The sequence below is a fragment of the Somniosus microcephalus genome, chromosome 4 (genome assembly GCF_052327205.1).
Source record: "Somniosus microcephalus isolate GS21.2 chromosome 4, FLI_Smic_1.0, whole genome shotgun sequence".
Lineage (NCBI taxonomy): Eukaryota > Metazoa > Chordata > Chondrichthyes > Squaliformes > Somniosidae > Somniosus > Somniosus microcephalus.
This window is the reverse complement of record NC_140990.1, coordinates 339167966-339312144: the sequence shown is the minus strand read 5'-3', so window position 1 is coordinate 339312144 and position 144179 is coordinate 339167966. Positions and strand designations below refer to the sequence as shown.

At 49.0% G+C, this 144179-nt stretch overlaps 2 protein-coding genes across 2 annotated transcripts; both read right to left on the bottom strand.

Annotated features, from left to right (window-relative positions):
• Window positions 1–68674: 68674 nt before the first annotated feature.
• Window positions 68675–109125, bottom strand: LOC147120721 (C-X-C chemokine receptor type 2-like). Its single transcript, XM_085986950.1, has 2 exons — window positions 108249–109125; window positions 68675–70714 (listed from the first exon to the last, which is right to left on the bottom strand). Exon 2 carries the CDS (start codon window positions 70710–70712, stop codon window positions 69636–69638), a length of 1077 nt encoding a protein of 358 aa, XP_085843076.1. The 5' UTR covers window positions 70713–70714; window positions 108249–109125; the 3' UTR covers window positions 68675–69635.
• A 14450-nt stretch (window positions 109126–123575) lies between these two features.
• On the bottom strand, window positions 123576–127981 carry LOC147120720 (C-X-C chemokine receptor type 1-like). Its single transcript, XM_085986949.1, has one exon. It carries the CDS (start codon window positions 126520–126522, stop codon window positions 125428–125430), a length of 1095 nt encoding a protein of 364 aa, XP_085843075.1. The 5' UTR covers window positions 126523–127981; the 3' UTR covers window positions 123576–125427.
• Window positions 127982–144179: the final 16198 nt, after the last annotated feature.

Here is a 144179-nt window from a genome sequence, read left to right as displayed (position 1 = left end):
ATCAAAAAAGATACAGAAAATGTGCAGCCCTCAGAAATGGACAATGCTGAACATAAAGTCAATGCAGTAAAAGTGGACAAATGGATGATCCCACTGCAGATAAATGGAGCATTAGTTACATTGAAACTGGACACTGGGGCAAAAGCAAACTTAATCAGTATGAGTGACATAAAAAATATGAAAGAAAAGCCCAAAATACAGAAAAAGTCAGTACTACTGAAGAGCTATAATGGACAGAAAATAGATAGCTTAGGTGTATGCAGACTTAAAGTGACAGTCAAAGACAAAGTGCATCATCTCATGTTTTCTGTTGTGGCTGAAAGACTTGATTCGATACGAGGTGACAAAGCTTGTGAAGACTTAGAACTGGTCAAGAGAGTCTACCGTATAAACTGTGCCATAAGCAGACCAGATGACTCAGGTGATGAAGTAGAGAGCCCATCAAGGATGAAAAGGCCAAAGGGTATCCATGCCTTCAAAAAGCCTAGTTTCTCCAAGAAGAAAGAAAAAAACTTTAAGGTCAAAGAGAAGCCAAAGGAAGAAAAGCACAAAGAGGAAAAACACAAGGAGAAAAAGTCCAAAGATATAACCGCAGCAGATGTTGTTAAGCAGTGGAAAGAGAAAAAGAAAAAGAAGAAGCCTGCACCAGAGCAGGAAGCAGTTCCAGTGGATACTCCTTCTTCCCTCAGGCCAATCTTTGGTGTTCCATTAGCCGAGGCTGCTGAGAGGACTATGCTGTATGATGGGATCCAGCTGCCAGCAGTTTTTCGAGAGTGCATTGACTACATTGAGAGTTATGGCATGAAGAGTGAAAGAAACACTGAAACCCTCTCCAAGCAAAGGTCGCAAGGAGACCTCGATCTATACAAGAGCAGATTGATGACAATGCCGCAACTGCATCTTGTCATTCACCGCCAGAACAATCTCATGAAGACACATCAGACTTACCCGTGTTGAGAAGATCCACACGTGAAGTAAAAGAGCCTGATAGACTTAATCTTTGAGTACAATGTAAAGCTCTGAAAAAGTGTTGACTGTTTTGAAAATGTTTATGTTTATAGAGCACTAACAAAAGTGTTACTGATATTATCTTTATTGTTTTCTTGAAAGTTGATTGATATTGATTTTGTTAAACCTCAAATAAAGGGGGATGTAATGATCAATAACATGTCATTCTATAGTGGACACTAGGTGGAGCCGTAGAGCTGTATATAGCTGTATGTATAAGGCTACACTACCCAGCTGTATGATATTAAGACTACATTATCCATGAGGCACTAGGCTACCCACAAGGCAGCAGTCAAGATGGAAGCCTCTACAGATACTGTACCTAGTCCACATGTGCTCAATAAAAGTGTCTAGCAAAAGCTAGCTGTGTTCATAATAAGAATGTCTATTTATTAATGAACATAAGAGTGTGCACCCCTGATTTGACGCCAGCACTGCCATTTTGGAGCTCAGTGCTCCAGCTAACGCCCTCTTTTAAGTTCGCACAGCTGAACACGCGTTCAGCAGCAGGAAGGACCCCCCACCAGCGCTATTTAAAGGGATCATCAGCTATCATAGAATCATAGAAAGTTACAGCGCGGAAGGAGGCCATTTCGGCCCATTGTGTCCGCGCCGGCCAACAAAGAGCTATCCAGCCTAATCCCACTTCCCAGCTCTTGGTCCGTAGCCCTGCAGGTTAGAGCATCCCAAGTGCACATCCAAGTACTTTTTAAATGTGGTTAGGGTTCCTGCCTCTACCACTCTTTCAGGCAGTGAGTTCCAGACCCCCACAACACTCTGGGTGAAGAAATTTCCCCTCAAATCCCCTCTGAACCTTCCCCCAATTACTTTAAATCTGTGACCCCTGGTTTTTGACCCCTCTGCTAAGGGAAATAGGTCATAGAAACATAGAAACATAGAAGATAGGTGCAGGAGTAGGCCATTCAGCCCCTCGAGCCTGCTCCGGCATTCAATGCGATCATGGCTGATCATCCAAATTCAGTACCCCGTCCCTACTTTCTCCCCATACCCCTTGATCACTTTAGCCTTAAGAAATATATCCAACTCCTTCTTGAATATATTTAATGAATTGGCCTCTACTGCCTTCTGTGGTAGAGAATTCCACAGGTTCACCACTCTCTGGGTGAAGGAATTCCTCCTCATCTCTGTCCTAAATGGCTTACCCCTTATCCTTAGACTGTGACCCCTGGTTCTGGACTCCCCGACCATCGGGAACATCCTTCCAGCATCTAGTCTGTCCAGCCCTGTCAGAATTTTGTAAGTTTCAATGAGATCCCCTCTCATTCTTCTAAACTCCAGCGAATACAAGCCCAATCAACCCAATCTCTCCTCATACGTCATTCCTGCCATCCCAGGTATCAGCCTGGTGAATCTTCGCTGAACTCCTTCCATGGCAAGAACATCCTTCCTCAGATAAGGCGACCAAAACTGCACACAATACTCAAGACGTGGTCTCACCAAGGCCCTGTATAACTGCAGCAAGACATCCTTGTTCCTGTACTCAAACCCTCTCGCTACGAAGGCCAACATACCATTTGCCTTCTTAACCATCTGCTGCACCTGCATGCTTACCTTCAGCGACTGGTGCACAAGAACACCCAGGTCTCGTTGCACTTCCCCTTTTCCTAATCTATTGCCATTCAGATAATAATCTGCCTTCCTGTTTTTGCTACCAAAGTGGATAACCTCACATTTATCCACGCTATATTGCATCTGCCATGCTTTTGCCCAATCACCCAACCTGTCCAAATCATCCTGGAGTTTCTCGGCATCCTCCTCACAGCACACACGCCCACCCAGCTTTGTGTCGTCTGCAAATTTGGAGATAATACATTTAGTTCCCTTGTCTAGATCATTAATATATATTGTGAATAGCTGGGGTCGAAGGACCGATCCCTGCGCTACCCCACTAGTCACTGCCTGTCACTCGGAAAAAGACTCGTTTATTCCAACTCTTTGCTTTCTGTCTGCCAACCAGTTCTCTATCCAAGTCAATAACTTGCCCCCAATCCCATGTGCCTTAACTTTACATGCTAATCTCTTATGTAGGACCTTATCGAAAGCCTTCTGAAAGTCCAAATACACCACATCCACTGGTTCTCCCTTATCTATTTTACCAGTTACATCCTCAAAAAATTCCAGTAGATTAGTCAAGCATGAGTTACCTTTTGTAAATCCATGTTGACTTTGTCCGATCCTGTCACTGTTTCCCAAGTGCTCTGCTATTACATCTTTTATAATGGACTCTAGCATTTTCCCCACTACCAATGTCAGGCTTATCGGTCTGTAATTCCCCGTTTTCTCTACCACCTTTTTTGAATAGTGGGGTAACATTAGCTACCCTCCAATCCATGGGTACTGTTCCAGATTCCATCGAATGCTGGAAGCTGATCAGCAAAGCATCAACTATTTCTAGGGCCACTTCCTTAAGTACCCTTGGATGTAGATTATCAGTTTGAAGGACTGTTTAGTGCAAGGCGAGTAGGGGTGGTGCTGGTGGTCGGAGCAGGCCGGAGGATTTAATTTGTATGTTTTCCTGTGTGAGTCACCACTAGCTGAACCTTCGTGCAATTCGGGCATCCCCGGCATCCGGGGCAGCAATGTAAGCAACTACCCCATCTGCATCCTCCTCCTCCTCCAAAGGTGAGTGATGAGCCCCTTCGTCCTCCTCCACCTGTATTCCTCTCCACTCTGCAATGTTGTGCAGGAGGCAGCACACCACTATTATTCTGGACACCCTCGCTGGCGAGTACTGAAGGGCGGCTCCTAAAGCACACCTTCAGCATTCCGATGGCTTGCTCTGTGACACACCTGGCGGCTCGCGTTGTAGCGCTCCTGCACCTCATTGGTGGGGTTCTTCACAGGTGTCAAGTTTGAAGGGGTTATCCCTTGTCTCCTAAGAACCAGCCCTTAAGTCTGCTTCCTGGAACGAAAAGGTCTGGGATGGTGGACTGCTGCAGCAGTAATGCACCATGACAGTTCCCAGGGAATCTGGCGCACACCTGCATGAACTTCTTCTTGTGGTTGCACACTGGCTGCGCATTGATGGGAGAATATCCCCTGCGGTTTATAAAAACTCCTGGTTGCTGTGGTGGTGCTCGGATTGCCACGTGTGTGCAGCCGATGGCACCCTGTACCTGTGCAAATCCAGCCAGAGAGGTGAATTCGAGTATCGCTCATTCTGGCTATTGTCATCACAGGGGGAGGTTACATAACTCCCAGCCCTGGCAAACAATCCAGCTGTCACCTGCATTATGCATTTATGTGCAGCAGACTGGGAGATCCTGGACATTGAGGGCCATGGTGCCTTTCACAGCCACTGGTACTGTGTGTCCAGCAGGTAGTAGGTCTTCTACGAGGCTGCAGATGTGTGCCAACACCTGATGTGGCAATCTCAGCCTGCGAAAGCACTGCTCTTCCGTGAGGTCGAGGAAGCTGAACATCTGTCTGTAAACACTGTTATGTGGGTAGTGTCTCTTGCGACCTCAGGCCCTGTCCTGTGCACCTCCCTCCTGTGCAGCTCACTCTCCTGTGCCCCCCTCTCCTGCCCAACTCCCTCCTGTGCACCTCCCCCTGCTCACCTCCCTCCTGTGCCCCTCTTTCCTGTGCCCCTCCCTCCTGTGCACATCTCCCCTGGTCCCCTCTCCCCTGTGCCCCTCTCCTGGGTACCTCCCTCCTGTGCCCCTCCCTCCTGTGCCCCTCCCTCCTGTGCCCCTCCCCCCTGTGTCCTTCTCCCCTGGGCACCTCTCCCCTGTGCCTCTCCCTCCTGCCCACCGCCCTCCTGTGCCCCTCTCTCTGTGCCCCGCCCTCCTGTGCCCCGCCCTCCTGTGTCCTTCTCCCCTGTGCACCTCCCTCCTGTGCCCCTCCCTCCTGTGCCCCTTCCTCCTGTGCCCCTCTCCCCTGTGCCCCTCTCTCCTGTGCCCCTCTCCCCTGTGCCTCTCTCCCCTGTGCCTCTCTCCCCTGTGCCCCTCTCCACTGTGCCTCTCTCCCCTGTGCCCCTCTCTCCTGTGCCCCTCTCTCCTGTGCCTCTCTCCCCTGTGCCCCTCTCTCCTGTGCCCCTCTCTCCTGTGCCTCTCTCCCCTGTGCCCCTCTCTCCTGTGCCCCTCTCTCCTGTGCCTCTCTCTCCTGTGCCTCTCTCCCCTGTGCCCCTCTCTCTTGTGCCCCTCTCTCCTCTGCCTCTCTCCTGTGCCCCTCTCTCCCCTCTGCCTCTCTCCTCTGTGCCTCTCTCCCCTGTGCCTCTCTCCCCTGTTCCCCTCTCTCCTGTGCCTCTCTCCCCTGTGCCCCTCTCTCCTGTGCCCCTCTCTCCTGTGCCTCTCTCCCCTCTGCCTCTCTCCCCTGTGCCTCTCTCCCCTGTGCCTCTCTCCCCTGTTCCCCTCTCTCCTGTGCCTCTCTCCCCTGTGCCCCTCTCTCCTGTGCCCCTCTCCCCGTGCCTCTCTCCCCTGTGCCCCTCTCTCCTGTGCCTCTCTCCCCTGTGCCCCTCCCTCCTGTGCCCCTCTCTCCTGTGCCCCTCTCCCCTGTGCCCCTCCCTCCTGTGCCCCTCTATCCTGTGCCCCTCTCCCCTGTGCCCCCTCCCCTGTGCCCCTCCCCCTGTGCCCCTCCCCCCTGTGCCCCTCTCCCCTGTGCCCCTCTCCCCTGTGCCCCTCCCCCCTGTGCCCCTCTTCCCTGTGCCCCTCTCCCCTGTGCCCCTCTCTCCTGTGCCTCTCTCCCCTGTGCCCCTCTCCCCTGTGCCCCTCTCCCCTGGTCCCCTCTCTCCTGTGCCTCTCTCCCCTGTGCCCCTCTCCCCTGTGCACCTCCCTCCTGTGCCCCTCTCCCCTGTGCCCCTCTCCCCTGTGCCCCTCTCCCCTGTGCCCCTCTCCCCTGGTCCCCTCTCCCCTGTGCCCCTCTCCCCTGGTTCCCTCTCTCCTGTGCCCCTCTCACCTGTGCCCCTCTCCCCTGTGCCCCTCTCCCCTGTGCCCCTCCCTCCTGTGCCCCTCTCTCCTGTGCCCTTCCCGCCTGTGTCCCTCTCCCCTGGTCCCCTCTCCCCTGGTCCCCTCTCCCCTGTGCCCCTCTCCCCGTGCACCTCCCTCCTGGTCCCCTCTCCTCTGGTCCCCTCTCCCCTGGTCCCCTCTCCCCTGTACCCATCTCTCCTGTGCCCCTCCCCCCTGTGCCCCTCTCCCCTGTGCCCCTCTCCCCTGTACCCATCTCTCCTGTGCCCCTCCCCCCTGTGCCCCTCTCCCCGTGCACCTCCCTCCTGGTCCCCTCTCCTCTGGTCCCCTCTCCCCTGTGCCCCTCTCCCCTGTGCCCCTCTCCCCGTGCACCTCCCTCCTGGTCCCCTCTCCTCTGGTCCCCTCTCCCCTGTGCCCCTCTCCCCGTGCACCTCCCTCCTGGTCCCCTCTCCTCTGGTCCCCTCTCCCCTGTGCCCCTCTCCCCTGTACCCATCTCCCCTGTGCCCCTCTCCCCTGTGCCCCTCTCCCCTGTGCCCCTCTCCCCTGTGCCCCTCTCCTCTGGTCCCCTCTCCCCTGTGCCCCTCTCCCCGTGCACCTCCCTCCTGGTCCCCTCTCCTCTGGTCCCCTCTCCCCTGTGCCCCTCTCCCCTGTGCCCCTCTCCCCGTGCACCTCCCTCCTGGTCCCCTCTCCTCTGGTCCCCTCTCCCCTGTGCCCCTCTCCCCTGTGCCCCTCTCCCCTGTACCCATCTCTCCTGTGCCCCTCCCCCCTGTGCCCCTCTCCCCGTGCACCTCCCTCCTGGTCCCCTCTCCTCTGGTCCCCTCTCCCCTGTGCCCCCTCTCCCCTGTGCCCCTCTCCCCTGTGCCCCTCTCCCCGTGCACCTCCCTCCTGGTCCCCTCTCCTCTGGTCCCCTCTCCCCTGTGCCCCCTCTCCCCTGTGCCCCCTCTCCCCTGTGCCCCCTCTCCCCTGTGCCCGTCTCCTGTGCTCCTCCCTCCCAGGGAAGTGCTGATCCCACCACAGCACATCGTTATGGTCTTCCTCTTCTGACCTGCTGTCAAACACATCCAGCGCACCTCCCATCCTGATCTTGTCAGTTTGAAAGCCTCCAAAGTTGAAAAAAATCTGTATTAACACAAAAACACGCTGCAAAATGTTTGCCAGAGGAAACTGAGAACTGAATAATAAGTGAGCTGTTATTCAGATTGGGCAATCACAAGTTTAAATATCCGCCTGAACTGTGGCTCAATCTCGCCTCCGTTTCACTTGTCAGTTTCCCGAGCCCCAGGAAACCCGAGCTGGAGACATTGAATATAAAGATTTGTCAAATTAATTCAAAAGTATCTCATTAACATCTCCTAAGGATGTTAATTGCTTTGATAAGTAGCCGCCCTCTGCATTAATTAGTGTCCTGCCTTGGCGAGCAGGTTACCCACATGCATCAAAACGCAGTTAAAGCCAGAAGTGGGCAAGTTGGAGCCAGGTTATGGTCACAATCTAAAATTAACGGCCTAGAAATTTGGGGGTTTCACAGAAACAGAGAAACATAGAAGATAGGAGCAGGAGTAGGCCATTCGGCCCCTCGAGCCTGCTCCGCCATTCAATGCGATCATGGCTGATCATCCAAATTCAGTACCCGGTCCCTGCCTTCTCCCCATATCCCTTGATCCCTTTAGCCTTAAGAAATATATCCAACTCTTTCTTGAATATATTTAATGTATTGGCCTCAACTGCCTTCTGTGGTAGAGAATTCCACAGGTTCACCACTCTCTGGGTGAAGAAATTCCTCCTCATCTCTGTCCTAAAAGGCTTACCCCTTATCCTTAGACTGTGACCCCTGGTTCTGGACTCCCCCGCCATCGGGAACATCCTTCCTAAATCTAGTCTGTCCAGTCCTATCAGAATTTTATAAGTTTCAATGAGATCGCCTCTCATTCTTCTAAACTCCAGTGAGTACAAGCCCAATTGACCCAATCTCTCCTCATATGTCATTCCTGCCATCCCAGGTATTAGTCTGGTGAATCTTCACTGAACTCCTTCTGTAGGGGTCGCAAAATCCCCTCAGCCCCCGAAGATTGGGAAATATTAATCCACATCGTGGACGAAGACTTGTGTGATTTAAATTGTCTCTGGGTTGGACAATGTTTTAAAACATATCCAGAACCGCAAAAGGCTGCGTTAAAAAGCTTGTAAGCTGGGCAGCACTTGGACACTGGAATCAAAGAACTTTGTGAAAATAGCACACTTTAAGATTGTACATTTTATTAAAAGATGTACTCTTGAGTTTTAGACTGTTAAAAATGGCTGAACAGACCTCATGGAAACAGAATTTAAAAGGACAGACAGGCTGTTAGCCTATTCAATTCAATTCAATTCAATTTTATTGGTCATATATGCAGCAGACGTGTGTACTGCACAATGAAATGTTGATTTTTACGAGTCCTCCCAACATTGGAATAAATATGAAACAGACAGGCTGTTAGCATATGAAAAAGCTCAGCGCTGCCCTGTACTGGGTTTGAATGGAGCCCGAGCTGTCAGTCACCCTGTGGTATTGGGCGGGTCCGGTAACCTACAAGCTGTTTGTTTACACTGGGGAGTAGCCCGTTTGAATCAGCCAATCATCGGACAGCAAGCACACTGGGTTGTTTACACACATCCATTCACTGAAATTGACTCTAAGATCAAGTGCTTGAAACTGCCAGCATGAACAAAGGGACTTTGTTTGCTAAGCACTCAAGACTGTCAATCAATTGCGGTTCCAGATGACCACAGGACAATGCTTTGTTTACAAAGCAATTTAATGCTATTAGCATTTGTTTGTATATCAAGTGGACAGTTTGGATCTCTTTTGTTTTAGCCCAGAAACATCAGATCTGGGCGGGCCCCAAAAAAGGGGTATAAAAGATAGCTTCCCAGAAGCATCTCTCTCTTCTCTTTTGCTCTTTGGACTGCAGGTGAGCAAGGCTTCTGACCCACTAGCAAGACAATCTAGTGAGAAGTAAAGGGGTGGTAATTTAAGGGAAATGTTGCTAAGATTGTAAAATTAACATTGTAGCCATTTATCCCTCATTTTTGCCATCTGCCTTCCCCGTTAAGCAATTTTACCGTGATTACTTTGATCGTGTGGTGTAGTTTCTTTAGTTTTAATAAAATTTGACTTTCTTACATCGAGACCATTTGTCCGTTTTTAATATATCATTAATTATAAGTTCCTCCAGTCAGAACTGGAAGGAGGGTTTAGTGATTCGAAACCATTGATTGGAATTGGTCACAGTGCAGTGGCAAAAGGCTGCCTGACCAGGTAAATTACGGTAAACCAGGTAAAGGATGCCCCCCTACAAATTGGCGACCGCAGCAGGACTGGAGGCAGTTTTTGATATGATAAGTGGTCTGGATCTGGAGAAAGCATCAGCTCTTGCTTTTCTTGCTTTCAGTCTGTGGGTAGCCCTGCAGAAGTTAGCGGCAGCGTGTAAGCAGATCTATTATAGTATAGGTGGCTGGGTTAAGGAGGGTGAGATGAGGGTGCGGGAGGAGGTTACAGAGGCCAAGAATCGGGAGTCAGAGTTTGAAAAATGCCAGGCGGAGGTAGAACACCTCATAAGAGAGGTGAATGAGGCCAGAGATAGTGGGATGAGGGTGCGGGAAGAAAATGCACGCCTCAGACTAGAGGTCACGAAATGCCAGGCAGAGATAGAGCGCCTTGTGCAGGAAGTCACAGAGGCTAGGGACAGTGAGATGAGGCTACAGGAGGAAAACGCACACCTCACCCGAGAAGCTAGCGAGGGCAAAAGCCATGCGAGGCACAAGATAGAATTCCTAAAGTGCCAAATTACAGAAGCAAAGATTAACGAGATGAAGCTGCGGGAAGAGAATGCCCGCCTCACCTCAGAAGTAACAGAGCAGGAGGAAATGGTTAGGGAGGTAAAGGCAGCTTATAAGCAGGCCTGCGACCAAAGGTTTAGTGGAGCAGATCATACCCCATGTAACAGAAAGATAGAGAGTTTGGATGTGGAGTTATTAAGGACTAAAGGGATGGTATGTCTCATAAGCCCGAAGGGAAGTCCGTCGGACACTACCAGCAGCCCAAATCAAACCGCCCCACAGGCAGCACCCAGAACAGAGCTGGCTAGGGAATTAGAGATCCCAAGACAGCAGCCCAGAGCTCCGAGTTTTGAGGAGCTCTGACAGCAAGAAGGGGTGGACAATGGGGTGGTAGGAGAACGCCAGCAGGTCCCGCTAGGCAGACGGGGACCAGGACCAGTGTACCCCCTCCGACAACGGAGGTACGGTCTGCCCGTGAACGATAATGACCCAGGGGCTGTTCAGCATACCTGTCTGGTACCCTATGATACCCAACAGCTCAGCGGCCTGGTGAAACATATTCCCCTGCTCTCCGAAAAGGGAGACCCCTCAACGCACTTCCAAGGGATAGAACAGGCAGCCTGTGTTAACGGCTGTGATGACAAAGAGAAAGCCAAAATGTTGCTTTTCTCTGTTGATAGTAAGCTCTATCAGACCCTTTCAGATGAGGCTGAGAGGGCAGAAGGGCTTTGAGGACCTAAAGGAGGAAATACTGGAAGCCATGGGTGCGAACGACGGCAGTCCGTTCGATCGCATAGGGAAAACACTGCAGAAGGAAGGGGAGACCCCACAGGCATTTGCAGACAGGCTGTGGCCAGTCTACAACAGCGCGTGTACAGGGGGACAAGATAGGGCACACCTGAACCAACGGCAGCGGGCCCAATGGCTTCGTTGCCTGGTGTCCAATTGCCTGCCCCAGATAAAAGGAAAGGCTGATACTTGGTTTGACCACCGAGACCCCCTAGCAACCGAAGGGACTGTAATCCAGCAGCTCACAGTAGCATATAGGAACGGTAGGAATAGTGGGACCCCCCAGCAAAAGGGTTAAACCTGGGGCTCAATACAAGAAAGAGTGGCGCCAGGAGGGGAGTCGTCCCTCCCAGAACAAGGTCACTTGTTACAGGTGCGGGGAGGATGGCCACTGGCACAGGGATTGTAAAAAGCCTGGGAGAGACGATAAAGCCATGACCCCCGCAGCCCCAACTCAGAAGGCAGAGACAGTAACTCCTCCCGATACAGTCGACTCTGTCATGGAGTCGATAAAATCTTTCCTCCGGGCCAATCAGGGAAAGGTAGAGCCAACAGTGGTGCTGCAGCCCCCTTGCCCACCTCTGCCTCCCCACAATGACTGGAGCCCGCGCAGCCTGTCCGTCTGTGTAATCTCCTGTACGATGAATGGAAGAGACCGCTCGTACAGATGGAGGTAGAGAAGGTTACAGGGACTTATCTATTGGATACGGGGGCATCATGCACCGTGATCCATACGGATAATCCCACCACCTCACCTCTGTCTAACGGGGTTCCATACATACTATCGGGATTCCCCAGTCAGGAGCAGGCAGGGGTAATTTATGGGCAGGCAGCAGACAGCATGGGGAAGCAGCATCAGAATAACCGGCTGCTGCTCGAGCCTAGCAAGAGCCACCAGTGGGAGATAGGAGACCTAGTGATGGTAAGAAACTATGCCCGGGTGGGAAGTTTAGAGCCACTCTGCAGGGGACCCTATAGTATAGTTGACAGGGCCAGGCCCATGGTCTATGCAGTAAAACTACCCCGGTGCACAAAATGGTTCCATGCCAACCAATGTAAATTGTATAAATCTGACCATACAAGTTCAAGTTCACAGGCTGTAAAGACAGGCACTGTGGCTTGTTTCAAGGGAAAAATTGTCCGGCCCACCAATTGGGACACTTCCCCACTCCAGTGGGACCTAAGTTTTGGCCAAAGTTTAAATTTGAACCGGTTATTTAGTTCAGAAACAGAGAAACTGCAGCCTGAGAGTAGAAATCTGCAGGCTGCTGTGAGTTCATTCACAGAAAATCGCTTGGGGGGCCCCAGGGAGGAGCCGCCCTGTGAAGAGACTGCCCGCGCATGCGTAGTCACTGGTCTGGAGACAGGAATTCCCCAGTCTTTTGAACGGTCTGTTCGCGCAGGCGCAGTTTCCCAGCCCGTGACCACAGCGGCTCCTCTTCAGTTTTCCCACGCAGGCGCAGTCGCCTGTTTGAATACAGAGGTTTCATAGCCTCTGCCGTGGGACTCTGGGGAGGAGGTTCACGCAGGCGCAGTCACCTATTTAAAGGGACAAGCTTCCCAGCCCGCTTCAAGAGTGGTTCCCCCTATGGTGTGGGACTCTGGGGAGGAAGGGATAGCAATTCCTCTTGCAAGGGACATATGGAAGGAGCCGGTACCAGGTTTTGGACCTGGAGAGGAAGATTTTCAGCCACCAGCAGCGGGTGGTGAGGGGATACCTGCCCCCAGTACAGGAGTGGGTAGGGAAAAGGAGACAAACCCGGATTACTGGCAGGCTGCCAGGTATATTAAACAGTGCGGGCTGTTTGCATCAGGGGGAGAAGATTCCCAGCCAGCTAGGGCTGTGACCCAGGCTCAGGGTCCATCAGCCAAAGTTTCCCCCACAGAGACGCCACTCAGAAGGTCTCAGCGGGTCCGCAAGCCCAAGATAAGATGGTCACCAGAGTACCCGCCACAAAGAGCAACCTCCTGAGCCCGGGTAGAAACAGATCACAGAGGTCCCCAACTAGCAGCCATAAGCTGCCAGGGACCGGAAGCAGGAGGCAGTCTAGCCTCGCTACAGGCAGCAGTAATCTGCGACAGTGACATCAGAGATTAGCCTGGCCGTCCGGAGATGGGCGGCATTTGTATTATAGCTTTGTGTTAAGTTACCAATGTTTATAGCGTGCTTTTAAGGTGTTTAAATTTTAAGTTTAGAATGTAACTAGTAGTTTTGAGTTTAAGTTTAAAGTTTAAGTTTATAAGTGTGCCAAATGCTTGTATTTTGGTCCGAGGGACCTGACCATGTCTCCACCTAAGGCAGCAGATCAGTGAGAGACCTGGCTGCATGTCCTTGTGATGAAATAACTCTGTGTTCTGGCATTTGTACTGTCTGTTGTTGTTGTACTTGTTAATGTCTGGAATGTTTTACAGGTGTAACCACTAATGCTCCTCCCTAGCCCCGCCCCTCTGGATCCTCCGGATTGGTGTGAGTCTTACTTATAAGAGCTGGGACTTACTCATAAGGGCTGGGTCGGTGATGAATGAAGGTTGCCCTGTGTTAACTTGATGCCATGTTCTTACTTAATAAAAGCCTTTAGTTTTAAGCTTTAACCTCACAGATTCAGGCCGTTATTTGGCACATCAATTTTATTAAGTAACAACTTTTGGAAGATGGATCGATTTTTGAAACCAAAGCGTCTGGATATCGATCCCCATTCGGCAGACGCGTCGAAGAAATTTACGCATTGGCTTCGATGTTTTGAACACTTCATCGCATCGTTCGATCCGACGGTTAACAAGTTGGGTCTTCTAACCAACTTGGTAAGTCATCAAACTTACTCTATAATTGAAGATATTACTACATATGAAGAGGCCCTCGCAGCCCTTAAGGCCCAGTACCTTAAGTCGGTTAACGAAGTATACGCCAGGTATCTTTTGTCTACTCGCAGGCAATTACCCAAGGAATCTCTGGACGATTTCCTGCAGGACCTTAAGGCTTTGGCTAAGGATTGCAACTACAAGGCTGTCTCTGCCATATTGTATCAGGAAGAAGCCATCCGCGATTCTTTCATATCTGGCCTCCAATCTAATTATATTAGACAGAGACTCCTCGAGAATGACTCGTTAGTTTTAAAAACGGCCGTCGCTACTGTTCGATCGTTAGATGTAGCCCAGAAGAATTTAGAAGTGTGTGCATCAGCCCATGCGTCTTTCTCAGTCTCGTGTGTTCCGAGTATGGAGGCATCCATAACACCAATGGAGCCTCCACTTAATCCTATTGTTGCGGCTGTACCCCATGGGTCTAAGTGTTATTTTTGTGGCCAATCTAAACACCCCAGGCAAAGATGCCCAGCCAGAGAGGCTACCTGTTTTAAATGTAAGAAACGGGGACATTTTAGTAAAGCGTGTAAGGGTAATCCTGTACCCAATGTCTTCTCTGCTGCCGCCTATCGTTTTACTCTAGCCTCGGTTACGGTTGACCAGACCATACCGTGTTCCTTGTCGAAATCTATGATGGACATCAAGATTAATGGTCATCCTTTTGGGTGTTTGATAGACTGTGGCAGTACTGAAAGTTTTATACACCCCAACCTTGTTAACTCCTGTTCATTGAAGGTGTATCCTACTCGAAGTGAAATTGTGATGGCGTCCAAGTCCCTTACTTTGGAGGTAACTGGATATTGTAAAGTCACATTGACCGTTAAGGATACGGAGTATAAGGACTTTAAACTCCTCATATTACCTCAGTTGTGTGTGAACTTAATATTAGGCTTGGACTTCCAGTGTCAGCATGAGAGCGTTACCCTTAAGTATGGTGGATCCCAGCCTCCGCTCACAGTCTGCGGCCTTTCTACTTTAAAAGTAAGTCCGCCTTCTTTGTTCGTGAACCTTGCTCCTAATTGTAGACCTATAGCATCTAAGAGTCGACGGTATAGTTCAGAAGATAAAAAATTTTATAAAAGAGGTAGTGGAAAGGCTTCAACGGGAGGGAATCATCGAACACAGTAATAGCCCGTGGCGTGCCCAGGTGGTGGTGGTTAAAACGAATGAAAAGAAAAGGCTTGTGGTCGATTATAGCCAGACTATAAACTTGCATACCCAATTAGACGCCTATCCTTTGCCTCGCATTTCTGAGATGGTGAACCAGATAGCTCAGTACCGCGTGTTCTCCACCATTGATTTAAAGTCTGCCTACCATCAACTCCCCATTAAAATAGAAGACTGACCTTATACGGCCTTCGAAGCTAATGGGCGCCTGTACCAATTCCTTAGGGTGCCCTTTGGAGTGACGAATGGGGTATCCGTCTTCCAACGGGAGATGGATCGTATGGTGGATGAATACGCGTTGGAAGCAACATTCCCGTACCTGGACAATGTTACTATCTGTGGGCGCGACCAACGGGAGCATGATCAAAATCTCGCGAAGTTCCTAGAGACTGCAAAGAGGTTAAACCTGACCTACAACGAAAACAAGTGTACCTTCAATACTACACGTTTATGTATTCTTGGTTGCATTGTAGAGAATGGAGTAACCGGGCCAGATCCTGAAAGATTACGCCCACTTAAGGAATTACCTTTACCTCACACTGTAAAAGCTTTAAGAAGGTGTCAGGGCGAGGCTGGTTCTGGACCCAAGTGCAGACAGACGAGGCGAGAAGCAGGTATGCAGTCTTAAATAAAAGTACTTTACTAGAATCACACAGGTAAACAGTTACAAACATGGGAGCTCAAGACAAGCTACCACTAGGCCAATGGCTTGTCAAGACTGAGCACAGAGGGAAGAAACCACAGAACTTAAATACAAGCAACACCAGGTGAAAACAATGAACCTGATAAAAGGCAGTTAAGTAAACAAGTAACAATTTAGCAAAAGGAAACAAACAGGTGAAGGTGCCATCTAGGGGTTACTGAGGGAACTAACCGGCACCCTTACAGGACCCCCTCCACTAGGAACAGCTCCTGACGTTCCTCCTGGACGATCAGGGTGGCGACGGCGAAAATCCCTGATGAGTTCAGGATCCAAAATGTCCCGGGCCGGAACCCAGGAACGCTCTTCAGGACCATAACCCTCCCAGTCGACCAGGCATTGAATGCTCCTCCTAACCCGGTGACTATCAAGGAGGTGATGGACAGTGTAGGCTTGCTAACCATTGATCATGTGGGGCGGGGGGGAGGTCTGGAAGCAGGGACCAAGGGACTGGTAAGTACCGGCTTGAGGTGAGAGACATGGAACGTGGGATGTATCTTCATCGACCGAGGAAGGAGGAGCCGGTAGGCCACAGGGTTTACTTTTTCCAAGATCCTAAACGGTCTGATGAACCGGGGAGCCAACTTGCGGGACTCCACATGGAGTGGAAGATTCCGGGTAGACAGCCAGACTTTCTGTCTGGTCCGGAACCGAGGAGCTGGGCGGCGGTGTCGGTCAGCCTGCACTTTCTGCTGAGAAGAAGCGAGTTGCAAGGCGGATTGGACCCTTTTCCAGGTACGGCGGCAGCGTTGGACGAACCCCTGGGCAGCCGGGACTCCTACCTCCCTCTCCTGTTCAGGGAAGAGTGGCGGTTGGAAGCCATATTGACATTCGAAAGGTGAGAGGCCCGTGGAGGAGCTCTGAAGGGTATTGTGCGTGTACTCCGCCCAGACCAGATACTTGCTCCAGGTGGAAGGATTGGAGGACACAAAGCTTCTTAGCACTCTCTCCAGATCTTGGTTGGTTCTCTCAGTCTGGCCGTTAGACTGTGGGTGGAACCCAGAGGAGAGACTGACGGAAGCGCCCAGGAGGGAACAAAAAGCCTTCCAGAACCTGGATGAGAACTGGGGACCACGGTCAGAGACGACATCCAGGGGCAAGCCATGGAGGCGGAAGACATGCTGGACAACCAGCTGGGCAGTCTCTCTGGCAGAGGGAAGCTTGACAAGAGGGACAAAGTGAGCAGCCTTTGAAAAGCGATCGACCACAACTAGGATGGTAGTGAATCCCTCAGATGGAGGTAGCCCGGTGATGAAATCCAGGGTGATATGAGACCAGGGACGGCTGGGGATTGGCAAGGGATGCAGGAGACCAAGCGGGGGTTGTTGGAATGTCTTGTTCTGGGCACAGACGGGACAAGCGGAGACAAAGGCCCGGGTGTCGGCTTCAATAGAGGGCCACCAGAACCTCCTCTTCAGGAACTCGAGAGTCCGACGGATCCCAGGATGACCAGTCAATCGAGAAGAGTGCCCCCATTGAAGGACCTGGGCGCGCACCTGACTGGGGACATAAAGGGTATTAGGAGGGCCTCCTCCAGGGTCAGCCTCCTGATGTTGGGCCTCTTGCACCACCGCCTCAATCTCCCATGCGACGGGAGCAACGACGCAGGAACTGGGGATGATAGGTTCCGGGGTCCGGTCATTTTCCGAGGGGTCAAACTGGCGAGAAATGGCATCTGGTTTGAGGTTCTTAGACCCTGGGTGGTACGACAGGAGAAAGTTGAACCGGTTAAAGAAGAGAGCCCACCTGGCCTGCCGAGGGTTGAGGCGCTTGGCGTCCTGGATATATGTCAGATTTTTATGGTCGGTCCAGACGACAAAAGGATGCTCTGCTCCCTCCAACCAGTGTCTCCACTCCTCCAAGGCCAACTTAACTGCCAAGAGCTCCCTGTTGCCGACATCGTAGTTACTCTCTGCTGGCTTCAGGCGACGGGAAAAGAAGGCACAGGGATGTAGCTTTTGGTCCTTAGGGGAGCGCTGGGACAGGACAGCCCCGACTCCAATATCCGAGGCATCCACCTCTACGATAAAGGGCAGGGTGGGGTCCAGGTGTACCAGAATGGGAGCAGAGGTGAAACGCTGTTTGAGCTCCTGGAAGGCCCGTTCCGCTTCAGAAGACCAACTGAACCATAGAGATGAGCCCTTGGTCAATGCGGAGAGGGAGGCGGCAATAGAGCCAAAGTTGCGGATGAAGCGTCTGTAAAAGTTGGCGAATCCCAGGAACCGCTGAACCTGCTTAACCGACGTGGGACGCGGCCAGTTCAAGACGGCTTGAACCTTGCTAGGATCCATCTGGACGCTTCCACAGGAGATGACGTGGCCCAGGAAGGTGACCTCAGAGATGTGGAGTTCACATTTCTCGGGTTTGACAAAGAGACGGTTCTCCAAAAGCCTCTGCAGAACCTGCCTGACGTGTTGGACATGCTGCTGGGGGGACTTTGAGAAGATGAGAATGTCACCCAAATAAACAAACACGAACTGGTTCAGCAGGTCCCAGAGCACGTCATTGACCAGAGCTTGGAAGACAGCAGGAGCGTTAGTGAGACCAAAGGGCATGACGAGGTATTCCCAGTGACCGCTAGGGGTGATAAAGGCAGTCTTCCATTCATCCCCCTCCCTAATGCGGACCAGGTTGTACGCGTTGCGGAGGTCAAGTTTGGAAAAGATGGTAGCTCCCTGCAGCTGCACAAACGCTGAAGACATCAAACGGAGAGGATAGCGGTTCTTAATGGTAATTTTGTTAAGCCCCCGATAGTCTATGCAAGGCCTGAGACCGCCATCCTTCTTCTTTACAAAAAAGAAGCCAGCACCCGCTGGGGAGCTGGAAGGGCGAATGAAACCTGTAGCGAGGGCTTCCTTGATGTATTCTTCCATGGAAACATTCTCAGGGCCAGAGAGAGAGTAGAGCCGACCCCGAGGGGGGCTAGTGCCAGGCAGGAGATCAATGGTGCAGTCGTAGGACCGGTGTGGGGGGAGTGTAATGGACCGCTTCTTACTAAACACAGCATGGAGGTCCGAATATTCAGGGGGCACATGAGCAAGGTCCAGCTGATCAGCTGGCTCAGGAGAGGAAGGACGGGGCAGACTAGGGAAGACCTTAAGATAGTTGGTTAGACATGAAGGACCCCACTCCAGCACAGTCCCGGTAGTCCAGTCAATGTGAGGGTTGTGAAGAGAGAGCCACGGATGTCCAAGAATGAGAGGGAGCTCAGGTGAATTGATATGGTGAAACTGCAGCAACTCTTGATGTCTCTCCCCTACTTGGACATGTAATACTCCGGTGATATGATGAATAAACCCAGAACCAAGGGGCCTGCCGTCGAGGGCGGTGACTTGTAAAGGCTTGTCAAGGCGGGAGAAAGGAATTTTCAGGCTGCGCACAAGGGTGGCATCGATAAAACAGCCAGCTGCCCCGGAGTCAACCAACGCCTGGAGGTTGTACTGTTGTCCCTCCCAAGAGAGATGAGCGGGAAGCAGGGTTTGGAAGACAGAAGGGGTAGGAGAAGGGATTTGATCTGTCCATATTTTCCCAATCCTCCTGGCTTTTTCCTGGAGCTCAGGGCACGTGGCTCTGAGATGGCCAGACAAGCCACAGTAAAGACAATACCCCTCTCTCAATCTCCTCTGTCTCTCAAACTGGGAGAGCCGAGTTCTGCCGAGTTGCATAGGTTCCTCTTCGGTGCTAACAGGTGGACTCGAGGGTACTTGGAAACTCTTGGTCAGATTCAAAACACCGGAAGATCTCACCTCTGTGGAAGTAGTGAATCTCCTCTCTCTACCATGCTCCCGGAGGCGGTTATCCACTCTGATGGCAATGGAGATGAGCGTGTCAAGGTCCTCCGGAACCTCTCTGGACGCCAGTTCATCCTTGATAGATTCGGCGAGGCCGTGAAGAAACGTGGAGAGAAGGGCCTCGGTGTTCCAGCGGCTTTCCGCAGCGAGTGTGCGGAACTCAATGGCGAAGTCGGCTACACTGCAATTGCCCTGGCGGAGATTCAAAAGTCTCTTAGCTGCCTCCCGTCCACTCACAGGATGGTCAAAGACTTTGCTCATCTCTTCGGCGAAAAGGAGAATGTCCGAGCAGATGAAAGATTGCTGCTCCCAGATAGCGGTAGCCCAGGCGAGAGCTTTTCCCGAGAGTAGTGATATGATGAACGCTACCTTAGAGCGGGGTGATAGGAACATGGAGGGTTGGAGCTCAAAAACTAGGGAGCACTGGGTCCAGAAGCCGCGACACTTGCCCGGATGACCGTCATAGCGCTCTGGCGTGGGTAGGCGAGGCTCTCGGTGAGTCTGGAGATCGGCGACCGGTGGGGTAGTATCCAAAGGAACTGACTGAGGAGGAACATCCTGAGCAGAAGCCACAGCGGCTGGGTGTTGAATGGTCTGAGTCCACGTATCTACCTTGTCCGAAATGCTTTGGAGAAGTTGCTCAAGGCTGCCGAGGAAAGCACCTTGAAGGGAGAGAATAGCACAAAATTCCTCCATCACTGCTGGGTCCATACTGGCTCAGTCTTGCTGTCAGGGCGAGGCTGGTTCTGGACTCTAGTGCAGACAGACGAGGCAGGTATGCAGTCTTAAATAAAAGTACTTTACTAGAATCACACAGGTAAACAGTTACAAACATGGGAGCTCAAGACAAGCTACCACTAGGCCAATGGTTTGTCAAGACTGAGCACAGAGGGAAGAAACCACAGAACTTAAATACAAGCAACACCAGGTGAAAACAATGAACCTGATAAAAGGCAGTTAAGTAAACAAGTAACAATTTAGCAAAAGGAAACAAACAAGTGAAGGTGCCATCTAGGGGTTACTGAGGGAACTAACCAGCACCCTCACAGAAGGTGTCTGGGATTCTTCTCGTACTATGCCCAGTGGGTGGCTAGCTACTCAGATAAAGTCCGACCTCTTATTAAGTCGACGTCTTTTCCGCTATCGGCGGAAGCTCAGGAGGCTTTCTTTAAAATCAAACAGGACATTGAGAAGGCAGTGGTATATGCCGTGGATGAGAAGATCCCTTTTCAAGTGGAAAGTGATGCATCTGATTTTGCGTTGGCAGCAACTCTTAACCAAGCTGGTAGACCAGTAGCCTTCTTCTCTCGTACATTGCAAGGACCAGAAGTTCAACATTCTTCAGTGGAAAAGGAGGCACAGGCGATTATCGAAGCAGTCAGGTATTGGAGACATTATCTCACTGGCCAACATTTTACGCTCATTACTGACCAGCGATCTGTGGCCTTTATGTTCAATACTAAGCAGAGAGGCAAGATCAAAAATGATAAGATTTTAAGATGGCGAATAGAACTGTCAACATATGACTATGATATTCAATACAGGCCTGGAGTATTCAATGAGCCATCGGCTGCTTTGTCATGAGGAGTATGTGCTAGCCTAGGTATAGATAAGCTTCAAAGTCTCCACGACGCACTCTGCCATCCTGGGGCTACCAGAATGAACCACGTCATTAAGTCCCACAATCTACCCTACTCTATTGAGGAGGTCCGGACAATGGCCAGAACCTGTCGTGTTTGTGCTGAATGCAAACCCCGCTTCTATAAGCCGTCCGAGCCAGCTCATCTTATTAAAGCAACTCGACCATTTGAGCGTTTGAGACTCGATTTTAAAGGTCCCCTTCCATCGAGCGACCGTAATGTCTATTTTCTTAATATTATAGATGAGTACTCTCGGTTCCCTTTTGTTATCCCCTGTCTGGATGTGACTAGTGCAGTTGTAATTAAATGCCTGTGCCAACTGTTTTCCTTGTTTGGCATGCCTAACTATATACATAGTGATAGGGGTTCTTCCTTTATGAGTGAAGAATTGCGACAGTTTTTGCTATCGAAAGGGATTGCAACGAGTAGAACTACCAGCTATAACCCTCGTGGTAATGGGCAGGTCGAGAAAGAAAATGCGACAGTGTAGAAGGCTATCGTACTGTCTCTGAAGTCGCGAGGCCTGCCGCCCTCTCGCTGGCAGGATGTCTTGCCAGACGTGCTGCATTCCATACGGTCTCTTTTGTGTACAGCGACGAATGCCACCCCTCATGAAAGGATGTTTAGTTTTCCAAGAAAAGCTACTAATGGAGTATTGTTACCCACATGGTTGATGACCACGGGCCCTGTGCTGTTGCGCAGACATGTGAGAGGCCACAAGACTGATCCACTGGTGGAGGAAGTACAACTCCTCCATGCTAATCCCCAGTATGCGTATATTCAATATCCGGATGGGCGAGAGGATACGGTCTCTATTAAAGATCTTGCACCTGCTGGAGCTCGAAAAGAGTTCGACTCTGAGAGTAGAGTTTTCAATCGTGGTATTGGACCTTCAGAGACACAAACCCTCAGCGTGGAAAACACTGATGATTCTGGGAATTCGAATGAACCGGAGTTAGTACTCCGGGAGGAGCCTCAGCAAGAGTTATGTCATTCCCAGAGGACTATCAGACCTCCTGACAGACTGAATCTATAGCAGGGGCTGAATGTGATGAAATAACTCTGTGTTCTGGTATTTGTATTGTCTGTTGTTGTTGTACTTGTTAATGTCTGGAATGTTTTACAGGTGTAACCACTAATGCTCCTCCGTAGCCCAGCCCCTCTGGATCCTTCGGATTGGTGTGAGTCCTACTTATAAGAGCTGGGTCTTACTCATAAGGGCTGGGTCGGTGATGAATGATGGTTGCCCTGTGTTAACTTGATGCCATGTTCTTACTTAATAAAAGCCTTTAGTTTTAAGCTTTAACCTCACGGATTCAGGCCGTTATTTGGCACATCAGTCCTTTTAAGTTCTTTTGCAGGCGAGTGGACAAAGGAGCAGCCCTGTTCGCCCAGCCCGAGCTGGGCATCGAATGAAGATATACAGAATGTTGGGGATCACCAAGCCACTGGACAAATCCAGGAGGAGACCGCGCAGCGACCTTCGGGAGAAACCGGACAGGGTCCAGAGGAACCTGCCTACTCATCCTACGTGGAAGAGATGGCCCCAGCTGGGTACCCAGCACTATCCTGACCGAATTTCACTTGCGGGAGACCTCGCTATTGAGGAGTCATTGTGGGGAAGCGCAGGCGCCTTGTCAGATAGGGACGCGTTCCCCGGGAGTGGGTGGTGATGGCCTGGGAAAGATTGTAAAGGGGAGGGGGAGACCCAAGAGTCGTGTGGGTGCGTTCGGGGAAGGGAGGAACTCACCCGGGGCCCATGGGCAAAGTTAGAGTGTAAGTGCGGCTGGGAAGGATGAGTGGGTGGCCGGATCTGGGATCCAAGTTTGAGTGTGGGGCCAGTGAGAGCCGCCACACAGGCACCCATCATTTTCTGCAGCCAGTCGAGGGAAGACGGGAGGGGGAGGGACTGGGAGTCACGATCCCATACTCCCCGGTCTTGGTCTGTGAAACATGAGGGGTACCCTGCCTCCACAAAGGGACAAGGGAACGGCTCGGGGCTGGTGGATCAGACTGTTCTGTAAAATCCATTCTGTATGTTTTAAAAGTTTAAGACCATTAAAGGGGGGGGGTGGAAGGAACATTTACTGCCCGGGTGGGAGGAACAATACCCACTCAAATTTCATGACCCATCATTGGCACGTGATGGTCGGGGTTTATTTCAGCATTTTGTTTCAAATGTATAATGAAGATTTTTGTATTTAGTTTAACAGTTCCAAGTGATGCAGAGGCATAGGACCCTCTCCGTGCTTGGGATCATTTTGATTACATTGTATAACCAAGATTGCAACATTTTGTAATGTGTTATAATGTAACAAGTGGTGCAGGGGTTTGAGACCCCTATTGTAACATTTTGTAATTGATGTATCTGTAGATGCCTACCATACCACGGTTTTTCTCAGATTTGAGGGGAATGGATGGGTCGGGGGATCAGTGATAGGTAGCTAGAGGTAAATACAGGGGATGATTGTTTGTGGGGGGTCAGAAAATTTTGCTCACTTCTTCAAGAGGATACTACAAGCAAGTTGGAAGTATCCAAGGGTGGAATGTAGGGGTCGCAAAATCCCCTCAGCCCCTGAAGATCGAGAAATATTAATCCACATCGTGGATGAAGACTTGTGTGATTTAAATTGTCTCTGGGTTGGACAATGTTTTAAAACATACCCAGAACCGCAAAAGGCTGTGTTAAAAAGCTCGTAAGCTGGGCAGCACTTGGACACTGGAATCAAAGAACTTTGTGAAAATCGCACTCTTTAAGATTGTACATTTTATTAAAAGATGCACTCTTGAGTTTTGGACTGTTAAAAATGGCTGAACAGACCTCATGGAAACAGAATTTAAAAGGACAGACAGGCTGTTAGCATATGAAACAGACAGGCTGTTAGCATATGAAAAAGCTCAGCGCTGCCCTGTACTGGGTTTGAATGGAGCCCGAGCTGTCAGTCACCCTGTGGTATTGGGCGGGTCCGGTAACCTACAAGCTGTTTGTTTACACTGGGGAGTAGCCCATTTGAATCAGCCAATCATCGGACAGCAAACACACTGGGTTGTTTACACACATCCATTCACTGAAATTGACTCTAAGATCAAGTGCTTGAAACTGCCAGCATGAACAAAGGGACTTTGTTTGCTAAGCACTCAAGACTGTCAATCAATTGCGGTTCCAGATGACCACAGGACAATGCTTTGTTTACAAAGCAATTTAATGCTATTAGCATTTGTTTGTATATCAAGTGGACAGTTTGGATCTCTTTTGTTTTAGCCCAGAAACATCAGATCTGGGCGGGCCCCAAAAAAGGGGTATAAAAGATAGCTTCCCAGAAGCATCTCTCTCTTCTCTTTTACTCTTTGGACTGCAGGTGAGCAAGGCTTCTGACCCACTAGCAAGACAATCTAGTGAGAAGTAAAGGGGTGGTAATTTAAGGGAAATGTTGCTAAGATTGTAAAATTAACATTGTAGTCATTTATCCCTCATTTTTGCCATCTGCCTTCCCCTGTTAAGCAATTTTACCGTGATTACTTTGATCATGTTGTGTAGTTTCTTTAGTTTTAATAAAATTTGACTTTCTTGCATCCAGACCATTTGTCCATTTTTAATATATCATTAATTATAAGTTCCTCCAGTCAGAACTGGAAGGAGGGTTTAGCGATTCGAAACCGCTGATTGGAATTGGTCACAGTGCAGTGGCAATTGGCTGCCTGACCAGGTAAATTACTGTAAACCAGGTAAAGGATGCCCCCCTACACTTCCATGGCAAGAACATCCTTCTTCAGATAAGGCGACCAAAACTGCACACAATACTCAAGATGTGGTCTCACCAAGGCCCTGTACAACTGCAGCAAGACATCCTTCTTCCTGTACTCAAACCCTCTTGCTACAAAGGCCAATATGCCATTTGCCTTCTTCGCGCTGGCCATCAAGGCCGGTTTTGAAGAAAAAACAGCGGCTGACTCGCTTCCGCCCGCTTCCGGCGGGTCTCGCAGCGGCCGCTATTTTGGGCAGGTCAGCAGCGCGGCCGTTGACAGCGCTCGCTACAGAGATGGAAATGAGGCAGATCATGACGTCAATGAGTGTGCAACACTGATTTGAAGCACGATCTGCCATTTTCACCGTCACTGCTCCACTCACCGCCCTCTCTTAATCACAACCAGCTGAGCAAGCGTTCAGCAGCAGGAAGGAGCCCCCAGCAGCGTTATTTAGCGGGATCATCAGCAACAACTTGCAGCTGACTTCGTTTTTCGGTTTGACTGGCTCTGTGTGACTTTCTACAACTCTTGCAGCTTTCTAAACACGCTGCTGAGGTGACAGGGACTGTTGGTGCAAGTGGAGAACACCTTGATTCTCATTTAAAAGCTTCTGCTCACACCACTTGCTCACAATCACGGGGGCTCTACTTGCAGTCCCCCTCGCGCTCGAGTATCATTGGGAGAGGGAGCGGAGGCAGCAAAGAAGAGGAGATGCTCGCAGAGGGAGGAGGAAGAGGGCCAGGAGGGCTCTCAGCAGGAGGCCTTTACCCACCGAGGGTCTTCCAAGAGCACTTCTCCTACCTCCACTTAAGCCAGGAGCAGTGCATTCTCTCGACCCCTCCACGGTCTCTGGATTGTCAGACTGCTTGTCCGACATGCAGTTCTGGATAAGCATAAGTTTTCTCCAATTAAATATTGGGAAAACCGAAGCCATTGTTTTCGGTCCCCGCCACAAACTCCGTTCCCGAGCCATTGAGTCCATCCCTCTCCCTAACATCTGTCTGAGGCTGAACCTCACCGTTTGCAACCTTGGTGTCATATTTGACCCTGAAATGAGCTTCCAACCACATATCCGCAGCATAACAAAGACCGCCTACTTCCACCTGCATATCATCGCCCGTCTCCGCCCCTGCCTCAGATCATCCACTGCTGAAACCCTCATCCATGCCTTAGTTACATCTAGACTCGACTATTCCAATGCACTCCTGGCCAGCCTCCCATATTCCACCCTACGTAAATTGAGGCCATCCAAAACTCGGCAGCCCGTGTCCTAACTCGCACCAAGTCCCGTTTGCCCATCACCCCTGTACTCACTGACCTACATTGGCTCCCAGTTAAGCAGCGCCTTGATTTCAAAATTCTCATCCTTGTTTTCAAATCCCTCCATGGCCTCGCCCCTTCCTATCTCTGTAATCTCCTCCAGTCCCACAATGCACCCGCCCCCCCCCCCACCCCCCGAGATATCTGCGCTCCTCTAATTCTGGCCTCTTGAGCATCCCTGATTATAATCGCTCCACCATTGGTGGCCGTGCCTTCTGTTGCCTGGGCCCATAGCTCTGGAATTCCCTCCCTAAACCTCTCCGCCTCTCTACCTCTCTTTCCGCCTTTAAGACGCTCCTCAAAACTTGCTTCTTTGACCAAGCTTTTGGTCACCTGCCCTAATTTATCCTTATGTGGATCGGTTTCAAATTTTCTGCCTTAAAATAATCCTGTGCAGCGCCTTGGGACGTTTTACTACATTAAAGGCGCTATATCAGTCCAAGTTGTTGTTGTTGTTGTTGTTGTTGGGAGGCTCCGCTTCACCAAGGAGGCGGTCACGGAATTCTGCCACCTCCTGCAATCAGACCTGCTGCCTCACAACAGGGTGACCACGGCTCTCCCAGTGGCCCTCAAGGTCACCATAGACCTCAATTTCTTCGCCAGCGGATCCTTCCAGTCTGGAGCAGGAGACATCTCCCAGTTTGGCATCCATCGCTGCATTCGGGAGGCCACAGAGGCTCTCTACTCCAGGAGAAGGGATTATATTGCTTTCTCTCTGAACAGAGAGAAGCAGGAAGAGCGCGCATGTGGCTTTGCCAGGACAGGGGGCTTCCCGTGGTGCAGGGCACCATCGACTGCACACGCGTGGCTTTGTGGGCACTGTATACCAATCCTGAGATGTTCTGTAACCGCAAAGGCTACCACTTACTTAATGTGACAATGCACAGCGCATTCCCTTATTGCCTGTCGTTCTTTGCAGTGCTCCCCCAGTGACTGCAGTATGGCTGGTGGGAGGCTGCTTTTAAGAAAGATACGGGTATAATCATGGGAGATTTTAATCTTCATATTGATTGGACAAAGCAAATTGGCAAAGGTAGACTTGATGAAGCGTTCTTAGATTGTTTACGTGATGGTTTCTTGGAACAATACGTTGTGGAACAAACCAGGGAGAAGGCTATTTTAGATCTGGTAATGTGTAACAACGCTGGATTAATTAATAGAAACATAGAAACATAGAAGATAAGAGCAGGAGTAGGTCATTCGGCCCCTCGAGCCTGCTCCGCCATTCAATGAGATCATGGCTGATCATCCAAATTCAGTACCCTGTCCCTGCTTTCTCCCCAGAGCCCTTGATCCCTTTAGTCTTAAGAAATATATCTAACTCCTTCTTGAATATATTTAATAAGTTGGCCTCAACTGCCTTTTGTGGTAGAGAATTCCACAGGTTCACCACTCTCTGGGTGAAGAAATTCCTCCTCATCTCAGTCCTAAATGGCTTACCCCTTATCCTTAGAGTGTGACCCCTGGTTCTGAACTCCCCCGCCATCGGGAACATCCTTCCTGCATCTAGTCTGTCTAGTCCTGTTAGAATTTTATAAGTTTCAATGAGATCCCTTCTCATTCTTCTAAACTCTAGCGAATATAAGCCCAATCGACCCAATCTCTCTTCATACGTCATTCCTGCCATCCCAGGTATCAGTCTGGTGAATCTTCGCTGCACTCCCTCCATGGCAAGAACATCCTTCCTCAGATAAGGTGACCAAAACTGCACACAATACTCAAGGTGTGGTCTCACCAAGGCCCTGTACAACTGCAGCAAGACATCCTTGCTCCTGCACTCGAATCCTCTCGCTATGAAGGCCAACATACCATTTGCCTTCTTAACCGCCTGCTGCACCTGCATGCTTACCTTCAGCGACTGATGCACAAGGACACCCAGGTCTCGTTGCACTTCCCCTTTTCCCAATCTATTGCTGTTCAGATAATAATCTGTCTCCCTGTTTTTGCCACCAAAGTGGATAACCTCGCATTTATCCACATTATACAGCATCTGCCATGCATCTGCCCAATCACCCAACCTGTCCAAATCATACTGGAGTTTCTCTGCATCCTCCTCACTGCACACACGCCCACCCAGCTTTGTGTCGTCTGCAAACTTGGAGATATTACATCTAGTTCCCTCGTCCAGATCATTAATATATATTGTGAATAGCTGGGGTCCTAGGACTGATCCTTGCAGTACCCCACTAGTCACTGCCTGCCACTCAGAAAAAGACCCGTTTATTCCAACTCTTTGCTTCCTGTCTGCCAACCAGTTCTCTATCCAAGTCAGTACCTTACCCCCAATCCCATGTGCTTTAACTTTGCACGCCAATCTCTTATGCGGGACCTTGTCGAAAGCCTTCTGAAAGTCCAAATACACCACATCCACTTGTTTTCCCTTATCTATTCTACCAGTTAAATCTCGAAGTGAAGGATCCTCTTGGGAAGAGTGATCATAGCATGGTAGAATTTCAAATTCAGTTTGAGGGTGAGAAAGCTAGGTCTCAAACTAGTGTCCTGAACTTAAACAAAGATAATTACAAAGGTATGAAGGTAGACTTGTTTAAAATGGACTGGGAAAATATATTATAGGGTAAGACTGTAGAAAAGCAATGGCAAACATTTAAGGAGATATTTCATAACTCTCAGCAAAGATATATTCCAGAGAGAAAGAAAGACTCTAAGAGAAGGATGAACCATCTGTAGCTAACTAAGGAAGTAAACGATGGTATCAAATTGAAAACAAAAGCATACAATGTTGCAAAGAATAGTGAAAGGCCAGAGGATAGGGAAATTTTTTAAAAACCAGCAAAGGACGACTAAAAAAATGATAAAGAGAGAGAATATAGCTTATTAGAGTAAGCTAGCAAGAAATATAAAAACAGACAGTAAGAGCTTCTACAGGTATATACTTCTACAGGTCGAACTCCAAACCATCGTCAAAACCTTCACTGAAGCATACGAGAGCATGGGCCTTACACTAAACATCCGTAAGACAAAGGTCCTCTACCAACCTGCCCCCGCCATACAGTACTGCTTTCCGATTATCAAAATCCATGAGGAGGCCTTGGACAACGTGGACCACTTTCCATACCTCGGGAGCCTACTGTCAACAAGGGCAGACGTCAATGACAAAGTCCAACACCGGCTTCAGTGTGCCAGTGCAGCCTTCGGTCGCCTGAGGAAGAAAGTGTTTGAAGACCTCAAACCCAGCACCAAGCTCATGGTCTACAGAACAGCAGTGATACCCGCCCTCCTGTATGCTTCAGAGACATGAACCATGTACAGCAGGCACCTCAAAACATTGGAGAGGTACCACCAACGCTGCCTCCGCAAGATCCAGCAAATCCATTAGCAGGATAGGAGCACCAATGTCAGTGTTCTCGCTCAGGCCAACATCCCCAGCATCGAAGCTTTGACCATGCTCGATCAGCTCCGATGGATGGATCACATTGTCTGCATGCCTGATACGAGACTCCCAAAACAAGCGCTCTACTCGGAGCTCCGACATGGCAAGAGAGCCCCAGGTGGGCAGAGGAAACGCTTCAAGGACACCCTCAAAGACTCCTTGAAAAAGTGCAACATCCCCACCGACACCTGGGAATCCCTGGCCCAAGACCGCACAAAGTGGAGGAGAAGCATCCGGGAAGGCGCCGAACACCTCGAGTCTCTTCGCCGGGAGCAAGCGGAAGCCAAGCGCAAACAGAGGAAGAAGCGCACGTCAACCCAAGCACCTGACCCACCCACCCGTACTAGGCAAACTAATGGGACTAAAGGTGGACAAGTCCCCTGGACCCGATGGCCTGCATCCTAGTGTCTTAAAAGAGGTGGCTGCAGAGATAGTGGATGCATTGGTTGTAATCTACCAAAATTCCCTGGATTCTGGAGAGGTCCCAGCGGACTGGAAAACCGCAAATGTAACGCCCCTATTTAAGAAAGGAGGGAGACAGAAAGCAGGAAACTATCGACCAGTTAGCCTAACATCTTTCATTGGGAAAATGCTGGAGTCCATCATTAAGGAAGTGATAGCAGGACATTTAGAAAATCATAATATAGTCAAGCAGAGTCAGCATGGTTTTATGAAAGGGAAATCATATTTGACAAATTTGCTGGAGTTCTTTGAGGATGTAATGAGCAGGGTGGATAAAGGGGAACCAGTAGATGTAGTGTATTTGGATTTCCTGAAGGCATTCGATAAGGTGCCACATAAAAGGTTACTACACAAGATAAGAGCTCACAGGGTTGGGGGTAATATATTAGCATGGATAGAGGATTGGTTAACTAACAGAAAAGAAAGAGTCGGGATAAATGAGCCATTTTCAGGTTGGCAAACTGTAACTAGTGGGGTGCCACAGGGATCAGTGCTCGGGCCTCAACTATTTACAATCTATATTAATGACCTGGATGAAGGGACCGAGTGTAATGCAGCCAAATTTGCTGATGATACAAAGATAGGTGGGTTAGCAAGTTGTGTGGAGGACGCAAAGAATATCTAAAGGGATATAGCTAGGCTAAGTGAGTGGGCAGGAATTTGGCAAATGGAGTATAATGTGGGAAAATGCAAGGTTATCCACTTTGGCAGGAAAAATTAAAAAGGAAATTATTATTTAAATGGGGAGAGACTACAAAATACTGAGGCACAGAGGGATCTGCGGGTCCTTGTACACGAATCACAAAAAATTAGCATGCAGGTACAGCAAGTAATTAGGAAGGCAAATGCAGTGTTGGCCTTTATTGCAAAGGGCATTGAGTATAAAAGTAGGGAAGTCCTGTTACAACTGTACAGGGCATTGGTGAGACCACACCTGGAGTACTGCGTACAGTTTTGGCCTCCTTATTTAAGGAGGAATATACTTGCATTGGAGGCAGTTCAGAGAAGGTTCACTGGGTTGATTCCGGAGATGAAGGGGTTGACTTATGAAGAAATGTAAGAAGTCACACAACACCAGGTTATAGTCCAACAGTTTTTTTTTACTATAACCTGGTGTTGTGTGACTTCTTACATTTGTCCACCCCAGTCCAACACCGGCATCTCCACACCACGGCTACTTATGAAGAAAGGTTGAGCAGGTTGGGCCTATACTCATTGGAGTTTAGAAGAATGAGAGGTGATCTTATTCAAACATGTAAGACTCTGAGGGGGCTTGACAGGGTAGATGCTGAGAGGATGTTTCCCCTCGTGGGGGTATCTAGAACTCGGGGGCACAGTTTCAGAATAAGGGGTCGCCCATTTAAAATGGAGATGAGAAGGAATTTCTTCACTCGGGGTCGTGAATCTGTGGAATTCTCTTCCCCAGAGAGCTGTGGAGGTTGGGTCATTGAATATGTTTAAGGTGGAGATAGACAGATTTTTGAACGATAAGGGAGTCGAGGGTTATGGGGAGCGGGCAGGGAAGTGGAGTTGAGGCCAAGATCAGATCAGCCATGATCTTATTGAATGGCGGAGCAGGCTCGAGGGGCCGAATGACCGACTCCTGCTCCTACGTCTTATGTTCTTATGACTTTCAGTTGGGGAGACTCCAGATGGCCTTGCAGGACGACCTCGAGCAGCTCTGGGCCTGGAAGGCCCGGCTGTGGACTGCACCACCTCGGCATGGGCGGCAGCAGTCTGGGCTGGCTGGCTGATAGGCAGCGGCAGATGCAATGATGGAGTGACAGTGGTGGGAGTAGGAATGCTGTCATCCTGAGAGAGGACTGTGGGTTGTTGCTCCACAAACCCACTGTCATTCCCCCAGGTCGGCACCTCAGCAATCCGCTGGAGGTCAGATTGCTGGCCTGCTGCGACACCCTGCAACCCCTTTCGATACTCGTAAACCCAGCGACAATGGCAGCAGTCTGAGCTTGCGTGGCAACAAGCTGAGCCTGCAGGAGAGCAGTCTGCGCTTTCACTACAGCACCCAGACATTGGGTCACTTCCGCCTGTGCTGCAATTGAAGCCGCGATATCGCCCATCACACGCAGCATCATGGCTGGGTCCACAAGGTCTCTCCTGCAGTTGTCCATCATTTCCATCCTGAAAATCGTGGACTCCAAGCTCCATGCAAAGCCCTCGAGCTGGCCCCCAAGCTACCCTTTCCCCCCGGCCTTGCTGCAGCCCACTCATGCCTGGTGCCTCACAATGTGCAGATCCCGCCTCTACATTCGGCCCAGTGCCATTTTCTGAGCTGGTCTCTGCGAGTGTCAGATGCACTGATGGTTTGTCGTCTTCTTCTCCTGCCTCACGCCCCTCCACAACAGGAGGGACAGGCTGGCCTGCTGGCAGCTCTTGGCAGAAAGGCACAAGGGCCGGGTTGTGGTGAGGGGAGGGGGGGAAAGCAACATATCCATGCATAACCCATCAGCAGTCTGTTAGTGAGAAGAGATTGTGGGATGACGGGGAAGTGGGATGTGAGAAGAAGGGTTAGGAATGGCAATGCCATCATTATCAGCAAGGGCTGCAACTTCTCTGGTGGCCACAGAGTCCGTCACTGCCCCTCCGATAATGTCAAGAACCAATTCCTCCAGGTCAGTCAGGTTCTGTATTGCGGCTCGGTCGACTCCAGTCTGCCATTGCTCCCTCCTGTTAGGGGCCACCTTTGCCTGCAAGAGAAAGGGAAGTTTATCAGTGAGTGTGGTGCAATGTGTTTGGGTGATGTGTGAGTCAGTGAGTGTGGTGCAATGTGTTTGGGTGATGTGTGTCAGTGAGTGTGGTGCAATGTGTTTGGGTGATGTGTGAGTCAATGAGTGTGGTGCAATGTGTTTGGGTGATGTGTGTCAGTGAGTGTGGTGCAATGTGTTTGGGTGATGTGTGTCAGTGAGTGTGGTGCAATGTGTTTGGGTGATGTGTGTCAGTGAGTGTGGTGCAATGTGTTTGGGTGAAGTGTGTCAGTGAGTGTGGTGCAATGTGTTTGGGTGATGTGCCTGCCATGGTTGAATAGCTGTCAGTGTGTAACATAGTAACATAGAGATAGGAACAGGAGTAGGCCATTCGGCCCTTCGAGCCTGCTCCGCCATTCAATGAGATCATGGCTGATCTTCGTCTGAGATCATAGCTGATCTTACCAGTTCAGTACCCCGTCCCCGCCTTTTCTCCGTAACCCTTAATCCCCTTAGCCTTCAGAAATATATCCAATTCTCTCTTGAAAATATTTATTGAATTAGCCTTCACAGCCCTCTGTGGCAGGGAATTCCACAGGCTCACCACTCTTTGAGTGAAGAAATTCTTCCTCATCTCTGTTTTAAATGATTTGCCCGCTATTTTTAGACTGTGGCCCCTGGTTCTGTGCTCCCTGGCCATTGGAAACATTCTCTCTGAATTCAGCCTGTCCAGGCCTGCCATAATTTTATATGTTTCGATGAGATCCCCTCTCAATCTTCTAAACTCCAGTGAGTGCAAGCCCAAACTATTTAATCTCTCTTCGTAGGTCATTCCCGCCATTCCAGGTATCAGCCTGGTGAATCGCCGTTGCACTCTTTCCATGGCAAGAACATCCTTCCGCAGATGGGGCGACCAAAACTGTACACAATACTCCAGATGCGGTCTCACCAGCACCTTGTACAGCTGTAGTAAGGTATCCCTATTCCTATACTCGAACCCCCTTGATATGAAGGCCAACATACCATTTGCCTTCTTAATCGCCTGTTGCACCTGCATGCTCTCCTTCAGTGACTGGTGCACAAGAACACCCAGGTCCCTCTGCACTTCCCCATCTCCCAATCTATTGCCATTTAGATAATAATCTACCCTCCTGTTTTTACCCCCAAAGTGGATAACCTCGCATTTATCCACATTATAGTGCATCTGCCACGTATCCGCCCATTCCCCCAACCTGTCCAAATCGCACTGTAGCCTCCTGACATCCTCATCAGAGCCCACCCCTCCTCCTAGTTTAGTGTCGTCAGCGAATTTGGAAATATTGCATCCAATTCCCTGATCCAGATCATTTATATATATTGTGAACAGCTGGGGTCCCAGGACAGATCCTTGCGGCACCCCGCTGGTCACTGCCTGCCACTCTGAAAACGAGCCGTTTATTCCAACTCTCTGTTTTCTATCCGCCAGCCAGTTCTCTATCCACGTTAATACTTTGCCCCCAATCCCATGAGCCTTAATTTTGCATGATAATCTTTTGTGTGGAACCTTATCGAAGGCTTTCTGGAAGTCAAGGTACACCACATCCACTGGCTCTCCCCCATCTATTTTACCAGTTACTTCCTCAAAAAATTCCAGCAGATTAGTCAAACACGATTTACCCTTTGTAAATCCATGTTGACTCTGTCCGATCCTTTCCCCATTTGTCAAGTGCTCCGCTATTTTATCCTTAATAATGGACTCTAGCATTTTGCCCACAACCGATGTAAGGCTTACTGGTCTATAATTCCCTGCTTTCTCTCTACCCCCCTTTTTAAATATTGGGGTAACATTAGCTACCCTCCAATCCACTGGTACTGTTCCCGAGTCAATGGAGTTCCGGAAGATGATCCTTAGAGCATCTGCTATCTCCAGGGCCACCTCCTTAAGTACCCTAGGATGTAGTTTATCAGGCCCCGGGGATTTGTCGGCCTTCAGTCCCCTCAACTTACCCAACACCATATCCCTAGAGATACTAATTTCTGTCAGCTCCTCCCTCTCATTAGTCCCTATGTTTGCCGATATTCCTGGGAGGTTATTTGTGTCCTCCTTTGTGAATACAGAACCAAAGTATGAGTTTAATTGGTCTGCCATTTCCTTATTCTCCATTATATATTCTCCCGAATCGGACTGCAGGGGACCGACTTGGGATTTTACCAGTCTTTTCCTCCTGATATACCGATAAAAGCTTTTGCAGTCCGTCTTTATGTTTGCTGCAAGTTTACTTTCGTATTCTATTTTCCCCTTCCTGATTAATCCCTTTGTCCTCTTCTGCTGTATCCTGTACTGCCCCCAATCTTCCGGTCTGGTGCTTTTTTTTGCCAGTTGATATGCCCTTTTTTTTTATTTTATGCTGTCCCTAATTTCCCTCGTTATCCACGGTTGAGTCACCTTTTTAGGTTTATTTTTATGCCAAACCGGTATAAACATGTTCTGGAATTCTTCCATTCTATCTTTGAATGCTTGCCATTGTCTATCCACTGTCAATCCCCCCAGAAACACCACCCAATCAATCTTACCCAATTCCCGTCTCATACCCTCGTAATTCCCTTTATTTAAGTTCTGGACCTTAGTCTCTGATTCAATTTCCTCACTCTCCATCTCGACTGAGAGCTCGATCATATTATGATCGCTCTGACCCAAGGGGCCTCGTACAAGAAGATTGGTGATAAGTCCCTTCTCATTGCACAATACCCAGTCTAAAATGGCCTGATCTCGAGTCGGCTCCTCGACATATTGGTCCAGATAACCGTCCCGAAAACATTCCAGGAATTCCTCCTCCTCAGAATTTTTACTAATTTGGGTAGTCCAATCAATATGTAAATTAAAGTCACCCATGATGACAGCTGTGCTCTTATCGCACGCTTCTCTAATTTCCCTTTTTATGCCTTCCCTCACCTCCATATTACTATTTGGAGGCCTATATATCACACCCACTAACGTTTTTCTCCCCTTGCTATTTCTCATTTCTACCCATACAGATTCCGTTTCATCCGAGTTAATATCCTTCCTTTCCATTGCATTAATCCCCTCCTTTACCAGCAATGCTACCCCACCTCCCCTACCTTTTTGCCGATCCTTCCTAAATATTGTATATCCCTGGATGTTAAGTTCCCAGCCTTGCCCACCCTGCAGCCACGTTTCTGTAATCCCAATCAAATCATACTTGTTTACCTCTATTTCCACAACTAATTCATCCACCTTGTTCCTAATGCTTCTAGCATTAAGATACAAAGCCTTCAGGCTTGCTTTTTTCACACTCTCATTATGAATTAGTTTGGCCCTTTGTGTTTCTCTCCTTTGCTTATTGCTTCTCACCTTTCTACCATCTATTTCTGACTTCATATGACTTCCCTCTTTTCCACTACCTAGGTTCCCATCCCTAGGGATGGTGCATTGAGCAGTGCATGAGTTTTTTTTTTAATTCACTTATCGGATGTGGGCGTCGCTGGCAAGGCCAACATTTATTGCCCATCCCTAATTGCCCCTTGAGAAGGTGGTGGTGAGCCGCCTTCTTGAACCGCTGCAGTCCGTGTGGTGAAGGTACTTCCATGGTGCTGTTAGGGAGGGAGTTGCAGGATTTTGACCCAGCGACGACGAAGGATCGGCCGATATACTTCCAAGTCAGGATGGTGTGTGACTTGGAGGGGAACTTGGAGGTGGTGGTGTTCCCATGCGCCTGCAAAATTCAGCGGGAGGTTAGCAGCAGCGCTGCGCCTCCGGCGATGACATCGTTGCCGTGCGCAGCACCCCGTTCATGTCCCAGCCGCAAACTTTGGTCACGCCCCCGGAGACGTCAATGAGTGTGCAATGCTGATTTGAAGCACGATCTGCCATTTTCACTGTCACCGCGCCACTCACCGCCCTCTCTTAATCACAACCAGCTGAGCAAGCGTTCAGCAGCGGGAAGGAGCCCCCAGCAGCGTTATTTAGCGGGATCATCAGCAACAACTTGCAGCTGACATCGTTTTTCGGTTTGACTGGCTCTGTGTAACTTTCTACAACTCTTGCAGCTTTCTAAACACGCTGCTGAGGTGACAGCGACTGTTGGTGCAAGTGGGGAACGCCTTGATTCTCATTTAAAGGCTTCTGCTCACACCACTTGCTCACAGTCACGGGGGCTCTACTTGCAGTCCCCCTCGCGCTCGAGTATCATTGGGAGAGGGAGCGGAGGCAGCAAAGAAGAGGAGATGCTCGCAGAGGGAGGAGGAAGAGGGCCAGGAGGGCTCTCAACAGGAGGCCTTTACCCAGCGAGGGTCTTCCAAGAGCACTTCTCTTACTGTAACATTTGCATATTGATTTATCATTGGCCTGCAGGCATCTGTAAGGACTACTATTGTTTTGAAGACCCAGGCTAGGGGTCCTAATGCCAGGCTTTCCCCACTGGTGCTGCTATGAGTAAGATCACAGACCTAATGCTTAATAAAAGAGTTAAACTGTAATACTCCGTTGTCCTGCAATATATTAGTTTTATACAAAGTGTGTAAAACAAGACACTTACCTCCACTTAAGCCAGGAGCAGTGCATTCTCTCGACCCCTCCACGGTCTCTAAATTGTCAGACTGCTTGTCCGACATCCAGTTCTGGATGAACAAAAGTTTTCTCCAATTAAATATTGGGAAAACCGAAGCCATTGTTTTCAGTCCCTGCCACAAACTCCGTTCCCGAGCCATTGACTCCATTCCCGCTCCCTAACATCTGTCTGAGGCTGAACCACACTGTTCGCAAACTTGGGGGGTGATTTTGCCAATGGTTGGTGGTGGGACTGCTGCTTCGCGGGTTTATGTCCCGCCTCCATTGACTTGTGGCCAACCCACGCTATTTTCCCTTGATTGACCTTGTTTAGCCCACCCAGCGGGTTTAGCAGGCCAATTAAGGGAAAGCTGGTTACAGAGAACGTCAGCGTATGACGCTTCATCTGTCAAGAAGTTTTGACAGATGAATTGTCATCATTTGACAGCTCTGTGAAGCATTCTATCCTACATAAACTTCAGCTCATCCAAAGCTCGGCAGCCCGTGTTCTAACTCGCACCAAGTCCCATTCGCCCATCACCCCTGTGCTCGCTGAGCTACATTGGCTCCGTTAAGCAGCTCCTCGATTTCAAAATTGTCATCCTTGTTTTCAAATAACTCAAATTTTTGTCTTAAAATACTCCTGTGTAGCACCTTGGGATGTTTTACTACGTTAAAGGTGCTATATAAATACAAGTTGTTGTTGCTGTTGTTGTTAGGAGGCTCCGCTTCACCAAGGAGGTGGTCACGGAACTCTGCAATCAGACCTGCTGCCTCACAGCAGGGCGACCACGGCTCTCCCAGTGGCCCTCAAGGTCACCATGGCCCTCAATTTCTTTGCCAGCGGATCCTTCCAGTCTGGAGCAGGAGACATCTCCCAGTTCGGCATCCATCGCTGCATCCGGGAGGTCACAGTGGCTCTCTACTCCAGGAGAAGGGACTACATTGTTTTCTCTCTGAACAGATAGAAACAGGAAGAGCGCGCATGTGGCTTTGTGATCACTGTATACCAAACCTGAGATGTTCTGTAACCGCAAAGACTACCACTTACTTAATGTGCAGTTGTTGTGTGACCATGCCCAGCGCGTCAGGATAGTGAATGCCCGCTATCCTGGCAGCGGTCATGATGCCTTCATCCTGTGCCAGTCCACTGTGCCAGCAATCGTCCAGCCACCCTGTTTGAAGACAAGGGGTGATGTAAGAAAACTACTAGGCACTTGGTCTGAGTATTAAACAAGGCTTTAATCAACTGTTTCACAACATGGAGATCTAGTTGTGTCCTTCACTAGTTCCTGTTAAAGAATGTCCTGCACAAGCTGGGCCCATGCCCGAGTATTTATACTCTCCCTGGACAGCGCCACCAGCAGGCCGCCCAATATTTGGTGTATTTGGACTTTCAGAAGGCTTTTGATAAGGTCCCGCATAAGAGATTAGCGTGTAAAGTTAAGGCACATGGGATTGGGGGCAAGGTATTGACTTGGATAGAGAACTGGTTGGCAGACAGAAAGCAAAGAGTTGGAATAAACGGCTCTTTTTCCGAGTGGCAGGCAGTGACTAGTGGGGTACCGCAGGGATCGGTCCTTGGACCCCAGTTATTCACAATATATATTAATGATCTAGACAAGGGAACTAGATGGAATATCTCCAAATTTGCAGGTGACACAAAGCTGGGTGGGCGTGTGTGCTGTGAGGAGGATGCCGAGAAACTCCAGGATGATTTGGACAGGTTGGGTGATTGGGCAAAAGCATGGCAGATGCAATATAACGTGGATAAATGTGAGGTTTTCCACTTTGGTGGCAAAAACAGGAAGGCAGATTATTAGCTGAATGGCAATAGATTGGGAGAAGGTAAAGTGCAACGAGACTTGGGTGTCCTTGTGTACCAGTCGCTGAAGGTAAGCATGCAGGTGCAGCAGGCGGTTAAGAAGGCAAATGGTATGTTGGCCTTCGTAGCGAGAGGGTTTGAGTACAGGAACAAGGATGTCTTGCTGCAGTTGTACAGGGCCTTGGTGAGACCACATCTTGAGTATTGTGTGCAGTTTTTGTCGCCTTATCTGAGGAAGGATGTTCTTGCCATGGAAGGAGTTCAGCGAAGATTCACCAGGCTGATACCTGGGATGGCAGGAATGACGTATGAGGAGAGATTGGGACGATTGGGTTTGTACTCGCTGGAGTTTAGAAGAATGAGAGGGGATCTCATTGAAACTTATAAAATTCTGACAGGACTGGACAGACTAGCTGCAGGAAGGATGTTCCCAATGGTCGGGGAGTCCAGAACCAGGGGTCACATTCTAAGGATAAGGGGTAGGCCATTTAGGACAGAAATGAGGAGGAATTTCTTCACCCAGAGAGTGGTGAACCTGTGGAATTCTCTACCACAGAAGGCAGTAGAAGCCAATTCATTAAATATATTCAAGAAGGAGTTGGATATATTTCTTAAGGCTAAAGGGATCAAGGGATATGGGGAGAAGGCAGGGACAGGGTACTGAAATTGGATGATCAGCCATGATCGCATTGAATGGCGGAGCAGGCTCAAGGGGCCGAATGGCCTACTCCTGCTCCTATCTTCTATGTTTCTATGTTTCTATTATTACATAAGTAATTTTCACATGAATAACAGGATTCATGTCAAGGGGCATCCGCTCTGCGCCTGGCTGTTGACTCCCCTCCACAACCCCAACACTTGTGCCCAGCACTCAGATAATGAGAGCTTTGCTTCTACCAGGAACATCATGGAGCAAACCATCGGGACACTGAAGCAATGGTTCCACTGCTTTAACTGCTCCGGAGGAACCCTCCAGTACCCACTGGATCGGGTGTCCCATTTCGTGGTGGTCTGCTGCATGTTCCACAACTTGGCCATCACAAGGGCACAGCCCTTGCCTCCAGGGATTGTGGGACCACCTCAGGAGGAGGGAGAGGAGGAGGAACATAAGAACATAAGAACATAAGAAATAGGAGCAGGAGTAGGCCAATCGGCCCCTCGAGCCTGCTCCGCCATTCAATAAGATCATGGCTGATCTGATCCTAACTGCCAATCCACTATCACAGAACCATCTCCTGCATCTAACAGAATTAGACACACGAAATAGGAGCAGGATCAGGCTACATGGCCCCTGGGCCCGCTCCGCTACCCACAGGGCCATGACCGATCCGAACCTAGACTCATGTCCAAATTCCTGCCCGCTCCCCGTAACCCTTAATTCCCTTTACTTCTAGGAAACTGTCTATTTCTGTTTTAAATTTATGTAATGATGTAGCTTCTACAGTTTTTTGGGGCAGCATATTCCATGGACCTACCACCCTCTGAGTGAAGTAGTTCCTCCTCATCTCAGTTTTGAAAGAGCAGCCCCTTATTCTAAGACTATGCCCCCTAGTTCTAGTTTCACCCATCATCGGAAACATCTTCCCTGCATCCACCCGATCCAACCCCTTCACAATCTTATATGTTTCAATAAGATCGCCTCTCATTCTTCTGAACTCCAATGAGTAGAGTCCCAATCTACTCAACCTCTCCTCCTATGTCTATCCCCTCATCCCCGGGATTAACCGAGTGAACCTTCTTTGTACTGACTCGAGAGCAAGTATGTCCTTTCTTAAGTATGGACACCAAAACTGTACGCAGTATTCCAGGTGCGGTCTCACCAATACCTTGTACAACTGAAGCAATACCTCCCTATTTTTATATTCTATCCCCCTAGCAATGAAAGCCAACATTCCATTGGCCTTCTTAATCACTTGCTGCACCTGCATACTAACCTTTTGAGTTTCGTGCACCAGGACCCCCAGATCCCTTTGTACTTCAGTGCTTTCCAGTTTCTTGCCATTAAGATAATAACTTGCTCTACGATTTTTCCTGCCAAAGTGCATAACCTCACACTTTCCAGTATTGTATTCCATCTGCCAAATCTCTGCCCACTTACTTAGCCTGTCTATGTCCCCTTGAAGGTTTTTTATGTCCTCCTCACTCACTACTTTCCCCCCCATCTTAGTATCATCTGCAAACTTTGATATGTTACACTCGGTCCCCTCCTCCAAATCGTTAATATAGATTGTAAAGAGTTGGGGACCCAGCACTGACCCCTGCGGAACACCACTAGTTACTGATTGCCAGTCTGAGAATGAACCATTTATCCCAACTCTCTGCCTTCTGTTCGATAGCCAATCCTCTATCCATGCCAGAATATTACCCCCAATCCCGTGATTTTTTATCTTAAGCAATAATCTTTTGTGTGGCACCTTGTCAAATGCCTTTTTGAAGTCTAAATACACTACGTCCACTGGTTCCCCCTTATCCACCCTATATGTTACTTCCTCAAAGAACTCCAGCAAATTTGTCAAACATGACTTCCCCTTCATAAAACCATGCTGACTTTGTCCTATTAAATTATGATTATCCAAATGTCCTGTTACTGTCTCCTTAATAATGGACTCCAAAATTTTACCTACCACAGATGTTAGGCTAACCAGTCTATAGTTTCCAGCCTTCTGTCTACTGCCCTTTTTAAATAAGGGTGTTACATTAGCAGTTTTCCAGTCTGCCAGGACCATTGCCGAGTCCAGGGAGTTTTGGAAAATTATTACCAATGCATGCACAATCCCTACCACCACTTCCCTCAAGACCCTAGGATGTAAGCCATCAGGTCCAGGTGATTTATCCGCCTTGAGTCCCATTTTTTACCGAGTACCACTTCCTTAGTGATTTTGATCGTGTTTAGCTCCTCTCCCCCTTTAGAACATAAGAACATAAGAACATAAGAAATAGGAGCAGGAGTAGGCCAATCGGCCCCTCGAGCCTGCTCCACCATTCAATAAGATCATGGCTGATCTGATCCTAACCTCAAATCTTCTATCACTCTGCATCCACCCGAACCCATGTGATCTCCCGGGAGAGGCGAAAAACCAGATAAAGACCCAATGGCCAATTTGGGAGAAAAAAATCTGGGAAATTCCTCTCCGACCCATCTAGGCGATCGAAATTCTTCCAGGAGATCACTCTGTCCCTATATTTTCTACAGTACTTACCTTCTGTAACAGCGATCTCCACCCCAGCCAGGAACAGGAATAAAACCATCTCCTGAAATCTAACACAGAATTAGAACACAGTAGGAGCAGAACAAGGCTACACGGCCCCTGGGCCCACTCCACTACCCACAGGGCCATGACCATTCCGAACCTAGACTCATGTCCAATTTCCTGCCCGCTCCCCGTAACCCTTAATTCCCTTTACTTCTAGGAAACTATCTATTTCTGTTTTAAATTTATTTAATGATGTAGCTTCCACAGCTTTCTTGGGCAGCAAATTCCACAAACCTACCACCCTCTGAGTGAAGAAGTTTCTCCTCATCTCAGTTTTGAATGAGCAGCCCCTTATTTCAAGATTATGCCCCCTAGTTCTAGTTTCACCCATCATTGGGAACATCCTCACCGCATCCACCCGATCAAGCCCCTTCACAATCTTATATGTTTCAATAAGATCGCCTCTCATTCTTCTGAACTCCAATGAGTAGAGTCCCAATCTACTCAACCTCTCCTCATATGACCACCCCCTCATCCCCGGGATTAACCGAGTGAACCTTCTTTGTACTGACTCGAGAGCAAGTATGTCTTTTCTTAAGTATGGACACCAAAACTGTATGCAGTATTCCAGGTGCGGTCTCACCAATACCTTGTACAACTGCAGCAATACCTCCCTGTTTTTATATTCCAACCCCCTAGCAATAAAAGCCAACATTCCATTGGCCTTCTTAATCACTTGCTGCACCTGCATACTAACTTTTTGAGTTTCGTGCACCAGGACCCCCAGATCCCTTTGTACTTCAGTACTTTCCAGTTTCTTGCCATTAAGATAATAACTTGCTCTATGATTTTTCCTGCCAAAGTGCATAACCTCACACTTTCCAGTATTGTATTCCATCTGCCAAATCTCTGCCCACTTACTTAGCCTGTCTATGTCCCTTTGCAGGTTTTTTATGTCCTCCTCACTCACTACTTTCCGTCCCATCTTTGTATCATCTGCAAATTTTGATATGTTACACTCGGTCCCCTCCTCCAAATCGTTAATATAGATTGTAAAGAGTTGGGGACCCAGCACTGACCCCTGCGGAACACCACTAGTTACTGGTTGCCAATCTGAGAACGAACCATTTATCCCAACTCTCTGCTTTCTGTTAGAGAGCCAATCCTCCACCCACGCCAGAATATTACCCCCAATCCCGTGATTTTTTATCTTGAGCAATAATCTTTTGTGTGGCACCTTGTCAAATGCCTTTTGGAAGTCTAAATACACTACGACCACTGGTTCCCCTTTATCCACCCTGTATGTTACTTCCTCAAAAAACTCAAGCAAATTTGTTAAACATGGCTTCCCCTTCATGAAACCATGCTGAGTTTGTCCTATTAAATTATGTTTATCCAAATGTCCCGTTACTGTCTCCTTAATAATGGACTCTAACATTTTACCAACCACAGATGTTAGGCTAACAGGTCTATAGTTTCCAGCCTTCTGCGTACTACCCTTTTTAAATAAGGGTGTTACATTAGCAGTTTTCCAATCTGCCGGGACCTTTGCTGAGTCCAGTGAGTTTTGGAAAATTATTACCAATGCATCCACAATCCCTACCGCTACTTCCCTCAAGACCCTAGGATGCAAGCCATCAGGTCCAGGGGATTTATCCGCCTTGAGTCCCATTATTTTACCAAGTACCACTTCCTTAGTGATTTTAATCGTATTTAGTTCCTCCCCCCCTAGAGCCCCCTGTTTGTCCAGTGTTGGGATATTCTTAGTGTCTTCTACTGTAAAGACTGATGTAAAATATTCATTCAGTGTTTTTGCCATCTCCATATTTCCCACCATTAATTTCCCGGTCTCATCCTCTAAGGGACCAACATTTACTTTAGCCACCCTTTTTCTTTTTATATAACTATAAAAACTCTTACTATCTGTTTTTATATTTTTTGCTAATTTACTTTCATAATCTATCTTCCCTTTCTTAATCAATCTTTTTGTTATTTTTTGCTGTCTTTTAAAGACTTCCCAATCTTCCATCCTCCCACTAGATTTGGCTACCTTATATGCCCTTGTTTTTAGTCGGATACTATTCTTAATTTCTTTACTTAGTCACGGATGGCTGTCTTTTCTTTTCCACCCTTTTTTCCTCAGTGGAATATATTTTTTTTGGAAGTTGTAAAATAACTCCTTAAATGTACACCACTGGTCATGTACCGTCTTACCCTTTAATCTATTTTCCCTGGGAGGGAGGAGGAGGGAGGGAGGAGGCAGGCAGCAAATCCCCGTTCCAGACGGGCTGTCTGTGAACGGCTCATCAGACTCCGATCCCAGTGAATGAAACCTCAGATCCCCGTTGCTCACCACTTCCGCATCATACCATCCCTCTGTCATCGAACATCACAGCCTCCTCCTGGGTACAAAGCTGAAATGAGGGAAACCACAAAGCACACATTCCAAGCAAAAATCACACGAACATACGAATTAGGAGCAAGAGGCGGCCACTCGGCCCCTCGAGCCTGCTCCACCATTCAGTAAGGTCATGGCTGATTACTCCCGCCTACCCCCGATAACCTTTCACCCCCTTGCTTATCATGAATCTATCTGCCTCTGCCTTAAAAATATTCAAAGACCCTGCTTCCACTGCTCAAGACTCACGACCCTCTGTAAGAAAAAATTTCTCCTCATCTCGGTCTTAAATGGTTGACCCCTTATTTTTAAACAGTGACCCCTAGTTCTAGATTCTCCCACAAGAGGAAACATCCTCTCCACATCCACCCTGTCCAGACCCCTCAGGATCTTATATGTTTCAATCAAGTCACCTCTTACTCTTCTAAACTCCAGCGGATACAAGCCGAGCCTGTCCAACCTTTCCTCATAAGACAAGCCGCCCATTCCAGGTATTGTCTAGTAAACCTTCTCTGAACTGCTTCCAACGCATTTACATCCTTCCTTAAATAAGGAGACCAATACTGTACACAGTACTCCAGATGTGGTCTCACCAATGCCCTGTATAACTGAAGCATAACCTCCCTACTTTTGTATTCAATTCCTCTCGCAATAAACAATAACATTCTATTAGCTTTCCTAATTACTTGCTGTACCTGCATAGTAACCTTTTGCAATTCATGCACTAGGATACCCAGATCCCTCTGCATCTCAGAGCTCTGCAATCTGTCACCAGTTAGATAATATGCTTCTTTTTTATTCTTCCTGCCAAAATGGACAATTTCATATTTTCCCACATTTTATACTCCATTTGCCAGATCTTTGCTCACTCGCTTAACCTAGCTATATCCAATTGCAGCCTCCTAATGTCCTCTTCACAACTTACTTTCCTACCTATCTTTGTGTCATCAGCAAATTTAGCAACCATACCTTCAGTCCCTTCATCCAAGTCATTTATATAACTTGTAAAAAGTTGAGGCTCCAGCACTGATCCCTGTGACACACCACTCATTACATCTTGCCAACCAGAAAATGACCCATGTATGCCTACTCCCTGTTTCCTGCTTTTATTTTCCACAATAACCTTTGATGTGGCTCCTTTCAAATGCCTTCTGGAAATCTAAGTACAGTGCATCCACCATCTCCCCTTTATCCACAGCACATTTTACTTCCTCAAAGAACTCCAATAAATTGGTTAAACATGATTTCCCTTTCACAAAACCATGTTGACTCTGCCTGATTACCTTGAACTTTTCTAAGTGCCCTGCTATAACGTCTTTAATAATAGCTTCTAACATCTTCCCTATGACAGATGTTAAGCTAACTGGTCTGCAGTTTCCTGCTTTCTGTCTCCCTCCTTTTTGGATAAAGGAGTTACATTCGCTATTTTCCAATCTAATGGAACCTTCCTCGAATCAAGGGAATTTTGGAAAATTAAACCCAACGCATCAACTATCTCACTAGCCACTTCTTTTAAGACCCTAGGATGAAGTCCATCAGGACCCGGGGACTTGTCAGGCCGCAGCTCCTACAATTTGCTCAGTACCACTTCCCCGGTGATTGTAATTTTCTTGCGTTCCTCCCTCCCTTCCATTTCCTGATTTACAGCTATTTCTGGGATGTTACTTGTATCCTCTATAGTGAAGACTGATGCAAAATACCTCTTCAATTCAACTGCCATCTCCTTATTTTCCATTATTAATTCCCCAGACTCACTTTCTATAGCACCAACGCTCACTTTGTTAACTCTTTTCTTTTTTAAATATCTATAGAAACTCTTTCTATCTATTTTTATATTTCTAGCTAGCTTTCTCTACTACTCTAATTTTTCTCTCATTAATCTTTTAGTCATTTTTGTTTATTCTGTCCAACCTTCTGACCTGCCACCTATCTTTGCGCAATTATATGCTTTTTCTTTAAGTTTGATACTATCTTTAACTTTTTTAGTTAACCACGGATGGTGGGTCCTCCCCTTGGAATTTTTCTTTCTCGTTAGAATGTATCTATTCTGTTTATTGTGAAATACCCCCTTAAATATCTGTCACTGCAACTCTATTGACCGATCCCTTAACCCAATTTGTCAGTTCGCTTTAGTTAGCTCTGCTTTCATGCCCTCATAATTGCCCTCATAGAAACATAGAAACATAGAAGATAGGAGCAGGAGTCGGCCATTCTGCCCCTCGAGCCTGCTCCGCCATTTAATGAGATCATGGCTGATCATCCAAATTCAGTACCCTGTCCCTGCCTTCTCCCCATATCCCTTGATCCCTTTAGCCTTAAGAAATATATCTAACTCCTTCTTGAATATATTTAATGAATTGGCCTCCACTGCCTTTTGTGGTAGAGAATTCCACAGGTTCACCACTCTCTGGGTGAAGAAATTCCTCCTCATCTCAGTCCTAAATGGCTTACCCCTTATCCTTAGATGTGACCCTTGGTTCTGGACTCCCCCGCCATCGGGAACATCCTTCCTGCATCTAGTCTGTCTAGCCCTGTTAGAATTTTATAAGTTGCAATGAGATCCCCTCTCATTCTTCTAAACTCTAGCGAATATAAGCCTAATCAACCCAATCTCTCTTCATACGTCTCTCTCTTCATATTTAAGTTTAAAATACTAGTCTTGGACCCACTCTTCTCTCCCTCAAACTGAATGTAAAATTCAATCATATTATGATCGCTGCTACCTAGGGGCGCCTTCACTATGAGGTCATTAATTAATCCTATCTTGTTGCACAATACCAGGTCTAGTATAGCCTGCCCTCTGATTGGCTCCAGAACGTGCTGTTCTAAGAAACTATCCCGAAAACATTCTATGAACCCCTCATCTAGGCTACCTTTGCCAATCTGATTTTTCCAGTCTATATGTAGATTAAAATCGCATCCTCACACTAAAATTCTCCTCGATAATTGATCACCGAGCCTTCATAATTCCTTTGATTGTACTGAGAAAATAACAGAAGATCAGTTTTCTGTTATTGAACTGAGAGTTACACATTGGCTTGAGCAACAATGATGTAACATCACATTTAAAGCATAATTGCCAAATCTGTACGGGAAACAAGTTCAGCTCAGTGGCTGTGTTGTAAACAGGAATTCCTTAATACTGCAAGAACGTGTGTTTAGGATTAATTTACAGTGTCGTGTTTAGCGCATACATCAAAATAATACAAATAGCATGAATTAAAAAAAATATTCTGAGCCTGAGTATAATGTCGCAATGGTTGAAAGCCATTTAACTATTGGTTTCAAGAAATGAAAGCAAAAACAGAGTTCTATTTTTAACATTCAGTACCCTGCACATGCAGAGATAAGAAGATAAGCATTTATCATATTCCTTAGAAGCATCTCAAAAGGTCTGAAACCTTACCACATCTAGTTGAGAATGGTGGTGGACAATTAATCAACTAACAGAAGGAGGAGGCCTCAGGAACATCCCTAACCTCAATATGGTGGAGCCCAGCACATGAGTGCAAGTGACAAAGCTATAGGGGGAGAAATTTGGTATCGCCCCGATTGGGGCGCTAGTATTGGCGGTGCGCAAAGTTTAGCGCCAGGCGCAAATTATCGCCACCTCCAGCGATATTGGGTAACTGCGCCCCTGAAGGTGATTGCGGCGCTAAATCAGGCACTGCACGACAGTCTTAAGGCGCTAACCCGGCGGCGCGATGCAATATCTCCGCGGGCGGGCGCAGCGCAGGTGCTGTCAATTATCGAGTGCAGCCAGACATGCTGGCGCCGGCCAGCTCTTAAAGGGGCGGATCGATTATCATCTGCAGCCACACCTTGCGCTTCGGAGGCCTCAAACTTGGCGGTAACCTACCTGTGGCGTCGACAACTGCTTTAACATGGAGAGGGCCAGGGAGAGAGTGCAGCGCTTCAGCGAGGGGGCATTGGATGCTTTGGTTGGCGCGGTGGAGCGCAGGCAATCTGTACTCTACCCAGAGAATGGCAGGAGGCCTCAGCACAGCGACTATCGCGGAGCTTGGAGGGAGGTTTCCAACAGAGTCACCTCCAGCAGCAGGACTCATAGAGTTACATAGAGTTACATAGAGATAGGAACAGGAGTAGGCCATTCGGCCCTTCGAGCCTGCTCCGCCATTCAATGAGATCATGGCTGATCTTCGTCTGAGATCTTAGCTGATCTTACCAGTTCAGTACCCCGTCCCCGCCTTTTCTCCGTAACCCTTAATCCCCTTAGCCTTCAGAAATATATCCAATTCTCTCTTGAAAATATTTATTGAATTAGCCTTCACAGCCCTCTGTGGCAGGGAATTCCACAGGCTCACCACTCTTTGAGTGAAGAAATTCTTCCTCATCTCTGTTTTAAATGATTTGCCCGCTATTTTTAGACTGTGGCCCCTGGTTCTGTGCTCCCCTGCCATTGGAAACATTCTCTCTGAATTCAGCCTGTCCAGGCCTGCCATAATTTTATATGTTTCGATGAGATCCCCTCTCAATCTTCTAAACTCCAGTGAGTACAAGCCCAAACTATTCAATCTCTCCTCGTAGGTCATTCCCGCCATTCCAGGTATCAGCCTGGTGAATCGCCGCTGCACTCTTTCCATGGCAAGAACATCCTTCCGCAGATGGGGCGACCAAAACTGTACACAATACTCCAGATGCGGTCTCACCAGCACCTTGTACAGCTGTAGTAAGGTATCCCTATTCCTATACTCGAACCCCCTTGATATGAAGGCCAACATACCATTTGCCTTCTTAATCGCCTGTTGCACCTGCATGCTCTCCTTCAGTGACTGGTGCACAAGAACACCCAGGTCCCTCTGCACTTCCCCATCTCCCAATCTATTGCCATTTAGATAATAATCTACCCTCCTGTTTTTACCCCCAAAGTGGATAACCTCGCATTTATCCACATTATAGTGCATCTGCCACGTATCCGCCCATTCCCCCAACCTGTCCAAATCGCACTGTAGCCTCCTGACATCCTCATCAGAGCCCACCCCTCCTCCTAGTTTGGTGTCGTCAGCGAATTTGGAAATATTGCATCCAATTCCCTGATCCAGATCATTTATATATATTGTGAACAGCTGGGGTCCCAGGACAGATCCTTGCGGCACCCCGCTGGTCACTGCCTGCCACTCCGAAAACGAGCCGTTTATTCCAACTCTCTGTTTTCTATCCGCCAGCCAGTTCTCTATCCACGTTAATACTTTGCCCCCAATCCCATGAGCCTTAATTTTGCATGATAATCTTTTGTGTGGAACCTTATCGAAGGCTTTCTGGAAGTCAAGGTACACCACATCCACTGGCTCTCCCCCATCTATTTTACCAGTTACTTCCTCAAAAAATTCCAGCAGATTAGTCAAACACGATTTACCCTTTGTAAATCCATGTTGACTCTGTCCGATCCTTTCCCCATTTGTCAAGTGCTCCGCTATTTTATCCTTAATAATGGACTCTAGCATTTTGCCCACAACCGATGTAAGGCTTACTGGTCTATAATTCCCTGCTTTCTCTCTACCCCCCTTTTTAAATATTGGGGTAACATTAGCTACCCTCCAATCCACGGGTACTGTTCCCGAGTCAATGGAGTTCCGGAAGATGATCCTTAGAGCATCTGCTATCTCCAGGGCCACCTCCTTAAGTACCCTAGGATGTAGTTTATCAGGCCCCGGGGATTTGTCGGCCTCCAGTCCCCTCAACTTACCCAACACCATATCCCTAGAGATACTAATTTCTGTCAGCTCCTCCCTCTCATTAGTCCCTATGTTTGCCGATATTCCTGGGAGGTTATTTGTGTCCTCCTTTGTGAATACAGAACCAAAGTATGAGTTTAATTGGTCTGCCATTTCCTTATTCTCCATTATATATTCTCCCGAATCGGACTGCAAGGGACCGACTTGGGATTTTACCAGTCTTTTCCTCCTGATATACCGATAAAAGCTTTTGCAGTCTGTCTTTATGTTTGCTGCAAGTTTACTTTCGTATTCTATTTTCCGCTTCCTGATTAATCCCTTTGTCCTCTTTTGCTGTATCCTGTACTGCCCCCAATCTTCCGGTCTGGTGCTTTTTTTTGCCAGTTGATATGCCCTTTTTTTTGATTTTATGCTGTCCCTAATTTCCCTCGTTATCCACGGTTGAGCCACCTTTTTAGGTTTATTTTTATGCCAAACCGGTATAAACATGTTCTGGAATTCTTCCATTCTATCTTTGAATGCTTGCCATTGTCTATCCACTGTCAATCCCCCCAGAAATACCACCCAATCAATCTTACCCAATTCCCGTCTCATACCCTCGTAATTCCCTTTATTTAAGTTCTGGACCTTAGTCTCTGATTCAATTTCCTCACTCTCCATCTCGACTGAGAGCTCGATCATATTATGATCGCTCTGACCCAAGGGGCCTCGTACAAGAAGATTGCTGATAAGTCCCTTCTCATTGCACAATACCCAGTCTAAAATGGCCTGATCTCGAGTCGGCTCCTCGACATATTGGTCCAGATAACCGTCCCGAAAACATTCCAGGAATTCCTCCTCCTCAGAATTTTTACTAATTTGGGTAGTCCAATCAATATGTAAATTAAAGTCACCCATGATGACAGCTGTGCTCTTATCGCACACTTCTCTAATTTCCCTTTTTATGCCTTCCCTCACCTCCATATTACTATTTGGAGGCCTATATATCACACCCACTAACGTTTTCCTCCCCTTGCTATTTCTCATTTCTACCCATACAGATTCCGTTTCATCCGAGTTAATATCCTTCCTTTCCATTGCATTAATCCCCTCCTTTACCAGCAATGCTACCCCACCTCCCCTACCTTTTTGCCGATCCTTCCTAAATATTGTATATCCCTGGATGTTAAGTTCCCAGCCTTGCCCACCCTGCAGCCACGTTTCTGTAATCCCAATCAAATCATACTTGTTTACCTCTATTTCCACAACTAATTCATCCACCTTGTTCCTAATGCTTCTAGCATTAAGATACAAAGCCTTCAGGCTTGCTTTTTTCACACTCTCATTATGAATTAGTTTGGCCCTTTGTGTTTCTCTCCTTTGCTTATTGCTTCTCACCTTTCTACCATCTATTTCTGACTTCATATGACTTCCCTCTTTTCCACTATCTAGGTTCCCATCCCCCTGCCAAATTAGTTTAAATCCTCCCGAACCGCCCTCGAAAATATTACCCCGAGGACATCGGCTCCCTCACAGTTCAGGTGTAGACCGTCCCCTTGGTACAGGTCACTCCTCCCCAAGAACTGGTTCCAATGCCTCAAGAATTTAAATCCCTCTCCCTTGCACCACTGCTCAAGCCACGTATTTAGCTTATCTATCTTACTCTCTCTAAACTTATTAGCTCGTGGCACTGGTAGCAATCCAGAGATTACTACCTTTGAGGTCCTACTTTTCAATTTAGCTCCTAACTCCCTAAATTCAGCTTGTAGGACCTCCTCCCTCTTTTTACCTACATCGTTGGTACCTACATGTACCACGACAACTGGCTGATCCCCCTCCCCCTTCAGAATGCTCTGCACCCGCTCCGAGACATCCTTGACCCTTGCACCAGGGAGGCAACATACCATCTTGGAGTCTCGGTCTCGGCCACAGAAACTCCTATCTATCCCCCTTACAATTGAATCCCCTATCACTATAGCCCTATCCCTCTTTTTCCCGCCCTTCTGTGCAGCAGAGCCAGTCATGGTGCCCTGAACCTGGCTGCTGGTGCCTTCCCCTGATAAGTCATCTCCCCCAACAGTACCCAAAACGGTAAACCTGTTTTGGAGGGAGATGACCGCAGGTGACTCCTGCACTACCTTCCTGCCTTTACCCTGCCTTTTGGTCACCCATTTACTGTCTGAGCTAGCCTTTACCTGCGGTGTGACCAACTCACTGAATGTGCTATCCACAACATCCTCAGCATCGCGTATGCTCCAGAGTGAGTCCATTCGCAGCTCCAGCGCCGCCATGCGGTCTGCTAGGAGCTGCAGCTGGACACACTTCCTGCACACATAGTTGTCAGGGACAGTGTCCCTGATTTCCCACATGGCACAGGAGAAGCATGACACGGGTCCGAGCTGCCCTTCCATGACTTAACCCTTACAATACCCTTTTATTTACTACGATTTAGCTTAATTATTGAATTCTACTTAGAATAAGTTTGTGAAAGTACTCACCAACCAGTCACCTACCTGTTTTCTGGTGTTGTATTTTCACTGCCGCCTCCTGTCCTGGAACCTTCTCCACCTAGGTTAGGCTCCTGAAATAAAATAAATTGAACCTACCTTTTCAACTTCCCCTAACCCCTAAAAGGTTAGAGGAGGTGGAAGGGTGGGAGACACTACACTGTAGTGTTTCGGGTTTAGCAACAGCTCCACCTATATAAGAGTTACTGGCCTCCTGCTCTCCCGACTGCACCAGCTGTGAAAGAAAAAGCCCGCGAAAGGTGAGCTTTTAAACTCACCAGTTACTGGCCTCCTGCTCTCCCGACTGCCCCAGCTGTGGTCTCGGGCCTCGCCTCTCTCCGGTTTTTATACCGGCTCTGAATCACTGCTCCCGACTGGTCTCGGGCCTCGCCTCTCTCCGGTTTTTATACCGGCTCTGAATCACTGCTCCCGACTGGTCTCGGGCCTCGCTGGTCGCCGGGTTTTCTCCCGAGCTCCTCCTCGCTGCTCCCGCTGGTCCCGACTGGTCTCGGGCCTCGCCTCTCTCCGGTTTTTATACCGGCTCTGAATCACTGCTCCCGACTGGTCTCGGGCCTCGCCTCTCTCCGGTTTTTATACCGGCTCTGAATCACTGCTCCCGACTGGTCTCGGGCCTCGCCTCTCTCCGGTTTTTATACCGGCTCTGAATCACTGCTCCCGACTGGTCTCGGGCCTCACTGGTCGCCGGGTTTTCTCCCGAGCTCCTCCTCGCTGCTCCCGCTGGTCCCGACTGGTCTCGGGCCTCGCCTCTCTCCGGTGCAATGCAGGAAGAAGTTCAACGACCTCACTCGGGTCGTCAGGGTTAGTGCCTTTTTCAGAATCATCTTCACCCCTCCATCTGGACCTCACTTTATGGCCAGAGGGTATGCAAAGCCCCAATGGCCAGCTGCCATCCAGCACCCATGGCCCTTTCTGGAAACACACACGCACATTCAGCTCCGTTCATAATGTAAGGGCTAATCGACCATGGGAGGCATGTCATCCCAGATGAGGGCAGCATAATGTAAGGGCTAATCGACCATGGGAGGCATGTCATCCCAGATCAGGGCTGCAGGTTTCATCACACCCCGTCCTTTCTCTTGCAGGCCAAGCTGGTGAGTAACCACAGACAACAGCTTCGGACCGGAGGAGGCCGGCCTCACCTGTAGACCCTCACAGACCTGGAGGAGCGAGTCCATCGGATTGTGGCAAGCCGGATGATTGGCCCTGTCGCCTCTGGAGATGCCAACCCCATTGTGGACAGCAATGGTAAGGTCTTCACCTTTTTGACCTCTCTCCTTCCACTTGTTCCCCCCACCAGCATGCTTTTTCACTCTGGACCCAAGTCAGTGCATTGCAGCACTCATGCATCCCTTGCTGCCACCCTGTCCTTTCGCTAAAGCCACTCGTGAACCTCCCTGCTTTCAGATGCTGCATCACCAGCTCGGGAGGCGGGCCCTCAAGCTGCCAGTGTGAGTGACTCTGGAGGCGAGGAGGAGGAGGAAGCTGGACCATCCGTGCCACCCTCAGGCGAGCCAGCCCATGTCCAGACTGGGGAGATGCCTTCCCTGGAGGGGAGCGGGGGGGAATGGTCTGAGGAGGATGCAGCTCCAGGACACAGCGGCCCGCAGCAACGCGAGGGGGGTAGGGAAGCTCGGGGGCCCCGGAGGACGAGTCGGGCCGCGAGTGCTGCTGCACAGAACGCAGAAGAGGTGCGTGCTCTCGCAGAAATGAGCACCCAGGCTGGGCAGAGGCACACTGAGCTCATGGCTGCAGTGGCAAGGATGCCCGATTCCATTGAGACACTGGCAAGAAGCGTCCAGGACTTCAGCGCAGCACAGGCAAGGAGTGTGCAGGACTTCGACGCAGCACTGGCAAGGATTGTCCAGGACTTTGGTGAAGCACTGGCACCTGCCACGCAAGCGCTGAGCGCTGCCACGCAGTCAGTGGCTGGTCTCATGCAGACGCAGATTGAGTCCTTGCGAGCACTGACTGCTGCCACCCTCGCTGGATCGGGCAGGATTCCCCGGGGCCCTCGCCGCACCACAGCAGGCCAGCAATCTGTGCACCAGTCGATTGCTGCGCATGCTGCGGTGCTGCCCCGTCAGAGTGCCAGTGTGTCGGCCAAACAGGGAGCTGCTGTCCGCTCTCAGGATGACAGCATTCCTGATGCCACCACTGGCACTTCTCCGCTGCAGCTGCCACCACCTGTAGGACAGACTGCTGTCGCCCATGCAGAGTTGGAGCAGTCAGCAGTCGGGCCCTCCAGGCCGAGAGCTGGTCCAGGCCGTCCCTCAAGGGCATCTGCGGTCTCAGTTTCGGACAGTCAGCAGGCCTCCCCCAGCCTTGCTGCAGCCACTGGGGTCCCATTATGGAGGAGCTGCAGGGCGGGAAGGGGGCAATTCTGCAAGGGAAGCAGATCACCATTGTAAAGTCTGTAGGTATTATGGCGAATTAATACACAGACTACAAGAGTAACTTTAACAGGACTTTACTATTCGAAGGTCAGGGCGAATCTGCCCAATAAATCCTGACACAGCACTTATATACCGGTGTGGTCACCGTCGGTATTACAGTATACAGCAGCCAAGATAAAGTAGTGCCACGCCTAAAATAGTTCTCTTAAAGGTGGACGGTTACATACAATAGTTCTCTTAAAGGTAGAACAGTTACATACACTACAATCCTCCCTTTTTAGCTTACAACATACTTATTCCCCATTAACATAACATATATACAACTTATGCAAAACAGTTCACAGATTCAGTCTCTCTGGAGGCTTCTTGACTCTGTCCGGATAACGCCTCGGTGGTGTAGTAGTTTTCGGCGGGGTAGTAGGTTCTTCTGGCAAGGTCGATTCGGCTTGAAGGACAGTGTCAGGTTCATCTGATTCCAGTATTACCAGATCGGAGGTAGGTGCTCTGGGTATCTCTGCTTCAACATTAGCCGTGTAAGGTTGTGGAGTAGGTTTGTCCTTTGTGGATGACCCTATGATCTGGTCAACATGGCGCCTTATTATGCTGTCACCAATGTCCACGGTGTACATCAGCGGCCCTAGCCTTTTCCCAATAGTTCCAGGCTGCCATTTCTCGGTACGGTAGTCCCGGGCCAAAACTTGTTGACCTATCTGAAAGGATCTAGTTGGCCTTTCATTCATGCCCTGAAATTGCCGGTTCTCTACGTCCCTTCTGATGTTTGGCTTAATCAAATCCAGCCGGCATCTTAGTCTTCTATTGAAAAACATCATGGCGGGAGTTTGGTTTGTGACCGCATGTGTTGCATTCCTGTACGCCAACAAGAAGTTATCTACCTTATGTTGTAGGTTGATGTCTTCATTACCCATGGCCTTTATGGCCTTCTTGAAGGTCTGGACAAACCTTTCAGCTATTCCATTGGTGGCGGGATGGTATGGGGCTGACGTGTAGTGCTTGACCCCATTCCTTTTTAAGAACTTCCTGAATTCTTCGGACACAAATTGCGGTCCATTATCAGAACAGATCTGTTCCGGCAGCCCATTCCTGGCAAATATGGTCCTTAATACTGTGATGGTTTTTTCCGTGGTGGTGGAGGACATCTTTATTACCTCCGGCCACTTGGAGTGTGCATCCACCGCGATTAGAAACATTGAGTCCATAAATGGACCAGCAAAGTCGACGTGTACCCTTTCCCAAGGAGGTGAGGGCCACTCCCATGGATGCAGAAGAGCTTGTGGTGGCGCGTTTTGGACCTTCTGACATCCTAGACAGCTCTTGGTTATTTCTTCGATGTCTCCATCAATACCTGGCCACCACACAAACGCTCTTGCTAGGTTCTTCATTTTCACTCCACCCAGATGCCCCTCGTGAAGCTCCTTTAGCACCTTATGCTGAAGTTTGGGTGGAATCACCACTCTAGATCCACACATCAAGGTTCCTCGGCACACTGACAGCTGCTCTTTTCTTTGCGAAAATGCGGGCAGCGTTGGTTCGCCATGTGCTGGCCATCCCTCCACTGTTAAATCGTAGACTCGTGAGAGAGTCGGATCATTTCTTGTTTCATTTTCGATCATCGAATTTGTTACTGGTAGACATTCCACTATGGATGAGTGGAACATCTCTACCGGGTCCACTGTAGCCGCCTCTTCTACTACTGGCAACAGTAGGCGCGATAACCCATCAGCATTTCCATGCTGTTTGGACCTTTTGTATTCGATGTCATATTGGTGTGCCCCAAGTAACACGGACCACCTCTGTAGCCTTTGCGCTGTCATAGTGGAAACGGCCTTGTTAGGGTTGAATATGGACACCAACGGCTGGTGGTCTGTCAGTAATGTGAACTTCTTGCCCTGCAGGTAATGATTGAATTTCTTTACTCCCCACACAAGGCTGAGGGCCTCCCTATCTATCTGAGCATAATTTCGCTCAGCGGAGGTCAATGATCGGGACGCAAATGCGACTGGCCTTTCCGAGCCATTTGGTAACTCGTGTGAAAGTACTGCTCCAATTCCATAAGGGGAAGCATCACAAGCTAGACGAAGAGGTAACGTTGGGTTGAAATGAGCCAACACTTCCTCAGAGGTAATCAACGCCTTGCTTCTGCGAAAAGCCTTCTTACAGTCCTCGCTCCACTTCCATGGTACTTCTTTCCGCAACAGAGCATTCAGCGGATGCAGCACCGTGGATAGATTTGGCAGAAACTTGTGGTAATAATTAATCAACCCCAGAAACGATCTCAACTGTGATACATTTTCCAGAGCGGGGGCCTTCACGACAGCTTCTATCTTGTCAGGTGAGTTGTGCAGCCCCTCTTGGTCAATGACATGACCGCAGTACGAGATCCGTTTCTGGAAGAACTCACATTTCTGGCGATTAACTCGAAGGCCATATTCCTTTAACCTGGTGAGCACCAGTTTCAAATTTGCGAGGTGTTCCTCCTCGTCCTCTCCTGTAATCAGGATATCGTCCAAGTAACACTGAGTGCTTGGAATACCCTGTAAGACCTGCTCCATGGCCCTCTGCCAAATTGCTGGAGCCGAAGCTACTCCAAAAACCAATCTATTATAACGATACAAGCCTCTGTGCGTGTTGATTGTGAGATACTGGCGCGACTCTTCCTCGACTTCCATTTGTAAGTATGCTTGTGCCAGGTCTATCTTGGTGAAGTGTTTCCCGCCAGACAATGAAGCAAAGATATCCTCAATCCGCGGAAGCGGGTATTGTACCGTGTGAAGCACCGGATTAACTATGATCTTGAAGTCTCCGCAGATGCAGACCTTTCCCGGTCCCCCTGGCTTGTTACTTGATGAAGACTTCATGACGGGAAAAATGGGCGTGGCCCACTCACTCCAGTCCACCTTAGACAGTACCCCTGAACGTTCAAGCTCTTCCAGTTCTGCCTCCACAGCAGGTCGTATCGCGTAAGGTACCGATCTGGCTTTGAAAAATTTTGGGCTTGCATGTTCTGCAATCTTGATTTTTGCTTTAATTCCTCTAAGTGTTCCCAGTCCTTGCTGGAATACCTCTTTAGCTTCGTCCAATATTCTGGACAACCGTTCAGGTTTGACATCTTCCTTTCCGGAATCTACCGTCATTGTGTTTAGTGAATGCCAGTCTATCTTTATTTTCCTGATCCACTCCCGTCCCAGAAGTGGTGGACCTCCCTTGGGCAGCACATACATGTCCATCCCTTGGTGATCTTTGTCCTTGTATCTCACCTTGACTTTTATCTTTCCGATGGGGTATACTTTGTGCCCCGTGTATGTCTGCAATACTATCTCCGTATCCCGTAGGGGAATATGTTTGAATAACTTTTTGTAATCTTGCTCATTCATGACCGTCAACGCCGATCCGGTGTCCACTTCCATCTTCACTTGGACTTTTGCAATCTGTAGTGTGACCCAGATAGTTTGTCGGTCAGCTTCTTTACTCACATTGTGAATCCTCAGACTACCCAGTTCCTTGCTGTTGGAGTCTGAGTCCGAATTCTGTTCATCTGGACTCTTCCCAGTCACCTTATGTACCTTTCTGTACTTCTTCTGCGGTGACTTATTATTGCTGGTCTTCTTTCCTGACCGGCATACCTTAGCTATGTGACCAAGCTTGCCACATTTTCTACATTCCTGGTTTTTAAACCAGCATTGGTTCTGGTCGTGTGTTGTCTTCCCACAACGATAACATTTCGTTGTACCCGAAGTCATTTGATCCACACTGAGTACCGCTGTCATCCGCTGCATTTCCGCCGTGCCTCTCGCTGCGGCTTCGTGCGATGCTGCAATAAGGACAGCCTTATCAAGTGTAAGATCGTTCTCTACGAGCAGTCGTTTTTGTGTTCCTTCCTTCGACATCCCGCACACGAACTTGTCTCTCAGTGCCTCTATCAGATTTACCCCAAACTGACAGTATTTTGCTAGCCTACGCAGTTCAACCAGGTACTCCGCGTTGCTTTCCTCTTTTCGTTGCGTTCTCACGTAAAATTTAGATCGTTCCGCTAACATCAGCGGTGCGGGGTTAAAATGATCCTTCAGGACAGCAACAATATTAGCGAAAGACTGATCCGCCGGTTTAGCTGGTGATAGAAGATGCTTCAATAACCCGTATGTCTTCGCACCCATTGAGTTTAGTAAGGTTAGAGCTTTGTCATAATTTGCTATCTTATTGACCTTACAATATATCTCGATGCGTTCTACATACGTGGCCCAATCTTCCACATCGGAATCGAAACCGTTGATGTTACTACGCTTAGGCATCTTCACACTCTTCCTGAGAAACAACAACGAAATATTTCTTTAACTTTTTTTTTCCAAAATGGCGGTTTCCCGCGCTTGTCTTCTTTCCCCGCCCACTTTCAAAATGGCGGTTTCCCGCTTCTGTCTTCTTCCCCGCCTACTGGCGGCTTCCCGCGTTTCTTCCCCTGGCGGGAGGGGTAAGCTTTTCCCTCGGGCGACGACCGCTGGCTTTCGGGGTTCGCAGCCTGCGCGTCGGCTTCAGTGCGTTCCTTGTTCCCTTTTCACGGCAGGGCAACCGGCGCTGGGTACAACCCGTTGACGGCGAACAGTTTCAGCCGCTGGGCTGGATCTCGCTCAGTCTCCCTCGCTCGGGCTCTGTCTCTCCCGCTCGCTCGGGCTCTGTCTCTCCCTCAGCGGCTTCCAATCGCGCCTCCCAGCCCTCTCGCAGTCCGGTGCTTTCCTCCCCGGCTGCGGCTGAGTTCTCCGCGATTTATTTATTTTTATATCTTCCCGCGCCTGACGATCCCGGTCGCAGCGCTTCGTGGCCTCGGTCGCTGCCCGGCCTTTTTCACTCCACTCGCGCCTCCCAGCCCTCTCGCAGTCCGGTGCTTTCCTCCCCGGCTGCGGCTGAGTTCACCGCGGTTTATTTATTTTTATATCTTCCCGCGCCTTACGATCCCGGTCGCAGCGCCTCGTGGCCTCGGTAGCTGCCCGGCCTTTTTCGCCGGTCGCGGTCTAGCTGTCTCACGACGCCGTTGCGTCTCCCAGCCCACTTGTACCGCGGCTTCCGTGCTCCACGCTGCCCCAGTCTCAGCGCCTCTGGGCCCGACTTCTGTCCGGCTCCTTTCCCCCGACCGTGGTCGAGTTCACCGCCCTTATCCTCCGTTTATTTTTTTATTTTCCCTTTACTCACAGTCACCGTGGCCGACTTGCTTCTCGTGCTGATCGGCTCACTCACCACCGTGGCAGAAGGGACAATCAGTGCCTGTTGCTGATGGAAGGCTTCGTGTCTGAATTCTTCCTTCTTCCTTGCTCTGCAGACTCGAGTTTTCTCTCAGCAGAACGACGAGGGCGGGTGCCTCTTCTCGACGCTCGTTAACTGCTTCGGAAGTATTGTTGCCACAGGGTAAGATCGAACTCGTCGCCACTGTAAAGTCTGTAGGTATTATGGCGAATTAATACACAGACTACAAGAGTAACTTTAACAGGACTTTACTATTCGAAGGTCAGGGCGAATCTGCCCAATAAATCCTGACACAGCACTTATATACCGGTGTGGTCACCGTCGGTATTACAGTATACAGCAGCCAAGATAAAGTAGTGCCACACCTAAAATAGTTCTCTTAAAGGTGGACGGTTACATACAATAGTTCTCTTAAAGGTAGAACAGTTACATACACTACAACCATCGAGTGGCAAAAAGTAGGAGGTGTTGCTAAATTATGTTATTTCTTTCATTCAAGGCCGAGGATGCTGGTCTGAATATTGGTTATGTTTTGGACATTGTCTCCAGGGTGTGAGAGCCAGTTATGTGGCAGTCTGTTTGTTTTGGTGTTTGTTTCCATTGCTTTGTCATGCGGGAAGGATACACAGTTTGTTAAATAAAGAAGTTTATTTATTCACAATGTCCATGTCTGTTCTTTGCACAAATTGTTGCCTTGACCGGCTTAGGGGTAGCAGAACGGTTCCATTCATGTTCTTGGAATGGCAGAAAGCATTCCCTCAGAGGGGCCTAGAAGCGACTTGCTATAAGCCTCTGACGGACGGCCCTTGCAGTTTGTGCCTCCCTCCCGTCTTGGTGCTGCTCCTCCTCCTCCTCCTCTGCTGGTGCTCCAATGTCTGGTGGCATTGGCTGGGTCCTGAGGATTGCCAGGTTACGCAGCATGCAACACACAACCACGAAGTGGGAGACTCGCTCAGGTGAGTACTGAAGGGCTCTTCCGGAATGGACCAGACAGCGGAACCATTGCTTGGGCATGCTGATTGTGTGCTCCACGATGTTCCTGGTCGCTTGATGGCTCTCGTTGTATCGTTCTTTAGCAGGGGTGCTGGGCGAACGGAGCGGGGTCATCAGCCAGGGGCACAGAGGATAGCCCTTGTCCCCGAGAAGCCAGCCTCCTGGGTGAGCCAGGGCTTTGAAAAGGTCTGCCACAGAAGTCTGGCGCAGGATGAAGGCGTCGTGGCTGCTGCCTGAAAAGTGGGCATTGACAGCGAGTATCAGCTGTCGGTGGTCACAGACTAGCTGCACATTCAAAGAATGGATCCCCTTTCGGTTGTGGAAATCCTCCGCATTCTCTAGAGGCGCCCGCAAAGCCACATGCGTGCAGTCAATGGCGCCCTGCACCATGAGGAAGCCCGCTATCCTTGAGAAGCCCTCTGCGCGCTCTCGCTGCTTGTCCGGGGTCATTGGGAAGGAGATGTACTGCCGTCTCCTTTTAAAGAGGGCATTAGTCACTTGACAGATGCAGCAATGCACCACGAACTGTGAGATGTTGGCAATGTCCCCAGCAGCGGCCTGAAAGGAGCCGCTGGCATAGAAGTTTAGAGCCACAGTGATCTTCACAGCCACCGACAGAGATGTCCTGCACCTTAGTTGAGGCTGCAGATCTGGCTGAAGCAGGTGGCAGAGCTCAGTGACCACCTCCTTACTGAAGCGCAGCCTTCGGAAACACTGCTCCTCCGACATGTTGATATACGAAAACTGTTGGCGGAAAACCCTGGCAGCGTAAGGTCTCGTGTGCCGACGTCTGTTGGCCCTCCTCCGTCAGGCCATGCCTGCCACTCTGTCCCTGCGTCTCTGTGCCCTGTCAATGTGATTGAGAAGGACGACGTTCCCATCCAATGCAGCCCCCATTGTAAGTGCGCACTGAAAGTTATGCCGGTTGAAAAGCTCACCAACTGCAAAGTTATGTTCAGAAGGCTAAAGTTCCGCAGCCAGCGCTGGCTCACTGCAGAAATGGCTCTCCGTTTGTCTCTGAGCAACTCTCTCTCTCTCTCACAGAAGGTGTGGTCCAAAAATGGCTACCACTAATAATCCAGGAAGAGTCCCCTTTAAATAGCGCCCCCCCAGCCCGACAGCGACTGGGAAACGTTCCAGGTAACCTGTCGTTGGTAGCGACAGGCGGAACGGAGGGGGGCGCCACTGAATTTCCGGTCCGGGGCACCCCAACGGCGTTGCACACTGAAATGACGTCATGATCTGCGTGCGCCGGTGAGCAGGCGCTACGGTTTAGCGTCGGCGCTAAAAGTCCGCTCAATTTGGGAAGAGGCGCAGGGTTCGCTAGTTGGTTAGCGCCCCACTTCTCGACCTTTTTAGGCGCTAATGGGTGGTGCAACCAACCAAATTTTTCCCCCATAGTGTTTGAAAGTATCTTGAGCCAAAAGTACCCAAGGACCTCACCATCATATATGTCAAGGTGCAGCTAATTTGGTTCACTCCATATGACACTGAGAAGCAACTCAGCAGATTGGACACAATTGTCGTTCTGAACACCTGCAGCAGAGCTAATTGCTCCCCTAGCCAAGGTGCTCCAGTGCAGCTACATGACAATGTCGAAAATTGCCCAGGTATGTCCTATCATGTCAGCCGTGGCTCAGTGGGTAGCCCACTCGCCTCTAAGTCAGAAGATTCTGGGTTCAAGTCCTACTGCAGAAGACCTGAGCACAAAAATGCAGGCTGGCACTCCCAGTGCAGTGTTGAGGGAGTGCTGCACTGTCGGAGGGACAGTACTGAGAGAGTGACGCACTGTCGGAGGGACAGCACTGAGGGAGCGCTGCACTGTCGGAGGTGCAGTACTGAGGGAGTGCTGCACTGTCAGAGGTGCAGTACTGTGGGAGCGCGGCACTGTCGGAGGTGCAGTACTGAGGGAGTGCTGCACTGTCAGAGGTGCCGTCTTCAGATGAGATGTTAAATCGAGGCCCTGTCTGCTCTCTCAGGTGGATGTAAAAGATCCCATGGCACTATTTCGAAGGAGTGCAGGGGAGTTCTCCCTGGTGTCCTGGGGCTAATATTTATCCCTCAATCAACATCACTAAAACAGATTATCTGGTCATTATCACATTGCTGTTTGTGGGAGCTTGCTGTGCAGAAATTGGCTGCCACATTTCCTACATTACAACAGTGACTACACTTCAAAACGTGCTTCATTGGCTGTAAAGCACATTGGGACATTCGGTGGCCGTGAAAGGCAGGCGCTACATAAATACAAGTCTTTCTTTTTATCTACAAAAAACAGGATAAATCTAACATGGTCATTTCCTACCATGTCAGCCAGGTCCTAATCTGGAACAAAGTGATGGAAGAGCCATCAATAGTATCGTTACATGGCATCTTCTCACCAATAACCTGCTCACCATCTTCCAACTCCATCTTCCAACAGGCCAGCCACACAGCACAGTACAAAACAATCTTCAGATTTTGTTTTATTCGTTCCTGGGATGTGGGCGTTGCTGGCAAGGCCAGCATTTATTGTCCATCCCTATTTGCCCTTGAGAAGGTGGTGATGAGCCGCCTTCTTGAACCGCTGCAGTCCATGTGGTGAAGGTGCTCCCACAGTGTTGTTAGGCCTCAAATTTAAAATTCTTATCCTTGTCCTTCTAGGTGGAAGAGGTCGTGGGTTTGGGAGGTGCTGCCGAAGAAGCCTTGGTGAGTTTCTGCAGTGCATCTTGTAGATGGTACACACTGCAGCCACGGTGCGCCAGTGGTGGAGGGAGTGAATGTTTAAGGTGGTGGATGGGGTGCCAATCAAGCGGGCTGCTTTGTCCTGGATGGAGTCGAGCTTCTTGAGTGTTGCTGGAGCTGCACTCATCCAGGCAAGTGGAGAGTATTCCATCACACGCCTTACTTGTGCCTTGTAGATGGTGGAAAGGCTTTGGGGAGTCAGGAGGTGAGACACTCGCAGCAGAATACCTAGCCTCTGACCTGCTCTTGTTGCCACCGTATTTATGTGGCTGGTCCAGTTAAGTTTCTGGTTAATGGTGACCCCCAGGATGTTGATGTTAATGTTGATACTAATATAATGCGATTTTGCCTCTTATTGTTGTAGTGTCCGCGTATCAATAACACACGGACTGCAGGAGAACGGTAATAACAGGTGTTTACTGAACAGAGGGTATGCTGGAACTGAAAGTACAGAAGCCTGCTATGGCTTTATATACAGGTGTGGTCACTGCCGGTACTACAGTATAAAAGCAGCTCTCTCTTAAAGGTACATACACAACAATTGTCACTTTGTGCTCAGCCACAACCTGTTTTTTGTGTTGTGAACCCATGAACTGTTCATAACCTCAGTGTCCTATTGACCTCAACTTTAGCTTCCTACCCCATATCCTCTCCATCACAAAGACGGTATGCTTCCACCTCCATAACATTGTCCAGCTCCTCCCTTGTTTCAGCCCGTCTGGTGCTGAAACTCCCATCCGTGTCTTTGTCACCTTCAGATTTGACTCTTCCAACGCTCTCCTGGCTAGCCGTCTATCCTTCATGCACTCTACGTAAACTTGACCTCATCCAAAACTCGGCTGCCCGTGTCCTAACTCGCACCAAGTCCCGTTCGCCCATCACCCCTGTGCTCGCTGACCTACATTGGCTCCCAGTTAAGCAGCGCCTCGATTTCAAAATTCTCATCCTTGTTTTCAAATCCCTCCATGTCCTCGCCCCCCCCTACCTCTGTAATCTCCTTCAGCCCCACAACCCCCCGAGATCTCTGCGCTCCTCTAATTCTGCGCTCTCGAGGATCCCTGACTATAATCGCTCCACCATTGGTGGCCGTGCCTTCTGCTGCCTGGGCCCTAAGCTCTGGAATTCCCTCCCTAAACCTCGCCGCCTCTCTACCTCTCTCTCCTCCTTTAAGACACTCCTTAAAACCTACCTCTTTGACCAAGCTTTTGGTCACCTGCCCTAATTTATCCTTATATGGCTCGGTGTCAAATTTTTTATCTTATAATACTCCTGTGCAGCGCCTTGGGACGTTTTACTACATTAAAGGCGCTATATAAATACAAGTTCTTGATGTTGTTGTAAACATAAACTCATTCAAAACTTTGCTGCCACAATATCGTATCCCACATCAGTTCCTGTTCACCAATCACCCCTGTACTTGTTCACCTACATTGGCTCCCAGTCCCCCAGGCCCTCAGAGTTAAAATTCTATCCTTGTATTTAAATCCCTCCATGGCCTCGCCCCTCCCTATCCCTGTAACCTCCTCCAGCCCTACAACACCCCGAGATATCTGCGCTCCTCTAATTCTGGCCTCTTGTGCATCCCCCCTCCATTTACACCACCATTAGTGGCCGTGCCTTAAGTAGTCTAGGCCCTAAGCTCTGGAATTCCCTGGCCAAACATCTCTGTCTCTCCCTAAGTCCTTCTCTGGCTCTGGATCCATTTTCCTGATTACACTTCTGTGAAGCGCCTTGGGACATGCTTTTACTTTAAAAGCGCTATATAAATGCAAGGTGTTGTTGTAGTTAGTCATCTGGATCTAGACCCACCAAATCCTTTATCTGCCGACCTGTGGCTTATCACAGCAGTCCCAGAGCATGTGCTGATGGTGAAGGTTAGAGACTATAGCTGAGAAAATACCATTTTAATTATATTTATTCTATTTGATAAAGGCAGTCCATTAGGTACAAGTATATATTACAAGAGTGTGATAGCAAAATTCTGCGGATGCTGGAAATCCGAAATAACAACAGAAAATGCTGGAAAAACTCAGCAGGCCAGGGCAACATCCGCGGAGAGAGAAATAGAGTCAACGTTTCGGGTCGAAACCCTTCATCAGGACTGAGAGAAAAGGCAGGAAATGAAACAAAAGGCAGTTTGGGGGCCGGGAAATGGGGGAGGGGATGAAAGAAGAGACATTACGAGATATTCAAGGTGAGACGAGATGGTAATAGGACAGGTAAAGAAACAGACAATGGCTCGAGATGAAGTGTGAAATGCGCTGGCAGAGTGAGAGACAGCTGCCATGTGCGGGAGAGAGAAAAGGAAAAGGCATAAACCAAAGGTGTGGATAAAAAATATATAAAAATGTAATAGGGGCCGAGGTTATGATCTGAAGTTGTTGAACTCGATGTTGAGTCCGGAAGGCTGTAAAGTGCCTAATCGGAAGATGAGGTGCTGTTCCTCGAGTTTACATTGAGCTTCCGTGGAACAATGCAAGAGGCCGAGGACGGTGAGGTCCGAGTGGGAATGGAACGGTGAATTGAAATGACAGGCGACCGGAAGCTCGGGGTCCCCCTTACGGACTGAACGGAGGTGTTCCGCAAAGCGGTCACCCAATCTGCGTTTGGTCTCCCCAGTGTAGAGGAGACCGCATCGTGAGCAGCGAATACAGTATACTAGATTGCGAGAAGTACAAGTATACTCTTGTATTTTTATATTACAAGAGTACTCACAACAGGTCCAGTTTATAAATTCATCAGCAGCTGCTGAATAGCTAGCGGTATTTGTTCAACACGGAGTCTTCCTCATCGACACTGCGCGCACTCCTCTATACGTAGCTGGAACTGACTCTGATTGGTGTTTGTTCTTTTAATGTTCTTCCTTTCCTCAAGGGGTTCTTTCACCCTGGGGAAATGTTGCTTCATCTTCCCGTGGCCACTCTGAATACGTGAGTGTGTGAGTGTTGACAAACATTCGACTGGCAATCATGGACGTGGACACATCACAGCCAAGCCCAAAGTTATTCTCTCACCTGCCATCCACATGTGCACTGTCCAGCACGGATCACCAGGTACCAATCACAGAGCACGGCCTTTGGCTGCTTTTCTTCCCACCGAGGGACACTGAGGCTAATTGTGGTGCCACTGTGACAGAGGTACAGCTCCGCCTCACTTCCAATTTTTACATTTCGCGCTGCGTGGGCCCCTACCATTTCATACCTAAAATGGCAGTCGGGATCCTAGTTACGTCATACCCCGATTTCCATATTAAAAGGGGTCTATCACCTGAAACAGGCGGGCGCTCTGGACGCCCGACGGTAGGCCACTTTCAAAATGACGCCGGCCGCATCGCCGGCAGTAACGGGGCGGTAAGGCTGCCGACACCATTTGAGGCCTTCGCCGTCCTGTTAACACCAGGCAAAGGCTGTCAAAATTGACCCCAGTGCTCCTGTTTCATAAGCTGGGCTGCTTAGGAAAACTGTGAACATAAATAAGAGAGTAAGGAGCAAACTGGAACTGTAAATGTCACCCTGGCTAAAATCACCTAGACCAACCGACATCAGAGGCCAAACCTTCCTGGTTTATGTGGTTCAGTGCACAGCAGATGCTGCACTGGCAATCTTTAGTCAGCTGTATACTTGCTAATTCTAAGCAGAAATAAGACGAAGCAAACATCTAATCATTGCTTTTATATAGTAGTAATATGCTGTTAATGCCAATGAATTTTTAAAAAGACTGATGAGTTTAATGGTTTCAAATTAGCATTATAATCATGTCACCAAATTGTACAGATTCCAGGCCTGTAACTGGACAACATCCATAATGTATGTCCTATGAGGAGAGATTGAGAAGGTTGGGCCGATACTCTCTGGAGTTTAGAAGAATGAGAGGTGATCTCATTGAAACATACAAGATTCTGAGGGGGATTGACAGGGTAGATGCTGAGAGGTTGTTCCCCCTGGCTGGAGAGTCTAGAACCAGGGGGCATATTCTCAGGATAAGGGGTCGGCCATTTAAGACTGAGATGAGGAGGAATTTCTTCACTCAGAGGGTTGTGAATCTTTGGAATTCTCTGCCCCAGAGGGCTGTGCATGCTGAGTTGTTGATTATATTCAAGGCTGAGAGATTTTTGGACTCTCGGGGAATCGAGGGATATGGAGATCAGGCGGGAGCTGAGGTTGAAGATCAGCCATGATCTTATTGAATGGCGGAGCAGGCTTGAGGGGCCGTATGGTGGAGCAGGCTCGAGGGGCCGTATGGCGGAGCAGGCTCGAGGGGCCGTATGGCGGAGCAGGCTCGAGGGGCCGTATGGCGGAGCAGGCTCGAGGGGCCGTATGGCGGAGCAGGCTCGAGGGGCCGTATGGCGGAGCAGGCTCGAGGGGCCTTATGGCGGAGCAGGCTCGAGGGGCCGTATGGCGGAGCAGGCTCGAGGGGCCGTATGGCGGAGCAGGCTCGAGGGACCGTATGGCGGAGCAGGCTCGAGGGGCCGTATGGCGGAGCAGGCTCGAGGGGCCGTTTGGCGGAGCAGGCTCGAGGGGCCTTATGGCGGAGCAGGCTCGAGGGGCCATATGGCGGAGCAGGCTCGAGGGGCCGTATGGCGGAGCAGGCTCGAGGGGCCGTATGGGGGAGCAGGCTTGAGGGGCCGTATGGTGGAGCAGGCTCGAGGGGCCTTATGGCGGAGCAGGCTCGAGCAGCCGTATGGCGGAGCAGGCTCGAGGGGCCGTATGGCGGAGCAGGCTCGAGGGGCCGTATGGTGGAGCAGGCTCGAGGGACCGTATGGCGGAGCAGGCTCGAGGGGCCGTATGGCGGAGCAGGCTCAAGGGGCCGTTTGGTGGAGCAGGCTCGAAGGGCCTTATGGCGGAGCAGGCTCGAGGGGCCGTATGGCGGAGCAGGCTCGAGGGGCCGTATGGCGGAGCAGGCTCGAGGGGCCGTATGGCGGAGCAGGCTCGAGGGGCCGTATGGCTGACTCCTGCTCCCAATTCTAATGGTCTTATGTTGTACTACTGAGCTACAAACCAACCATCAGAAACGACTCATGTTCGGTTGCCCTGTCATGGCACCCAGAATAGAGCACTGTCTTGTTTTGGACAAAACACAGGTTGTAATTCACATTGGCTACAAGGTAAGCAATGCTGAGACCTGATGGTGACTAATACTTGTGAGGAGTGAGTGACACTGACTGAAGGGCTTTAGTTTGTTTAAAGGTTTTCAAGGTTAAAAAGTCAATTCAGAGACGACCCTGTTTGAGTGCTCTCCAGTAAACCTCAGCAAAGTTCCTGTCAAGAGAAAAGCCAAGTAGACGAGGCGCTCATTGTAAGGACACAGTTGCTGGAGGGTCTCAGTCTGAATAAATGAGAATGCCCTGGAGTACTGAAGCACACGGGCAACCTGTCTGCACCAAAATAAAGGTGGAACAAGGTCAGTTCTGAGAATGGTGTGACTGAAGAAATGGCCCACAGTTCCACAGCTGTGTCTAATTCAATTCCATTACATTCAGGGTAGAAACTGTGAAGCGAATGATCCTCGTGGCTATCCTGTGACTGAATAATATACGTATCAATTGTACGTAATCAGAACATTATTGAGCGGATAATGCAGTGGAGACTGGCGAATCATTGGGTCCGGAGCCCCTATACTTAAAAAACGCAAGCCTTATTTCTAACCACCATTATTTACTCTGTTCACACCTGAATCCCACACAGCACTGTTTTTCAATGATTTAATTCTTAAATAGCTCAGTCCATTCATTTCTTTTTATCTGGCATCTTACTGATTGGTTGAGCTATCTCAATCACAGACAGTTATATGATGGTTGAATTGGGTCCAGATTCAGAAGAGGATACAGATCTCCCATACTGTGAATCTCCACTTTGTTTAATGATTCCTTTTGCAGCCAAGAGTTTGACCAGGTTCCTCCTGAATTTCACCCCGATGAATGCATATAAGATTGGGTTAATGCAGCTGTGCAGGATTCCCAAACTTTGGGTTGCAGTCAGAGCCCTGTCGATATGATTGCGCCTGTCACAAGTCTCTTCAATGTGCTGGCTCCTCATCAGCGTGTCGATGAACACAGTAACGTTGTACGGCAGCCAACAAATGAGAAAAGCCAGCACGACCGTTATGATGACCTTCATGGCTTTCTGTTTCTGGAATCCCTTCGTTTGACACAGTTTCTGGATCATCACGCTGTAGCAGAAGATCATGACAGCCAGTGGGATGAGGAACCCAATAAAGTGCCGCACAAACCTGGTGGTCACTCTCCACGTTTCAGCCGATTGACTGTCGAGTACCTCATAACACATCGTTCTGTTGGAGCCGGGTGGGATATATTCGACATTGTACAGAATCGGTAAAGACAGAAGAATGGCCAGCACCCAAACAGCAGCACAGGCTAGCCTAGTTAGAAATGGTCTCTTCTGCTTGTGGGCCTGTGCAGAGCAGACAATGGCCAGATAGCGGTCGAAGCTGATACAGGCCAGCAACAGAATGCCACTGTAAAAGTTAATTTCCTGTAACGTGCTGATAATCTTACACATATCATCACCAAACACCCACCCAGATATGGCATCCACTGCCCAAAAGGGCAAGGTCACAGCAAAGAGCAGATCGGCTACGGCCAGATGAAGCAGGTAGATGTCAGTGGACGATATTGTGCGTCGATTGTAAAGTAGGACAATCATTACGACCATGTTCCCTGGCACAGCGAGGAAACACACCAGGCTATAGACAACAGCCAGTGCCGTGTTGATCCAATTGCCATTAATCACAAGGGTACAGGGAATCGTGCTGAGATCAAATGAAGGGTAGTCCTCACTGGTGTAATTTCTAAACTCATAGTAGAAGTCAATATCATCGAAGTTGATGGTCTGGATAGCCATTTCTGAAAGAAACAAAAAATAGATCAGGAAATGAGAATAAAGCTAAGCTATTCATGAATTGGTCCTGAAGAAAACAGAGGATTTGTCATCGGAGCCTGATGGATTGCATACTAGGCTGTTGTAGTAAGTCAAGGAGGAGATAGCAGGGGCTCTGATCACAGTGTTTTAAATATGCAATGTCTGCTGTGAGAGTGGAGAGTAGAGAATGTAACACCTCTCTTCAATAAGAGTGAGAAAAGTAAACTGGGGAATTATAGAACAAGTGAGTGTGATGGCGAACTCTTCAAATCCATAGTGAGCATTTGAAAAGGAATGTGCTGATCAAGGATAACCAACATGGACTTGTTAAAGGCTAGTCCTGTTTGACAAATTTAACCGAGTGCTTTGAAGCAGTGACTGATGGATAGACAAAGGATTTTTTAATTCACTCACGGGATGTGTGTGTCGCTGGCCAGGCCGGCTTTTATTGCTGATGAGAAAGTGGTGGTATACAACTTGTAATGATATCAGCAAATAGTGATGGTATTTGCCTGTTTGATTATTTATGCCTTACCAGCATATTTGCCTGATTGATTATTTATGCCTGACTAGCAGAGGTCATGTGAGAGACAAGCAGTTTAGTTTTAGTTTCATTTTAGATGGATCTCTAAGATGGTGTCTCCTGTAATGCTGTTAACTGAGTTGAACAGACTTTAGATAAAAAGTCATTCTCTTTCATGAATGTGTCGTCATTGAACCCACATACAAATCGATAAATGGTGTCAGAAGTGATTGAAAGAGATGAAGAGGAAAAATCTGAAGTTAAATCAGCTCTCCACATATTAGCAAGCCAAAAGAGAACATCGTTACTTACCATTGGAGAATAGCTAACAAAGTGAAAAAATGGTAGGATTACACCCACTGGTGAAGTTTCAGTTGACAAGTAATGTGGCTGAAAATTGGAGGAGGTTCAAACAACGTTTGGAGTTGTATTTAGCGGCAATCGGAGCTGACGAGAAAAGTGATAAAATGAAAGCGTCAGTGTTTTTACATGTCGTGGGTGATGAAGCGCTGGAGGTGTACAATAACTTCACATTCGCTGCTGATGGAGACAAAATGAAGTTGGATAAAATAATGGAACAGTTTGAGGCCTACTGCATACCTAAACGTAACGTGGCGTTTGAGAGGCACAGATTTTTCACATGTGTACAGAAAACGGAAGAGACTATTGATCAGTATGTGACTGAACTGAGAAACCGAAGCAAAACATGTGAATTTGGGGGACTGACAGACTCGCTGATAAAAGACAGACTGGTGTGTGGTATTCCAGATAATGGTCTAAGGGAAAGACTGCTAAGAGAGCAAGATCTAGACCTGGGAAAAGCCATAGCACTGTGTAGGGCTACAGAGACTGTGAAGTCGCAGGCAAAGGAGCTGTTCAGTGACAGTAGCTGCAACGTGGATGCAGTGAGTAAGAACGGACACAAACAGTTTAACAAAAAGAGCGCCAATGTGAAAAAAGAGGCGTGGCCAGCGAACAAAAATGAAAGGGACAATCGAAAGTCATGTAGTCGATGCGGTACACAGCATACACCAAAAAAGTGTCCAGCATATGGTAAAACATGCAATAGTTGCAACAAAAACAACCATTATGCCCGTTGCTGTAAGAACCAAGCGCAACAAAGCAAGGTCCATGCAGTAGATGAAAGCGAGATAGAGGAGTTCAATGTGGATGTTGTGTCTGAAAACAAAAAAGAAAAAAGAGACTGGATGTTGACACTAAAAGTGAATGACATACACATTCCATTTAAATTGGATACTGGAGCACAAGTTAATGTGATATCAGAGACTGATTTTAAGAAAATTAGACCCAGACCAAAGATATATGGAATAAAAGTGAAAGTGACAGGATACTCAGGTATTAATATACCAGTGAAAGGAAAATGCATTGTCAAAGTGACACACAAGGACAGAGAGCACACGCTAGCATTAATCGTGGTGCCAAAGGATGTGCAAGCCATACTAGGTTTAATAGCCTGTGAGAGACTGAACCTGGTAAAGAGAGTCCTCGTTGTGGAAAGCAAAGGAGAGACAGTCTATGATGAACTCATGAAAGAGTACAACGACCTATTTCAGGATCTAGGCTGCCTTCCAGGAGAACACACGATCAGAGTAGATAAAAGTATGCCAACGGTCATACATCCATGCAGAAAAGTTCCGTTTGCTCTTCAAAAGCAACTGAAAGCAGAGTTGGACAGGATGGAAAGCCTGAACGTGATTTGGAAAATAGATGAGCCAACTGAGTGGGTGAGTTCCCTCGTCGTTGTGGACAAAAAGAATGGAAAGCTCAGAATTTGCCTGGATCCAAGAGATCTAAACAGAGCAATAAAGAGAGAGCACTTCAAGCTTCCTACACGCGAGGAAATCATGTCACCGTTTGCAAATGCAAAGTATTTCAGCAAGTTAGATGCATCATCAGGATTTTGGCAGATGAAACTGGACGAGGCAAGTTCAAGACTGTGCACGTTCAACAGTCCATTTGGCAGATACAGATTCCTAAGGTTACCATTTGGCATTGCCTCAGCTCCTGAAGTGTATCACAAAACTATCCATATGATCTATGAGCACCTGGAGGGAGTTGATACATCAATGGATGACATCATAGTATGGGGAACCATGAGAACTGAGCATGACGAGAGACTGAAAAAAGTGCTGGAAGCAACAAGGAAAACAAACCTGAAGCTGAATAGAGAGAAATGCCAGCTCGGGGTGACAGAACTGACATTCATGGGAGATATCCTTAGCAGTGAGGGCATCAGACCTGATCCCAGAAAGGTGTCCGCCATTGAGAATATGCCAAAGCCACAATGCAAAAAGGACGTGCAGAGGTTTAATGGAATGATCAACTACATGGGTAAATTCATATCCAACCTCTCAGAAAAGATGGCGCCACTGAGAAGACTAACTGAAAAGAAAATAGAATGGGAATGGAATCATGAGCATGAGAAGTCATGGAGCGATCTAAAGAAACTGCTCACAGAGGAACCAGTTCTGAGGTTTTATGACCCAGCGAGACCCATCAAGATATCATCAGATGCATCACAGCGTGGGCTCGGTGCCGTTCTTCTGCAAAAATATGACTACTGGCAACCTATTGCATATGCATCGCGCTCAATGACAGACGCGGAGACGCGATATGCTCAAATAGAAAAGGAGCTGCTCAGCATCACATACGCCTGTGAAAGATTTCACCAGTTTGTGTCAGGACAAGCAATCAGTGTAGAGACTGACCATAAGCCCTTGATTGCATTGTTCCAGAAGCCACTAAATAGCTGTCCGCTTAGAATACAAAGAATGATGATCAGGCTGCAACGCTATACACTGAATGTTGCGTACACACCGGGTAAGCTGATGTATACAGCAGACACGTTGTCCAGAGCTGTTGATCCAAGTGAGCCCGCAAACACCAAAATGGATGAAAAAGTGAACGCCTACGTGGACATGACCACAAGTGCACTGCCCATAGCAGATGCAAAAATGGAGCTCATAAAGACTGAGACAAACAAAGATGAAACACTGAGATGACTGAGGAAAAGCATCTTGGATGGATGGCCCAACATGAAGCAAGACTGCTCACCTGACATGGCAGAGTACTGGAACTGCAGGGCGGAACTATCAGTGGTCGAAGACATCATCTACAAAGGAAGTAAAATAGTTATCCCAAAGAGTCTGAGAAAAGAGATGCTAAAAAGGATCCATGGAGGACATCTGGGAATCGAAAAGTGTAAGAAAAGAGCACGAGAGGTGATGTACTGGCCACGAATCAACCAAGATGTGACAAATGAGGTGTCAAACTGCACAATATGCCTGAAATATCGAGCAAGCAATCCGGTAGAACCACTAAAGCCACACCCAGCGCCAGACAGACCTTACCAGAAGGTAAGTGCTGACCTATTCGTATGTCAAGGGAAGGACTATCTTGTAGTCACAGACTATTACTCCCTGTATCCAGAGGTTTGTAGACTGTACACCACCACTGCAGATGCTGTGATAACATGTATGAAAGCCATATTCTCCAGAGATGGCGTGGCAAGCGAGGTCTTCACAGACAATGGACCCCAGTTTTACAATGCAATTTTCCGACAATTTGCCAAAGAGTGGGACTTTGTCCACACAACGTCAAGTCCTCACTTTCCACAGTCCAATGGACTAATGGAAAAATCGGTCCAGACAGTGAAAAGACTGATGTACAAGGCAAAAGACAGTGGAACTGACTTCTACCAGAGCATGCTTGTATACCGCACAACGCCACTCAAGTGTGGTAAGTCACCAGCCCAACTCCTGATGGGACGTCTGCTAAGGTCAAACCTACCCATCCCGGAGAACCTCCTGAAAACAGAAGAGGGGGAGAAAGTGAGGAAGTTCAAAGAACAACAGAAAGAAAAGCAAAAGTACTACTATGACAGAGGAACACAAAACTTACCTGAACTCCACACTGGTGACCAAGTAAGGGTCAAAGACAAAACAAACATATGGACTCAGAAGGGAACTTTCCTGAGTGAAGTTCAACCAAGATCATACACCATTCAAACAGATGAGGGTGCTGTTCTGTGAAGAAATCGTCGGGATCTTCTCATGAGACCAGCCATAGCAGGTCAAAAGACTGATACTGTTGAACAACCTGATCACACAGCAGGTCAAAAGACTGATACTGTTGAACAACCTGATCACACAGCTGAGAAACCATCATCTGAGGCAACAACTCAGATTCAAGGACAATCAATCAGAAAATCCTCAAGACACATGAAGCCTCCTGAGAGACTCATTGAGCAAGTTTAAGGACTCTTGTTATAGAAGGAAGTAATGTTATCTTATTCTCTCTTCAAGTTCTAGGTATTTACATATTTCATGTGAACACACAAAACAAGGTTAAAAAACCTTGATCATGATAATGATAATGTAAGTTCATTAAGTGTTACAGTTAAAATGCAGAGTAATACAAAGAAAACATGTTGTTAGATAAAAGTAAAATACTTTTGTTTTAAGAAAGGGAGATGTAATGATATCAGCAAATAGTGATGGTATTTGCCTGTTTGATTATTTATGCCTTACCAGCATATTTGCCTGATTGATTATTTATGCCTGACCAGCAGAGGTCATGTGAGAGACAAGCAGTTTAGTTTTAGTTTTGTTTTAGATGGATCTCTAAGATGGTGTCCCCTGTAATGCTGTTAACTGAGTTGAACAGACTTTAGATAAAAAGTCATTCTCTTTCATGAATGTGTCGTCATTGAACCCACATACAAATCAATACACAACTCAGTGGCTTGCTAGGCCATTTCACGTTGCTTTGGGTCTGGAGTCACATATAGGCCAGGCCGGGTAAGGATGGCAGCTCTCCTTCCCTGAAGGACCTTAGTAAACCAGATGTCTTTTATGATAATCTGGTAATTTGGCCACCATTACTGATAGTAGGTTTTAATTCCAGATTTCTTTTATTAATTGAATTTAAATTCCCCAGCTCCCATGGTGGGATTTAAACTTATATCTCTGGATCATTAGTCCAGGCCACTGGATTGCTGATCCATACCATAATCACTATGCTACCATGCCTCTTAAATGTAGTAAATATGTATTTCTTAGGTTGAAGCAGGGTTGGAGGTGGTGTACCTCAGGAATCCGTGCTGGGGGCAGTTTTCCTCTCAGAATTTTTTTTTAATACTTTCTAATTACACTATTTCACATGGCCTTGATGAACTTTACGCTAGGTGGGAATGTAAGTTGTGAGGAGGATGCAAGGAGGCTTCAAGGGGATATAGGCAGGCTAAGTGAGTGGGCAAGATCAAGGCAAATGGAATATAATGTGGAGAAATGTGAAGTTATCCACTTTGGTAGGAAAAATAGAAAAGCAGAGTATTTTTTAAATGGTGAGAGATTGGGAAATGTTGGTGTTCAGAAGGACCTGGGTGTCCTTGTACACGAATCACTGAAAGTTAACATGCAGGTGCAGCAAGCAATTAGGAAAACAAATGGTATGTTGGCCTTTATTACAAGAGGATTTGAGTACAAGAGTATAAAGTATAAAGACGTCTTACTGCAATTATATAGGGCCCTGGTGAGACCACGCCTGGAGTATTGTGGACAGTTTTGGTCTCCTTACCTGAGGAAAGGTATACTTGCCATAGAGGGAGTGCAATGAAGGCTCACCAGACTGGTTCCTGGGATGGGGGGATTGTCCTATGAGGAGAGATTGAGTAGACTAGGAGAATTCTTTAGAAGAATGAGAGGTGATCTCATTAAAATTCTTACAGGGCTTGACAAGGTAGATGCAGGGAGGATGTTTCCCCTGGCTGGGGAGTCTAGAACCAGGGGACACAGTCTCAGAATAAGGGGTTGGCCATTTAGGACTGAGATGAGGAGAAATTTCTTCACTCAGAGGGTGGTGAATCTTTGGAATTCTCTACCCCAGAGGGCCGTGGAGGCTCAGTCGTTGAGTATATTTAAACATAGAAGATGGAGCAGGAGTAGGCCATTCAGCCCCCCGAGCCTGTTCCGCCATTTAATGAGATCATGGCTGATCATCCAAATTCAGTACCCTGTCCCTGCCTTCTCCCCATATCCCTTGATCCCTTTAGCCTTAAGAAATATATCTAACTCCTTCTTGAATATATTTAATAAGTTGGCCTCAACTGCCTTCTGTGGTAGAGAATTCCACAGGTTCACCACTCTCTGGGTGAAGAAATTCCTCCTCATCTCTGTCCTAAATGGCTTACCCCTTATCTTTAGACTATGACCCCCGGTTCTGGACTCCCCGGCCATCGGGAACATCCTTCCTGCATCTAGTCTGTCTAGTCCTGTTAGAATTTTATAAGTTTCAATGAGATCCCCTCTCATTCTTCTAAACTCTAGCGAATATAAGCCTAATCGACCCAATCTCTCTTCAAACGTCATTCCTGCCATCCCAGGTATCAGTCTGGTGAATCTTTGCTGCACTCCCTCCATGGCAAGAACATCCTTCCTCAGATAAGGCGACCAAAACTGTACACAATACTCAAGGTGTGGTCTCACCAAGGCCCTGTACAACTGCAGCAAGACATCCTTGCTCCTGTATTCGAATCCTCTCACTAAGAAGGCCAACATACCATTTGCCTTCTTAACCGCCTGCTGCACCTGCATGCTTACCTTCAGCAACTGGTGCACAAGGACACCCAGGTCTCGTTGCACATCCCCATTTCCCAATCTATTGCCGTTCAGGTAATAATCTGCCTTCCTGTTTTTGCCACCAAAGTGGATAAACTCGCATTTATCCACATTATACTGCATCTGCCATGCTTCTGCCCAATCACCCAACCTGTCCAAATCATACTGGAGTTTCTCAGCATCCTCCTCACAGCACACACGCCCACCAAGCTTTGTGTCATCTGCAAACTTGGAGATATTACATCTAGTTCCCTCATCTAGATCATTAATATATATTGTGAATAGCTGGGGTCCAAGGACCGATCCCTGCGGTACCCCACTAGTCACTGCCTGCCACTCAGAAAAAGACCCATTTATTCCAACTCTTTGATTCCCGTCTGCCAACCAGTTCTCTATCCAAGTCAGTACCTTACCCCCAATCCCATGTGCTTTAACTTTGCATGCCAGTCTCTTCTGCGGGACCTTATCGAAAGCCTTCTGAAAGTCCAAATACACCACATCCACTGGTTCTCCCTTATCTATTCTACCAGTTACATCCTCAAAAAATTCCAGTAGATTAGTCAAGCATGATTTACCTTTTGTAAATCCATGTTGACTTTGTCCGATCCTGTCACTGTTTCCCAAGTGCTCTGCTATTACATCTTTTATTATAGACTCTAGCATTTTCCCCACTACCGATCTCAGGCTTACCGGTCTATTATTCCCTGTTTTCTCTCTACCCCCTTTTTTAAATAGTGGGGTTACATTAGCTACCCTCCAATCCATGGGAATTATTCCAGAATCTATAGAATTTTGGAAGATGACCAGCAATGCATCTACTATTTCTTGGGCCACTTCCTTAAGTACCCTAGGATGTAGATTATCAGGCCCTGGGGATTTATCGGCCTTCAGTGTGGTCAATTTCCCTAACACCATTTCCCTACAAATACTGATTTCATTCAGTTCCTCCCTCTCATTAGACCCTATGTTCCCCGACATCTCTAGAAGGTTATTTGTGTCCTCCTTTGTGACGACAGAACCAAAGTATGTATTTAGTTGGTCTGCCATTTCTTTGTTCCCCATTATAAATTCCCCTGATTCTGACTGCAAGGGACCTATGCTTGACTTCACCAATCTTTTTCTCTTCACATATCTATTGAAGCTTTTACAGTCAGTTTTTATGTTCCCTGAAAGCTTACTCTCATATTCTATTTTCCCCCTCTTAATTAATCCTTTTGTCCTCCTTTGCTGAAGCCTAAACTGCTCCTAATCCTCAGGTTTGCTGCTTTTTCTGGCCAATTTATATGTCCTCTCCTTGGATATTATGCTAACCTTAATTTCCCTTGTTAGCCACGGTTGAGTCACCTTTTTTGTTTTATTTTTATGCCATACAGGGATGAACAAATTCTGTAGTTCATCCATGCGATCTTTAAATGTTTGCCATTGCCTATCCACCGTCAACCCTTTAAGTAACGTTCCCCAATCCATCCTAGCCAACTCGCGCCTCATACCATCGTATTTTCCTTTATTTAAATTCAGGACCCTAGTCTCTGAGTCAACCACTTCACTCTCCATCTTAATGAAGAATTCTATCATATTATGATCGCTCCTCACCAAGGGGCCTCACACAACAACATTGCTAATGAATCCTTTCTCATTACATAATACCCAGTCTAAGATGGCCTGATCTCTAGTTGGCTCCTCGACATATTGGTCCAGGAAACTATCCCGTATACACTCTAGGAATTCCTCCTCCACAGTATTGTTACTAATTTGGTTAGCCCAATCTATATGTAGATTAAAGTCACCCATGATAACTGCTGTGCCCTTATTGCACGCATCTCTAATTTCCCATTTAATGCCATCCCCAACCTCAGCATTACTGTTTGGGGGTCTATATACAACTCCCACTAACGTTTTCTGCCCCAGACAGAGATCGATAGATTTTTGGTTATTAAGGGAATCAAGGGATATGGGGATAGTGCAGGAAAGTGGAGATGAGGTAGAAGATCAGCTATGATCTTATTGAATGGCGGAGCAGTCTCGAGGGGCCAGATGGTCTACTTCTGCTCCTGTTTCCAATGTACCCCAGTTTGCACCACCCATTATCGAGAAGTTCCTGCAGTTTTAAACATGTATCTGTATCTGATGTTCCAGTTCTCAAGACTAACAGACTGGCGTTAATTACAGATAACAAAGCTCGAACTGTAAACAATTTGTGTGCTAACCCAGAATGCACACAGCTTATCACCTCTGTACAGATGATTTGGACTTAGACATAGGGAGAAAAGTATCGACATCTGCTGACAACACAAAGTAGGGTTTCGGCAAACAGCAGGAAGGAATTAAAAGACTTCAGAAGACATAGGCATGGAATTTCCTCGGATCTGAACCTACATCACCACCGTAACTTCAACGGAAGTGCGGCAGAAACCCCGATTATGAGCGTCAATGGTGTTTCCTCTGTACTTCTGACAAAGTTACTGTGGCAGAGCGGGAGCAGAGCGAAGGAAACACCAGGGTCGCAGACGAGTTAAAGAAAGGGCAGATAGGTGGCAGATGGAGCTTAATGCAGAGAAGTGTGAGGTAATACATACGGAAGAGTTTATTTCTGCTAAGTTAGTTAATAGTCTATGAAATAGAGGCATGGCAGGGCACCTCAGTTCCGTGGAATGCACATCCTGTGCCAGGTGGGAAATTCAGGACGCTTCCCATGTCCAAGACAACCACATGTGCAGGAAGTGTCGTCAACTGGAGGAGCTCGAGCTCTGGGTTTTGGAGCTTGAGCAGCAGCTGGCGTCACTGCGGTGCATCCTCGAGGCTGAGAGCTACGTGGATAGCACGTTTCAGGATGTGGTCACCCTGCAGCTTAAGAGTGTGCAGGCAGAGGGGGAATGGGTGACTGTCAAACAGAAAAGGAGGACCACGCAGGTACTGCAGGAGTCCCTGAATGCATCTCACTCTGTAACCGGTACTGGACTGAATACTGGTGAGGGAATTGGTTCCTCTGGGGAGTACAGTCAGTCAAGTCCACGGCACCACGGGTGGCTCAGCTGTACAGGGGGGGAGGAGGAAGATCGGGAAAATGATAGGGGTTTCAATAGTTAGGGGAACAAACAGGTGTTTCTGTGGCCGCAGACATGATTCCAGGCTGGTATGTTGCCTCCCTGGTGCCAGGGTCAAGGATGTCACTGAGCGGCTGCAGAACATTCTGAAGGGGGAGGGTGAACAGCCAGAGGTCGTTGTCCATATCGGTATCGACAGCATAGGTAGAAAGAGGGATGAGGTCCTGCAGGCAGATTTTAGGGAGCTAGGAAAGAGATTAAAAAGCAGGACCTCAAAGGTAGCAATCTCTGGATTACTACTGGTGCCACGAGCTAGTGAATGTAGAAATAGAAGGATAGAGCAGATGAATGAGTGGCTGGTGAGATGGTGCAGGAGGGACGGCTTCAGATTCCTGGGACATGGGACCGGTTCTGGGGGAGGTGAGACCTGTACAGGCCAGATGGGTTGTACATCAACAGAGCCGGTACCAATATCCTTGCGAGGGGGGGGGGGTTGATAGTACTGTTGGGGAGGGTTTAATCTAATTTGGCAGGGGGGTGGGCACCAGGATGTAGCATTAGAAAGGAGAAACAAGGTGCACAAAGACTGGGGAGAGACAGATAGCACTAGAGTAAGAGATAGTACAGTATTAGATGGGGTCAGACTAAGAGAGAATTCAAGAAGGTCTAAGACAGGTTTACAGTGCATGTGTGTAAACGCACGGAGTGTGGTTAAATAAGGTTGGTGAGCTGTAGGCACAAATAGCCACATACGAATATGGGTCTAGAAATTCAGTTGTTAGCGCCAGCCGCTAGCGCCTTAGGAGGAGGAGAAGTGGGGCGCTAAGCGGCTAGCGCCCGGGCGCGGCGTGATCTGCGCCTCTCGCGAACTTCACTCAAGATTTAGCGGTGGCGCAAAACCGCAGCACCCGCTCAGCTGCGCGCGCAGATCCTGACGTCATTTCATGGTGCAACGCCCTTGGTGCGCCCCGAACCGGAACTTCAGTGGCGCCGCCCTTCTGTGCGCCTGGCGCCCCTAGCAACTGGTAGAGGGGAATGGTTCCCAGTCGCTGCGGGGCACGGGGAGCGCTAATTAAAGGGGACTCCTCCTGCAGTATAAGTGGCAGCCATTTTGTTCCACTCCTTCTTTGTGAGAGATGGATATTTGGAGAGAGACAAAGGGAGAGAGCTTTCTGCTTTGACTCAACGCTCGCACAGGTACTTCTGGCTTCAGGCCAGAGCTTTGCACTTGGATTTAACTTTCAGTGCCATAGCTTTGAGTCGCCACATATAATGTGGGCTGCCATGGGTGGAAACGTTGGCTTACTGCATTGCATTCAAAGGGCTCAGAGATGCCGTGAGAGCGTGCCAGTCATGGCCAGATGGAGAAGGGCCAACAGGCATCGGCACAGGAGGCCTTACCCACCCAGGGTATACCGCCAGCAGTTCTCATATCTGAATATGTCTGAGGAGCAGTGTGTTCGGAGGCTGCGATTCAGAAGGGAGGTGGTCACTGAGATCTGCCACCTGCTTCGCAGAGATCTGCAGCCACAGCTGAGGAGCAGGACGTCTGTCGGTGGCAGTGAAGGTGATGGTGGCTCTCAACTTCTATGCCACCGGCTCCTTCCAATCCGCTACTGGGGACATTGCCAACATCTCCCAGTTCGCGGTACATTGCTGCATCCGCCAGGTGACCAATGCCCTTTTCAGAAGGAGACGTCAGTTCATCTCCTTCCCCATGACCCTGGACAAGCAGCAAGCGCGTGCAATGGGATTTGCAGTATTAGCGGGCTTCCCCATGGTCCAGGGCGCCATTGACTGCATGCATGTGGCTTTGCGGGCACCTCTACAGAATGCCGAGGATTACCGCAACCGGAAGGGCTACCATTCGCTCAACGTACAGTTGGTGTGTGACCACAGGCAGCTCATACTAGCTGTCAATGCCCGCTTTCCAGGCAGCAGCCACGATGCCTTCATCCTGCGCCAGACTTCTGTGGCAGACATTTTCGAAGCCCAGGCTCACCCACGAGGATGGCTTCTCGGGGACAAAGGCTATCCTTTGTGCACCTGGCTGATGACCCTGCTCTGTGCGCCCAGCACCCCTGCTGAAGAGCGATACAATGACAGCCATCAAGCAACCAGGAACATCATTGAGCACACAATCGGCATGCTCAAGCAACGGTTCCGCTGTCTGGATCGTTCCGGGGGAGCCCTACAGTGCTCGCCTGAGCGAGTCTCCCATTTCGTTGTAGTGTGCTGCATGCTGCACAACCTGGCTATCCGCAGGACTCAGCCACTGCCAGCAGACATTGGAGGACCACCAGAGGAGGAGGAGGAGGAGGAGGAGGAGGAGCACCAACACGGGAGGGAGGCACAAAGTGCAAGGGCCGTCCGTCGGTGGCTTATTGCAACTCGGTTCTAGGCCCCCTCTCAGGGAATGGCTTGTGCCAATGAAAGAAGATTAATGGAGCCGCTCCGCAAGCCCTCAGCCGGTCAAGGCAACAAATAGTTCCAAAAGCAAACATGGACAATGCGATTAAAGAAACTTTTTTATTGTGCAAACTCTGTGCCCTTCCCGCATGACAAACTAATTCAGAGAAACCCCCCAAAAAACAGTCAGAGACATAACTGGCTCTCCCAACCTACAGAAAATGAAAAAAGCAGTTAAACAAAAATGACCATGATCCTCGGCCTTTATAAAAAACAAACACAACAGTCTGGGCCTTCATATATCAAAAAACATAACTGTCTCGGCCTTTATATATAAAAAAACACAACAGTCTCGGCCTTCATACATCAAAAAACACAACAGTCTCGGCCTCATTTATAAAAAAACACAACTGTCTCAGCCTCATATATAAAAAAAACATTTGGCCACACCTTCTACTTTTTCCCCTGCGAGGGTGAGCTGTCTCGCTTCTGCGAGTGGCCCCTTCCCGCCCTGCAGCTCCTCCTCAATGGGACCCCAGTGGCTGCAGCAAGGCTGGGGGAAGGCTGCTGAGGGTCAGATGGTGAGACAGCAGATGCCCTTGGGGGTCGGCCTGGACCAGCTCTGGGCCTGGAGGGGCCGGCTGCTGACTGCTCCAACTCTGCTTGGGCGGCAGCAGTCTGTCCTACGGGTGGTGGCAGCTGCAGTGGAGGAGTGACAGTGTTGGCTGCAGGAATGCTGCCAACCTGACAGAGCACAGGCACTCCCTGGTCGGCTGATACACTGGCACTCGCACGGGCCAGCACTGCAGCATGCGCAGCAATCTGCTGAAGCACAGACTGCTGGGCTGCTGCGGCGCGGCGAGGGCCCCATCGATGCCTGGCCGATCCAGTGAGGGTGGCAGCAGTTAGTGCCCGTGTGGCCCTGGTCTGTGTCTGCATCACACCAGCCAGTGAATGCACGACACGACTGAGCACTTGGCTGGAAGCCGCCTGTGATGCAACAAAGTCCTGCTGTCTCCTAGCCTGTGCTGCCATGAAGTCCTGCAGACTCCTGGCCTGTGCTGCCCCGAATTCCTGTGCACTCCTTGCCAGTGACTCTATGGAGTCAGGCATCCTTGCCACTGCAGCCATGAGCTCAGTGTGCCTGCGCTCAGCCTGGGCGCCCATTTCAGCAAGGAGCCGCACCTCCTCTGCGCTCACCGTAGCAGGACTCGAGGCCAGACTCTCCCTCCGGGGAGAAGGCTGCCGAGCTTCCCCACCCCTCCCGCGTTGCTGCAGCCCGCTGGGCCCCGGAGCTTCACTCTCCTCAGACCCTTCCCCCCTGCTCCCCTCCAGGGAAGACGTGTCCCCATCATGGCCATGGGCTGTCTCGGCTGAGGGTGTCACTGATGGGCCGGCTTCCTCTTCCTCCTCCTCGATTTCAGAATCAGACACATTGTCAGCTTGAGGGCCCGCCTCCTCACCTGGCGATTCACCATCCGAAAGCAGGGAGGCACAAGAGTTGTTTTAGAGTGAGGACAGGGCGGCAGCGAGGGAGGCATGAGTGCTGCTATGCACTGCATTGGTTCGATAGTGGCAAAGGATACTGGTGTGAGGCGCAAGTGGAAAGAGAGAGGTCAAAAAGGCGATGACCTTACCATTGGTGCCCAGAACAGGGTCGCCATCTCCACTGGCGACGGGGCCAATCAGTCGGCCTGCCATAATGCGCTCCACACGCTGCTCCAGGTCGCTGAGATTTGAGGTCAGTACGGCCTCCCCCGGTGTCTGTCGCTGCTGCCTGCGATTGTGGGCCAGCTTGCCCTGCAAGAGAAAGGACGGCCTCTAAGTACAGTGTCAAGCCCTGATCTTGCCTGCACTGTCTCCCATGGTGGACTAGCCCTGACAGTGTGAAGCCCTCTAAGTACAGTGTCAAGCCCTGATCTTGCCTGCACTGCCTCCCATGGTGGAATAGCCCTGACAGTGTCAAGCCCTCTGAGTACAGTTTCAAGCCCTGATCTTGCCTGCACTGCCTCCCATGGTGGAATAGCCCTGACAGTGTGAAGCCCTGATTTTGCCTGCACTGCCTCCCATGGTGGAATAGCCCTGACAGTGTGAAGCCCTCATCTTGCCTGCACTGTCTTCCATGGTGGAATAGCCCTGACAGAGTGAAGTCCTGATCTTGCCTGCACTGCCTCCCATGGTGGAATAGCCCTGACAGTGTGAAGCCCTCACCTTGCCTGCACTGCCTCCCATGGTGGAATAGCCCTGACAGTGTCTAAAGTGCTGAATGTGCAAGTGATTTTCATGAGAGTCCCATAGCTGCTGGATGAGGGCTGGGCATTGGGGCTTTCAGGTCCCTTTGGCCATAAAGTGAGGTGCACATGCAGGGATGAGGAGGATACTGGAAAGGGTACTCACCCTGACAACCCGAGTGAGGTCGTTGAACTTTTTTCTGCATTGCATAGGAGTCCTGCCAACCATGCAGTTGGAGGTCACCCTGTTTGCCACCTCCCTCCAGGCTTTTCTATATTCGCTGGGCAGCGGCCTCCTGCCACTATCAGGGAAGAGGACAAGTCGCCTGCACTCCACTGCGCCAACCAGTACCTTCAGGGCACCCTCGCTGAAGCGCTGCGCGCGCTCTCTAGCCTTCTCCATAGTCGTGGGCGTTGAACTGTTGAAGCAGCTATGTTCAGGCCTTGATTCAGGGCTGCAGTGTGCAGGGCGTGGCAGCCAAACAAATCCACCCTCCCCCTTTAAGAGCTGACCGGCGCCAGCGTGTCTGCCTTCAATCAGCAACTCGCCGCACCTGCACTGCGCCCGCCCTCGGTGGTTGCGCCCCGGCTCGCCGGCTTAGCGCCTAATGATAGTCGTGCACCACCTGCTTTAGCACAGCAGCAACCTCTTGGGGCGATGCAACTGAATATCGGGGAAGGTGGCGCTAAGTTGCGCCAGGTGCTAAATTTAGCGAACGCCCGGCTGTAGCGCCCCAAACGTGACTATACTGAATTTCTAGGCCATGGGGGGAGAAATTCAGTATCGCCTCGCTTAGGATGCAATTATCGGCCGGGCGCAAAGTTTAGCGCCTGGTGCTAATTATCGCCTCCAACTGCAAACTTGGCTTCTATCGCCCCTGGAGGTGATTGGAGCGCTAAATCAGGCGCTTCACACCTGTCTTAAGGCGCAAAGGCCAAGGAGCGAGGCGCTACCTCAGAGCGCTAGCGAAGTTCATGTAATGTCAGTCAGCAATGGAACACAAACACAATGGCGCTGGCCAGTTCTTAAAGGGGAGGGTCGATCTTGCTCTCCATCCACATCCTGCTCATTGCAGCCTTGAATCTCAGCCTGAATCTCAGCCTGGAGAGACCTGTACATGAAATCTGCTGGAAAGAACAATGGAGAGAACCAGGGAAAGAGCTCAGAGTGCAGCCCCCATAGTCTCTTCTAAATCGATGCAAGGAAGGTCAAATCAAAATGAACCTGCAAAGTGCTGCTCAGTACCCAAAACTCCTTCACACAGCATTGAATCTCGCCAGAAGTCTCTCTCTCTCTCTCTCTCTCTCAGAATGCGTGGTGCAAAAATGTCACCGACAAAAAAAGGCAGGAAGCGGTCGCCTTAAAATAGCGCTCCCCCAGTCCCTTTCTGACAGCATAACATTCTCCTCAACCTGTCGTTGCTAGCGGCAAGAGGAAAGGCAGGGGGCACCACTCAATATCCGGTCCGGGGTGCTACCAGGGCGTTGCACGCTCGACTGACATCACAATCTGCGGGCGCAGGAGATCGTGGCAGTAGTGTTTAGCGCCACCACAAAATGCCTGGTCAATTTCACGAGCGGCGCAAACATCGCCGCACCCGGGCGCGAGTTGCTTTCCGCCCCATTAGTGCCCTCTTAGGGCGCTAATGAGAGGCGCAAAGCAACTGAATTTTTCCCCCAAGGTGTTCAGGAAAGATAGGGAAGGAAAGAAAGGAGGTGGGTGGCAGTATTGATTAAGGAGAATATTACAGTGCTAGAGAGAGAGGATGTCCTGGAGGGGTCAAGGACAGAATCTCTTTGATTAAGAAAGGAAACAATGGAGGTACCATTACACTACCAGGTGTATTCTCTCGGCCAACTACTAATGGGAAGGATATAGAGGAGCAAAAATGCAAGGAATTTATAGAGAGGTGCAAGAACTATAGAGTAGTGATAATGGGGGACTTTGATTATCCTAATATAGACTGGGATAGTAATAGTGTAAAGGACAGAGAGGGGGAAGAATTTCTGAAGTGTGTTCAGGAGAACTTTCTTGATCAGGATGTTTCTGGCCCAACGAGGAAGGAGGCATTGCTGGATCTGGTTCTGGGGAATGAGGTGGGTCAAGTGGAGCAAGTGTCAGTAGGGGAACATTTAGGGAACAGCGATCATAGTATCATAAGGTCTAGGTTAGCTATGGAAAAGGACAAAGAGCAATCTAGAGTAAAAAGTAATTGAAGGAAGGCCAATTTCAGTGGGTTGAGAACGGACCTGGCCCAGGTAAATTGGAATCAAAAATTGGCAGGCAAACTTGTAATCGAACAATGGGCTGCCTTTAAAGAGGAGATGGTTTGGGCACAATCGCGGTACATTCCCAAAAGGGGGAAAGGTAGGGCAACCAAAGCCAGAGCTCCCTGGATGATGAAAGAGATAGACAGTAAGATGAAGCAGAAAAAAGGGGCGTATGACAGATGTCAGGTTGAAAATACATGTGAGAACCAGGCTGAATACAGAAAGTTCAGGGGAAGTGAAAAAGGAAATAAATAAGAGGGGCAAAGATGGAGTATGAGTGTCTCACCTCCTGACTCCCCAAAGCCTTCCCACCATCTACAAGGAACAAGTCAGGAGTGTGATGGAATACTCTCCACTTGCCTGGGTGAGTGCAGCTCCAACAACACTCAAGAAGCTCGGCACCATCCAGGATAAAGCAGCCCGTTTGATTGGCACTCCATCCACCACCTTAAACATTCACTCCCTCCACCACCGGCGTACCGTGGCTGCAGTGTGTACCATCTACAAGATGCACTGCAGCAACTCGCCAAGGCTTCTTCGGCAGCACCTCCCGAACCCGCGACTTCTTCCACCTAGAAGGACAAGAGCAGCAGGCGCATGGGAACACCACCACATCCAAGTTCCCCTCCAAGTCACACACCATTCTGACTTAGAAATGTATTGCCGATCCTTCATCGTCGCTGGGTCAAAATCCTGGAATTCCCTCCCTAACAGCACTGTGGGAGTACCTACACCACACGGACTGCAGCAGTTCAAGAAGGCGGCTCACCATCTCAAGGGCAATTAGAGATAGGCATTAAATGCTGGCCTTGCCAGCGACGCCCACATCCCATAAACTAATTTTTATTAAATGCTGACAACTAACATAAAAGATAAATCAAACGTCTTCTATAGGCATATAAATAGTAAACGGGCAGTAAGAGGAGGGGTGGGGCCGATTAGGGACCAAAAAAGAGACCTACGCATGGAGTCAGAGGGCATGGCTGAGGTACTAAATGAGTACTTTGCACCTGTCTTCACCAAGGAAGAAGATGCTGCCAAAGTCATAGTGAAAGAGGAGGTAGTTGAGATACTGGATGGGATAAAAATTGATAAAGAGACGGTGCTAGAAAGGCTGGCTGTACTTAAATTAGATAAGTCACCAGGACCGGATGGGATGCATCCTAGGATGCTGAGGGAAGTAAAGGTAGAAATTGCAGAGGTACCGGCCATAATCTTCCAATCCTCCTTGGATATGGGGGTGGTACCAGAGGACTGGAGAATTGCGATTGTTTCCCCCTTGTTCAAAATAAAGATAAACCCAGCAACTACAGGCCAGTCAGTTTAACCTCGGTAGTGGGGAAGCTTTTGGAAACAATAATCTGGGACAAAATTAACAGTCACTTGGACAAGTGTGGATTAATTAAGGAAAGCCAGCATGGATTTGTTAAAGGCAAATCGTGTTTAACTACAGAAAATGCTGGAAAAACTCAGCAAGTCAGGCAACATCCGTGGAGAGAAATTTGAGTTGACGTTTCGGGTTTGACTAACTTGATTGAGTTTTTTGTTGAGGTAACAGAGAGGGTTGATGAGGGCAATACAGTTGATGTGGTGTACATGGACTTCTAAAAGGCGTTTGATAAAGTGCCACATAATAGGCTTACCAGCAAAGTTGAAGCCAATGGAATAAAAGGGACAGTGGCAGCATGGATACGAAATTGGCTAAGTGACAGGAAACAGAGAGTAGTGGTGAATGGTTGTTTTTCGGACTGGAGGTGTGTGTAACCTGTTCCACCTTAAGAGAACTACCTTAAGAGATGTACTACTTTCTCTTGGCTGCTGTATACTGTAATACCGGTGGTGACCACACCGGTATATAAGTGTTGTGTAGGGATTTGCTGGGCAGTTCAGCCCTGACCTCCGAATAGTAAAGACCTGTTAAAAGTTATTCTTGTTGTCTGTGTCCAGTGATTGATCATAAGCATAACTGGGACACACAGACTCAACAGTGGCGACGAGTCCGATCTTACCCTGCGGCAGTTTTACATCCAAGGCAGCTTCGTCCTCAGAACGGGCGTCGAGAAGAGGCATCCGCCCTCATCATCCTGCTGAGCACCATCGCACGGGAGGCATCGAGAACCCGGGTTAAAAAGAAAAATTCTGACCACGAAGCCCTCCATCAGCGACAGGCAGTGATCATCCCTTCTACCACGGTGGTGGGTAAGCCGATCAGTGACACGAGCAGGAAGTCGGCCGCGTTGGCTGTGGAGTAGGGGAGGGAAAACGGAGGAATAAGGGCGGAGAACTCGACCACGGCCGGTAAAAAGGGCCGGGCTGCAATCGAGGCCGAGAGGCGCAGCGACTGGGGCAGCTTAAGGCACGAGAGCCGCGGAGAAATCAAACGCAGCCAGTGTAAAGGACCGGGCTGCAAGTGGGGCTGCGAGGCAAAGCAGCGTCGGGGAATTGAGAACCGCTGGGGAGGCGAGAACGGCAGCAGCACGGCAATCGCCATTGCAGCCAGCGGGGGAAGAAGGCAAACGCTGGAATCTGCCATTGTAGTCGGCGGGGGAAGAAGACGAGCGCGGGAAAGACCGTCAAGCACGGGAAGCCGCCATTTTAGTAGGCGGGGGAAGAAGACAAGCGCGGGAAGCCGCCATTTTGAGAAAAAGAAAAAAATTTTAAAAACTTGCAAGGATGCCTAAACATGGGAACATTAATACCTTTGATAGCGATATCGAAGATTGGACCACGTATGTAGAACGCATGGAAGTTTATTGTAAAGCAAATAAGGTACCAGATGATGAGAAAGCACTAACCTTATTAAGCTCAATGGGTGCGAAGACATACGGGCTATTGAAGCACCTTCTATCACCAGATAAACCGGCGGATCAGACTTTCGCGAATATTGTTACTGTCCTGAAAAATCATTTAAACCCCACGCCGCTGATGATAGCGGAACGATTTAAATTTTACAGAAGAACACAGCTGAAAGACGAAAACAACGCTGAATTTTTAATTGAACTGCGTAAGCTATCAAAGTACTGTCAGTTTGGAACAGGACTAGCAGATGCACTGAGAGATAAATTTGTGTGTGGATTGTTAAAAGAAGGAACACAAAAGCGACTGCTTGAGGAGAATGATCTTACGCTTGATAAAGCTGTCACTATTGCAGCATCGCAAGAAGCCGCAGTGAGAGGCACGACGGAAATGCAGCTACGGTCACCGGAACTCAGCACCAACCAAATGGTCTTGGGTACAGTAAAATGTTATCGTTGTGGAAAGACAACGCACGATCAGAACCAGTGCTGGTTCAAAAATCAGGAATGCAGAAAATGTGGCAGGCTTGGTCACATAGCTAAAGTATGCCGGTCAGGAAAGAAGACCAGCAACAAAAAGTCACCGCAGGAAAAGTACAGAAAGGTACACAAGGTGACAGAGAACAGTTCGAACGAACAGAAGTCAGATTCAGACTCCAGCAGTAATGAACTGGGTAGTCTAAGAGTACACAATGTTGGTAAGGAAGCAAACCTCCAAACAATTTGGGTCACACTTCAGATAGCAGGAGTCCAAGTGAAGATGGAATTGGACACTGGATCGGCATTGACAGTCATGAATAAGCAAGATTACAAAAGGTTATTCCCACATATTGCCCTACGGGATACGGAGATTGTATTGAAAACATACACGGGGCAAAGAGTATACCCCATCGGGAAGATAGAGGTAAAGGTGGTCCACAAGGGCAAAGAAAGCCGAGGAATTGACTTATATGTGCTACCTGAGGGAGGTCCACCACTACTGGGACGGGAGTGGATTAGGAAAATAAATATGGACTGGCATTCCTTAAAAGCACTAACGGTAGATTCCGGTAAAAAAGATGTCAAACCTAAACGATTGTCCAGAATATTGGACGATGCTAAAGAGGTGTTCCAACAGGGACTGGGAACACTGAGAGGAATTACGGCAAACATCAAGGTTGAAGAACATGCAAACCCGAAATTTTTCAAAGCCAGACTGGTACCTTATGCGATACGACCTGCTGTGGAAGCTGAGCTGGAAGGGCTAGAATGTTCAGGAGTACTGTCTAAGGTAGACTGGAGTGAGTGGGCCACGCCCATTGTTCCCGTCATGAAGCGTTCATCGAGCAACAAGCCGGGGGAACCGGGGAAGGTTCGCATCTGTGGAGATTTCAAGATCACTGTTAATCCGGTGCTTCACACGGTGCAGTATCTGCTTCCGCGGATTGAGGATATCTTCGCTTCGTTGTCTGGCGGGAAACACTTCACCAAGATAGACCTGGCGCAGGCGTACTTACAGATGGAAGTTGAGGAAGAGTCACGCCAGTATCTCACGATCAACACGCATAGAGGCTTGTACCGGTATAATAGACTGGTTTTTGGAGCGGCATCGGCTCCAGCAATTTGGCAGAGGGCCATGGAGCAGGTATTACAGGGAATTCCAGGCACACAATGTTACCTGGACGATATTCTGATTACAGGAGATGATGACGAGGAACACCTTGCAAATTTGGAACTGGTGCTCACCAGATTGAAAGAATATGGACTTCGAGTTAATCGCCAGAAATGTGAGTTCTTTCAGAAGCGGATCTCGTACTGTGGTCATGTCATTGACCAGGAGGGGCTTCATAAGTCTCCTGACAAGATCGAAGCTGTTGTGAAGGCTCCCGCTCCGGATAATGTATCCCAGTTGAGGTCGTTCCTAGGGTTGATTAACTATTACCATAAGTTTCTGTCAAATTTATCCATGGTGCTGCACCCGCTGAACGCTCTTTTGCAGAAGGGAGTACCATGGAAGTGGAGTGAGGACTGTAAGAGGGCCTTTCGCAAAAGCAAGGCATTGATCACCTCAGAGGAAGTGTTGGCTCACTTCAACCCAACGCTGCCTATTCGTTTGGCTTGTGATACTTCTCCATATGGTATTGGGGCAGTACTCTCACACAAGTTGCCAAATGGCCTGGAGAGGCCAGTCGCATTCGCATCCAGATCATTGACCTCCGCGGAGCGCAACTATGCTCAGATAGATAGGGAGGCTCTCAGCCTTGTGTGGGGAGTAAAGAAGTTTAATCATTACCTGCAGGGCCAAAAGTTTACGCTTCTGACAGACCACCAGCCATTGGTATCCACTTTTAACCCTAAGAAGGGTGTTTCGGTGATGACAGCACAGAGACTCCAGAGATGGTCCCTTTTCCTAGGGGCACATCAATATCAGATTGAATTCAAAGGTACAAAGCAGCATGGTAATGCTGATGGGCTGTCGCACCTGCCACTACCTACAGAGGAGGAGGCACCGATGGTTGACCCTGTTGAGTTATTTCACTCGACCATCATCGAATGTTTACCAGTCACCAATGCAAGTATTGAAAGAGAAACCAGGAACGACCCGACACTGTCCCGGGTCTACGAAGTGACAGTGAAGGGATGGCCAGCACATGGTGATCCACTGTTACCGGCATTCTCAGCAAGACGAGAACAGCTGTCCATCTGTCAAGGAACATTGATGTATGGAACAAGGGTGATTATTCCTCCTAAGTTAAGAGAGAGAGTTCTAAAGGAACTGCATGAAGGTCATCTGGGGGGAGTCAAGATGAAAAGCCTTGCTAGGGCTTATGTGTGGTGGCCGGGTATCGACCAACAGATAGAGGATCTGACGAAAAGCTGCTCAGGGTGCCAAAAAGTGCAAAATGCACCTCCGATTGCACCGCTGCATCCATGGGAATGGCCTTCAACCCCATGGCAACGTGTATATATTGACTTTGCTGGTCCATTCATGGACTCCATGTTTTTAATTGCGGTGGACGCACATTCTAAATGGCCAGAAGTGATTAAGATGTCTACCACTACCTCGGAAAAGACGATCGCGGTGCTAAGAACGATATTCGCAAGAAATGGATTGCCAGAACAAATATGTTCAGACAACGGACCGCAGTTCGTGTCAGAAGAATTCCAGAAATTCATGAAGAAGAATGGGGTGAAACATTATACCTCTGCCCCATATCATCCGGCTACAAACTTGTTGGCCGAGAGATTTGTACAAACGTTCAAAAAAGCAATAAAGGCCATGAGCGAAGATCAGATTCCACTACAACACAAGGTGGACAAATTCCTACTGGCATATCGAAACGCCACTCATGCAGTGACAAACCAAAGTCCTGCCATGATGTTCTATAACAGGAGGTTGCGGTGCAGGTTGGACTTGTTAAAACCAAATGTGCAGAGGGAAGTTGAAAACAAACAGTTCCAGCATATAAATAACAAGACCACTCGGAGTTTCAAAATAGGACAACCAGTGTTAGCCCGGGACTATAAAAACGAGAAATGGCAATCTGGAACAATTCGGGCCAGACAAGGACCCCTGATGTACACGGTAGATATTGGTGAAAATGTAATACGGCGTCATGCTGACCAACTGGTAGAATCGAGAACAAGGGTCGAACCCATGGTTACGGCAGAGAGACCGTGGAAGAAGTTAGCGTACCTGAAGCATCTACCTCAGAAGTGAATGTACCTGATGATGATGTCCAATCCATAAGAGACCAACTAGATGAGTCACCCCAGCAACGAGAATCAGAGACCCCTGAAAGGCGTTATCCAACTCGAATCAGGAGGCCTCCTCAGAGACTGAATCTTTGAACTGTTTTGCATGAAGTTATATATATATATATGTTATTATTATGTTATGTTAAATGGGGATATAACTGTTAAGCTAAAAAGGGAGGATTGTGGTGTATGTAACCTGTTCCACCTTAAGAGAACTACCTTAAGAGATGTACTACTTTCTCTTGGCTGCTGTATACTGTAATACCGGTGGTGACCACACCGGTATATAAGTGTTGTGTAGGGATTTGCTGGGCATTTCAGCCCTGACCTCCGAATAGTAAAGACCTGTTAAAAGTTATTCTTGTTGTCTGTGTCCAGTGATTGATCATAAGCATAACTGGGACACACAGACTCTACATATACAGTGGTGTTTCCCAGGGGTTGGTACTAGGACCACTGCTTCTCTTGATATATATTAATGACTTGGACTTGGGAGTAGAGGGCACAATTTCCAAATTTGCAGAGGACACTAAACTTGGAAGTATAGTGAACAGTGAGGAGGATAGTGATAGACTTCAAGAAGACACAGACAGGCTGGTGAAATGGGCAGACAAGTGGCAGATGAAGTTAAATGCAGAAAAGTGCAAAGTGATACATTTTGGTAGGAAGAACGAGGAGAAGCAATATAAACTAAAGGGTAAATTCTAAAGGGAGTGCATGAACAGGGAGACCTGGGGGTATATCGTTGACGGTGGCAGGGCAGGTTGAGAAAGCGATTAAAAAAGCATACGGCATACTTGGCTTTATAAATAGAGGCAGTACAAAAGCAAGGAAGTTATGATGAACCTTTATAAAACACTGGTTCGGCCTGAACTGGAGTATTGCGTCCAATTCTGGGCACCGCACTTTAGGAAGGATGTGAAGGCGATTCAATCTCGCCGACCAGCGGCGGCATTCCAGAGCCACGCCATGATTCAAAAAGTGACACGGGCAAGGGGAAGCAGCTGATTGGTTGAGTACGGCCAGGTGAGTATTTATACTATATAGTTTGACTGTTAAAGTTAATAGTTTATAAAGTTTAGATGGTATTAGTTTTTGTGGTTATACTTTCTAAGGCATCTGTTGTGTATCGGGGAGTGCTAGTAACCAAGGGCTCTTGAGTATATCATTTAATTGTAGTGTAACTGGTGGTATTGATTTGATTTAATTTAATTTAAATGATTGAAGTGTAAGTCATGACAGCACAGCTCGGCCCCGTGGCATGCTCCCCCTGCACGATGTGGGAAATCAGGGACACTTGCTGTGTCCCTGACGACCATGTGTGCGGGAAGTGTATCCAGCTGCAGCTACTGGCAGACCACGTTGTGGCGCTGGAACTGCGAATGGATACATACTGGAGCATTCGCGATGCTGAGGATGTCGTGGATATCGCATTTAATTAGTTGGTCACACCGCAGGTAAAGGCTCCACAGGCAGGAAGGGAATAGGTGATGACCAGGCAGAGTAGTAGGCACAGGCAGGGGTCCCCTGTGGCCATCCCCATCTCAAACAGATATACCAATTTCGATATTGTTGAGGGAGATGGCTTATTGGAGGAAGCCAGCAGCAGCCAACTTCCTAGCACCATGGGTGGTTCTGCTGCACAGGACAGAAGGAAAAAGAGTGGGAGAGCTATAGTAATGGGGATTCTATTGTAAGGGGAATAGAGAGGCATTTCTGCGGCCACAAACGAGACTCCAGGATGGTATGTTGCCTCCCTGGTGCAAGGGTCAAGGATGTCTTGGAGCGGCTACAGAGCATTTTGGAAGGGGACGGTGAACAAACAGTTGTCATGGTGCATATAGGTACCAACGATATAGGTAAAAACCAGGATGAGGTCCTAAAAGTTGAATATAGGAAGTTAGGAGGTAAATTAAAAAATAGGACCTCAAAGGTAGTAATCTCAGGATTGCTACCAGTGCCACATGCTAGTCAGAGTAGAAATAGAAGGATATTTCAGATGAATACATGGCTAGAGGAAAGGTGCAAGGGGGAGGGATTCAAATTCCTGGGACATTGGAACCAGTTCTGGGGGAGGTGGGACCAGTACAAACTGGACGGTTTGCACCTGGGCAGGACCGGGACCGATGTCCTAGGGGGAGTGTTTGCTAGTGCTGTTGGGGAAGGTTTAAACTAAAATGGCAGGGGGTTGGGAACCTGTGCAGGGAGACAGAGGAAAGGGAAGCAAGGAAAGAAGCAAAAGACAGGAAGGAGAAAAGCAAAAGTGGCAGTCAGAGAAAGCAATGGTTTAAATCAAACATGGCCACAGTAAATAATAATTCTAAAAGGTCTATGAGTGTTAAAAAAAATGTGTCTTAATGCGAGGAGCAGTCGAAATAAGGTGGATAAATTAGCTGCGCAAATAGATGTAAACCGATATAATATAATTGGGATTATGGAGACATGGCTCCAGGGTGACCAAGGCTGGGAATTCAACATCCAGGGGTATTCAATATTCAGGAAAGACAGGAAAAAGGGAAAAGGAGGTGGTGTAGCATTGCTGGTTAAAGAGGAGGTTAACACAATAATAAGGAAGAATATTAGCTCTGATGATGTGGAATCTGTATGGGTAGAGCTGAGAAATACCAAGGGGCAGAAAACGTTGTTTACAACCCCCAAACAGTAATGCGGAGCGATCATAATATGATAGAACTCTTTATTAAGATGGATAGTGAAGTAGTTGACTCAGAGACTAGGGTCCTGAATTTAAATAAAGGAAACTACGATGGTATGAGGCGCAAGTTGGCTAGGATGGATTGGGGAATGTTACTTAAAGGGTTGACGGTGGATAGGCAATGGCAAACATTTAAAAATCGCATGGATGAACTACAGAATTTGTTCATCCCTGTTTGGCATAAAAATAAAACAAAAAAGGTGACTCAACCGTGGCTAACAAGGGAAATTAGGGATAGCATAAGATCCAAGGAGAGGACATATAAATTGGCCAGAAAAAGCAGCAAACCTGAGGATTGGGAGCAGTTTAGGATTCAGCAAAGGAGGACAAAGGGATTAATTAAGAGGGGGAAAATAGAGTATGACAGTAAGGTGCAGGGAACATAAACACTGACTGTAAAAGCTTCTATAGATATGTGAAGAGCAAAAGATTGCTGAAGTCAAGCGTAGGTCCCTTTCAGTCAGAATCAGGGGAATTTATAATGGGGAACAAAGAACTGGCAGACCAATTAAATACATACTTTGGTTCTGTCTTCACAAAGGAGGACACAAATAACCTCCCAGAGATGTCGGGGAACATAGTGCCTAATGAGAGGGAGGAACTGAATGAAATCAGTATTTGTAGGGAAATGGTGTTAGGGAAATTGATGGGATTGAAGGCCGATAAATCTCCAGGGCCTGATAATCTACATCCTAGGGTACTTAAGGAAGTGGCCCTAGAAATAGTAGATGCATTGCTGGTCATCTTCCAAAATTCTATAGACTCTGGAACAGTACCCATGGATTGGAGGGTAGCTAATGTAACCCCACTGTTCAAAAAAGGTGATAGAGAGAAAACGGGGAATTACAGACCGGTAAGCCTGACATCGGTAATGGGGAAAATGCTAGAGTGCATTATAAAAGATGTAATAGCAGAGCACTTGGAAAACAGTGACAGGATCGGACAAAGTCAACATGGATTTACAAAAGGTAAATCATGCTTGACTAATCTACTGGAATTTTTTGAGGATGTAACTGGTAGAATAGATAAGGGAGAACCAGTGGATGTGGTGTATTTGGACTTTCAGAAGGCTTTCGATAAGGTCCTGCAGAAGAGACTGGCATGCAAAGTTAAAGCACATGGGATGGGGGGTAAGGTAAGATGGAATCCCTGGGCGTTTCATTAGAGCATGCACTGACCAGCTGGCAGCCGTGTTTACGGATATATTCAACCGTTCACTGTACCAGTCTGTAGTCCCCACCTGCTTCAAGATGACATCGGTTATTCCAGTCCCCAAAAAAACAAAAGTAACCTGTTTAAACGACTACCGCCCCATAGCACTCACTTCTGCCATCATGAAGTGCTTTGAGAGGCTGGTCAAAACCCACATCAACTCGTTACTACCTGACACACTGGACCCACTCCAATTTGCCTACCGCCCAAACAGATCTAGGGATGATGCCATCGCCATTGTACTGCACACTGCCTTATCACACCTGGATAAGAGGAACACCTATGTGAGAATGTTGTTCATTGATTATAGTTCAGCATTCAATACCATTATGCCCTCCAAGCTTGTCAACAAGCTCAGTGAGCTAGGACTTAACACCTCCCTATGCAACCGGATCCTGGACTTCCTGACGGGCAGACCCCAGGTGGTGAAAATAGGCAGTAACACCTCCTCAACACTGATCCTGAACACGGGAGCTCCCCAGGGTTGTGTGCTCAGCCCCCTTCTGTACTCCCTGTTTACTCACGATTGCGTGGTCACGCACAACTCCAACTCCATCATCAAGTTTGCTGATGACACTACCGTTGTAGACCTGATCACAGATGGCGACGAGACAGGCTACAGGGAGGAGGTAAGAGCTCTAGCAGAATGGTGCAAGTACAACAACCTCTCCCTCACCATCAGCAAAACAAAGGAGATGATCGTGGACTACAGGAAGCGGCAGGGGGAGGGACACACCCCAATCTACATCGAAGGGGCTGAGGTGGAGAGGGTCAGCAGCTTCAAATTCCTGGGTGTATTCATTACGGAGGACTTAACGTGGTCCCATCACATTGACGTTGTAACCAAGAAGGCATGCCAATGCCTGTTCTTCCTCAGGAGACTGAAGAAATTTGGAATGGCCCCCCAGATTCTCGCCAACTTCTACCGGTGCACCATCGAGAGTATCCTGTCCGGCTGCATCACTACCTGGTATGGCAACTGCACCGCCACAGACCGCAAGGCTCTACAGATGGTAGTGAAAGCTGCACAACATATTATAGGAATTAAACTACCTGCTGTCCAGGATATCTACCCCGAGAGGTGCCGGGGAAGGCCCTGAGAATCATTAAAAACGCGAGCCACCCCAGCCACAACCTCTTTGCCCTGTGTGATGAAATATTTCCATTCATCACTGCCTGTGACTGAGATCGGTTTCAGTGTCATTTCCCTTCCCCCAGACCTCATTGTATTGTGTACTGGAATGTGCTGTATTGTATACTGGAATGTGCTGGAATGTGCTGTGTGTAGGGCTCCGCCCATACCTGGCCCCGTTTGTAAGCTAGTTCAGTCTGGCCTCAGTCTCCAGAAGGACGACATCTCTCTCGCTTACATGTTACGTTCTAAGTTAGTAAAAGCCTTGTTTTTGTTCTGCTAACTTCGAGTCTCGGAATTATTGAGGCACATCAATTTTATTAACTTATTTTTCAACACTATGGATCAACTCCTGAAACCCGAACGTTTGGATTTGGATCAACATGCTCCGGACGCATCAGCACGCTTCGGACACTGGTTTGAGTGTATGGAATTCTTCCTGGACAATTCCGCAGCCGTCAAAAACGCTACGGACGCTGCGAGGATGAGACTCGGAATTCTGCGGAATTGGGTAAGCCACCGGGTTTACCCCTCATCCAAGACGCCGAGACGTACCTGGCCGCCTGCGACATCTTAAAGGCGCATTACCAGCAGCCTACGAATGAGGTGTATGCTAGGCACCTGCTCGCCACCCACGCACAGCGACCTGGGGAATCGGTGGAGGAGTTCCTAAGCACCCTGAAAATGCTTGGCAAAGACTGCAAGTGCCGAGATGTAAAAGCCGCAGTGTACACTGACGAGCTTGTTCGTGATGCCTTCATCACAGGCCTCAGCTCCACTTACATCCGGCAAAGACTGCTGGAAAAAACGGGGTTGGACCTGAAACAGGCTGCGGACACCGCGCGATCCCTGGATGTGGCCCAGAGAAACTCGGACGCCTACTCTTCAGCCCGCGCCGTCCACACCGCCACGTGTGCACCGAGGGCGCTGCCATCTTGGAAGGCATCTTCCCCGCCCGACAGCCCGACACCGGCTGGGCCCCGCTCTCCCCCCAGAAGCCCTACGACAGCCACGACGCGTCAGGGACCCAACTGCTACTTCTGCGGGCAGCCAAAGCACACCAGAAACCTGTGCCCGGCGAAAGGCACCACCTGCTTTAAGTGCGGTAAGAAGGGGCACTTCGGGAAGGTGTGCAGAGGGAACCCCGCCGGAAAACCAACCGCCGGAAAACCCGCCACCGCCGCGTGTGCGCCGTGGGAGCGGCCATCTTGGACGCCATCTTGCCCGACCTCGTGGGGTCCGCCATCTTGTGAGCAGACAGCGTGGACGCCATCTTGTATTGATCAGGGCCCTACAGTGGCATCGGTCACAGTGGACCAGACCAGGCCGCACCCGCTATCCAGATCAATGGTGGACATCGAGGTAAACGGGTGCCGGGTTAAATGCTTAATTGACAGTGGAAGCACGGAGAGCTTTATCCACCCAGAACTGGCACAACAACTCTCCCTAAAGGTGGTCCCTACTCAGGGTACCATCTCTATGGCTGACAAAACCCAGACATCGACCATTCTGGGTTACTGCACGGTACAATTGTGCGTTAACGGAACTGTATATGATAATTTTAAAGTATTAATCATGAAGAACCTATGTGCGAGCGTGATCTTGGGCCTGGATTTCCAGTGCAACCACCAAAGCATCACGCTCAAGTACGGTGGGTCCCAGCCGCCCCTCACAGTGTGCGGTCTGGCTACCCTGAAGGTAAAGCCGCCTTCGCTATTCGCGAACCTTACCCCTAACTGCCGGCCAATAGCGACCAAAAGCAGGAGGTACAGCTGGGAGGACAGGCGGTTTATCACGACCGAGGTAGACAGGCTCCTGAAAGAGCGCATTATTGAACGCAGCAACAGCCCGTGGCGCGCCCAAGTGGTAGTGGTAAGGGGTAGCGAGAAGAAACGGATGGTGATCGACTATAGTCAAACGATCAACAGGTACACCCTACTAGACGCCTACCCGCTACCCCGCATATCAGAAATGGTGAACCAAATCGCCCAATACCGGGTGTTCTCCACCATCGACCTCAAGTCAGCGTACCACCAGCTCCCTATCAGACCAGAGGACCGCCCGTACACCGCCTTCGAGGCGAACGGACGCCTCTACCAATTCCTCAGAGTCCCCTTTGGGGTGACGAATGGGGTCTCGGTCTTCCAGAGGGAGATGGACCGCATGGTCGATGACCATCACTTGCAGGCAACCTTCCCCTACCTCGACAACGTCACCATCTGCGGTCACAACCAGCAGGATCACGACTCGAACCTCGAGAGGTTCCTGAAAACCGCACAAAAACTCAACCTCACCTACAACGAGGACAAGTGCGTTTACAACACCACGCGCCTCTGCATACTAGGCAGCGTGGTGGAGATTGGGGAAATTGGACCAGACCCCGACTGATTGCGCCCCCTACGGGAGCTGCCCCTGCCCAACACTCCCAAAGCCCTGAAAAGGTGCCTGGGGTTATTTTCTTATTATTCCCAATGGGTCCCCAACTACTCCGACAAAGCCCGCCCCCTCTTGAAAGCATCCTCTTTCCCGCTCTCTGCTGAGGCCCACGCCGCCTTCAAAAGCATTAAGCAGGATATTGAGCGGGCCACGCTACAGGCAGTGGACGAGAACACTCCATTTCAAGTGGAAAGTGATGCGTCTGACTTCGCCTTGGCGGCCACCCTCAACCAGGCGGGGCGGCCCGTAGCTTTCTTCTCGAGGACCCTCCAAGGGCCCGAGATCAGACACTCCTCCGTGGAAAAGGAGGCCCAAGCCATCGTGGAGGCAGTGCGCCACTGGCGCCACTACCTAGCCGGCAAACGCTTCACCCTACTTACCGACCAGCGGTCGGTAGCGTTTATGTTCAATAATAAACAGAGGGGGAAGATTAAAAATGATAAGATTCTTAGGTGGCGGATCGAGCTCTCCACCTTCGAGTACGACATCATTTACCGGCCAGGGGCCCTTAACGAATCCCCTGACGCCCTCTCACGAGGGATGTGTGCCAGCGCCACCGGGGATCGGCTACAGACCCTCCACAACGACCTCTGCCACCCAGGGGTCACGCGGCTGCTCCACTTCATAAAGTCCCGTAACTTACCCTACTCGATTGAGGAAGTTCGGTCCCTGACCAGGAACTGCCGCACTTGCGCTGAGTGCAAGCCTCGGTTCTACCGCCCAGATAGAGCCCACTTAATCAAAGCTACACGGCCCTTTGAGCGGCTCAGCTTAGATTTCAAGGGCCCCCTCCCGTCCGTCGACCGCAATGTTTACTTCCTGAACATTGTGGACGAATACTCCCGGTTCCCATTCGCCTTCCCCTGCCCAGACATGACCAGTGCCACGGTCATTAAATGCCTCAACAGCCTGTTCTGCCTGTTCGGTATGCCGAGCTACATCCATACGGATAGGGGGGCGTCCTTCATGAGTGAAGAGCTACGCCAGTACATGCTGTCCAGGGGGATCGCAACGAACCGTACCACCAGCTACAACCCCCGGGGTAACGGCCAAGTGGAGCGAGAGAACGGGACCAGTCACTCTAGCTCTAAGGACCAAGGGCCTCCCTATCTCCCGCTGGCAGGAAGTCCTCTCGGATGTGCTCCATTCGATACGGTCGCTATTGTGTACGGCCACTAATACCACGCCTCATGAACGAATGTTTGTCTTTCCCGGTAATCCACCTCAGGCGTATCCATGCCATCATGGCTCTCCACCCCAGGTCCGGTACTCGTGCGAAGGCATGTGAGGGGCCACAAGACGGACCCTCTCGTGGAGCCAGTACACCTACTCCACGCCAACCCCCAATACGCATATGCCCGGCACGCCGACGGAAGGGAGGACACCGTGTCCATAAAAGACGTCGCCCCAGCCGGCATCGACAACAACCACGGCAATAGCGGCAACGACGATCACAGCAACTCTTACCCACCCACTACTCTTTCATCACCCCCGGAAGAACACCGACCAACGGCACCCCCACCAACTACCCCTTCAACAACCCTGGCGGCACCCCCGGCAGAGACCCAGGAGGCTACCGGGGACACCCAGCCGACACCCGCGGCACCGCAACAGCCACGTCGGTCGCAGAGGACTATCAAACCCCCGAACAGACTAAATCTATAGAAGGGGTGAATGTGATGAAATATTTCCATTCATCACTGCCTGTGACTGAGATCGGTTTCAGTGTCATTTCCCTTCCCCCAGACCTCATTGTATTGTGTACTGGAATGTGCTGTATTGTATACTGGAATGTGCTGGAATGTGCTGTGTGTAGGGCTCCGCCCATACCTGGCCCCGTTTGTAAGCTAGTTCAGTCTGGCCTCAGTCTCCAGAAGGACGACATCTCTCTCGCTTACGTGTTACGTTCTAAGTTAATAAAAGCCTTGTTTTTGTTCTGCTAACTTCGAGTCTCAGAATTATTGAGGCACATCACCCTGCTCCCGTCTGGTAAGAGATACCGAAGCATACAGTCTCGTACCAGTAGGCTTCGAAACAGCTTCTTCCCCCAGGCCATAAGACTCATGAACGTATAATTTATTATTATTTATTACTGTTGTTTTATTTATTACTAGCTGGAGTGCCCGGCGGTGCCGAGGGTTTGTTGAGGGCATATAAATGATTTTGTCTGTATGTCTGTCTGTGTGGGAAGGAGAGAGAGAGAGAGAGGGAAAGAGAGAGAGAGAGAGGGAAGAGGAGAGAGAGAGAGGGAAGGAGAGCGCGAGAGAGGGAAGGAGAGAGAGAGAGAGAGAGAGGGAGGGAGAGAGAGAGAGAGGGAAGGAGAGAGAGAGGGGGAAGGAGACAGAGAGGGAAGGAGAGAGAGAGGGGGAAGGAGACAGAGAGGGAAGGAGAGAGAGAGGGAAGGAGAGAGAGAGAGAGGTAAGGATGGAGAGAGGGAGAGGGAAGGAGGGAGAGAGGGAAGGAGAGAGAGAGAGGGAAGGAGAGAGAGACAGAGAGAGAGAGGAAGGAGAGAGAGACAGAGAGGGAAGGAGAGAGAGAGAGAGAGGGAAGGAGAGAGAGAGGGAAGGAGAGAGAGACAGAGAGAGAGAGGGAAGGAGAGAGAGACAGAGAGAGAGAGAGAGAGGGGGGAAGGAGAGAGAGAGAGAGCGAGAGGGAAGGAGAGAGAGAGAGAGAGGGAAGGAGGGAGAGAGAGAAGGGGGAAGGAGAGAGAGAGAGAGAGAGAGAGAGGGGGAAGGAGATAGAGGACCCCGGGGAAGGGGCTAGACTCAGAACCCGGCGGGTGAAGAAGGGCGGCCGCCATTTTGTGAGGTCAGCGGGAAGTTTGAATTTCGGCGGCCGAAAGAAGGAAGAAGGTGAGCTCTCCCTCCCTCTCCCACCCCTTCACACTTTCCCTCCCTCACCCTGTCTCTCTCCCTCCCCCCTCTCTCTCCCTGCCTCTCTCTCTCTCCCTCTGCCCTCTCTCTCTCCCTGCCCCTCTCTCTCTCCCTGCCCCTCTCTCTCTCCCTGCCCCTCTCTCTCTCCCCTCCACCCCCTCTCTCTCCCTCCACCCCCTCTCTCTCTCCCTGCCCCCTCTCTCTCCCCCCCTCCTCCCCTCTCCCTCTGCCCCCCTCTCTCCCTGCCCCTCTCTCTCTCCCTGCCCCTCTCTCTCCCTGCCCCTCTCTCTCTCCCTGCCCCTCTCTCCCTCCCTCGCCCTCTTCTCTCCTGCCGCTCTCTCTCTCCCCCTCGCTCTCCCCCCTCTCCCTGCCCCTCTCTCTCTCTCCCTCCTCCCCACTCCCTCTCTCTCTCCCTCCCTCTCTCTCCGTCTCCCTCCAACTCACCTCGGTACCAGAACGGAGTCAGTCCGACACCAGGAGGCCGGGTGCCCATCGCTCAGAAGCGAGCACGGGGTTTCTCATGTTTAACCAGGCGGGCGTTTGGACCCGGTTGGCCGGGCGGCAGTCGAAGGCCTTTCGCTCCGGACTCCCGTGTCCGAGAGCCCGGCGGTGAAGAAGGGCAGCCGCCATTTTATGAGGTCAGCGGGAGAGAGAGAGAGAGAGAGAGAGAGGGGGGGAAGGAGAGAGAGGGAGAGGGGGGGAAGGAGAGAGAGAGCCGCCGCTCCTTCCGGTCGATGTGTTGCGGGCCGACCCCTGATGAGCACCCGATCCGCTGAGCCGGAGCCCTCGCCGCTGCTCCCCTGCTCGCTGTCTCTCGGGTCGCGTGGTTCTCTTTTTTCCCGCGCAGCCGGCCAGAGAGAAGAAAAACAAAAGAGATAAAGAGAGACGCGACTGAGTGAATGATCTAATTTAAAGCAGCCTCTCCCCCGCTAAAAGGTGAGAGCGGAGGGAGATTTTGCAGGTGAAGAAAGGCGGCCGCCAGCGCTTCAGGCCCGGATGGTCTTTAATAGCTGCCACTCACCTCAGCTCAGCTCCCGCCTCAGCAGTTTGAAGGATTAGGCCCTGCCCACAAATGCCATGAAATGCCCCCCAATTGGTCAACCATCACGTCACTCAATGCTAATGAATGGTAGGATTGGTCAACCGCTAATGAGTGGATTTTTGAACGTTTTTTGTATACTGTCCAAACAATTTTTGTCTGACCAAAAAGTACATATGCCTATGACACTCCCTGATCACCAGCTTTCTTTTTGATATAAAATATGTGTAGGTATGTTCTATAACCTTTGAGTGTATAGCGGACATAAAAAAGCACACAGACAGACAGACAGACAGACAAACTGCTTGATTATATATATAGATTACTGTATTTCTATTAGTATTTTATCATTGTTATGCCATATTTATTCCAATGTTGGGAGGACTCGTAAAAATCAACATTTCATTGTGCAGTACACACATCTGCTGCATATATGACAAATAAAATTGAATTGAAATTGAAACTGAGGTACTGACTTGGATAGAGAACTGGTTGGCAGACAGGAAGCAAAGAGTTGGAATAAACGGGTCTTTTTCCGAGTGGCAAGCAGTGACTAGTGGGGTACCGCAGGGATCGGTCCTTGGGCCCCAGCTATTCACAAAATATATTAATGATCTAGACAAGGGAACTAGATGTAATATCTCCAAATTTGCAGACGACACAAAGCTGGGTGGGCATGTGTGCTGTGAGGAGGATGCCGAGAAACTCCAGCATGATTTGGACAGGTTGGGGTGATTGGGCAGATGCATGGCAGATGCAGTATAATGTGGATAAATGCGAGGTTATCCACTTTGGTGGCAAAAACAGGAAGGCGGGTTATTATCTGAATGGCAATAGATTGGGAGAAGGGGAAGTGCAACGAGACCTGGGTATCCTTGTGCACCAGTCGCTGAAGGTAAGCATGCAGGTGCAGCAGGCAGTTAAGAAGGCAAATGGTATGTTGGCCTTCGTAGTGAGAGGATTCAAGTACAGAAGCAAGGATGTCTTGCTGCAGTTGTACAGGGCCTTGGTGAGACCACACCTTGAGTATTGTGTGCAGTTTTGGTCGCCTTATCTGAGGAAGGATGTTCTTGCCATGGAGGGAGTGCAGCGAAGATTCACCAGACTGATATCTGGGATGGCAGGAATGACGTATGAAGAGAGATTTGTTCGATTAGGCTTATATTCGCTAGAGTTTAGAAGAATGAGAGGGGATCTCATTGAAACTTATAAAATTCTAACAGGACTAGGCAGACTAGATACAGGAAGGATGTTCCCGATGGCGGGGGAGTCCAGAACCAGGAGGTCACAGTCTAAGGATAAGGGGTAAGCCATTTAGTACTGAGATGAGGAGGAATTTCTTCACCCAGAGAGTGGTGAACCTGTGGAATTCTCTACCACAGAAGGCAGTTGGGGCCAATTCATTAAATATATTCAAGAAGGAGTTAGATATATTTCTTAAGGCTAAAGGGATCAAGGGATATGGGGAGAAAGCATGGACAGGGTACTGAATTTGGATGATCAGCCATGATCTCATTAAATGGCGGAACAGGCTCGAGGGGCCGAATGGCCTACTCCTGCTCCTATCTTCTATGTTTCTATGTAACTGGAGAATTTTGGGGGATAGAGTGTAACTGAATCGATCTTCAGTCAATGAAAGAGGTTATTTATTGGTAGTAAGTTCCTGCCTCTTATCAGATAAGATCAGGTATGCCCAGAATTTCCTCAATGTGATTTACGCTGCTGTTGCACCTTTAGAGGAAGATACACTGAAGTTTCCTGGATATGCTCATTTACATCTAATCGTTCACATATTGATGTAAAACCCGTATCAAAGGGGTGTAAGCAGCTGAGCCTCCAGGAAATTTCCATGCAGCCTTTTAAAAGCGTCATTCAGTTGCACTTCCACATCGCCCTGTGGGACAAGCAGGTAAGTCAGAAACACTGCTTCCCTCTTTGATTTCCCTCTGAAATTACTTCAATGCATGTCTCACCAATATCCTGACTATTTTTTGGCAGCATTATGATCAGTCAAATGCCATGTGTGTCCAGAGGGCAGCAGGGGGAGGCTACAGTCAGGCAAAAAGCACAAAACTTTTTCTGATGAAAGCCTCCAAGCCCTCCTGGAGGAGAGTGAAGATTCCGGGGTCTGCAATCCACCAAGCTAGCCAGGTATGTCAGTCGTGCTGCCTAGAGGGTGGTGATCCTGGCACTGACTGCCAACTCCTTCACTACTAGGAGTGCAGGACAGTGCCAAAAGAAGCTCAATGACTTGACCACAGATGGCAAGGTAACACACTCACTATACTCTCCCTTGCATCTTTGCCCATGCTGGACACTTCCACACTCTTCACTCTCTTAAAGAAATGCTTACACAACTAAAATGTATTTTTATAATACTATATTGCTTTAATGCCAAGAATGAGTTCTTGCACACAGAGTCAAACACTAACAGTTTATTACAATTTAAATGTTACATACTCACGGCCAACACCAAGATCACAAAGGATGCTTTACCGCAGGAGATGCACACAGTACAGCTCAACCCTCCAGACGGCTCCCTTCTTCATCTCCACACCACACATTAATTTTTCTTTAACAATAACAAAAAATGCTGGAAATACTCAGCAGGTCAGGCAGCATCGGGGAGAGAGAAACAGAGTTAACGTTTCAGGTCGATGACCCTTCGTCAGAATTTTTCTTTATATCTTTCTAATTACATTATTTCACATGATCTTGGTGAACTTTGCCCCAGTTTGCACCACCCATTATCGAGAAATTCCTGCAGTTCTAAACATGTATCTGATGTTCCTGTTCTCAAGATTAACAGACAGGTGTTAGTTACAGATAAGTGGTCTAACTGTAAACAATTTGTGTGCTAACCCAGAATGCACACAGCTTATCACCTCTGTACAGACCTGCCTTGTACCCTATTATCAGTTACATTTGCAGTCTTTTAATTCTACGGAAGATGGTTGTGGTGGTTGAAGGTCAATCTTCACAGCCCCAGGACATTGTTGCAGGAGTTCCTCAGGGCAGTGTCCTAGGTCCAACCATCTTCAGCTGCTTCATCAATGACCTTCCCTCCAACATAAGGTCAGAAGTGGGGATGTTCACTGATGACTGCACAGTGTTCAGCGCCATTCGCAACTCCTCAGATAATGAAGCAGTCCATGCCCGCATGCAGCAAACCTGGACGACATTCAGGCTTGGGCTGATAAGTGGCAGATAGCATTCGCGCCACACAAGTGCCAGGCAATGACTATCTCCAACAAGCGAGAGTCTAACCACCTCCCCTTGACATTCAATGGCATTACCATCGCCGAATCCCCCACCATCAACATCCTGGGGGTCATCATTGGCCAGAAACTTAACTGGACCAGCCACATAAATACTGTGGCTAGAAGAGCAGGTCAGAGGCTAGGTATTCTGTGGCGAGTGTCTCACCTCCTGACTCCCCAAAGCCTTTCCACCATCTACAAGGCACAAGTAAGGAGTGTGATGAAATACTCTCCACTTGCCTGGATGAGTGCAGCTCCAACAACACTCAAGAAGCTCGACACCATCCAGGACAAAGCAGCCCGCTGATTAGCACCCAATCCACCACCTTAAACATTCACTCCCTCCACCACCGGCGTACTGTGGCTGCAGGTGTACCATCCACAAGATGCACTGCAGCAACTCACCAAGGCTTCTTCGGCAGCACCTCCCAAACCCACGACCTCTTCCACCTAAAAGGACAAGGGCAGCAGGGCGCATGGGAACACCACCACCTCCAAGTTCCCCTTCCGAGTCACACACCATCCTGACTTAGAATTATATCGCCGATCCTTCATCGTCGCTGGGGTCAAAATCCTGGAACTCCCTTCCTAACAGCACTGTGGGAGTACCTTCACCACACGGACTGCAGTGGTTCAAGAAGGCAGCTCACCACCACCTTCTCAGGGCAATTAGGGATGGGCAATAAATGCAGCCTTTCCAGCGACACCCACATCCCATAAAAACGAATTACATTAAAAAAAAATACAGAAGTCGCATAAAATGGAAGCAAATAGAACTGATTCTTTCATATAAAATTGTCTTACCATACAATTTCTCAATTTTAACCTGTAACATAACCCTTCTGATTAAAGGTGGCTCTAACCTCAGCATTTTGCACTATGGCTATCCAACTCCCCGCACTGCAATTATTTATGCACACAATTCTAAAATCTGCTAAAGGGCACCTCCAACCCCCTTTCCTGCAGTACAGTTCCTCTAACACGCAGTAACTGTCTTGCACAACTTCAAAACATCTTCCTCCACTGTAACACCCTCACACCCCCACAACTCTCACTTCACCTCGCAAATGCATCAGGAAAAAAAGGGGGGCTTTTGGCAGTTACAAAAGACTAAAGACGGAGGAAGCCCTAGAGGAGTATAAAAAGTGCAGGGGCATATTAAAAAAGAAATTAGGAGGGCGAGGGAGGGGCCATGAAATAACACTGGCGAGCAAAATAAAGGAAAATCCTAAGATGTTTTATAAGTATATTAAGGGCAAGAGGATAACCAGGGAAAGGGTAGGGCCCATTAGGGACCAAAGTGGCAATCTGTGTGTCGAGCCAGATGATGTAGGCGGGGTTTTAAATGAATTTTTTGCACTGTGTTCACTATGGAAAAAGACGATGCAGACATAGAAATCGGGCAAGGGGACTGTGACATACTTGAACATATTAGCATCGAGAGGGAGGAGGTGCTAGCGGTTTTAGGCAGGCCAAAAAGTGGATAAATCCCCAGGCCCGGACGAGATGTATCCCAGGCTGCTGTGGGAGGCAAAGGAGGAGATTGCAGGGGCTCTGACACAAATTTTCAGAACCATCTCTGGCCACAGGGGATGTACCAGAGGACTGGAGAACAGCTAATGTAGTACCATTATACAAGAAGGGTAGCAGGGATAAACCAGCGAATTACAGGCCGGTGAGCCTAACATCTGTGGTAGGGAAATTATTGGAAAAAAATTCTGAGGGACAAAATTAGTCTCCACTTGGAGAGGCAAGGATTAATCGGGAATAGTCAGCATGGCTTTGTCAAGGGTAAATCATGTCTGACAAATCTGATTGAATTTTTCGAGGGGGTGACTAGGGGGGTGGATGAGGGAAATGCTGTGGAAGTGGTTTACTGGACTTCAGTAAAGCTTTTGACAAAGTCCCGCATAGGAGACTGGTCAAGAAGGTAAGAGCCCATGGGATCCAGGGTGCCTTGGCACGTTTTGATCCTACACTGGCTGAGTGGCAGGAGGCAGAGGGTGATGGTCGAAGGATGCTTTTGTGACTGGAAGCCTGTGTCCAGTGGGGTACCTCAGGGGATCGCGGTGCTGGTCCCTTGTTGTTTGTGATCTACATAAATGATTTGGATGAGAATGTAAAAGGTATGATCAGTAAGTTCGCAGATGACACGAAAATTGGTGGGGTGTAAATTGCGAGGAGGAAAGCCTTAGGCTACAGGACGATATAAACGGGTTGGTCAGATGGGCGGAAAAGTGGCAAATGGAATTTAACCCTGAAAAGTGCGAGGTGATGCATTTTGGACGGACAAATAAGGCAAGGGAATACACAATGAGTGGTAGGACCCTAGGAAGTACAGAGGTCAGAGGACCTTGGTGTACATGTACATAGATCTCTGAGGCAGCGGACAGGTAGATAAGGTGGTTAAAAAGGCATATGGGATACTTGCCTTCATTAGCCGAGGCATAGAATATAAGAGCAGGGAGGCTATGATGGAGCTGTACAAAACGCTGGTGAGGCCACAGCTGGAGTACTGTGTGCAGTTCTGGTCGCCTCACTATAGGAAGGATGTGATTGCTTTGGAGAGGGTGCAGAGAAGATTCACCAGGATGTTACCTGGGATGGAGCGCCTCAGCTATGAAGAAAGACTAAACAGGCTGGGTTGTTTTCCTTGGAGCAAAGGAGGCTGAGGGGGGACCTGATTGAGGTGTACAAAATGATGAGGGGCATAGATAGGGTAGATAAAGAGGAACTTTTCCCTTAGTAGGGGGGTCAATAACAAGGGGGCATAGATTCAGGGTAAAGGGCAGGAGATTTAGAGGGGATTTGAGGAGGAACTTTTTCACCTAGAGGGTGGTTGGAAGCTGGAACTCACTGCCTGAAAGGGTGGTAGAGGCAGGAACCCTCACAACATTCAAGAAGCATTTGGATGAGCACTTGAAATGCCACAGCATACAAGGCTATGGACCAAATGCTGGAAAATGGGATTAGACTGGACAGGGATGGATGGGCGGCGCAGACACGATGGGCCGAAGGGCCTCTTTCTGTGCTGTAAAACTCTATGGGCTAGATTTTCAGTCGCTTGCGCCAACAGTTAGCGCCTTAAGAGAAGTGATTTTCGGGCGCTACGCATGTAGCGCCGACGCAAAGTTTAGCGCCCGCCCGGATGCGCGCGCAGAAAATGACGTCATATCCTCGTGCAACGCCCTTTGGCCGCCCCGATTCCAAACTTCAGTCGGACCGCCCCATTGTGCGGCTGGCGGCCGGAGCGTTTGGAAAAAGGAACGCAACACAACCAGCGCGGGCCCCAGGGGGCGCAAATTAAAGGGGACGTACTCTCCAGTATAAAGGCCAGCCTTTTTTCAGAAAACACTCTTGTGCAACGCATTTCTGGAGACACAACAAGGAGGATAGCTAACTGGTTTCAAGCAGCAAGAGCCAGGTATTTTTGGACTCAGGCCAGAGCGCTGCAAGTGGCCTTTTGGAAATTAGAGTGTTTGCCAGGATTTGATGGGGGTTGCATGGGGTGCCAACGCGGAGCTGCAGCTCCATGTCCGTAGGGCTCGCAGACGCATTGTGAGAGGGGCAGCCCTGGCTAGAGGCAGAGGGGGCTACAGGCGTCGGCCACGTAGGCCTTACCCAGTCAGGCTATACCGCCAGCAGCGCTCCTACCTAAACATGAGTGCCGCGCGATGTGTTAAAAGGCTCCGATTCCGAAAGGAGGTGATTGCAGAGATCTGCCACCTGCTTCGCCGAGATCTGCGGCCAAAGCTCAGGTGCAGGACATCTCTGTCGGTGGAAGTGAAGGTGACGGTGGCATTGAACTTCTATGCCACCGGCTCCTTCCAATACGCTGCTGGGGACATAGCAAACATCTCCCAGTACGGCGCGCATCGCTGCATCCGCCAGGTGACCGAAGCACTGTTCAGAAGGAGAAGCCAATTCAGCTCCTTCCCCATGGCCCTGGAGAGCCAGCATCAGCGCGCATTGGGATTTTCCAGACTCGGGGAATTCCCCTTGGTGCAGGGCGCCATTGACTGTACGCATGTGGCTTTGCGGGCCCCTCTGGAGCATGGCGAGCAGTATCGCAACAGGAAGGGCTACCATTCTCTGAATGTGCAGCTGGTCTGTGACCACAAGCAGCGCATCATGGCAGTCAATGCCAGCTTCCCAGGCAGCAGCCACGATGCCTTTATCCTGCGGCAGAGTACTGTGCATGACATGTTCCAGGCACAGCCTCCCCCAAGAGGATGGCTACTCGGGGACAAAGGCTATCCTTTGTGCACCTGGCTCATGACCCCGCTCCGCGCGCCCAGGACCGCTGCTGAAGAGGCCTACAACGAGAGCCATCAAACCACCCACAACATCATCGAGCTAACTATTGGGGTCCTCAAGCAGCGGTTCCGCTGCCTTGATTGCTCCGGAGGAGCTCTCCAGTATTCGCCGGACCGGGTCTCCCAATTTGTGGTGGTTTGCTGCATGCTACACAACCTGGCTATCCGCAGGACTCAGGCACTGCCACCTGACGTTGGACCAGCACCTCAGGAGGAGGAGCAGGAGGAGCATGAGGAGGAGGAGGAGGAGGAGCAGGAGTACGTTCCCAGGAGGGAGCGACCAGGGCCAAGGGCCGCACGACGCCACCTTATTACACGGTACTTCTAAGCCCCCTGTCAGGGAATGGCCAGGGGCCATGAGGGAAGATGAATGCAGCCGCTCCGCAAGCCCTCAGCCGGCGAAGCCAACAAACGCTAAGAAGAACAACCATGGAGACTGCATGAATAAAGATAATTTTTTATTACACAAAAATGAAAAGCCCTTCCCACATGAATCCCCAAAAACAATAAACGGGCCCCACAAAAAGCCCAACAAACGACTCACTCCCACAAACTGGGGAGGAGTCACTCCACCTTTCTTCAAACGTCGGCCTAACGCAAAAAATAAGCCCTCCAACAACACAACCATGGGCAAAATAAAGATGGCCACCGCCATATAAAAGGAAAGCTGCCCACACCCTCTACTGAGTGGCCCGCGAGGGCGAGACCTTGCCCAGCCTTTTGCCTCCCCTGCCCGGCCTGCTGCTCCTTCGCAAGCTCTGCCCAGTGGCTGCTGCGAGGCTGGGGGAAGGCGCCTGAGGCTCAGATGCCCTTCCACCAGATGCCGCTGGGGGGCGGCCTACACGGCGTTTGGGCCTCGAGGGGCCGTCTGCTGAGTGGCGCACCTGAGCCTGGCCACCATCAGCTGCAGCCGCTTGCCCTTGACGCCCCAGTGGGGGAATGGCGGCGACGGATGGCGCAATGTGGGCCAGCTGGCGTCTGGGATGCGCTGGCTGGTGCTGTGGCACGGTGGCACTCGGCCGGGCCCGCACTGCAGGATCCGCAACAATCAGCCGAGGGGCGGCTTGCTGGGATGGTCCAGCGCGGCGGCTGCCCTGGCGATGCCTGCCTGAGACAGCGCGTGTGGCAGCAGTGAGTGCCCCTGTGGTCCTGGTGTGCGCGCGCATCACAGCCGCCAGGGTCTTGACGGCATCAGTCAGCATGCGGCCACTCGCGGCAGTTGCTGCCCCGAACTCGCGCACACTGGTCGCCAGCGACTCGATGGCCTCAGGCATGCGCCCCACCACGCTCATGAGCTCCGTGTGGCGCCGGTCCGAATCCTCGGCCATCTTATCCAGCTTCCGCACCTCCTCCGAGGTGAAGGTGTCCGGACTGGAGTCGCGGCTCTCCCGCTGGGGAGGAGGGGGCCGAAGTAAGGGATCCTTGCCGCGTTGGTGGCGGCGAGTGTGCCGATCTGCAGCACTCCCCTCTGATCCTTCCCCCCTTTGGGGGGAAGGCCGCGGGCCACTCGCACGGCTCCTGGGTGGCTGGACGCCACTGGTCCCAGAAGCTGCATTGCCCTGCGACAGTTCCTCCAGGCACTCATCCAGTGAGGAGGTGTCAAGCATTTCCTCCTAAGAACATAAGAACATAAGAAATAGGAGCAGGAGTAGGCCAATCGGCCCCTCGAGCCTGCTCCACCATTCAATAAGATCATGGCTGATCTGATCCTAACCTCAAATCTTCTATCACTCTGCATCCACCCGAACCCATGTGATCTCCCGGGAGAGGCGAAAAACCAGATAAAGACCCAATGGCCAATTTGGGAGAAAAAAATCTGGGAAATTCCTCTCCGACCCATCTGGGCGATCGAAATTCTTCCAGGAGATCACTCTGTCCCTATATTTTCTACAGTACTTCCCTTCTGTAAAGGCGATCTCCACCCCAGCCAGGAACAGGAATAAAACCATCTCCTGAAATCTAACAGAATTAGAACACAGTAGGAGCAGAACAAGGCTACACGGCCCCTGGGCCCGCTCCACTACCCACAGGGCCATGACCATTCCGAACCCAGACTCATGTCCAATTTCCTGCCCGCTCCCCGTAACCCTTTATTCCCTTTACTTCTAGGAAACTATCTATTTCTGTTTTAAATTTATTTAATGATATAGCTTCCACAGCTTTCTGGGGCAGCAAATTCCACAAACCTACCACCCTCTGAGTGAAGAAGTTTCTCCTCATCTCAGTTTTGAATGAGCAGCCCCTTATTTTAAGATTATGCCCCCTAGTTCTAGTTTCACCCATCATTGGGAACATCCTCACCGCATCCACCCGATCAAGCCCCTTCACAATCTTATATGTTTCAATAAGATCGCCTCTCATTCTTCTGAACTCCAATGAGTAGAGTCCCAATCTACTCAACCTCTCCTCATATGACCACCCCCTCATCCCCGGGATTAACCGAGTGAACCTTCTTTGTACTGACTCGAGAGCAAGTATGTCTTTTCTTAAGTATGGACACCAAAACTGTATGCAGTATTCCAAGTGCGGCCTCACCAATACCTTGTACAACTGCAGCAATACCTCCCTGTTTTTATATTCCAACCCCCTAGCAATAAAAGCCAACATTCCATTGGCCTTCTTGATCACTTGCTGCACCTGCATACTAACTTTTTGAGTTTCGTGCACCAGGACCCCCAGATCCCTTTGTACTACAGTACTTTCCAGTTTCTTGCCATTAAGATAATAACTTGCTCTATGATTTTTCCTGCCAAAGTGCATAACTTCACACTTTCCAGTATTGTATTCCATCTGCCAAATCTCTGCCCACTTACTTAGCCTGTCTATGTCCCTTTGCAGGTTTTTTATGTCCTCCTCACTCATTACTTTCCGTCCCATCTTTGTATCATCTGCAAACTTTGATATGTTACACTCGGTCCCCTCCTCCAAATCGTTAATATAGATTGTAAAGAGTTGGGGACCCAGCACTGACCCCTGCGGAACACCACTAGTTACTGGTTGCCAATCTGAGAACGAACCATTTATCCCAACTCTCTGCTTTCTGTTAGAGAGCCAATCCTCCACCCATGCCAGAATATTATCCCCAATCCCGTGATTTTTTATCTTGAGCAATAATCTTTTGTGTGGCACCTTGTCAAATGCCTTTTGGAAGTCTAAATACACTACGTCCACTGGTTCCCCTTTATCCACCCTGTATGTTACTTCCTCAAAAAACTCAAGCAAATTTGTTAAACATGACTTCCCCTTCATGAAACCATGCTGAGTTTGCCCTATTAAATTGTGTTTATCCAAATGTCCCGTTACTGTCTCCTTAATAATGGACTCTAACATTTTACCAACCACAGATGTTAGGCTAACAGGTCTATAGTTTCCAGCCTTCTGCCTACTACCCTTTTTAAATAATGGTGTTACATTAGCAGTTTTCCAATCTGCCGGGACCTTTGCTGAGTCCAGTGAGTTTTGGAAAATTATTACCAATGCATCCACAATCCCTACCGCTACTTCCCTCAAGACCCTGGGATGCAAGCCATCAGGTCCAGGGGATTTATCCGCCTTGAGTCCCATTATTTTACCAAGTACCACTTCCTTAGTGATTTTAATTGTATTTAGTTCCTCCCCCCCTAGAGCCCCCTGTTTGTCCAGTGTTGGGATATTCTTAGTGTCCTCTACTGTAAAGACTGATACAAAATAATTGTTCAGTATTTTTGCCATCTCCATGTTTCCCACCATTAATTTCCCGGTCTCATCCTCTAAGGGACCAACATTTACTTTAGCCACCCTTTTTCTTTTTATATAACTATAGAAACTTTTACTGTCTGTTTTTATATTTTTTGCTAATTTACATTCATAATCTATCTTCCCTTTCTTAATCAATCTTTTTGTTATTTTTTGCTGTCTTTTAAAGACTTCCCAATCTTCCATCCTCCCACTAGATTTGGCTACCTTATATGCCCTTGTTTTTAGTCGGATACTATCCTTAATTACTTTACTTAGCCACGGATGGCTATCTTTTCTTTTACACCCTTTTTTCCTCAGTGGAATATATTTTTTTTGGAAGTTGTAAAATAACTCCTTAAATGTACACCACTGGTCATGTACCGTCTTACCCTTTAATCTATTTTCCCAGTCCACTCTCATTAATTCCGCTCTCATACCTTCATAGTCTCCTTTATTCAAGCTCAGCACGCTTGTTTGAGATCCAACCTTCTCACCCTCTAATTGAATATGGAACTCAACCATGTTATGGTCACTCATTCCAAGGGGATCCTTTACTAGGACATTTTTAATTAATCCTGTCTCATTACACAGGACCAAATCTAAGGTTGCTTGCCCCCTGGTCGGTTCAGTTACATACTGCTCAAGAAACCCATCCCTAATACACTCAATGAACTCTTCCTCAAGGCTGCTCTGCCCAATTTGATTTGTCCAGTTAATATGATAATTAAAATCCCCCATAATTATAGCTGTTCCCTTATTACAAGCCTCAACTATTTCCTGATTAATACTCCGTCCAACAGAGTTGCAACTGTTCGGAGGCCTATAGACTACACCCACTAGTGTTTTTTTCCCCTTATTATTCCTTACCTCCACCCAAACTGTTTCACTATCGTGCTCCTTTGACCCAATATCATTTCTCTGTATTATAGTGATTCCTTCCTTTATTAACATAGCCACCCCACCTCCTCTCCCTTCCTGCCTGTCCTTCCTGATTGTTAAATAACCTGGTATGTTTAATTCCCAGTCATGGTCACCCTGCAGCCATGTTTCTGTAATGGCCACAAGATCATACCCATATGTCATTATTTGTGCCGTTAACTCATTCATTTTGTTACGAATGCTACGTGCATTCAGATAAAGAACTTTCAAATATGTTTTGTAACACTTAGTTCCTGTTTTTTCCCTTTTTAGTACTTTACTTTTTACTCCATACCTTCTGTCCCTTCCTGACACATTCTGTTTTTTAATTCCCCCACTGCTACCTAAGTCTATGACCTTCTCTGTTGTCATTTCTATGATTTGCTCTCTAGAAACCTCCCCCCCACTAATTAGTTTAAAGCCCTCTCTACAGCCCTAGTTATATGATTCGCCAGGACTCTAGTCCCAGCACTGGCCAAGTGGAGTCCGTCCCAACAGAACAGCTCCCTCCTGTCCCAGTACTGGTGCCAGTGTCCCAAGAAGCAAAACCCATTTCTCCCACACCAGTCTTTGAGCCACGCATTTAACTCTTTAATTTTATTTATCCTAGCCAAATTCGCTCGTGGCTCAGGTAATAACCCAGAGATTATTACCCTTGAGGTTCTGTTTTTTAATTTGACCCCTAGCTGCTCATACTCCTTTAACAGAACCGTCTTCCTTGTCCTATCTACGTCGTTTGTACCAACATGGACCACGACAACTGGATCCTCCCCCTCCCACTGCAAGTTTCTTTCCAGCCCAGAAGAGATGTCCTTAACCCTGGCACCAGGCAGGCAACACAGCCTTCGGGACTCCCGCTCTTGACTGCAGAGAACCCTATCTATCCCCCTAATGATACTATCCCCTACCACTACAACATTTCTTTTTACTCCCTCCACTTGAATGGCCCCCTGTACCACGGTGCTGTGGCCAGGTTGCTCATCCTCCCTGCAGTCCCCGCTCCCGCCCTCACAGGGAGTAAGAGCCTCGATCCTGCTGGACAAGAACAAGGGCTGCGTCTCCTTCAACACTACATCCTGGATCCCTGTACCTTCCTCACTCGTAGTCACACCGTCCTGTCCCTGACCACGGACTACATCTGCAGTAATTAACTTCATAGGTGTGACCATCTCCTGAAACATAGAGTCCAGGAACTTCTCCCCCTCCCTGATGTGTCGCAGTGTCCGAAGCTCGGTCTCAAGCTCCATGACTGTTCCCCCGAAGGTCCGGCTTGCTCCTCCTCCTCCTCCTGGTCGGAGGTGCTGTCACTGGCAGCTTCAGGGTCCTGGTCGTCACCAGCTGAAAGCAGGAATGCACAAGAGTAGCTTCAGAGTGAGGAGACGGCGTCAGCGAGGGAGTTAGGACTGGTGGCATTCAGCGCATTGGTGGGACAGTGGCAAAGGAGGTAGCTCGGATGGGCCAGTGCGACGCGAGAGGGCCAAAAGGCGAGGTCCTTACCATTGCCGGGCAGTGGAGGGTCGGATACTCCGCACGCTGTGGGGACAATCACACGGGCTCCCATGAGCACACACACGCGCTCCTCCAGCCGAGTGAGCTTCTGCAGCTTGGCGCGGCCACCCCTGGCACGCGCCTGGCGATTAAACGCTACTTTAGCCTGCAAGAGAAAGGACGGGCTGTAAGTGCGCAGTGAAGCCCTGATGTAGTGTGCACTGCCTCCCATGGTGGAATAGCTTGGACAGAGTGAAGCCCTGATGTAGTGTGCACTGCCTCCCATGGTGGAATAGCTTGGACAGAGTGAAGCCCTGATGTAGTGTGCACTGCCTCCCATGGTGGAATAGCGTGGACAGAGTGAAGCCCTGATGTAGTGTGCACTGCCTCCCATGGTGGAATAGCGTGGACAGAGTGAAGCCCTGATGTAGTGTGCACTGCCTCCCATGGTGGAATAGCGTGGACAGAGTGAAGCCCTGATGTAGTGTGCACTGCCTCCCATGGTGGAATAGCTTGGACAAAGTGTAGAGTGCCGAATGGCCATGTGATGCTCATGACTGTCCCAATGCTGCTGGCTGAGGGCTGGCCAATAGGACTTTCAGCTCCCTTTGCCCATCATGTCAGGTGTACATGCAAGAATGAGGAGGAGACTGGAAAGGCTACTCACCTTCACAATCCTGGTCAGATCGTTGTATTTTTTACGACATTGTTTGTGGGTCCTGGGGGCATCGCCGGTGAACATCACCCTCTGGGCGATCTGCTTCCAGGCTTTGGTGTAGTCGTGGTGGGTTGGATTCCTCCCACTCTCTGGGAACAAGATCTTATGCCTCACCTCCAGAGCTGTGACCATTATGTCCAGATCACCCTCTGAGAAGCGCAGGGCACGCTGACGGGCCTTCTCTGGCGTTGCCATGACTCCCTGGGGCTGAGCAGCAGTGTTGAGGCCTCTTTGCAAGGCTGCAGTGTGCAGGGCGTGGCAGCAGACCAATTCGTCCCTTCCCCCTTTAAGAGCTGGTCGGCGCCACGGGGTCTGCTGTCAGTCCAAAAATGACCGCACCCGCGCTGCGCCCCGCCTGGGCGCTATCCCTCTGGACCGCCGGCTTAGCGCCTAAAGATAGGAGTGGAACGCCTCTTTTAGCGCTCCACCAATCTCTTAGGGTGAAGCCACTGAATTTCCGGCAACGGGGCGCTACTTTGGGGCGGGCGCTAACTTCGGCCGGGCGCTAAGGTTAGCGCCCCAAAACTGTCTATACTGAAAATCTAGCCCATAGAGTAATGATAATGGGGGGCTTCCATCACTCTAATGGAGACTGTGGTAAAACAGGGTAAAGGGCAAAGAGATGGAGGAAATCCGGAAACGTATACAGGAGATCTTTCTTGCTCAGTATGTTTCCAGCCCAATGAGGAAGGAAGTGGGGCAAGTGGAGCATGTTTCCGTGGGAGACCGTTTGGGAAATAGTGCTCACAATATCATTAGGTTTAGAGTAGTTATGGAAATGGACAAGGACCAATCAACGGTGAAGATTCTCAACTGGAGGAAGGCTAAATTCAGTGAGTTGAAAAAGTATCTGGCCCAGGTGGATTTGAAACAAAGATTGGCAGGTAAAACAGTAAATGAGCAATGGGAGGCCTTCAAGGAGGAGATAGTTCAGGTACAGAGTAGACACATTACTAAATAACAACAGAAAATGCTGGAAAAACTCAGCAGGCCAGGCAACATCCGTGGAGAGAAATTAGGGTCAATGTTTTGGGTCAAAACCCTTTATCAAGACTAAAGAGGCACAGGGAATGAAATAGATTAAGAGGCCAGGCTGGGAGAGAACAAAAGTGGAGAGACATTAAGAGGTATTCAAAATGAGACGAGATGGTGATAGGACTAGTGGAGACAAAAGACGGCTCTAGATTAGGTGTGAAATGCGCTGGCAGAATGGGAGACAGCTGCCATGTGGGACAGAGAAAAAAAGGAAAGGGGGGGGGGAAAAACCAAAACAAAGGTGTGGATAAAAAATATAAGTAAAAATGTAATGGGGGCCGAGGTTATGATCTGAAATTGTTGAACTCGATATTGAGTCCGGAAGGCTGTAAAGTGCCTAATCGGATGTGAAAGAAAGGGCATCCAAAGCTAGAGCTCCCTGGTTGACTAAAGATATAGGGCTAAAAATTCGGTGGCGCCGCGTTTAGGGCGCCAAGCTCACCTGGGCGCCGGAATTTGCGCTCCGGCCAGAGCCGCTTGCGCCCTCCCAATATTCAGTTGGAGCGCCCCAAGAGGGACTCGGGGCGCTGCTCGAGGCTCCCCGCGTCCCGCTTGGGGCGCTCAAACTGAATATCGCCACGCTACGTGCCACAGCGCCACATGCTGTGGCACGGCGCGCTGCTGTACTGCAGGCCTTCCTCCCCTTCTTAAGGGGGAGGGGCACGCACCAGCGCGATCACCGATCGCGAGTGCCAGCAAAAGAGCCCGACACCGAGGAGAAGTGCCGGGCTTTTGGGACACAGCCGGCACTGCCCGGGGGGTGGATCAGAAGGCCGGGGAGGGCGGCGCGAGGAGGTGCTGGCAGGCGGCCACCGGAAAAAATGGCCGCCCCGCACCTCCACCTTAATTTGCGCCACTACCGCCACAGGTAGGCCCTGTGAACCGGTTGCAATTTGCGACCAGTGTTACAGAGGCGGGCGCGACCAAATATCGCGATCGGGGCGGTCGCGGGGCGCTGCGCACACCAATGACATCATCGGTGGCGGCGCAGCGTTACAAGCTAACGCCGCCATTAGCGCCCCGCTAAATATCACGGGAGGCGTGGCCAGTGGCGCTAAAGCCACTGAGTGCCCTCTTTGGGCGCTAACTGGTGGCACAGCCCACTGAATTTCTAGGCCATAGAAATTAAACTGAAACAGAAAAAGGAGGCTTATGATAAATGTCGGGTTCTTAATTCAGTAGATCACCAAGCAGAAAGTGCAGAGGAGATCTAAAAGGGAATAGGGGCAAGGAGACTGTATGAGAAAAGATTAGCAGGTAACATGAAAGGCGCACTAAAGTCTTTTATAAACGTATAAAAAGTAAAAGGTTAGTCAAAGGAAGGGTGGGGCCGATTAGGGCCCAACAAGGAGATCTTCTTGTGGAGGCAGAGGACATGGCTGAGGCACTAAATGAGGACTTTGCATCTATCTTCACTAAAGAAGAGGATGCCAATCAACATGGCCATGCAGCGGTCTGGAGGTCCCGTGCAGGCCGCTCAGCGGCTTTTCGCTGGGAATAACCACGCATGTGCGACGATTTGAATGGGCCGCACAGCCAGTTAAAGGGCCCGTGCACGGAAAAAAAAATTACAGGGAACATTGATGCCAATGTCACAGTAAAGGACGAGGGGGTAGAGAAATTGGATAGGGCAAAAATAAAGAGGAGGTACTTAAAAGGTTGGCAGTCCTCAAAGTAGATAAATTACTCAATCCGGTGGGATGCATCCTAGGTAGTTGAGGGAAATAAGCGGAGGCTCTAGCCACGATCTTCCAATCCTCCTTCGACATGGGAGTGGTGCCAGGGGGCTGGATGTTTGCAAATTACACTCGTATTCAAGAAAGGGAAGAGGGATAAACCTGGTAACTACAGACCTGTCAGCCTAACTTCAGTGATGCAGAAACTTCTAGAGACCATAATCCGAGACAAAATTAATTGTCACTTGGAAAAACATGGGTTAATAAATGACAGCCAGCACAGATTTGATAAAAGCAGATTGGGTCTGACTAATACAAAAGCAAAATACTGCAGATGCTGGAAATCTGAAATAAAAACAGAAAATGCTGGAAATACTCAGCAGGTCAGGCAGCATCTGTGGAGAAAGAAACAGCATTAACGTTTCAGCTCGATGACCTGATGAGTTCTGATGTACGGTCATCGACTTGAAACGTTAACTCTGTTTCTCTCTCCACAGATGCTGCCTGACCTGCTGAGTATTTCCAGCATTTTCAGTTTTTATTTGCGTCTGACTAACTTGATGGAGTTCTTTGATGAAGTAACGGGGAGGGTTGATGAGGGTAGTGCGATTGATGTTGTGTATATGTGTTACGTCCGTGTATAATGAGACACAGACTGCGGAGAACGGTACAACAGGTGTTTACTCAACGTGGCTCACACTGCAACTGATCTGTACAGATTACTACTCAGCGTTATATACAGGTGTGGTCACTGCCAGTACTACAGTATACATGAGCTGTAAAAAGTAGTTCCCCCCTTAAAGGTACATACATTACAATATGGACTTTCAAAAGGCATTTGATAAAGTGCCACATAATAGACTTGTCAGCAAATTTGAAGCCCGTGGGATTAAAGGGACAGTGGCAGGCATGGATACAAAATTGGTTAAGAGACAGAAAGCAGAGAGTAGTTGTGAACAGTTGTTTATCAGACTGAAGGGAAGTTTACAGCGGTGTTTCCCAGGGGTCAGTATTAGGACCACTGCTCTTTTTGATATATATTAAGGACCTGGACTTATGTATAAAGGGTATCATTTCACAGTTTGCAGATGACGCATAACTAGGAAATGTAGTAAACAGTGAGAAGACTTCTGGAGGGTGTAGACAAACTGCTGAAATGGGCAAACACGTGGCAGATGAAATTTAATGCAGAAAAGTGTGAAGTGGTGCGATTTGGAAGGAAGAATGAGGAGAGGCAAAATAAATTATACGTTACAATGTTAAAGGAGCTGCAGGAAAGAGACCTGGGGGGGTGTACATACACGAATCTTTGAAGGAGGCAGGACAAGTTGAGAAGGCTGTTCAAAAAGCAAACGGGATCTTTGGCTTTATTACAAACATAGAAACATAGAAGATAGGAGCAGGAGTAGGCCATTCGGCCCCTCGAGCCTGCTCTGCCATTCAATGCGATCATGGCTGATCATCCAAATTCAGTACCCGGTCCCTGCTTTCTCCCCATACCCCTTGATCCCTTTAGCCTTAAGAAATATATCCAACTCCTTCTTGAATATATTTAATGTATTGGCCTCTACTGCCTTCTGTGGTAGAGAATTCCACAGGTTCACCACTCTCTGGGTGAAGAAATTCCTCCTCATTAATAGATACATAGAGTACATTATTCTTAATATTTATAAATCATTGACTAGGCCCCAGCTGAAGTACTGTGTCCATTTCTGGGCACCACACTTTAGGAAGGATGTCAAGGCCTTGGAGAGGGTGCGGAGGAGATTTACTAGAACGGTCCCAGGGATGAGGGACTTCAGTTACGTGGGGAGACTCACCTTGGAGCAGAGGAGGTCCAGGGGAGATTTAATCGAGCTGTTCAAAATTATGAAGGGTTATGATAGAGTAAATAAGGAGAAACCAGTTCCACTGACAGGAGGGTCAGTAACCAGAGGACACAGATTTAAGGTGATTCACAAAAGAACCAGAGGGGAGATGAGGAGAAATCTTTTTACACAGCGAGTTGTTGTAATCTGGAATGCTCTGCCTGAAAGGGTGGTGGAAGCAGATTCAATAGTAACTTTCAAAAGGGGATTGAATAAATACTGGAAGGGGAACAATGTGCAGGGCTCTGGGGAAAGAGCAGGGGGGAGTGGGACTAATTGGAGAGCTCGTTCAAAGAGCCGGCACAGGCACGATGGGCCGAATGGCCTCCTTCTGATTCTATGATTCAGGATAGAAACTGTGACGCAAATGATCCTTGCGGATATTCTGTGACTGAATAATAGACATATCAATTTTACATAATCAGAACATTATTGAACATTATTGAGCGGATAATGCAGTGGAGACTGGTGAATCATATACCCCTATACTGAAAAAACTCAAGCCTTATTTATGACCACCATTATTTACTCTGTTCACAGCATTGTTTTTCAATGATTTAATTCTTAAATAGCTCAGCTCATTCATTTATCAATGTTTATTATTTGGCATCTTACTGATACGTTGAAGTTTCTCTATCACAAGGCGTCTATATGGAGGTGGAAATGAGTCCAGATTCAGAGGAGGAGGATACAGATTTCCTGTACTGTGAATCTCCACTTCGTTTAATGATTCCTTTCGTAGCCAAGATTTTGACCAGGTTCCTCCTGAATTTCACCCCGATGAATGCGTATAAGATTGGGTTAATGCAGCTGTGCAGGAATCCGAAACTTTGGGTTACAAACAGAGCCCTGTCAATATGATTGCGCCTGTCACAAGTCTCTTCAATGAGCTTGCTCCTCATCAGCGTGTCGATAAACACAGTAATATTGTGTGGCAGCCAACAAATGAGAAAAGCCAGCACGACCGCTATGATGACCTTCCTGGCTTTCTGTTTCTGGAATCCCTTTGTTTGGCACAGTTTATGGATCGTCACGCTGTAGCAGCAGATCATGACAGCCAGTGGGATGAGGAACCCAATAAAGTGCCGCAAAAACCTGGTGACCACTCTCCACGTTTCAGCCGATTCAGCCTCGAGTGTCTCATAACACATCATTCTGTTGGAACCGGGTGGGATATATTCACCCTTGTACAGAATCGGTAAAGACAGAACGATGGCCAGCACCCAAACAGCAGCACAAACCATCTTGATTAGAAATGGTCTCTTCTGCTTGTGGGCCTGTGCAGAGTGGACAATGGCCAGATAGCGGTTGATGCTGATACAGGCCAGCAACAGAATGCCACTGTAAAAGTTAACTTCCTGTAACATGCTGATAATCTTACACATGGCATCACCAAACACCCACCCAGATATGGCATCCACTGCCCAAAAGGGCAAGGTCACAGCAAAGAGCAGATCGGCTGCGGCCAGATGAAGCAGGTAGATGTCAGTGGACGATATTGTGCGTCGATTGTAAAGTAGGACAATCATTACGACCATGTTCCCTGCCACAGCGAGGAAACACACCAGGCTATAGACAACAGCCAGTGCCGTGTTGATCCAATTGCCATTAATCACAAGGGTACAGGGAATCGTGCTGAGATCAAATGAAGGGTAGTCCTCACTGGTGTAATTTTGAAACTCATAGTCGAAGTAGATATCGTCGAAGTCGATATCATCGAAGTTGATGGTCTGGATAGCCATTCCTGAAAGAAACAAAAAATAGATCAGGAAATGAGAATAAAGCCGAGCTATTCATGAATTGGTTCTGAAGAAAACTGCAGAGGATTTGTCATCGGAGCCTGATGGCTTGTATCCTAGGCTATTGTAGTAAGTCAAGGAGGAGATAGCAGGGGCTCTGATCACAGTGTTTTAACCCTCCTTAACTATGCAATGTGTGCTGTAGGAGTGGAGAGTAGAGAATGTAACACTGCTCTTCAACAAGAGCGAGAACAGTAAACTGGGGAACTATAGAACAAGTGAGTCTGGTGGCAAACTATTCATAGTGAGCATTTGGAAAGGAACGTGCTTGTTAAAGACTAGTCCTGTTTGACAAATTTAACAGAGTGTTTTGAAGTAGTGACTGATCAGATAGATAAAGGAAATGTAGTATATTGATTTTTAGAGGATGCTTATTGCAAAATTCAGGCATATGAAATATAAGGAAATGAATAGCAAGTTGATTGTTGGATCCAATTTTATCCAATTCCCTTTTGAAAGCTCCGATTGAATCTGTTTCCACCGCCCTATCTGGCAGTGCATTCCAAATCCTAACACTTGTTGCGCAAAAAATCCTCATGTCGCCTCTGGTTCTTTTGCCAATCACCTTAAATCTGTGCCCTCTGGTTACCGACCCTTCAGCCATTGGAAACAGTTTCTCTTTATTTACTCCGTCTAAACCCTTCATGATTTTAAACACCTCTATCAAATCCCCTCTTAGCCTTCTCTGCTCCAAGGAGAACAACCCCAGCTTCTCCAGTCTCTCCAAGTAACTGTAATCCCTCATCCCCGGCACCATTCTAGCAATTCTCCTTTGCACTCTCTCCAAGGTCTTGACATCCTTCCTAAAGTGTGATGCCCAGAACTGAACTCAATACTCCAGCTGAGGCCTAACCAGTGATTTATAAAGGTTTAGTATAACTTCCTTGCTTTAGTACTCTATGGGCAGAATTTTCATTGGGCCGTAGAGGCGGGATTGGAGGTGTGCGGGGGGTTAAAATCCTGAAATCGGAGGGGGCACGAACCCATCCCGCCCCCAACCCGCCTCCATGCCAGTTTCAAAGGAGGCGGGTACCCGACCCGCACTAGGACCCGCCTCCCCGAGGCAGGAAGGGGATTAGTGCCAATTAACCAACAGGTAGTTAACAGGCAGTTTTTAGCCTAATCCCTATTTTCATTCTTGAAGTGTGGGATTCCCGACGGCTCCAAAACACGCCAAGTTAGCGAGGCGGGCCGTCGGGCTGAAGGGCTTGGAGGGGTCGAGTGTCCGGTGTTCAGGTGAGTGATGGGTGCATGAGTGCAGAGGTAAGTGTGTTTGGTGTGTTTAAAGAAGTTTTACTTACCTTTACAGCCTTCCTTCCTTCAGGTCTCGGGAGTCCCTCATCTCACCGGCACAGAAAGCAGAATGGCCGCGATCTGTCAAAAATTGCAGCATTCAGCTTTCTGTTCCGGGGAGATCTCTAAATCATCCTGAGAGGAAGGAATTAACTTGGAGTACAGATTGTCAGTGTTTGACAGCTTCAAACAGCTGTGAAACGCTGATATTTCATCTGTCAAAAGGTCTTGACAGATGAAATATCAATCTGTGATGTCACCTGTTGTTGGGTGGCCCTTAATTGGCCAGCTGAGCTCGCTGGGCGAGTTCAACAAGGTCAATCAAGTCAAAATCGCATGGGTTGGCTACAACTCGATGGAGGCGGGACTACAACCACGAAAGTCAGGAACACGGGCTGGGGGAGAACGTCAGGAACACGGGCTGGGGGAGAACGTCAGGAACTTGGGCTTCGGGAGAAGGTCAGGTACTCGGGCTGGGGAGAAGATCAGGAGCTTGGGCAGGGGAGAAGGTCAGGAACCTGGGCAGGGGAGAAGGTCAGGAACTTGGGCGGTGGGGTGAAAGTCAGGAACTTGGGCAGAAGTGAACAGGAACTTGGGCAGGGGGAGAAGGTCAGGAACTTGGGCAGGGGAGAAGGTCAGGAACTTGGGCAGGGGAGAAGGTCAGGAACTTGGGCAGGGCGAGAAGATCAGGAACTTGGGTAGGGGAGAATGTCAGGAACTTGGGCTGGCGGAGAAGGTCAGGAACTTGGGCAGGGGGAGAAGGTCAGGAACTTGGGCAGGGAAGAAGGTCAGGAACTCGGGCAGGGGGCGAAGGTCAGGAACTCGGGCTGGGGAGAAGGTCAGGGACTTGGGCAGGGGAGAAGGTCAGGAATTCAGGCTGGGTAGAAGGTCAGGAACTTGGGCAGGGGAGAAGGTCAGGAACTCGGGCAGGGGGCGAAGGTCAGGAACTCGGGCTGGGGAGAAGGTCAGGGACTTGGGCAGGGGAGAAGGTCAGGAATTCAGGCTGGGTAGAAGGTCAGGAACTTGGGCAGGGGAGAAGGTCAGGAACTTGGGCTGGGGGAGAAGGGCAGGAACTTGGGCTGGGGGAGAAGGTCAGGAACTTGGGCAGGGGATAATGTCAGGAACTCGGGCTGGGGAGAAGGTCAGGAACTTGGGCAGGAGAGAGAATTCGAGGTCAGGAACTTGGGCAGGGGAGAAGGTCAGGAACTTGGGCAGGGGAGAAGGTCAGGAACTTGGGCTGGGGGAGAAGGTCAGGAACTTGGGCAGGGGATAATGTCAGGAACTCGGGCTGGGGAGAAGGTCAGGAACTTGGTTGGAGGAGAAGGTCAGGAACTTGGGCAGGGGGAGAAGGTCAGGAACTTGGGCAGGGGGAGAAGGTCAGGAACTTGGGCTGGGGGAGAAGGTCAAGAACTTGGTCGGAGGAGAATTCGAGGTCAGGAACTTAGGCTTGCGGAGAAGGTCAGGAACTCAGGCAGGGGCGATGATCAAGAACTTGGACAGGGGAGAAGGTCAGGAACCTGGGCTGGGGAGGAAGGTCAGTAACTTGGACAGGGTAGAAGGTCAGGAACTTGGGCTGGCGGAGAAGGTCAGGAACTTGGGCAGGGGGAGAAGGTCAGGAACTTGGGCAGGGAAGAAGGTCAGGAACTCGGGCAGGGGGCGAAGGTCAGGAACTCGGGCTGGGGAGAAGGTCAGGGACTTAGGCAGGGGAGAAGGTCAGGAATTCAGGCTGGGTAGAAGGTCAGGAACTTGGGCAGGGGAGAAGGTCAGGAACTCGGGCAGGGGGCGAAGGTCAGGAACTCGGGCTGGGGAGAAGGTCAGGGACTTGGGCAGGGGAGAAGGTCAGGAATTCAGGCTGGGTAGAAGGTCAGGAACTTGGGCAGGGGAGAAGGTCAGGAACTTGGGCTGGGGGAGAAGGGCAGGAACTTGGGCTGGGGGAGAAGGTCAGGAACTTGGGCAGGGGATAATGTCAGGAACTCGGGCTGGGGAGAAGGTCAGGAACTTGGGCAGGAGAGAGAATTCGAGGTCAGGAACTTGGGCAGGGGAGAAGGTCAGGAACTTGGGCAGGGGAGAAGGTCAGGAACTTGGGCTGGGGGAGAAGGTCAGGAACTTGGGCAGGGGATAATGTCAGGAACTCGGGCTGGGGAGAAGGTCAGGAACTTGGTTGGAGGAGAAGGTCAGGAACTTGGGCAGGGGGAGAAGGTCAGGAACTTGGGCAGGGGGAGAAGGTCAGGAACTTGGGCTGGGGGAGAAGGTCAAGAACTTGGTCGGAGGAGAATTCGAGGTCAGGAACTTAGGCTTGCGGAGAAGGTCAGGAACTCAGGCAGGGGCGATGATCAAGAACTTGGACAGGGGAGAAGGTCAGGAAACTGGGCTGGGGAGGAAGGTCAGTAACTTGGACAGGGTAGAAGGTCAGGAACTTGGGCAGGTGGAGAATGTCAGGAACTTGGGCAGTGGGTGAAGGTCAGGAACTTGGGCAGGGGGAGAAGGTCAGGAACTTGGGCAGGTGGAGAATGTCAGGAACTTGGGCAGTGGGTGAAGGTCAGGAACTTGGGCAGGGGGAGAAGGTCAGGAACTTGGGCTGGAGCGAAGGTCAGGAACTTGGGCAGGAGAGAAGGTCAGGAACTTGGGCAGAGGGAGAAGGTCAGGAACTTGGGCTGGAGCGAAGGTCAGGAACTTGGGCAGGTGGAGAATGTCAGGAACTTGGGCAGTGGGTGAAGGTCAGGAACTTGGGCAGGGGGAGAAGGTCAGGAACTTGGGCTGGAGCGAAGGTCAGGAACTTGGGCAGGAGAGAAGGTCAGAAACTTGGGCAGGGGGTAAAGGTCAGGAACTTGGGCAGGTGGAGAATGTCAGGAACTTGGGCAGGAGAGAAGGTCAGGAACTTGGGCAGTGGGTGAAGGTCAGGAACTTGGGCAGGGGGAGAAGGTCAGGAACTTGGGCTGGAGCGAAGGTCAGGAACTTGGGCAGGAGAGAAGGTCAGAAACTTGGGCAGGGGGTAAAGGTCAGGAACTTGGGCGGTGGGGAGAAGGTCAGGAACTCAGGCTGGGGCAGAAGGTCAGGAACTCGGGCTGGGGAGAAGGTCAGGGACTTGGGCAGGGGAGAAGGTCAGGAATTCAGGCTGGGTAGAAGGTCAGGAACTTGGGCAGGGGAGAAGGTCAGGAACTTGGGCAGGGGGAGAAGGTCAGGAACTTGGGCAGGGGGAGAAGGGCAGGAACTTGGGCAGGGGGAGAAGGTCAGGAACTTGGGCTGGGGGAGAAGGTCAAGAACTTGGTCGGAGGAGAATTCGAGGTCAGGAACTTAGGCTTGCGGAGAAGGTCAGGAACTCAGGCAGGGGCGATGATCAAGAACTTGGACAGGGGAGAAGGTCAGGAACCTGGGCTGGGGAGGAAGGTCAGTAACTTGGACAGGGTAGAAGGTCAGGAACTTGGGCAGGTGGAGAATGTCAGGAACTTGGGCAGTGGGTGAAGGTCAGGAACTTGGGCAGGGGGAGAAGGTCAGGAACTTGGGCTGGAGAGAAGGTCAGGAACTTGGGCAGGAGAGAAGGTCAGGAACTTGGGCAGAGGGAGAAGGTCAGGAACTTGGGCAGGAGAGAGAAGGTCCGGAACTTGGGCAGGGGAAGAAGGTCAGGAACTCAGGCTGGGGCAGAAGGTCAGGAACTCAGGAAGGGGAGAAGATCAAGAACTTGGTCAGAGGAGAATTCGAGGTCAGGAACTTAGGCTTGCAGAAAAGGTCAGGAACTCAGGCAGGGGCGATGATCAAGAACTTGGACAGGGGAGAAGGTCAGGAACCTGGGCTGGGGAGGAAGGTCAGTAACTTGGACAGGGTAGAAGGTCAGGAACTTGGGCAGGTGGAGAATGTCAGGAACTTGGGCAGTGGGAGAAGGTCAGGAACTTGGGCAGGAGAGAAGGTCAGGAACATGGTTAGGGGAGAAGGTCAGGAACTTGGGCTGGAGAGAAGGTCAGGAACTTGGGCAGGAGAGAAGGTCAGGAACATGGTTACGGGAGAAGGTCAGGAACTTGGGCAGGGAGAGAAGGTCAGGAACTTGGGCAGGGAGAGAAGGTCAGGAACTTGGGCAGGAGAGAAGGTCAGGAACTTGGGCGGTGGGAAGAAGGTCATGAACTCCGGCAGGCGGTGTAGGTCCGGAACTCGGGCTGGGGTAAAGGTCAGGAACTTGGACGATGGGGAGAAGGTCAGGAACTTGGGCAGGGGAGAAGGTCAGAAACTTGGGCGGTGGGGAGAAGGTCAGAAACTTGGGCAGGGGGTAAAGGTCAGGAACTTGGGCGGTGGGGAGAAGGTCAGGAACTTGGGCAGAGTAGAAGGTCAGGAATTTGGCCAGGGGAGAAGGTCAGGAGAGGACCTAGTTCTGATGAAGGGTCACAGACCTGAAACGTGAAAAAGCAACTTTGGTGTAGAGCATATTCGCATTTTTCAATAATCCTTCTTCCGGCGGAACTGTTCCCTCTATGAGACCTTGGTTCTCATACCTACAGAGGTGAATCAAATCTAAATACTTCTATTGGGATATCACACCAGAGCTGTCTAAATATGGACTCCTGTAAGAGAGAGGAGCTGTGCAGAGATCTCCGATGCTCTCTGTTGCTCTTCAGATACTTTTTAATCATGCTCAGTCCAAAATTCAGCTTCCACAGGCAAGCGCGTACATCCTACAAATGTGAAACTTTGGCTGCAATTTTGCCGACGCTCAAAGGGCGGGTTTGGAGATGGGTCAGAGGGTAAAATAGCAAATATTGATGGCGGGGTCTGTTAACTGCCTGGACAATGCTATTTTGACAGCGGTTTTAGATTTTTCCACATTTTCTGCGTGTTCCACGCCACTCCCAAACCACGCCAGCTGATTGTGTCGGGTTCACCAGTGGCTGTCTTATTCACAGCTGCAGCTCCAGCATAAAAACGGAGCTTTCGACAAGGCTCAGTTGCAGGTGGCTGAACTTTGGTTTTTCAGGTCTTGGAAAACTTTTTTGTAGGTCTACTGATCTTGGAAGTGGTGAAGCTAAGATCCAACTCCACTGTGACCTCCTGGGAAAACCCTCTCCCCACATTGACTGAGCGCTTCCTCAACGGAGATATCTACCAGCAGCAAGGAAACCATTTATTTCCTTTCATCCTGGTCCTCAGATTCAGAGGAAGAGCAGCCGTGGCAGCAGCAGAACCAGGCACAACAGCAGCACCAACAGCAGGAGCGCCAATCACCTGCTTAGCCACCTGATGCTGCACAGGGCAGAGGGCGTCAGCGCAGGGATGCACGTCGCTGCAGGAGATCCCCCCAACACAGGGTTTACAGGCCGAGGATGACCTTCCTCAACATGACTGAGCAGCAGTGCCAAAGGAGGCTGAGACTTTTGCGAGAGGTAGTCAGTGACATCTGCGCAATGCTGCACCAACACCTGGAGCCCAGAGGAGCAGGTGGACACTCCTTACCAGTGGCTGTCAAAGTCACCATCGCCTTCAATTTTTTTGCTTCAGGGTCCTTCCAGGGCTCATCAGCAGACATCAGCAGCATCTCCCAGTCGACCGCATACACTTCCATCACGCAGGTAACTGATGCCCTCTTTGCAAAGGCGCACAATTACATCCACTTCTCGACGATCAAGCAAGTGTAACCGCGCATGCGGTTGGCTTTGCAAATATGGCAGGCTTGCCAAGGGTGCAGGGCATCATAGACTGCACACATGTGGCCATTAGGGCAGCCCATCACCACCCAGCTGTTTTTGTCAACCACAAGGGCTTCCACTCCCTTAACGCCCAGCTGGTGTGTAACCACAGGAAGGACATTTTGCATGTTTGCGCCAAGTACCCTGGCAGTTGCCATGACTCGTTCACCCTTCGGCAGTTTACTGTGCCTCCTCTCTTCAGTCCGCCAACCCAACTTTCTGGATGGCTACTTGTAGAGAAGGGCTATCCCCTGAAGGTGTGGCTGATGACGCCATTGAGGAGGCCATCGAACGAAGCTGAGGAGTGCTACAATGCCAGCCACATTTTGACCAGATGCATCATCGAGCAAACCATCGGCTTGCTCAAGATGCAATTCAGATGCTTTGACAGATCAGGTGAAGCCCTGCAGTACTCAGCCACCAGGGTCTCCAGAATCGTCGTGGTCTGCTGTGCACTGCACAACATCGCACAGCTTCGTGGCTTCCCGCTGCCTGAGGAACAAATGGCTCAGCGCATAACCTCCTCAGATGAGGAGGAGGAGGAGGAGGAGGAAGAAGAGCTTGCGGAGGCAGATGAGCCAGCTGCAGCAGCACGCGAGCACATTGCTGCCCAGGATGCAAGGGATGCTCTAATCTTTGCCAGATTCGCTTAGGTAGATGAATCAAACACATGTGGCTGGCACCTTCTTATCACACCATAGACAATGGGCAAGAACCTGTGGGTTCCTATCACTCTGACCACCATCATTACAAATGCAAGTCGCCCTGAGCGCTCAATGTGCAACTTCCATTTCCCAGATCACATAGGCCAGAACTTCAACTGTTTGCCATCGCTTCTGTTTAATAAATGCACAAAAGGATGACAATATCAAATATTAAAGACAGCAAAAGACAACAAAACAGAACACCCAAGTAACTACCCTTGTGACTAATTGTGTTTTATCTTCCTCTTACACGTGCTTCTACATGGTGCCTCCCCTGTGGCTTCAGCAGATGTGGAGGCACCTTGCTCACTTTCATACTGTTCCTGCTTCGACACCTTTGGCGGGCGTCCTCTGGGTTTGCGAGCCTGTGAGGGCTCGGCAACAGTCTGCTCCTCCTGCGGTTGTGCAGGGGCTGAGACACCCAGCTCAGTTGGGTGAGGACTCTGGCGGGGCTCTGACCGAGGGCTACTCAGTGGCATGGGAGTGTGAGCGCTTGGAGAGGAGCCCCCACTTCCTTGTTGCCTGCCACCAACATACCTCTCATGGGTCAGCCCCACTTCAGTGCTAGCAAGTGGCTTGACAGCACCTTGCTGCATATCAGGGGGGCCGTGAGGACCCGTATCTGCACTGGCAGTCCTACTCAAAAGGACTTCCATGAAGCTCTGGTTTCTCTGCCCAATAGCTGCCCATCTCTCCTCCAGAGATGTCAGTCTATTCTGAACATTCACCATGTTTTCCTCACTCTGGTGGCTTATTTCCTCCATGGCCGTAGCCATTCTTTCCTCTACCGTAGCCATCCTTTCCAGAGAGGTAGCCATCCTTTCCACGGAGGTAGCCATCCTTTCCACAGAGGTTGCCATCCTTTCCGTGGTGATGCGTTCATGCGCCAATGCCTCCACAAAGGCACTGCTCATGTTAGAGATGGACTCCTCCATCCTCTCCACACTTGCAGTAACCCTGGGGACAAAACCTGCCAGAGACTCCTGCACTTGTTCCTGGAGTTCTAGCACCGCTCTCTTTCTGGATGGCCCCAGAAGCACAGGGTCCACATGCAGCTGACCCAAGCTGGCTAGGTTCTGCGCCCTCTGACGAGGACTCTCCACTGTTGTCCCTGTCTCCACCATCTGCTGATGCTCACTTGTGAGCTGTGATACACCAGGTGACAACACTACTCTATCTCGCGAAGGTCCCATCGAGGTGTGCGTATCTGCGCTGGTGCTGGGTGTTGGGGTGCTTAATTCTGCTGATGCTGCGCCCTCAGAGGTTGCAGGTTCCTCTGAGGAGTCTTCAGGCTCCAGCTGTTCCTCCTGGACAGTGGGGAGGGGGTCTGTCGATGGTCCTGTGGGGGAGTAAAGGCATGAGTTACACATGTGATATTAACGTAGCATGCACATCGAATTGTGCAGATGATCATAAGTCAATCTGTTTGAGCATCAGATGCCATATCAGTCACTCATGCAATGTCAACGAGAGAGATGCAAATCTATTCTGTCACCAGCTTGCTCTGCTGTGCCCGTCTGACCGTCCCCCACTTCCAGATCCTCATCGCCTCCAATGATTTCCAGGGCCGCCTCCTCAGCATTGCTGAGATGTGAAATGGAAGGTGGCTCTCCTCCTGTCCTAGCCCTCTCCCTCTTATTGTGGGCTCTCTTTTCCTGCAATGAGGGACACAAGTGGAGTTTGAGTGAGAATGATGGAGTGAGTGCAGAGAATCCATAGCATAGATGTTTAGAAGGAGACAAAGATGGAGTGAGGTGCCAATACCTGTGTGTTGTTAGTTGTTGTCATAGCATCACAGTGATAGGGAGTGTAAGGGCAGCATAGTCGGATAGTGAAGTGATTGTGTACATGGAGAGAGAGGGAAGGTTAAGGGATGTAAGGGTAAAGTGGGATTTGCAGGAGTAGGTTGACAATGCAGAGTGCTGGTGATGAGAGGAGATGGGGAGCAGATTGAGGCCAAGTGTGATGTTATATTCACTTTTCCTAAGCAGACCAGGTCATTGAACCTTTTCCTGCACTGCACCCAGGTTTGAGTGCAGATGGACCTGGAGCTCACCTCCTGAGCAATTTGCAGCCAGACTGCTTTGGTTTGCTGTGGTGGCTTCTTTCGCCCAGAGGATGGGAAGAGTAGCTCCACGTGCCCTCTGACTCCCTCCACAAGAGCATGGAGGGAGTCATCATCAAATCGGGGAGTGGCCTTGGCCCTTGAGGTAGTCATGGCAGCAGTTGTTAGCACGAAATCCACCATCAAATAATGAGAGAATGAACCAAGGCTGCATGGGCCCCTTAAATGCAGCTGGGTGACAGACGTCAGCAGAGGCGAGTTACAGACCTAAAACACTAATTGGCCTGGGGAGCGCACACACAGGGACTCAATTGCCCAATTAGGGCAAAAATCGCTAATTTTTACCGGCTGAAAGTGGCGACCGGACCGGAACCCACCGACCTCCTGACCCGCACCCAACCCGCCACCAATGGGAAAATCGCAGCCTTTGTCTCAGTGCGTGTCTCGGTGCCAACCTCTGTATGTGTGTGAACGCGAGACATTCAAAAAGCTTTCCAGAAGCTAGACAACTGAGCACCTGAATGGCACAGGACGTTATTCCTCTTTTAGCGTCTGCCACCTTTCTCCTCTCCCTGTCCAGCTGACACACCCAACGTGTGAGCCTGGACACTGAGGGCTCTGGCACTGCGCGCTCCCTCTATTCCAGTTACAGGAGAGCGTCAAGAGACAGCTCACTTTGCACAAGTAATAGTTTCACCAAACTTTTTCAATTTTTGCTTCACACTCTGGAACAGAGGAACAGGAGGAGGCCATTCAGCCCCTCGAGCCTGTTCCACCATTCAATGAGAATCATAGGGGGAGAAATTGGAAGCATTGGCGCCGGCCACTACCGCCATAAAATGGCGTAAAGACGGCGGCCGGCGTGCCTCCGCCAGCTGGTGGCGGATCCATTAGCACGGGCCATTTTCCAGCTGCCAGCAAATATAGAGACTTAGAAGATAGGAGCAGGAGTAGGCCATTCGGCCCCTCGAGCCTGTTCCGCCATTTAATGAGATCATGGCTGATCCTCCAAATTCAGTACCCTGTCCCTGCTTTCTCCCCATATCCCTTGATCCCTTTAGCCTTAAGAAATATATCCAACTCCTTCTTGAATATATTTAGTGAATTGGCCTCAACTGCCTTCTGTGGTAGAGAATTCCACAGGTTCACCACTCTCTGGCTCCACTGTAGAACTTCAGTATATAATCTAAGGCTGACACTTGGGTGCAGTTCTGAGGGAGTGCTGCGTTGTTGCTGGTGCTGTCTTTCAGGTGAGATGTTAAGGACCCATCTGACTGCTCAGCTGGATAAGTGGCATAATTCGAAGAGGATTTCTCCCGTTGTCCTGGTTATCCCTCAACCAACATCACCAAAGAAGATTGGGCCATAATTTGCTATTGGAGTGAATCTAATGGTGTCTGCCATCAGTTAGATTTTCCCTCGCACGTTTAGGTTCTTTAGTTTTTTTGTGTGGCAAGTTGCTGAAAGTGCGAGCTGATAACGTCGCAGCGAGGGGAAACCAGGCATCTGGGATCTGAGTGAACAGGACAAGCAACTGTGTATCTCCTCAACCAGTCAGATTGAAGGATTGTGAAATTAACAGCCCAAGGACTGAGAAGGAAGTGCAAATTAAAGTTGGTGAATTCAATGTCAAATAAAGAGAGGGAAAGAAAGATTTGATTAAGAGAGAAAGAAAAAAGAAACAGAAAGGAAAAGTAAGAAAAAAAAATTAATTTTACATTTTTGAAATCTCCAACAACAATTAAAACATGAAGGAATGAGACTCCACACTTGTAATAGTTAATTTTCAGTGCCAGGGAGGTTGACTGGCAGTAATTAACACATCACGTCGTTAAAAGGGTACTTAGACTGGAATAGACAAAACTTAACTTTCTGTGGCGAGTTTAGTTTGTATCTACAGAACTAAACAAATACAGTAACTTCACGCCATTCAATGCATTTCAATGGTGAGGCAAACACCGAGATTACATTTTCGCGGAGCAGCACAACTCAGACAGCAAGTTTTGGATTTCCGCGTTTAACTGCACGTCTGCCCCCGCCTGAAAAAAAGACTTGCATTTCTATAGCGCCTATCACGGCCTCAGGACATCCCAAAGAGCATTACAGCCAATTAAGTACTTTTGACGTGTAGTCAGTGTTGTAATGTAGAAATCGCAGCAGCCAATTTGCACACAGCAAGCTCCCAAAAAACAGCAATGTGATAACTGACCAGATAATCTGTTTTTGTTATGTTGAGTGAGGAATAAGTATTGGCTAGGACACCGGGGATAACTCCCCTGCTCTTCTTCAAAAGGTAGTGCTACCTGAGAGAGAAGATGGGAGTCTAGGTTTAACATCGCATCCAAAAGATGGCACCTCCAACAGTGCAGCACTCCCTCAGTACAGCATTGGAGTGTCAGCCTGGATTTTGTGCTCAAGTCTCTGGAGTGGGACTTGAACCCATGACCTTCTGACTCAGTCAGTGAGAGCGCTGCCCACTGAGTCAAGGCTGACACTGTGGTCAAAGTTGCTGGAGCAGTTGCACTTAAATAAAGGTGAGCGCCATTAGCCTCACAGTTATTTTCACAGCAAATGATCAGCCATTAACTGGTCGTTTATCTCATTGCTGTACATAAGAACATAAGAACATAAGAAATAGGAGCAGGAGTAGGCCAATCGGCCCCTCGAGCCTGCTCCGCCATTCAATAAGATCATGGCTGATCTGATCCTAACCGCCAATCCACTATCACAGAACCATCTCCTGAATCTAACAGAATTAGACACACAAAATAGGAGTAGGATCAGGCTACATGGCCCCTGGGCCCGCTCCGCTACCCACAGGGCCATGAACGATTCGAACCTAGACTCATGTCCAAATTCCTGCCCGCTCCCCGTAACCCTTAATTCCCTTTACTTCTAGGAAACTGTCTATTTCTGTTTTAAATTCATGTAATGATGTAGCTTCTACAGCTTTTTGGGGCAGCATATTCCATGGATCTACCACCCTCTGAGTGAAGTAGTTCCTCCTCATCTCAGTTTTGAAAGAGCAGCCCCTTATTCTAAGACTATGCCCCCTAGTTCTAGTTTCACCCATCATCAGGAACATCTTCCCCGCATCCACCCAATCCAACCCTTTCACAATCTTATATGTTTCAATAAGATCGCCTCTCATTCTTCTGAACTCCAATGAGTAGAGTCCCAATCTACTCAACCTCTCCTCATATGTCCATCCCCTCATCCCCGGGATTAACCGAGTGAACCTTCTTTGTACTGACTCGAGAGCAAGTATGTCCTTTCTTAAGTATGGACACCAAAACTGTACACAGTATTCCAGGTGCGGTCTCACCAATACCTTGTACAACTGAAGCAATACCTCCCTATTTTTATATTCTATCCCCCTAGCAATGAAAGCCAACATTCCATTGGCCTTCTTAATCACTTGCTGCACCTGCGCACTAACCTTTTGAGTTTCGTGCACCAGGACCCCCAGATCCCTTTGTGCTTCAGTACTTTCCAGTTTCTTGCCATTAAGATAATAACTTGCTCTACGATTTTTCCTGCCAAAGTGCATAACCTCACACTTTCCAGTATTGTATTCCATCTGCCAAATCTCTGCCCATTTACTTAGCCTGTCTATGTCCCCTTGCAGGTTTTTTATGTCCTCCTCACTCACTACTTTCCCTCCCATCTTAGTATCATCTGCAAACTTTGATATGTTACACTCGGTCCCCTCCTCCAAATCGTTAATATAGATTGTAAAGAGTTGGGGACCCAGCACTGACCCCTGCGGAACACCACTAGTTACTGATTGCCAGTCTTAGAATGAACCATTTATCCCAACTCTCTGCCTTCTGTTAGATAGCCAATCCTCTATCCGTGCCAGAATATTACCCCCAATCCTGTGATTTTTTATCTTAAGCAATAATCTTTTGTGTGGCACCTTGTCAAATGCCTTTTGGAAGTCTAAATACACTTTGTCCACTGGTTCCCCTTTATCCACCCTATATGTTACTTCCTCAAAGAACTCCAGCAAATTTGTCAAACATGACTTCCCCTTCATAAAACCTGGCTGTGCGCAAATTGCTGTGGTTGGCAACACAACAGCAGTAACTAAAATTCAAAATGTAATTCATGGGCTGTAAGGTAGATTGAGATGCCCTGAGAATCACAAAGACATATAAATGTAAGTTCTTTCTTTTAATATCCCCACCACAATAGAAATCAGACATTTTAAACAAATATAGATCCTCAGGGCTTGTGTGAAGTGCCAAGCGATATCAACTAACCTGCAAAAAAAAATCCTTTTTCTTTCCACATTTCTCTTCCCACCTTTTCTTTCATTCTGTTTGTTTTTATTGATCTCCCTTCCATCTCTAAACTTCATGACACTTAGAGTGATCGACACCAGAAGGGAGCACATCATCAATATGCGCAGGGACCCTCTTTCACATATTGTGCAAAGAATGCAGAAAAGAGCTGTAAATAATTCAATTAAAGTGCTGATTAATATCCACATACCTTCTCACAAGGTGCTCGGTGTTTCTTGCCTGTCTGTAAGTTGAGACAATGATTTTCTTGACCATCTAACGTGCCAGACACAAAACAGGAGGATGGCTCACAGGCTCATGCAATGTTTGGTGACATGAACACAGCTTTGTATCTCAGCAGTGTGACAGGGCTGTCCAGTGTGTGTCCCGTCAAATAGCAATGGATGTTCTGTAAAGTGGGAAGGTGTTGCAAGACATTAAGAAATGTAAAGAGAAAATGCAGAATACCTACGAGAAGTGACTCAAGCGCTCTGAGTAAAATCCCACAGACTGTTGTAGCTCCCTGAGAACATGTTACACATCATACCCGTAAAGTTAGGTTGCGACCAGAAATGACACAATTCAAGTCATACCTCTCGTCCGGCAATGTGTTTGTTGAATTAGGGTCAGTGGTTGGCGCTGAGTGTAGCTTCCTGCAAAACTGGCAAATCAGGTGATTTTGCCACTTGGGAGCCTTGTACAGCACTACTGCCTTTGGCAGCTGTACCATCTGAGGACAATAGTATATATTACTGGTTATATTACTGGTACTAGCAATCCATAGAAACATAGAAACATAGAAGATAGGAGCAGGAGTAGGCCATTCGGCCCCTCGAGCCTGTTCCGCCATTTAATGAGATCATGGCTGATCCTCCAAATTCAGTACCCTGTCCCTGCTTTCTCCCCATATCCCTTGATCCCTTTAGCCTTAAGAAATATATCCAACTCCTTCTTGAATATATTTAGTGAATTGGCCTCAACTGCCTTCTGTGGTAGAGAATTCCACAGGTTCACCACTCTCTGGCTCCACTGTAGAACTTCAGTATATAATCTAAGGCTGACACTTGGGTGCAGTTCTGAGGGAGTGCTGCGTTGTTGCTGGTGCTGTCTTTCAGGTGAGATGTTAAGGACCCATCTGACTGCTCAGCTGGATAAGTGGCATAATTCGAAGAGGATTTCTCCCGTTGTCCTGGTTATCCCTCAACCAACATCACCAAAGAAGATTGGGCCATAATTTGCTGTTGGAGTGAATCTAATGGTGTCTGCCATCAGTTAGATTTTCCCTCGCACGTTTAGGTTCTTTAGTTTTTTTGTGTGGCAAGTTGCTGAAAGTGCGAGCTGATAACGTCGCAGCGAGGGGAAACCAGGCATCTGGGATCTGAGTGAACAGGACAAGCAACTGTGTATCTCCTCAACCAGTCAGATTGAAGGATTGTGAAATTAACAGCCCAAGGACTGAGAAGGAAGTGCAAATTAAAGTTGGTGAATTCAATGTCAAATAAAGAGAGGGAAAGAAAGATTTGATTAAGAGAGAAAGAAAAAAGAAACAGAAAGGAAAAGTAAGAAAAAAAAATTAATTTTACATTTTTGAAATCTCCAACAACAATTAAAACATGAAGGAATGAGACTCCACACTTGTAATAGTTAATTTTCAGTGCCAGGGAGGTTGACTGGCAGTAATTAACACATCACGTCGTTAAAAGGGTACTTAGACTGGAATAGACAAAACTTAACTTTCTGTGGCGAGTTTAGTTTGTATCTACAGAACTAAACAAATACAGTAACTTCACGCCATTCAATGCATTTCAATGGTGAGGCAAACACCGAGATTACATTTTCGCGGAGCAGCACAACTCAGACAGCAAGTTTTGGATTTCCGCGTTTAACTGCACGTCTGCCCCCGCCTGAAAAAAAGACTTGCATTTCTATAGCGCCTATCACGGCCTCAGGACATCCCAAAGAGCATTACAGCCAATTAAGTACTTTTGACGTGTAGTCAGTGTTGTAATGTAGAAATCGCAGCAGCCAATTTGCACACAGCAAGCTCCCAAAAAACAGCAATGTGATAACTGACCAGATAATCTGTTTTTGTTATGTTGAGTGAGGAATAAGTATTGGCTAGGACACCGGGGATAACTCCCCTGCTCTTCTTCAAAAGGTAGTGCTACCTGAGAGAGAAGATGGGAGTCTAGGTTTAACATCGCATCCAAAAGATGGCACCTCCAACAGTGCAGCACTCCCTCAGTACAGCATTGGAGTGTCAGCCTGGATTTTGTGCTCAAGTCTCTGGAGTGGGACTTGAACCCATGACCTTCTGACTCAGTCAGTGAGAGCGCTGCCCACTGAGTCAAGGCTGACACTGTGGTCAAAGTTGCTGGAGCAGTTGCACTTAAATAAAGGTGAGCGCCATTAGCCTCACAGTTATTTTCACAGCAAATGATCAGCCATTAACTGGTCGTTTATCTCATTGCTGTACATAAGAACATAAGAACATAAGAAATAGGAGCAGGAGTAGGCCAATCGGCCCCTCGAGCCTGCTCCGCCATTCAATAAGATCATGGCTGATCTGATCCTAACCGCCAATCCACTATCACAGAACCATCTCCTGAATCTAACAGAATTAGACACACAAAATAGGAGTAGGATCAGGCTACATGGCCCCTGGGCCCGCTCCGCTACCCACAGGGCCATGAACGATTCGAACCTAGACTCATGTCCAAATTCCTGCCCGCTCCCCGTAACCCTTAATTCCCTTTACTTCTAGGAAACTGTCTATTTCTGTTTTAAATTCATGTAATGATGTAGCTTCTACAGCTTTTTGGGGCAGCATATTCCATGGATCTACCACCCTCTGAGTGAAGTAGTTCCTCCTCATCTCAGTTTTGAAAGAGCAGCCCCTTATTCTAAGACTATGCCCCCTAGTTCTAGTTTCACCCATCATCAGGAACATCTTCCCCGCATCCACCCAATCCAACCCTTTCACAATCTTATATGTTTCAATAAGATCGCCTCTCATTCTTCTGAACTCCAATGAGTAGAGTCCCAATCTACTCAACCTCTCCTCATATGTCCATCCCCTCATCCCCGGGATTAACCGAGTGAACCTTCTTTGTACTGACTCGAGAGCAAGTATGTCCTTTCTTAAGTATGGACACCAAAACTGTACACAGTATTCCAGGTGCGGTCTCACCAATACCTTGTACAACTGAAGCAATACCTCCCTATTTTTATATTCTATCCCCCTAGCAATGAAAGCCAACATTCCATTGGCCTTCTTAATCACTTGCTGCACCTGCGCACTAACCTTTTGAGTTTCGTGCACCAGGACCCCCAGATCCCTTTGTGCTTCAGTACTTTCCAGTTTCTTGCCATTAAGATAATAACTTGCTCTACGATTTTTCCTGCCAAAGTGCATAACCTCACACTTTCCAGTATTGTATTCCATCTGCCAAATCTCTGCCCATTTACTTAGCCTGTCTATGTCCCCTTGCAGGTTTTTTATGTCCTCCTCACTCACTACTTTCCCTCCCATCTTAGTATCATCTGCAAACTTTGATATGTTACACTCGGTCCCCTCCTCCAA

Bases quoted from the DNA above. Each gene is read 5' to 3' on its own strand.
- LOC147120721 (XM_085986950.1), bottom strand. From the start codon at position 70,712: ATGGCTATCCAGACCATCAACTTCGATGATATTGACTTCTACTATGAG.
- LOC147120720 (XM_085986949.1), bottom strand. From the start codon at position 126,522: ATGGCTATCCAGACCATCAACTTCGATGATATCGACTTCGACGATATC.